Source organism: Chaetodon trifascialis, chromosome 11 (genome assembly GCF_039877785.1).
Source record: "Chaetodon trifascialis isolate fChaTrf1 chromosome 11, fChaTrf1.hap1, whole genome shotgun sequence".
Classification (NCBI taxonomy): Eukaryota; Metazoa; Chordata; class Actinopteri; order Chaetodontiformes; family Chaetodontidae; genus Chaetodon; species Chaetodon trifascialis.
This window is the reverse complement of record NC_092066.1, coordinates 6,933,500-7,056,695: the sequence shown is the minus strand read 5'-3', so window position 1 is coordinate 7,056,695 and position 123,196 is coordinate 6,933,500. Positions and strand designations below refer to the sequence as shown.

The window sequence follows — 123,196 nt, the reverse complement described above, 5'->3', positions numbered from 1 at the left end:
AAAAAAAAAATGGGTCCATGATTTCAGACACGTAGACAAAAACATTTCTAGCTGGCATCTTTTGGCACCTTTAACGACAACTATCGCTGGCTATTTTATCCACTGTAGGTTGCTAGCTAGCTCGCTAGCTATTTAAGCTAGCTTAACATTAGCGCCATTAGGTGTTTGAAAATGCAGCCTCCAGTTCAATTATTCCAGATTCAAAATGAGTTGTTTTAAAATCAGAACCCTGTAAAAGAGTCTTAAACATGAACTTGAAGTGTCTGCATGGCGCAAACAGAAAGTCAGCATCTTCACCAATTCATGATGTACATGGAAGAAAATCAAGAATCAGCATTGCTCTTGTATTGCAGTGTAGCACTAGTTAGCATGATAAGCTGTGTGTTGCTTAGCTAACATCCTTTGACAAGGAAGACAGACAATACGTGCTTCGCTTTTTTCACTTTAAATAAAAGAAAAAGCTTTACGTATGAGGATTTAATATTTTTGCTGAACGTAACATCTCTCTTTTTAAAGTAACCCACAAAATATGAAATGCTTCACAGCCATGACGTATAATGCTAGGTCAGGCTACTCTTGCGGTAAGCTAGTCAGCCAGACATGTTAAAGTTTGCATCATTCCTTAGACTTTTGATGGGTATTTTTGGTTTGGAAAGAATAAAAAACTCTTTATATAATTGCTTTTAATAAAGTTCACTACAACATGTGGATCCGAAGCTTGAAAGGCCTGCTGCACATTTTTGTGAACCTATGCTGTTTGTTTACCTATGACAGGCTAATTGCTGTTTTTGAGAGAAGTTTAGCAAATGGTCAATTCTTTGAGGATTTATTGATGTATTTCTTAATTAAAATCACTATCACATACTTGCTTCTTGTGCTTCCTCAGCAGACCATTCCTCTTTGTTTTTTTTACGCAACAGTATTGACCCATTTTAAATAGGCCTACCATATCATAGTTTTCCAAAAGTTGCTTTTCTAGGCTCTCCGTCAAAAAAGGCATTCGCTACTCTTTTCATCGACAGTGTCATTTAATGAGAGGCACTTACAATTGACTGTAACACAATTAGGTGTTTCATAATCTCGGGAGGAAAATTAATCTCTCAAATGAAATTGGTCTCAGTGCTCAATATGTCACCCAGTGGGATGCGACTTCATTTTTATTCATTGACCCTCCATGAATTAAAGCTCATTTCCTGAACGTGTCGCTTCTCAGAGGCTCCCGCAGCAGGATGCAGGCTTTCAACCATACCAGCTCAGAAAACCTCTCCCTCTTCCCATTTGATTCAAGGATTAGATCTGATTAAAGATTTGAGCTGGACAACCTCTGCAACAGCCGTGCAATCTCATTTTTCCAGAGTCTTCTCGTGATATTTACATATAGCTGATGAGATTTTGGCTTGAGATTCTTCGGATTCTGCCACGTTTCATGAGCACAGCAAGGATGGGTTACAGCACGCTGGAAAACACAACCTCAGTCATAGAACTTGGACGTCATTTGTTGATGATATATCATTACCAGCAACCGTTGCTTCAGTGAATAGGTCAACGATTGGCATTGATAGCTTTCAAAAATCCTGTAAAATCACATTCAGCTACTGTCATTGGCTTGTGCCTATCTATAAACAATACACATCTACATCTTTTCTCAAATGCCATATTACCATTGGATAAAATGACTACTGTTCAACAACAAGACAAAGACATGATTTTCTTTTTCCCTTTGGTGGAAGTGTATTGTGTAAGTGTGTATGTAAACATAGTTTTGACAGCAGCTCTCAAATGAGGAGAACCATGTGCCACACAAGCAAAGAAATAATACAACCAAACTCCTTGCGCACTCATAGTCCACATCTAGGACAGGTCGGCAGCAATAGAAAACAAGTAATACATCTTTTTGTTTTGCGTAGTCATGAAAATATCTGTTTTATACAAAAATTAAATACAGTTACAGTATGTTACAACTTTTTTTTCCCATACAGGTGAGCTCAAGCATGACTACAAAGCCTCTGAAAAAGAAAACAAAAAAGTACTAGATCGGTACTTGTCGAGGGGCTTGATAATAATACATGTGCAGCATTTGGCAAAACAACAGACACCCTTCAGCAAAGTAAAATCACCAGAGTCACCAAAGCACAGGGAGGAGAAAGTGAGGGGGGGAAGGGGAAGAGTGAGGGAAAGGAGGAGAGAAGAGGGTTAACAAGTAAGGAAGGAGGCAGTGAGGCAAGATGTTTTAAGATGTCCCCGTCCACATTATTATTTTTTAATAACCTCAGATGATACTTAGAAATCATGTGTCTAGTTTTGTACAGTTTGCTCTCAGAATGTGGGTAGCTCTATCCGAGTCTCCAGCCTGCCTTTAAAGAAGTATCAGCCAATGACATAATCACACAGCGAGGGCTCCAACCGTTTCCTCTGCGACTAAGACAGCAGTGACTTCACCAAGCCTTTCATAAATCCAACTAGTACTCAGCCTAACAGATCGGTGCACAACCTGTTGCACAAATAATACTGTCACCCAACATGTGGCCTTGGAGATATAAAAGAGTTACTTATATTGTATTCTTAGCACATTGTCCAGACATCCTTTGTCCTTAATGTCCTTAGGGTTGAGAGTTCACTCTCAACATACGTGGTCTAAGGGTTTTGGTAGAGGATGGGAGGTTCTCCAGGTCTCTCAACAAAGGGAAACAATCAATAGCGGGAGCACTACGAGGGTAAGAGCGAGCTGGCGGCCGATGGGGGGAAGATTGAAGGAACCCCGTCCAGACAATTGGTCATCACACTCCCCAGGGCCCTGGCAGCGAGCTCTCTCGCACAGGACGCCCGTGAAGCCGGGGGAACAATGGCACCGCTGATGGTGGTGGCACGTGCCACCGTTCTGACAGCGCAGCATTGCGTTGTCGCACACCCGAGCTGTGGAGACAAAGCAAAAAGGGCAGGGGAGACAGGGAGGGGTGATTAATAGATCACTCAGGGATAGGGAGGCAGAGAACATCAACAGGCAAGTTCACAGGGCACAAGCTGCCTCTTCTTGTCCTGTCTGCATGTCCTTAGAGCACAGCTGACACATTAGGGAGGGTGAAACCAAGGACTTTTGTGTAGGAGTGCGCAGACGGAGAGGAGACAGATAACCAGGGCACATACTGTATGAATACTAGAATGCAGCCCACAGCCTGTGAAAACCCTTTCTATGAATGACTGTTTATAACAAAAGAACACAGACAGACATTTTACGGATATTTTTAGGAGCACCAAAGGGACTTTAGAGCAAATAATCCTGGCAAAACAAAAGAGCAAACAAACCATGGCAGTGATGAGGTGAAATTAATGATTAGTGAACCAAAGGATGCCAGCGTATTGTGAGACAGACCCTCTCTGCTGGACAGAATTGAATTTTGCTTCCCACGGGCACAATGACACTCAAAGAAGAGAAAGAGGAGAGGACATGGGATGGATACCTGGCTCCACCTACACCAGCACTACCTTTGGTATGCAAATAAGCCTTTCCAGGTAATTCACCAATTGCTGTTGTTTTCGTCGCTGCGGTTAACCTTATAACAAACGATAAAACCCTGTAAGGACATTACATCCAGGACTGCACTGCCTTGCTGGCCACCAAACATTTATTTGTTTTGATATAGACTGATTAGGACTACATAAGCTGATTTTCACATTTCCAGACAAAAACTCACGACTCAATTATCCCAGGAAGCCCCTCTGCTGGCAGAGGTGAAATCCTGGAAGAGGTAATATTTGCCAAGAGATTTCAGTGTAATTGGATATCTCTCCCTGCATAAATAGTAATCACATTTTTGGTTTTCAGTAATGTGGCTCATGCATCAGAATAAACCCAACAAATAATCATTGCTCCTGCTAAAACTGATTAAAAAGGCATTGGTATTGCATTTAACTTAGTAATATTCCAATCCTTTTCACACAGACACCACTGTCATGTGCTTTAAATGGAAATTCCACCTGTGGATGTAGGGTTTTATTGTCAGTATGGGATTTTAAGGAATTTTGTGGCCAAGTGTTGTAAATTACACTTTTGGTGAAGCTTGCCTTGTCTGCCTCTACTGTGGAAAACCCTGTGCGATTTGGTGCGACAGTTTCCTTTTAATAGAGAGATTTATAATGATAGCGTTGTAAGAGCAAATGTATCAGTTCGTCCAGTCAGTCAAACTCCTTGCTTAAAATGCAGCAGGTTCTGGGGCTGCGTTGCATGATAGATTTCTCCCTGTATGATTTCTGAACACTGGTGCAAAATAATGAGCCTGGCAAGAAGCCACTGCTTTTTGATTCAGAGACTGACACCGAAATCTGACATTTACAATTGATGTTTTAGATAGATTAAACATTTTCGGCCACAAAACTTCGAATCGATGCTGGGAACGCGACATCATAAAGTTTATATTTAGATTAAACTCACACACGTGCACACACACACACACACACACACACACACACACACACACACACACACACACACACACACACACACACACACACACAAAACACCAGAGACCCTGATCTGCAAATCATATCGTGAATAAGCTGTTTGTTTACATTCATCTTCCTTTAAAGGCCAAATCAATACTGAGCAAGAAAAAGAATTATGGTCTAGATGCGAGTGAGTGTGATGAAAACATTTTTGATAATTTTCATAATTAGAGGCAGCTGTGAAAGGGGTTGAATAGGAATTATATTATTATTAGGTATAATAGGGGCTGGCATCATAATCATTGCTTGTAGCGTCAACTCCTCTCATTCCCTTTAAAGACCTGTTCCAATGAAAATCAAGATTTTCTAACCTTGTTAACATGGCCATATGGTGTTTTTTATATGCTACAAGACATATCATGAGCAAAATAAGCAGTCCACGCCACAGCTGAGCATTTGTCTTGGAACTGCAGTGGACCAATGACTCACAAACACAGATTCACATTCAGACAGTCACGGTTTCATATGTAACATACTTAAAGAGCCAATCCGGGCCAATGAAACGAAGGGTAATTCTAATTTCTAAGCTAAGTTTCACTGTTTTCCAAACGATGTAAGGGACGTGGCTCTGTTTTCAGCTGCAAAGTTGCAAAAGGAGAAATGGTGAGCCTTCATGTATTATTAAAGGATCTGAAAATCTGAGAGCCAAAATCAGCCTGCAGTGGCCTTTTCCCAGAGCACTGTTCTGAAATTTTTAGACAAAAACAGATTTTGCCACAAAACTAACACTGAGGCCAATTGCTGTTCCATCTATTAATCCTGGGGACACAGCGAGTAAGAGCCAACATGTTGGTATGTGTTTTTCTTTTCCTAACCGTAACCAGTCCCCAAAAATTCCATCAAATACAGGCTTAAGCCCAGCCCAAATATGTCTCAGGCCCTGACAGTCTTGGTCTCACAGGATCAAGACCTTACTAGTCCCAAATGTATGTACCTGATCTTTGCATGCATGAAGATGGACCTCTGAATCTTAAAGTGCAGCTGCCCGGCCCTCAGTGGATTCAAATATTAATGGCCTCCTGACTTCACCACAGTCAGTAACATCAACTTTCTAATTTTACAGCTAATGGAAAACACCTGCTCTGTCTGTTTTGGTAAAGATTTCCATGGGATTAGCTAAATCTCCAACGTCTAGCCTACACATTAACTTTGTTGCCTGTGGCCAGAGGATAATCTGTGTGTCCTCCAGCAAACCCTCAGGACCATTGTCTAAAAGCATCTGTAGCCCAATTAGTTTTCTTTTCCACAGGCTGAAGCCTGCGGTGTCTTTGTGGAGCCACAAAATATAGTGTAAAATAAGTCAATTATCTTGTGTTACTTAGACTATGTGTGAAACAATAAAAAGTCCTTTAGCATCTTCAATTCCTATCTATTATAGATGAGATGAACATGTGACAGTGGCACAACACAGTGAGGCAAAATTTGGGACGTGAGTGAAATAAGGTATATTTGCACATGCACAGTAATCAAAATAACCAGTATAACTAATTTAAACCTGAAATATAAAATATGATTATAATCTTAAGAATGTTTTAAGGGGCACTTGACTAATTAGTATTGCACTTCTACAAGATTGGGGGGCTTAGATCAAAATTAAGGCAGCAGAACCTCAGGTATCCTCACATTTATCTAGCATAAGTAAGTGTAGGCCAAGCCCCCAAAACACTGGATCCGACAAATAACCTTTCTTTTCAAACTCCATGCCCCAGTTTGTAACACAGGATCTTTGCTTAAAGACTGTAGTCTCAAGCCAAAGCCTGGTGATATCATTATGGGTTCCTCTTTATACAACTGTTTGGCAGGCTGAGACGAGTGCACTGAACCTGATGTGTACAATCACCCTTTGATCAGAGATACTAAAATACAATATCATGCTTCTTGAATGATTTTCTACATACAGCTTTACCTTGACATCACTCACACTCAGACTGGTGCTAGAAGCAGGTGAGAACACAGCAATTCAAAACTGGGCTAAGCACCGGCGTACTCTCTCTGACACATATGTGCACCTGACACGTCTGTCAGATGTGTGACATTTTAGCAATATAACTGTTATAACAGATCCAACTCTGGGCCTTGGTGTTGCACAAAGCAACAAGGCGAAGATTCAACGAAGTCACACGACAAAAATGATAGATAGAAAAGACAAAGACCTGAATTAAATTTCTTACTGCTGCTTGTGTGACTGGAGGCATGATGCAATCGAACGGTATGTTCATTCAATCACACACTATTGACTGGATTATTGGGTCAGTTAGGACACATTTCATCTAGTATGCTACTGAAACATTGGACATTTTGTTCCTTCTGTTCAGTTTTTGGTGAATCTAGCCGTCAGTTTATGTCCTAGACATACTCAGGCAGTTCTGTAATCCTCTCATCTCAGTGAACTCTTGATGGCCTCAGACACTGTGCAACTGAAGTCTCTGAGATACAGCAAATATCAGCATGATATCAGGTTATAAGTCACAAATGGATGTCCTAGACCGAAGCTCCCGTCACTCCTTTTGTGGAAGATCTAACCCTTATGTCGTAGAAAAAAGTTTGAATAGCCCACCTTTTTACATCAAATCTCTGAGTTTCATTGCAGTCGTGTGCAGCCTGAAAGGGAGTTATGGTATTAAAGATCCCCCCCCGCAGCACCTCCATTTAATTACATACAGTGAAGAGAAAAAATCATATTCACAGTGATTAATTTAATAGTTTTAAAAAGCCTTTATAGCTATAGATTCAGCAGTGCAATTAAGTATAGCTGGAGACAGTTTTCAGATACAGGATCTGCTAATTATATGCTCGGAGACAGAACAGTGTTGCTTCAATTACACTGAATCAATAACTTTTGCCATGATGTCAGGGTAAACTGAAACCTGCGTTCAGCCTTCTGTTATCATATTAACATGAAGGCTTCATCATAAGTCATGACTCGAGGCGCTGAAGTTCAATATAAATTGTCAGCTGTGTGTTGGCACTTGACAGTAGCAGGGATAGAATACTGCATCTAAAGACAGAAAGCGCCGCTGTGTCTTTCCTTTGAATCAAGTCCTGTGCTCGTATAAGTCACGACTAGAAGATTAGAAAGTTAAAGGTACAGTTAAAAAAATTGGGAAATATTCCCATTCCTACTAAGAGATGAGAAGATTGATGCCACACTCATGGAGTTAAATGTGAAGCTACAGCCTGTTAGCTTAGCTTAGCACAAAGAGTGGCGGCGTAGGGAAACAGCTTACCTGGCTTTTTTCAAAAATATGACTACTAGCAGTAATAATGCACGCTCATTAACACGCTGTATCTTGTTTCCTTAGTGTTTTCACAAACACAAATGTAAAATGATAAGTTGTGTTTTTTTGGGGGAGTAGTCCAGCTAACAGTTTCCCTCCGCTTCCAGTGTTTATGCTAAGCTAAGATAGGCAAGATAGCAGATAAATGTATTTCCCAAAGTGTCTTCCTAAGATATTAAAATATTGCTTTAAACATTTGTACAAAATGTTGATTTCTTTTTTAATTATTACAAAATTACTGGTGTTTTCCAGTAACACCATTTGCAATCAAACCTTGTTCAGATTGAGATTTACGTATGTTGTTATTTAGTCATCAAAGCAGTCTCTGCCCACGGCTCAACAAATATGAGGATTTTTTCTCTTTATGTCACTGACGAAACAGAACATTCAATGATGCCACATTTGACTCTTGAGGTGTTTTTTGTTCTATTTGAAGGGTTTTTGTTCTATGATATTTGAAATGGCAAACTACAGATGCATCAGTGTAATTTGTAAATGAATCAAAAGTAATTGCCAGTTGTAGTCCCACATGATAGCTTGTATTGCACCTGCTAAATAGGTTCCTTGTGTTTATTTCAGAGACCCTGCTGCTGCACTATAAAATGTCACCTCTTCACTAAAGAAAATGTCACCTCTCCTTGCGCTGAAGGATTTTCCAATGAAAACACCTACTGACATGGGACGTTTACAACTGCTAATGTACTGTAAGTGCAGCAAATACAATACACCTACATGCAAAAGCTTTTCATGAAATTGCTACAGGTTGCTACTGTGGTCTGACACTTTATATGAGAGCGATGCAGATTACACAGGAAGGCACTGTTTGTGATCCACTCCAGCACAGTAGTTGGTTTTATTTCACCTCTGACTCATTCCCAGCTTTGTGAATCCAGAAGAGAGAGAGACAGATATGCCCTCCCTTGATTGTGAAAATCCTGAAAGTCCTCTTTTAATTTTTTCTCCTCTGGCTTTGAGAGCAGTGGTGCAGATGCAACTTAACACTCACTACACAGGATATATCTGGGCCTGAGGATTAGCTGGAGATAGCTGGAGATCAATCTACATAAACCCCCCTGGAGCTCCTTCTCTCCTTCCCTCTCCTTCTCCTCTTTCCTTTTTTTTCCTTTAGAGCAAGGCAGAAAGGGTGCACCCCCAGAGAGAATTCTGGGTATTTAAAAAGAGGGCATGATCAAAGGGGTTAGGAGGCTGTGGACTCTGTGATCACGAGGCATGTGGTCCATTCCCTGCAGTGTTCTCACAACAAAAGGTCTGCCTTGTAAGGACCAGCATGTGTTTGTGTGTATGCAGGATGAAAGCGTCTGGGCTTTGGGAAAACAACCCATTGCATGCCGCTGTTTGCATATTCTACACTGCACTTTCCTCTTCGAATTCCCAATCAATCAATTCTTTCTATGTATTGTTGGTGTCATGCTGAAGTTGCAAAGCCTATAAGCCTACCTTGGTTACGATTTGCAACACCGAGAGATGAAGCATTTGCTCGATCTGTGTAAAAATGGGAAAAATTATATATTACACTTCGAGTTGCCATATAATTCATGCTTTTATGTAGTTAAAGCACTGATGGGCTGCATGCATCTCCGTTTTGCAATAATAACCGTTTGTTATCTGGGCTAATTTGCCTATGAATTATTGGAAAATTTCTGCCACGTGTCTGGAATAATAAATGCACTATTGTAGAAGGCATGCAGCTTAAATGAGTGAATGTTCCACAAGACAAAGGCAGGGACAGGTACACAAAGTAGCTGCTTTTGTTATCCAGTATCAGTGAGTCACCTTCAGGCATCAACATGTGTAGGGATGCATGGTGGGAACCACGTCTTCATAAAAAATGCTATTCTCTTCTCTGGCTTTGGGCAAATATCTGTCTGTGCGCTTAAAGCAAATATTCTAGCGTAGAGAGAAAATGACTCTCAGGAGTGCCTGCTGATACGCTCGCCCAAACATGCAGGACTCTTACAGTAATTCATGAGCTAGCAAGTCATTTAATCTTAAACTGTATTAGTGTTTTAGCTTGTTAAATACAAATCATATAGTTAATATAACTGCTGATCATTTTGCAAACCATACTGCAGAGCAAGGGATTTTCTGCAATGGAAAGCCTGCAGGCTGGGAAATCTTTCAGGCATCCTTTGATTTCCATTTATTTCTGCACAATATGAAAATCAAAGGGTCTCTTAAATCCTGATTGGGTTTGCAATTCAACACAAAGTTTTACAAAGCTTCATGGCCATTAGGTCAACTGCTTATTGATTTAATGCTACATGGAAATAATTGGAAATCAGCCAGTAAAACCAGATGGAAATTTTGACAGTGGGAAAAGAAAATTCTACTGGTTTTTAATTATTTTCTTTGGATTTTACTAGTAACAACTGAGACTATTAAAGCTGCACTGGAGAAAAGCTTTCTCACACCATGCATTGGATCACTTCCATTAATAAAAGTAGGACATTAAAAAGTAAATTCTACATTAACGGTTTGTTAGAAATGATTTTTTTTCCAGTGTGTAAAACATACTTCTGAACCATTACATTAATGTATGGCACAAATTTACAATCGAGAGTTAGCCAAACCACAAGTCAGCATGCCATTTTAAAGAGCTTGATCAACTTACGCACTGGTCCATGATTACTGGGAACACCTGCAGAGACAGAGAGGAAATAATGTTAATTAAAGCATGACTCATGTCATTTCACTTTTGAAACTTTGGCCATGGAACTGCAGGAGAAAACATTGTTGTGTGTGTTGTTTGCCTTGAATAATTCAAAGCCCACTTGGTCTCCAGTTGGTCTCCTCTGTGCTCACTGATTAACAGCAGCCATGGCTGTGACCACTGCATGGTCCGACACCCACCCTCTTCTGATGATAATAACAGGTCTGCCGGCGGTGAAATGTCAGCAGAATCAAAACTCTTAAGTGCCGAAAAGTCTTTTCATCGGAACTCTCATTTATGTTTGAAATAAACATGCTATCAAGTTTGTTTGCCTTTACTGCTCTTAGCTTGTCTTCAAAGGTGGATCATTCCTGTATCATCTTGGAATCACCATATTTCTCCGAATCAAACCAGTCAAATAGCAGCTGCAAATAATTCAAAGTGCAATTTTCTGTGAATGTCAGGTTAGTGGGAAAATACTTCCAATGATGTTGTGTCAGATGGAAAACATCACCTGTCTGTAAATTAAAAACAGTTGGTAGAAAGAAAAATAAAAAAGCATATTTAAAATCTTTGAGCGGGAGCAGACTGTGGCAACCTTACTGCGGCTTTGTCTGCAACATGTGTGCCATCAGTGTCTGGCTGCAGAGTCACAATCTTTGTGTTACATTAATGCAATCAGAGGACAAATCCTACCCCACAATTAGTCCAATTTCTGATTCTTTTTTCAAGCTTTCCTGCTTTGTCCTTGTGAGATTATGTTCCACTAGGGTTTTCATATTGTTTGCACCCCATTCATCACTTCATTACCAGTTTGGAGCTGTCGCGGCAACTGTTGGCGACAGCAGAACACTGCAGCAGCAGGGGAAAGAACAGATTTTAAGCTCCAATTTGCAAGAAAGCAAGAAAGTCGAGATTCCTAACCAATAGTTGTTCTGTGTAAGAAATGGAGGGCAAACAATATTGCCCTCTGAAGCCAAAACACATTCTACAGTCTGATCAAACTCTCAGCCCCAACCCCTCTTAACCTGTGAACCTGCTTGGGAACACAAGATGAGTTGACGCTCCCTGCAAAGTGGACTGTCAACATAATTCCCGAAGTGATTCCTCTTCTGCTCTGCAGGCAGCAAGATTTTTCTCCTCCTTCTTTTCGTGAAGCTTTGGATTTGAATCACTCTCAGTGACTCGCTGCTGCTGACAGCTACGGCCCATAGCAACACAGGGCTCCATTTTGGGCTCTCTAATTTATTAGATGAAGGGTCACGTATGTCCATATATCTACATGTGCAGGGATTTGAATATGTAATAGACCTCGCCTTGTTCCTACCTGTGAGATAAATGACTTCCGTGATTAAAGAGGAAGACTTGATGACAGATGAAAGCTATTAAACCATAATTACATTTTGCATGTTCAGCATATTTGTCTTGAAAGGAGGGCTGTATGTTTAATATCCTCATAGGAAATATGAGCTTCACATAATGGATACAGGCATGTTAGCGGGTCTGGGCTTTACTTATGAGAGAAATAAGAATAATTTAAGACAAAAGTGTGTTCGTTCAACACCTGGGGGACCAATATTGTTACGTCACTTCCACATGCAACATTATTGCATTTTATGCCACTGCCAAACAAGTGCTAATATTGCTTTTGATATGGCCAGACCTTGGTTTCATCAGTTCAGTGCAGATGCGGCCAAGTGTTGGATTTTTTAATATCGGCCTGTCAATCTGACAGTGAGCACCACATCGCAGGGAGACTCATAACACAGAGGAGGTACAGAGGTAAATCCAGCAATATCTCCTTAGAGTTCACAACAATTCCAACAAACAAACTCCCACACACATTCAAACGTGTTGCATGTGCATGCACACACACACGCACACACGGTTTTGTGCACACGTGTGCATTCACAACTACTCGTAAGACACATACTAATACAAATGACTGTGAACTCCACCAAGTCATCATCAACAAATAGCCCAAAGAAGAGCAAGAAAAAGCACTGCTACTGCATGAATGAGCCAAATCAGTGGATCAATAGCAATATCATATCTGTGTACAAATCTAATCAGAGCAGCATGTCTGAGAATTCAAGTCAGACAATCAAACTGAGCATCTGAAAAACCTGCTGTCAATCCCAGCAGACTGCTGCCACGAGCGTTTCTGACTGTAAAGGCTGAATCAGTGTGAGCGGAGGACCAGAGGGTTAGATCTTCCACCATCTGGCCTCGCCTGGCCGTCCACCGCCACCTCCCTGAGTGGCTGTATTAGATTTATTGAGGCAATGAGCCCCCTGCCTCAGGCATGGGATTTGATAAATGTGACTCAACTCCCGTCCAAGATTATAATGGGGATAATGCAAAAGAGCACCTTCTGCCTCACAGTTACCACGTGAACAGGCAGAAAAATATCCAGCGTTAGTCTGCACTGGTGCACTGGAGGTGGAAATACTAAATTCAGTGTTAAAGTAGTGGAAGAAGTGCTGTTTATGTTTGTATTGAATGAATGAATCATACCCTGACATATCAACTGTATATACGCTCTAAGTGCCCATATCTAAGTAACAACACAGGTCATTTGTTAACACTGCCTTCCAAAATGACCCATACAGACTGTTCTGAAAATGACTGTTATCATGTTTTCCGATTGGCGACCCCAGTGGTTTAAGTGTAAGTGACGTTTGGACTGTTTGACCAAATAATCTTAGCTCGAGGTCTGCTTACAAGTCTTTAAGAGAGCTCTATATGTCCCCCATGTAGAGTGAATTGATGACAAATGAGCAATCTTCATTTGCGGATGAAGACCATGAGTGGGGTTGAAAGCTCCTGAATAAGCTCATAAGCAAACCTTGAGTTAATAATAAAACTACCTCGTTCAGCTTATGAAGCCCAAACAATTTTTGCGTACAACGTTGGCAGGAATCATCATTGATTGTTGGGTGATTTCGGGATGCAATCTGCACACTCTTGTGTCAATGTTACACCTTTTGAAACCTCTGCCATCCACCAGAATGTGAAGCGGGTGCCATTGTTGACAAAGTCAATAGAAAGACTAGATGCAAATTCACTCAGGATGTTGCAAATTGATGCAAAGACACACACAAAGACACACTCCAGCAGACATGATCAGCGCAGCTGTTGCTAGCTAGCTTACAATGAACATCTCTGCAGTTGGTAAATTGGCTGTTTGGGGCAAATAAACACAAACGGCCCAGTGGTCAAATTCATGGAGATGACAACAGAAATTGACTTTCCTTTCTGTCTTTGGGCAAAGAGCAAAACTTGTTCAAGACTAAAAGGTATGATGTTTCTTTAATGCAACTTACATCAGATACCACTGTCTATAGTAGCCAGACTGGAAATGGTGAGTATCTACAACCACCAAGTTAGCTGCATGGCTAGCCTATATCGACCGAACGTTAAAAGTACTGATATACTTACATATATTTGCCGTTCCTTTGGGTATAGGGAGGTAGGAGCCCACACTCCAGGCTCTTCCGTGGTAGTGCTTCTTGCAGCGGCTGCAGTCTGACCCTGTGGTGTTGTGTTCACACTCACAGCCCAGCTTCCCCTTGTCAAACACACAGCTGTTGGCATGCAGGTTGCACTTGCACCTGAGACATTAAGATAACAACAAAAGAGGGACGTGTGAATAGGCATCATTCTGCACCCATTGAATCAATACCCTCTGGAGGGAATACACAAAGTCTGCCCTTGCTGCAGCGTTTATTTGTGCTTTTCAAATTTTTTTTGACAGGGGTAAATTGAAATCCTGGTGGGTTATCTGACTTGGATCAGGCCTCCACAAAGCTTCATTATGCTCCCCTTTAAAAAAACAAGGCCTCATTTGTTGCTGCCCCTGCGGAGAGAACAGCGACGAGAATAAGGTCACTTTTGCCACTCTGAGAGCTAAATGAAAGGCACTCAGTAAGATTCACTAATTGAGCACAAAACGAGGATCTGATAGAGAGATGATAGCATAAAGAGAAGCGGCATAGCTTGAGAATTGTCTTTTTTCTTTTCCTTCAAAGTTACTGTGTTATTTGGCAAGGGAGCCTTCAGGCAGGAAACCCTACCGGTCGACGGAGCTGGTTTATTAGACAGAACTGTGGCAGAGCTGACAGATGCTCCTGACAGGAGAGGAGAGGAGGCCCGACGGCTTTCAACACTCCACCAAATCCACCCCTGTTCTGACCACATGGAACAAGTGTGCTTGTGTTTTCAACTGTGTTTTTTTTTAGCCCAGTAATTTGCTTTTAACTTTGCTACATTCGCCATTAAGACCTTCGTTAAAACTAGTCTGTTATCTAGTATTCATTTCGCTACATTAGCTGAGCACGAGGCTACGCAGGAGCGCTTTAAACAGTCTCCCTTGCTGAGACATGCCTTTATGCCACATGATGAGCTGGTTAAATGCAAAATTGGGAGGTTTGGTTGTTCTACCAAAGTAACTCAAATCCAGTAACTGCACAATATGCCACAGGTGGCCGTGTTGGAAAGCTTTGCCCTTTAACACGCTGGCAGAAATACTGTCACTTTCCATTAATGCCACATTAAAAGCAGATTTCATCCATGCAGAACCAACGATAGCTTCACACTGTATAAACATCTAAGTGAGATGATGACTGATTCTGATATTTTAACAGAATCCTCTCATTTTCTGTAATTCACATTGGTTGCTATTTGTTTCATAGCGGTGCTTGATGGTAAATTTATTAAAGAGAAAGTTGCTGGTGAAACTGATCCTGGCTTTCACTCAGCGGGCTACCGTCTCTTATTTATTCAGGAAACAGTCATTTTTGAGAAGCATGGGGAGAGAGCAAGTATGGGTGGATGAAACAGTCCTGCTGGGCTTTATGTGTGACCTGTGAGGATCTCTGACCCACACACACTAAACAATACTAAACACAAATACTTTGAGTACTTTATTGACCAAGTACTTTTACCTGAGTAGGTTTGCCAAATTGAAATTTTTTAATTGTACTTTTACATGAGCAAAGATTTTCAGTGCTCAACCCACAACTGCTAAGAAATCCAAGAGTACATTCAATGTTCTCAGCATATAAGCTCCTTTATTGTAGGGCGAGTGTTGTTTACTCCAAGTGAAGAGCTCTGTCGTAGGCAAAACAGCTGTGTTTGTTGTCACACTGCGATATTACAGTTTCATATACCACATGTATTCCAAATATAATTTCTCATATTTGATTTTACTTCTAAAAGGTTACAGCTGGTGACCTCGGCTTATTGAGAGGTTGGGGGTTGATACAGAAACAGTTTGGGAGGCGAGACCATCGAGTGGATCTGACACTCTACCCGTCCACAGGGGTTTGGGCGGCTGAGGGTTTCACTTCATGACTATGTTTGTTTTTACAGAGTGCTTCCGAGGGAAGATTTCTCCCATTTGAGACCGAGGAGCCGGGTATCTATTGCCTGCAATCGTCAGGGAATATGAGCCAGAGAAATGACAGCGGCAGTCAGAAATACATCCATTCTAATTGACTTCCTGGCCTTACTGTGACATCTCACATTAATGATAGATAACTGCGGGAAACAAGGGAAACTGTAGCCTCTTCTGTGTAGCTGATAAGCAGCACTTAAAAGCCAGTGAATAAGGACCTAAGTAATGTGGATGTTTGGTAACATCCACACACGGGCCACAGTTTATTTTAACTCCACTATTTAACATCTGTAAGCTCTATATGCATGTATTTCTAACACACTGTGACACACAGTTGTAATGTAAAAACTAAAGGTGATTTGGGTTGAAGCCATTTTTAAAGCATGAAAGAAGCAAACAAAAACCCCTTATATTTGTATTTGGCAGTAATACTGAAATATTTGCGAGGAACTTCATGACAAAAGTGTCCAAAATAGCAAAAGCCATTCATAACACCAGAATCCACATTTTGCGAAAGGTTTTTCAGTATTTTTAATGATTCAAAGTGCACAAACCTCTAAAGTCTTACGTGAGCATGCAAACCTTTACAGTCCAAGCCAGAGAAAAGCAAAAGTCATTTGCAGTTACATGGATTTCCACAGCTGCAGCAACACTGAAGTTGAAAACGACTTCGTAAGTCTATCTGTACAAGAACATCACCATCTTTCCTCAGGATACGTGCTGTCTCACAATATTAGCAGCCATAATGGATGCCACTGAATACCAGCACACATTCACAGCAACTGAATGCTGGTGCCTCTTACCACGCATTCCCCATAGTCCTTAACTTTTTAATCAATTAAAGTCCCTGCTCCATAAAATTAATGACTGGGTGTAGCTCTTCTGCCATGCAGACAGCAGCAGCTCCCTGAAGTAACGAGCGATGAGATTTGACCTTCCACTTAATTAAAAACCAGCAAAATTTGGATCATCAGGCCCATCCGGTGCGGGTAGCACGCTGATAGAGTACAGGATGTGGACTCAGGGGAGCTCTGGGATGTGATGCTTTTGCCGGTGGCATTGTCATATTGAAATCAGAGAGCTTTTCTGTCCCCGCTTTGGGTCACAAGAGGGAAGCGATCCCCTGTATGTCCAGCTTTTTTGAACCTGCACCATTACAAAGACACATTTAATAAAGTTTTAATGACCTTTTATCCCACGAGCAGCCCAATAGCAATTGGTATTATCCATTATCCAAACAAGTGACCCTCCCTCAGGAGACAGTGGAAATCATCCAGCATCTCTGTCCTTCCCATTGACTGCATTTCTTCAGGTGGGCGTCAGAGTGCTCTTTGAAGTTTGCGTCTGTTGTTGTTCAGGTGTATGGCTGTGTTTGTGTGTGCAGAACAGGGGTAAAAGAGGTCATACTAGGGTCACTTAAAGGGTCAGTTCATCAAAATGACAAAAAAGCATATGCTCTCTCCTTAAGTGGTATCTAACTATGATGACATTTCTACTTTTGTGTTCAGGTTTTGAGGTATCTGTTTGAGATTCCTGCCTCCCCCCCCCAGAACACTGGAAGGATCGGATTGAAAACTCCATTAAAAACCAGATGACTGCAGTCAATGGTCATTATTGGGACTATTTCCTGAATCGCTCAGAGTAACCAGGATGTTTCCTCTGTTGTATTTTATAACTGAAGTTTTCGATTGCTGTGAACACCACAAATGATTTCCCCTTTCTTTGATCTGGAGTGGAGAAAGAAATACCAGCCGACATCTCAAACACTGGGCAAATAAAATCAGAACTACCTGCTGAATGAAATTCGTTCTAAGAAAGAAAATACACAGTGTATACCATTTATTTGAACAAACCAATACTTTTCCATTCAACAGGATACGCTTGAGGCTTCATCTAATAATGAATGTTGTCATGAACTTTGTTGTACATTACTTTGTTGAATTGTCACATTGAAAAAAGAAGACATTTATGCTGCCTCTAGCACATAATGTGATGCAGTTTCTGCTCTTTATTCTTACTAAATAAATTATCATGTTAAATGCAACAAAGAACAAATCTCCTCAGTAACGTAAGGTGAGGTGAGGGTCTGGTTTCTGTTGGTATTCTGGAGCAGACGCTGCCCTGTGTCCTCTCCTCAGGCTGCTGCCTAACCTTGGTTTTTCCTGGCTGTTTGGCACTGTGGTGATAGGCCCGCCATGTCTAACACAGCTTTTCTTCCCTGTGACAGCTTCTAGCATCTCTGATTCAAGACAAGAGACGAGCACAGAACTCGTTAAATAAGAGCCTGAGCTGACGGCGAAGCTTTCGTTTTTATCTTATTTTTTTGTCAAGTTGAATTTCCAGGAAAAATTACATTCAAGCCACTGATTTCATAAAGTGTCGGTTCTGCTTAGGATAAACAACTGTAAATGAATGTCCCTGGTCTTGGCCACATTTACAGTAATCAAACCTTCAACTTTTATTGAATAAACTGTATTTCTGCCAAAGTGTGTTGATCTTTGTCACTGTGAAGCATAGAGGTACTTGTGGAAGACTAAAGAGTGTGACATAACTACCATTTGTTGCATTACCTTGCAGACAAATTGCTCGGTGTCGACCTATGCATTGAGAGAAATGTTTGCTTAAGAAAGTCTAGCAGATAAAGAATGAACAGAATTAACACTTAAGGTATGTGATGTCCTGTTAATCAAGGCCATTCAGCAGAGGCATCATTATTTGAATGATGCCTGAAGCATGGAAAATATAGGGAGATATTTGACTTTGAAAACCTTATTTATTCATCATGTGAGAGTACTTCACTTTCCTGTGGTGAGAACAATCACGCCCCCTTTTTGGTTGAAAGCGCATGTGCCTGAACCAAGTTGAAAAAACTAGCCTAAAAGCTCCTGCATCGCATTTTGCTGACAAAAAAAGAGCAAATTGCAGTGAAAGAAGAGATCTGTGGCTTCAGGGCAGCTGCAGAGAGGATGAAATGGTAAACTGGGAGACCTAGTTAGTCGATATGTGAACATCTGTGGCAAACACCTCATCACAGGTTAGTGAATGATGTTCCTGAGTGAATGATTGTGCCTGTAGATCGAAGCCAATCACAGAAGAGCTTAATTATGCCGTAATTATAATCTTTACTTGCTTTTCAAATGGAGTTTGGTTTAACAGTCTATCCACTCAAAAGGCTGCCGGGAGCAGAGGATATTTTAACGTTAATAATTCACATAAATTGAGCTGATAACGAATCTTGCAAACAGCGTAAAGTAAGTAGGAGGTGGGGCTAAAACTGACCTGTTTTCTACTTCTCTCAGTTCATGGAAAAAGGTCGTGTAACAAACACAAATATTAAAAGTAAGGCTGAGGCTCAAAATAAATGTGGATAGCCTTGTCTACAGTATGTCTTTAATATACAAGTGAATACCTCAGTGAGTCCCTCGATCACAGGTGTAAATAAACACTTAATAAAGGCTGAATTTCATTTAGCTGTGCCCCCCAAGTTTCCATTTGCCTGTTTTTATGTGTTTTCACTGGGAAAAAAGTCAAGATATCGCAGAAGTCACACAGCAGTTGATGGAAATCTTTTGCAGATTGTCTGGAAACTTGGTAAAATTTGGGTTGCGTCTGGATGGAAACTTGTCCACGGTCATGGCATACTGGGATAATGTAATTAGTACCACCTGTTCTTTTCCTGTGATGACAAGTCAAAATGGCTGCTGTAGAAAACTCTATTGCTGGATTGAGTCTGGTGAATTCCTTCGGCCTGAGCTGAGCTCTAATCAACTAACTGAAAACACCTGTGTTTGTGTGTATCCTATTTAATACATGTGTGCACACCACTGGCGTTAAAGACAAAAAGCATGAGCACCAGCCTGCAGATCACCACACCAGTGTTTATGACGTAAAGTGTACTGCTACTAATAATGTCACACAATAATATACGTGTCTGTTTCATGTCAGTTCCTGTGGTTCAACTTTCTTTTTCTCTTTACTGAGCCAATGATGTGATTGACCTGATTGCTTGCACCTGTGGTGTGGTATAAATCCTGGGCTCAGGGGGCCAGTTTATACACAGATGAAGGGCTGGTCGGTACAATGTTTGTCTGTGCATTATTTCTCACAGCTAAGAAGATAAGGAGAATTAAATGCATGTTATCTACCTTTGGAAAAACAGTGGCAGCCTACAAAATGTTTTCTAAAAAAAAAAAAAAGTGATGTCTCCTTAGACCATTGCCTCAAACCTGCAAACGTTTATGCAGACATTTCCTGTTGAGAATTTTTAAAAATACATTTTTTTTTTTTTTAGAATGGAGAGTCTCTTTTCTTTCTTTTTCCATTAGAGATTTAACCCATGACTGCCACTCTGGCTGATAAGACTGACTGAGCAAACCACCCTCCCTCAGCTCTGTATCTCACCTGTTCCCTCACATAAGTCGCCCATGGTCAGAACTTGTAATGCGCCTCCATGCTGTATAAATACATACTGAGGTTTCCTGAAACTTTCCTCAACAAGACACTTGGAGAGCTTCACATATACTGACTCGTGATAGATCTGACAGATATGGAGAGATCAAGGCTGTTGAGTGAAACTTTGGCCTTGCTGAAAGTTTTAGATGAATGTCAATGTGTTACCTGGACAAATCAGAATAACCTGCCAGCGCCTCACAGGGAAAGAGAGGCTGCTTGATGTCTTTTATATTAGAGGAAGGAACGCTGTGGGACATGTGAGCCACTAAGGGAGCAAAATGGGAGAATTTCATTTAAAAATCAAGAAGTTGGTCCTGTTTCCATTATGTTTACTCATTGTGGGAGCCTGTTTCTTCAGCTCCGTATACTGTGATATCACAAAATTTGCTACAGGTAAACAAAGATGCTATAGAAGCAACATCTGGTGTAAAAAAAAAAGAAGAAAAGATTAGCTTGAATCTCTTATGCTCAAGACCGCAAACCAAACCAAAAATCTTAATACCAAAAATTTTAATACTGCATCCGACTATCAGCTTCACCTCAGAATTACCAAGAGTTAAATCATGGTTACTTTGGCTGTAATCGTGTCTATACAGGCCTTTCTAAAATATCACTGTAGCTCACAAAGACCACATCACTCCAGTTCTCAGATATCTGACTGACTTCCTGTGAGAAGAATTCATTTTAAAAAGCTGAAACTGGTTTATAAAGCGCAGACTTGTTTGGGGCAAAAATACATTTCTGATCTGCTGCTATATTACAAACCGTCCAGACCTCTCAGACCTTCAGGGAAAGAAGTCCTAAAATCTTTGTTTACCTTTTGTTAAATTAAAAATTGGGACTGTTCACTCTTTATCTCGCATTATACTGCGACTGTGTTCCTAATTGTTATTTTCCTGTTGAGTCTGTTTATTCAAATTCAATTTAGCTTTTATTGTACTTTATTTTTTTCTTGTCTGCATTTGTTATGTCTTATGTAAATCACTTTGAATTGCCTTGTCAGTCTAAAATTTAGACCCACAATAAAGAATACCAGTATTTTCCCACCAGAAAGGACAATTCTTCAAGTGCAATACGACATACAACATTGGCAGTTTTCTCATGAGAATACTGGCAATAATAATTTTATGACATTTAGTATTTTTGTTATCTGTACATAATGTACATAAACATAGCTGACTTTTTATTCTATATCCTGTATATTTTTTATCATGACCCTTCTGTTTTTGCTTTTTTAATACTTGCTGGGCTATATCTATACAGAAAATAACTGAATAAATGAAATATGAATGTTTTGGTATTTAGTATTTCTAAATTCCTGCAATCCTGTTGAATGCCGCCATACAAATAAACTGGATGCTTTTGTGTGGGAAAACATAGTCAAGGTTGTATCATACATATTCAAATAAACCATATAGCTTGCATAATGTGATCTAACAATATATATGGAGTCAGTGCAGTTGAATGTTTATGGAAATGGCCATAAAGATGTTTATGTGCAACCTAGTGTGGTTTGAATTTTAGCTTCATAGCAGTGAAATAAGTACAGTATCCATCCAAGGTAAAAAAAAGATGAGCTCCAGATTTCCTCCATAACACATGCTGTAGTTTCAGGGAAAGAGAAGACAAAAGTCTGCAACGTCAACAAAAGTAATTTGAGCAGGAGCGAGGCGAATCCAGCCAACATAATGAGTTTGACAGCGTTATTTTACATTGACTTCCTCCTTTCACATTTCGAATGGCATTGAACTTTTTCACGAGGAGAGGAGGGGAGTCACAGAGTCACCTCATTACACCAGGCTGTGTCACCGTGAAATTGAAGAGTCCGATTAGGCTTGTTTTCGTCGCTCTGTGCTGTGGCCAATTTTGTCATTCTTCGGGGTGTAATGTAATACATCTCAAGCAAATTGTTTGCGTCCCCCATTGAAATATAAAGTAGCCCCGCCAGGGCTCCCCAAATTGTTGGAGAAATATTAGGAAGGGATCACAAGTTAATTCCCCCTGCTTCAATTTTCTGCCAAGGCGAAATGAAATTTGAATTTGCGTGGCTTGGGCCACTGCCACTGAAAGACTGTGATTTGTTTCAATGACAGGGCCTATTATTGAAGTTGCACATTGATGTAAGCATACAGTATGGTAATGCCTAGCCCCCCTCATCCCACCTCGGCCCTCATGGTGGAGGGCCGTCTCATTCATGTGATGTAAACCGCTGAGACAAGGGGGAAGGCGTGAAAAAAATCAGCGATGGGAAAGACATATTAACATGGAAATCAGAAGCCGGCTGCATGCTCTGTGTGCTCTGTGTGTGAGGGCATGGAAGCATGCAAGTGCCGCTTCCTGCATGCACTCACCTACTGCAGTATAAAGGATGAAAGTACAAATATAGGTAAAATCTGTTTTCGGGAAAGTAGTGTTAATATTTCATTCTGATGAGAAAAAAAAGCTTAGCCGCTGCATTACTCCACACACATACACACCATTCGAACTCATGAAGCCACAAGAACCTTGTCTGTTCCACTACTAGTATAGCTTGATCGTATAATAAGTGTAGCAAAAAGGACATGTTGATGGTTTCACTATTCATGGCGGCTGTCCCTCCAGAGGCAGCTTATGTTGATGCGCTTGCTCTCCATATATTATTTACAAAGAAAGCCTGGGCCGTAATGAGCACTAATTAAACGCTGGAGACTGGGAGATGACTGGCAGAAAACATCGCAGCATGTGACAGGCATCTGGTGGAAGATAAGCGAGCAGGCGTTGGCAGAGCTGGTGAGAACCTTACGGTGGTAGCGCAGTAACGCTGGGGGTCGTGTGAACCTGCACTTGAACCTGACTTTCAAACTCTGTCAATCAAGCTGGCTACAGCTGTCATGGTTCACAGGGCACAGGCTTGGAGGATTGGAAGCATGTGTGTGTGTGTGTGTGTGTATGCGCACGTGTGTGTACTGTATGTGAGAAATTGGATAAGAGCCAGGGAGCTTGTGTGTGCGGTGTGTGTTGGCTCGTGTGGTTGTGTGAAGGGCAAGACCGCAATGTAGCCATTTAAAGGGACGACAAGGAAGATTCCAGTCCGCTGCTAAAAAAATGACCATGTCCTGTGTTCGATAGGCTCGGCTCAGTGTTTACTTTGGCTTTCAGCCATACAAATTTATCTCAACTCGCCATGTTTCAACTGCTAAATAATGGACAATGTACGATACCCTTCAGTAAACAATTCTGTTGGATCTCTGCTCCTATTAGCAGGGCTGCAGTCGTATTTAGAAATGCTTAGTTCATGAAGAATATCTTCAACGCCACATCGCCCCACGACAAACCTTTGGACTAGCCACCAAAAGGATTGCATTATTTTAATTCTTTCACATTTTCTTTATTCATTCAACAGTGCAATTTTTATTTTCTGTTAATCTTATCTTGGTAAATGATGCTCTGAAAGCTATTTCAGAGGTCATCATATTTAATCCTTTTTGAGACTGAGTCTAAAATTTCGATATTTTATTTAAAATCTACCCTGTTAAAACAGCCACATTGCCATTACTGCTGCCTTGCTTGTTAGCTATTTACAGATGTCTGAAATGTGGAACTTCAGTTACAGTCTGGTGTGTCTTTCCATCACCTATAGATGTCAATAAAGGTGGAAGATCACGAAAAGCCCTTATTGTGCTGCACTTCTTAACTTTCTAGTGTGTACTGCTAACTGCCTGGGCATGATATAAGATGCAAATAGTGGATTAACACGGCCACACGGACACGATCCTCAACAAACATGAAAGGAAAAGGCATCCATCTGAGGCAGCAAACAGCAAAGGGGAGAGAAACGGTAATTGCTCAAAGATGAGGGTGAGTTTGGGTTAAAAAAATGTTTGAATGTGAATGCACTGAAGGCGGAAAACATATAAAAACATGGGCAGGATTAAGAACCCAGCTACAAAGCTGTTTACACACTGTGTGACTCTGGATGCTCTGCAGTCTTTGTAGTAGTTGAAACATCAACCAATTACCTCTCTGCCTTTTTAGAGAGCAACAACCTACAGTAATATACAAATTTGCACAAATCACCCTGCTGTGCATTAGCTAAACAAAAGTGGCCAGCATTCGGGACTCACAAAGGATGCTACGGTTTTGGGTAATAAATGAAAATTGAGCACAGCAATCAGACACTGATAGCAGTGAATGAGAGCGATGTGGTAACACTGTACAAAACGAGGTGATGGCACACTGCTGGAATAATGACTTCTCAATCTCTCTAACGCATGCCTGCCTGCACCTTTCTCTGAGAAACAACCACAAAATGTGTCCGTTTTGCACAGTGTACTCTGCAACAGTCAGAAATTATGAAATCTTTTCCACCCACTGAACTAAAAATCAACAACAAATTCCATTGAGCTACACAACAACATCCTTTACTCACGCACTCCAAAGGAGTATTGATTTACTTCCTCCTGACGCATTGTGTCCTGCCTTATGAACCTACAAGCTTTAGATGCAGAGAGACACATGCAGGCAGCTCAGGGTAGAAGGATATTCAAATGTCAGTACTTTAAATGAGGCATATTACACAGTCGATGATATGGTGTAATATCATTACACTGCTTTTTCTTGAATTTCTATATGCGGCCACTGGGGAGCACAGTCTGGAGATATCCTCGGGGTTTAGATCTTCTGTATGTGGTTCAGCGGGGTGTGATGCCCGTCATGTGTATGCACTGTGGAGGAGTTACAAATTTAGACTCTTTTTAAGTGCAAGATACATTTGAAGTGTGTGATGCGGTACTTTCATGAGTTCAGGATTCCCACCGGGAGAGGGAGATTCAGAGTTTGTCTATGGCTCGGGGGTAACATTGGGGAGTATATAATAACAGTAAAATGTTTCATATCTTATCTAAAACTATCATTCTTTTGTATCAAAATTGTCTTTGAATAACTCTCATGTATACCTCAGAGGGAACGTTCAAGATAAAATATGTTTTTCTGTCTTTGAAATTTGCTTTTGTTTCACATTTGTCAGCATAGAAAGTCAGTGGGGACTAAAACACGCCTTTTTTTAATTTCAACAAGCCTGCAGACATGTTAACATTAACTTTCAGTTTTCAAACCTCAAAAAATGGCACATTGTTATAAATAAATAAAAGATCAGACAACCAGGAAATTAAATGAGTCCATGAGAAAAATCAACATGTGTCTTTGCAGGTGGTAGGCTAATCCTGGAGCCAGCTGCACCAGCTAATCTGAAATTTGGCCTCGTCATAACTAACAGTAAGTGCAAACTGGAGATTTATGCATCATTAAGTTTAAACAGCTTGCACATAGAAGCTACTTCTCATCTAGAGATTAGCTGTTAATAAATATTTATGCTCAGTAAGTGCCGGGTGTAGCTGGCATATAGCTAACTGAACCAAGTGACAAAGCTAATGTTATCTTGCTGTATGACCATTTAGACTATGGAATATAGAAAACATATCTGATTGCACACTTCATGGAAATGTTGAATAAAGATACAAAAAGAGACATTAGATTTTAACTCAAAGCCTCAAATTTACAAAATGTTATGCCACTAATTTAAGACTGAACGGCCAAATAGCATCATTCCTCAAACCGCATCATTACTAGTAACACTAACACACATATTTCTCTGTATAATGTATATTAAAACAAATGTTTTGGCACGTTACAGCTTGTGATGCTAACGTCTTAGCTGTTTACACTGTTGACTGCTTTTTGGATGTCATCTCATGCTTTGCTAAAGTCTTTGCAAGCTAAGACATTTCATAAGTTTCAATCATGCAGTGCAATCAAAACTAGCGAGACAGTAGTAGCATAGGAAGGACTTTACACACAAACTGAATGGATTTACGGATAGCTGGTGCAACACATCTGGAAATCCCCATCAGAAGACTGTTATGCCTGATGCTTCATGTCAGTTGGTCATATTGTTTATAGAATGTAATGCAAATTGTCATTATTGCAGAGTACATTTACATGGAATAGGCACCCCTAAGTGATTTTAGACAGCAGGTCTGCTGAGTGGATAGAGAGCCCTTAATGTAACTGGACTGAATGGACACTGAATTACTCTTGCATGGAAAACAAATGCATTCACAGAGCAATTGGGGGGTTAAATTCCTCACATTTTTTGGTCACATGTATTCAAAGTGAATTTATCTTCAGTTAGCATTTGAAATTACATCAACTGTATGCCAATAACCACCATAAAGTGATCAGTCTCCAATGCCCCCTGTGTTTAAGAGTTATAATGTGTGGATCGTTTTTCTAACAACTCATTTTTGTATTGCATTTCTGTAAGATAACACCTGTGGCCTTGCTGTTTTTTTATTGGTTACTTTCTGCACAGTGTACTAGGTAATAAGGAAAACAAGAAGGAAACAGTGAGGTAAGAAAAAGAAAGAGAAAAGGTTAGGGAAAAATAGAGAATGACATGGGGGATGAGAGAAATAGCACATTAGCACTTATGGATTAGCTGCCTCTCATTCCCAGGCCCTGCTGCAGCCCTGTAGATGTGCAGCTCTGACCGTGCAGCCGGCTGGTAGCGGTCATGTCTTAATTAACGAGCAGACATCTGATCAATAAGTGAGGAACGATGGAGAGGGAGACGTGAAAGGTGGGACAGCCTGCACAGTTCAAGGTTTTTGTTTTCCATTGATGTGGAATAACATTAGAAATCAATAGCATGGCTGGCCCCGCCACACACTCTGACTCTCTACTCAAAAGAGGTGGAAAAAATAATCCACCTTCCCATCACTTTCTATTATACAACATAATTGTACTGTACAATCTCAGCATTGTCAGAGCACAGTGAGTCTGAGCCTTGTAAAACCAGTTTTATAAACTTGCTCGTTGTAACAATTCCTAGATTATTGAAGAGAAATCTGCTCTGGTTCTTTTATGCTGCCATGTATCTGAAGCTTCCCAGGATCTTCCTTTTATTGGTATGCATGCTTTGCTTCAGCCTGCCTTGGGTACTTAGGTTTGGGATTTCTTCTGGTAATGACTTCCAAAAGCCTGCAGATAATGAACCTCAATTGTTCGAGATGTGTATGCCCAACTTGTGTAAAACCACAAATGAACCATATTGATGATGTTGGTTTATTTACTCCAACACATGTGTAGTTTTGTGCGTATTCGTCACATTACTTTAAGTGGTCATGACAGCAAGTAAAGTTTTTTTTTTTTTTTTTTTTTAGCCATCTGGTTGCTTGATTTTACAGACGCCTACAGAAAAGTTTTCATAGTCCAGGGTCAGATTTCTCCTGCTAAGACGCAACACTAGACAGGTGTAACACATGTGATCTATCAGTATATTTACGCTGCTTTGCTTCATGCGCGTTACTTAAAAGGAGACGATAAGTTTTCCAAAATGTTCACGTTATTTCCACTCTGATCTCTACTGACAACAGGAACCTGTAGGAGAAAACACAAATGGTCCAAGCTGGCCAATCATGGTTCTCGTGGTGCCCATGTGAAATGTAATTACATTTCGAGGAGGTGCACATCAGCTGCAGCATAGCCGATGATGTACTGTACGCCGTTACACCTTAAAATGGAAGTACAAATGAAACTTCAGGCAGGTAATACACTCGCTTAAAGTTAAGGAAAGACTGTGGTTGCAGTTAATAAAAAGGCAAACATTACTGGCAGGTGTTGACGGTACAAAGAGTCCAGTCCCCTGTATTAAAATCAGAATTACTACATGCTCATCCACCACCCTGATCTCCACACTGAGTTTTCCCCTGACTCCGTAAAGAGCTCACGACTTCCTTCATTGGTACTAAACTTTGGCATTGGACATAAATCATGAGGTGCAGAATCATCCATTATGAGCATAACTCTTTAGACGCTGGTGGTCAAACTGGTATATCGTCTACTGCTGATGTTTTAAACTGCTGAAGGTTTTCTGCCATGCACCTCTTTTGTATCTGGAAGTATTTAAAAGCGACAACTTGCAGCCTATGTTAAAGCGATTCTTCTTCTTTTCATAAAATGTGGTCCCAATAGTTAGATTTTGAGAGTTGTTTCATTATTGATTTTTCCTCTTTCCACATTCACCCCAAATTAAATCACTTATTCATTTGTGACTAATTGTCATCATATCGTTTCATCTTTGCAAATCTTTTCTGAAATGTAAGCGTAAAATGAGGCCCAGCTCATTGTGGAAACATAATTTGACGTTTCTAAAGCGTGCCAGTGTCCATCCATTCAGACCTCTGACATTCATGAACATATCCGCAGGTTACCTGACACTGCAAATATTCAGCTGTGTATGAGTGAAAGTTTATCAGCATTTGTGGAGTATTCTGGGAATTCTTGGACAGGATGGCCATTCTGTGATAAGGCTTTCACATTTGGTTGTAGCCAGAAGGCTGCTGAGGCTGGTGGGAACTCTAATCAGTCTCTCCCCACCCGCCTCCATCACCCTCTTTCAAGTGAGTTACTGATCCACCTCTGGACAGAAATCGTATGTTTATTTTCTTTTCTTTCTCACTGCAAACTTCTGGTGGAAAATTGAATTTGATGCCCAGGGGCAGGATGGAAAATTGGGCAAAATAACTTATTTCCCCCCCTTCCAACCTTTTGCTACTCTTTGTAATGAATGGCAAAATAAGATATCTGTAGGAGATGCTATTCTGTGCTGGGTAGCAGGCGTTGCAATTTAGAACTCATCAATTCATGTTTACAGTATGAGTGTGAATATTGGAAGAGTGTGTCTGACTGCAGCACAACATGTATTTCTCTCTGGTAGGGCTGCACTGGGAATATCACATGCCACCATTATGAAAAACTTTTTGTGGCATGATCAGAGACATCAAACATCATGAAGCGTTGTCACATTTTGCGCACGTTATGACAGCTCATGTTCGCTGACTGATTTGTTCAGATATCGCAAACAGCAGTCAAAGATGAGTGAAAAATACTAGAGAGCTGCGAGAATGTGAGTTATTTAAGGCAAGATCTGCAGCCTGCACGAAAAGGAAACCTTGTAGATTAAACCGTATATCTACTCATTATTAAACAGGGCAAAGCTAAATTTGGAACCACAGCCTGGCAATTCTGAATGTCTCCACGTTTCACTGATGTGTCTCCAGTGATTACCATTTAATCAGCTGCAAATGCTCTTAATTACAAGATTAGTCTCCTACCAATTAGCCAACGTGCTAATGGTTCTAATCTGCCATTGAAGTCGACTGAATTCTAATTAGAGACTAACTGTTTCAATTCACCCAGGGCCCATCTAATGGGTCATTACCAACCTAGTTATCCTCATATAAACCAACTGCAGCAAGCAACACAGGTCCCATTTGGAGAGCAGCTGTAGAGGCTTTACGACCATCATGTGGGCCATTTCCATGCGTCATGAAACGACAATGTTTCCATTCCCTGAAAATCACAGAGGCATTCCGATGACTCACTGATGGAAATATTACACACTGGAGCATTGCAAGCTGTGTTAACGGCACATGCAGCCAAAGTCTTCTTAATTTTACAAAAAATGTACTTTTAAGATTGGAAAAGTAGTGAACCTTGACCTTTTACCTTAAGTGGAGATGGAGGAGCATCTAAATTCAAACAGGTAAAAAAGTGTCTCTCTTTAAAGCTACACTGATCAATATATTTTACCTTAGCAATGAATCAAATGAGTATCTGTAACGTGAAGGGGACTGTTTATAGTGACGAACTCACAGATAATTATCACCCAACTCTGCAGTCCCTCGAGCTCTGCAGACATTTGTAAGGCATTTTTGGAGTGTTGTTTTGGTTTTCCTGCCTGTGAACGCATGCTGTCATCATCCGTGTTTCTAGTGATAATGTAGGATAAAGCCACCGCACACCACTTGCTCAGCACCACATGACAGAAGAAAGAAGAAAGTGAAAATTGGACTTACATTATACAGATGTGCAGAAACACGACTCTAAATGAATGCTAATGCTGCTACAGAATAAAGAACAGAATAGGGACTTAACATATAAGCTGATAATTTGTCCATGCCATGTTTACAGTTTGTTCTGCAGTGGCCAAGAATTGGTTAATGCAGCTTTAATGAAACTAAAGTTATATATCACGTGCTTTCAACTTATCACAGTTATTGTCTTTTATCTATAACATGAGTATAGCTTTCTACACAACATTGAAAATGCCTTTTTTTTTGACTGAGGAGAAAATAAATTTCTACAAGTAAAATCAGCCACACAAAAGGTTCCCTGCCTAAAATAGTTTTCACGTTTTGAAATATTCACGCAGAAGAGCTGATCAGAATAACACATTTTATTAAAAAGAGCTGCCCTTAAATCATTATATACTGAGCAATAAAACATGAAATCACCTTTATCTTCAGTCTCAAGTGCCTCACCAGTGAGCCTGTCTGTTTCTATAGCTAATGCTAACATACCTGTATGCCTATGTGTAGACACAGCCTATTGCCCACGTATCCTTTCTGGCTTTCCTCTGCTGTCTTGGGGCCTCTGTCCTCTTTGTCTCCTCTATTGTGTGAACATTAATCATAAATTTAACTCGTTTCATTTGGACTAAAAAACAGTTATTACACATATTATATGTAATTTGGCTCACAACCTTTTTGGCTGAGCTAGAAGGTGACTTTTTATCTATCACTAAAATGAGGTTGATGCTGGAGGATGACACATTAAGGTAGTTGGACTGATGGACAGAGCAGAGAAGGAGGATTCAGGACACCAGTGTACACGTCAGTGGGAAATGCATGCTTGCCATTTGGATGTGATTATCCGTAGGTGGAAAAGTTAATTAATTACAATATGAAACGGATGTAAAAACATTAATTTTCATGGAAAGGAAAGGTGTTTTACTGTTGAACTGAACTGACAACAACATTCAAAAGCAAAAGCTTTAACCAAAGTAAGTTCAACTCTATGTGCGACCTGACCCAATGATCGTGCTATCATATTATGGGATTATGAGATATCCGTGGAGTCTAGATGTGTGTCTGCAATAAAAAATTAAGAGAGACACGCATTAAAACTCTTCTCCTCGCCACGGCTCGCAGGAGGCAATCTCAGCCCTCTGTCCTTGTCAAGTTAGGGTTATAATAAGTAATTTAGGAGACTAGAGTTCAGTATCTGCTCAGACTGCCACTTTTTTTCCTGATTCAGATTTATTTTAGGAACAGAATTTTGGACTGGGTTGAACTTATTCTAGGCCACCTAAACATTGTGCTTGTAAACACTGAGCAGCCACATTGTGCAAGACTAAATGAAGCATCTTTCCTTTGCATTTTTAAAATTTGACCTGTTGTAATCAGCAACATAATGTCACTTAATTAGGAATCCTCCTTAGCAAAATACAAGCATAGACTTCTGCTCATGTTTGGACTGCAGACGTTAACTTTGCTGGTCAGTGGATGGTGCTTTTTAAGTCATAACCAACCATGTTTTTGATGGCTCTTTGTGGAAATAGGATATCAGATGTGTTTGATTGTGGACCATTAGAGCCAACTTAAACACAAAATATTCGTAGGTATTTTTCACAGAAGACAGAAGGTTGGTTTCCAGGGGTGGGCAAGCATGTACCTTGAAGAAGCCACTATACGTTGTTTTTCATCTCAACTGATCACCTCAGCAGGGATCGCACTGATCAGTGCTTCCTCTCACCTTGAAGCAGTGCTAATTAGTCTTTCCGTTGGCTCTCAAAAGCACATGGCTGGCCACCCCCTGTCACCTGATGGTTTGTGATAATCATAATGCCATAAACTGTATCAAACCATCCAAAACTCCATGCAGTACATATTGATCTGGATTTATCAAGTGCTGAGGATTGCAGGGATTTGAGGAGTATTGAGTTCCTCATTCCTGAGGCTGAATCTATGAAACTCTTTTAGTTGAGACTCTCCACAAAGATAGAAATACTCAGACATGTTCTTTCCGTCTGTTTTATAAGGTCGCACGTATGCACTGTTGTGTTTAAATTTCAATCATTATGGAAATTGGTGCACATGTAGGAGCCTCATTTCTACTCCTACAATTATCAATAAACGGATATTGAAACAGCCTCAAACATATTTTTTCATACTGATACTCTGCCTCCTCCACCACTCATTAGACCTGTCAATGAGAAGAATGACAAAGAAGAAAAAGTGCAGTTTAACCAACTGCTGCGTCCGTGAGGTTCTGCAGCAGCATCAGAGTGCCTGCGGCTGTTTATAGAGCACGTACCACTAATTCACATGTACCTGTTAACCATCATTTCAGCGATACCTCAATCATCATTATCAAACATCAGGATGATTATTCATTAGAGTTCATGTTTAAACAGACTTCACAAAGTAATTCTTAATTTAGCATTAAATGAAAAGATGATTAACAGGGCGATGTCTCAAATGTAAATGAAATGACTCTGAGTGACATTTTACAGAATGTCGTGTTGACCAAAAAATAATAACCCATTGGCAAACAACCTAAACCTTAGCTGTCTCTTGAAAACCATGTGTTTGCCATGTGTGAAGTGTCCCGGATCATTTTCGCTCCCAGGTTGTCAATTACCAATGTTTTATCACTCCCCACAGCACGTCACGCAGACGCGCAAGGTACCCTTTAGCCTCTGGTAATCAGCAGTCTGACATGGCAATAATAGATGCTCAGAGCAAGGTGACGTAGTACAAAGAGTGGAAAAGTCCACATATGGAGGAGGTTTGGGATGGGCAAAACACAGGACTTTCACCCAGGAAACTGGGGTTTGTGTCCTTTGTGAAACCAAAAAAACAATCTTGACTTATGTAAGTTAACTTACGTAACTCCTGTAAGTTTGGTCACTTATGTAATGTACTTATTTTAACCCAAACCATGATCTTTTTCTACACTTAACCGAGTAGTTCTGGTGCAGAATCTTAACCAAACTGTGGCCGTTTCACAATGTTAACCAAGTATTAGCAAGGCTTTCTGCAGACGTCTCATACAGATGCTGGAGGGTACCTTGTGAACATTGATATTTTGATATGGCATTGATAGTCAATGACTGGGTTCAGTGCGCACATCTCACCCCACAATCCTTTTTTTTATAAATTCCAGTATATGTGTGGGAAACACTGACTGGAAACATAACTTTTATTTGCCAGAAAACTCTTTTAAACTTGAAGCCAGCAGCATGCCAGTTTCAGACTCTTCAAAACACAGTCTAAAAAACTGAAGGTGCTTTAAAGGCAGCTTAAAGAAAGTTTGGATTAAACTCAAAGCAAAAACCAGTAAGAAATAGAAATGTGTCTTACCTGCCCTGCACCTTGATGTCAGAGATGGCGTAGAAGTACCTGGACAGGTTATTCTCATCCACCATGGTGGCTCCGGTGGCTGGCTTCAGCAGCCTAATCCTCAGATCAGTGATGGTGAAGAAGTCCCTCAGGTTCTTGGTGGTATCCAGCTGACCGTACAGCGAGGCCATGTTGTGTAGCCGAGGTCCGGCAAAGAGGGCAAAGCGGTCCTTTATCTCAAAACGTACCGTCTTGTCGTTCTTCCACACGTAGCCTCGAGAGTAGTCCTCAGTGCAGATGATATCCAGCAGGGTGCGCTGGGTGAGGTCGCTGACTGTCTTGGGTTCCATGGTGAAGGCGTCCAGGCAGTCGGTGGCATAGAACTGGTACGGGGTCCAGGTCCGGCCGTAGTCAAGTGACTTCTCCAGGACCATCTGCTCCGGTCTGCCTGACTCAAAGGTCAGTATGATGTCGTCAGTCAGCTCGATGGTTTTGTTCCATGACAGCGTGATGTTAACCTGCAGGGGCTTTGGGTATTTCTTCCATGAGGTGGACTGCCAAAAAGTTGTGGGGTTGCGACCCTCAAAGTCAAACATCAGCTCTGGAGGATGAGCCAGCTCCTCAGTGGTGGCGTCACATTCGTTGTTGCACATATAAGGATTCTCCTATATAAAAAAAACAAATACAGTAGATGCACACGTGTAAGTGGGCATTGCAATCAGGGAATAAAAACTGTTTTGTGCAACTCTTGGATGTTAAAGACTAAGACTAAGACGGATGACATTTCCTGAGTTTCCTTAATAATACAAATAGCAATGAGCCCAAAAGCCCTTATCTTACAATCCCTTTTCTTATTATGCAAATAAGTTGTCAATTTTGGATATGTTCATTTATTTTTTTAACATTCAAATATGTTATATACAAACAAAACAAAAGCAGTAATTATACCCGACAGCCTGGCCAGAAAATAAATTTTTCACAATTTGCTGACAAGTTGTTTAGAGCAAGATTTAATTACTTCTTGTGTTAGACTGCAGACTGTGTTACACTGAGTTTCCTGTTGGCTCCTTTTGGATTGTATCATCTCTCTGTACTATGTGAGGAGTAGGTAACTCTACAGCAAGCTAACTGATAAAAATTTGATTAGAATTGATCAGAATGGTGGTGAAAAAAATTGAGTTTTGTACAAGAAAACGGACAAATAAGCTACACTCTGTAGTTAGAGGAAGAAAAGTTGAGCCATTGAAATGTCAAAAAGGCAGTGTTTTAATATTTAGTTCCGAATAAAATATTCAGAGGAAAAGTGAAATCCTAGAACACTTGTTAGTTATGAAGCAGCTCGCTGTAAAAGTCCCACTCTCACGATTACAAACCCTAAAGCGTCTCCCAGGTCGGCTGTTAGTCCACTTTGCCTCGAAAGGTTATTTGTTTTTCCTGTGCCTTGCTGCTTTGCCACCCCATCATGATTCCACCACCGTACTCAATGGCAATTCTATCACATTTACGCCAACATGTATTTTATAATCTGCGCAAGCAATGTTGGCCCTGGAGCTGCAGGAGACAGTGACCCTCTCATTAAGATGACACCGCGGATCCCATATTCTCGTTCATCGCCATTCCTGCCTACACTGCCACCCAAATTGCCAGTGTAATTGATATTCCTGTGTGGTTTTGCAGCTGAGATGGGGATGGAATCCCGATGAGTGTTTCTTACGAAATACGCAAAGGGACATGCATTTTTCATGGGCCTGCGTCTGCTCTGTACCATGGACATCCACTGAGTCTGGATGTTTGTGTGAGCGTGTTCATGGAGGAGAAAGAGGAGCTCTTGATGTGTTTGCGTTTGTTTGTGAGAGGGATAGAGGGGTTGTGTTTGCTTGTGTGTGCACATGCAGTATGTATCCTTGAAAGTGTGTGTGAGTGAGTGGCAAAGAGAGAGAGAGAGAGAGAGAGAGAGCTGAAACGGAGCCAGAGAGCACAAGACACACTCTAATTGACATTCCGCTCACCTCTGCTCCAGGAACAATGAGGTTAAGTGTGGATGAGATTCAGATCAACTGTAAAGCAGTTCGATAATCAGCAATCATCCGACACTCTACACGCAAATTTATCTAAAGGTGAGCGCGGTGCTATCTGCAACATTACTCGCTTATCTCTCCGGTATTGCAGTCCATTCAACACAGACTGGCACTTTGAGGAGTGAAGATCACTGGCAGGAATACTGATAAGCAGATGCCATTATATTTTATTTGAAAAGACCAATGGCTGCTTTTTGTCTTTAAGAGTAAGTGCCCCAAATTCGTCTCGCCCCAAAGAATAACATTATTTGATGCTTTATCTTCTTCACGGGAAGATGTATTTATGACTTGCCTGTTTTTAGATAAAGATCTTCTCAGTCCATTTTATTTCCTGTGGGACTGATACGCTATCAGCGACCTGCTTGTCAGCTAGGGGCGATAACTGCACGATGAGGTAGAACAAGACTGAGGGATTGTGGGTCACCGGGCCTGCTCGGATGACTCAAAAGAGCGTTGCATGATCCAATTAGGAGGGTAATAAGGGTTATGCTGCTAAGACAGAGACTGAGAATAAGGGAGAGTGGGAGGCGGGGAGAGATTGTAAGAAGGGACCTTTCTGCAACGTGTTTTTTGAGGGAAGATCTCAGCTGCTAAAAGTATTCTCCTCTCACGCCCATGCACACCCACACACAACTGCAGAGCCAACATGAAGCTTGAAAGGCCGCGCTGTAGCCTGAAAACAGAAGCACAGAAAGGGAGAGATCTGAAGTGGAGCGTTGAGGGGTAATAGGGAGGACAGTGGCAGCTTGAGTTTGGCCACAGGGACAATAAATTGTTCTAGTGTCAACTGTTTGCCAATGATGTGTGCTGAGGCTTGTTATATTCCCTACTTGTGCTTGAACAACCTTGGAGGTCTGCTCAGAGCTCAGAGCTCAGACCTTGACTGTGGAGAGCGAGGGAGGGAAGGAGACACAGACGGCGTAAGAGAGAGTGATTTCCCCCGCTGAAATTCAACAGCATGAATTTTCACTTATATTTGTTTCATTTGTTGTCACGGTTAGGTTCGAGGGAGCAGCGGGGGTCGGCTGCCTCCTCCGAAATGGGAGCCTTATTCACCGACGATATAAAGAAGTCAGACCGCAGCGTCCATGGCTAATGAGAAAAACAATTTCCCGGCTGAACAGTGAGGAGCAGAGTAAATAGAAGCTTTAAAGAGAGAGAAATTTGCTTCATCATGCCAGCAGAAGAAGTGTTCAGAGACCAGCTGAAAGCAGTCATAAATTCAATCCATAATCATTCTCTTGCCACCTGCCTCAACTCCAGGCCTTCGGGGAAGCGATCATTCTAACCAAGGAGCTGGTTCACATATGGAAACTGGCTGGGGACAAACCTTATACACAGCCCCTTCCATCATTAATAACCCTCAATAATGTGAAGACGCTTTGCCAATCTCACATTAATCGACATGAATAGAATTAAGCGTCTCCCAGTAATCCCCTCCACACAAGAATAGTTTCATACAGCAGCTGATGGTGGAATGATAGAGACTTAGAGAAAGGTCAGGACCTTTCATCGGATTTCCTGTGGTGGTTATTTAACAACAAAAACAGTGCATTATGAAGATCAATACCTTCTGTGGTCATTTAAGACCCAAGGCTTCAGTACTGTGCTGGGGGCAGCTATTGAAAAACAATAAGGCCTCTCAGCTTGATCCTTTACCTGTGATCATGGCTGTGGGAGAGGGAAATAGTCAGCGGAGAGTCAGAAAGCAACAAGAGTTTTGTACCAAAATGAGATATCGACCGAGTGAAAAATATGACCTGTCCTTATAAAAGAATTGCTGTCCTGAAAGTATAATTTAGCATGGATCACTATCCAAGTTAAAGGTTAGCGTAGTGTCACTTTCAACCAAAACGTAGCCCGTTTTCATGTCACAGAATTACTACATTTATCTCGCTGTATGATAATATACATATAATACTGTCATCATCATCCTATGGCACGCTGCTTTATTCTGTTGTATGTATGCAATATATGTATGACACGATACCTCTCTGCCTCAACTGCTCTACTGTATTTTACTTTTGCTATTGCACATAGCTCCTCTAACGTGAGAGACATGTCTAGCCTGAAAAGGAGAAAACAGTGCACATAACAGACACATCAGACGTCAATGAATACATCTCGGTCAGTAATCTAACGTAAACAACACTATCATGGTTATAAAAAGTTTTTGAACGGCATCGCTCGATGCAAGGACAACATTAGCCCAGCATTAGATGCTATAATAAGTCTGCCAAGTACTGACGGTATACAGTCTGTGTTTACGGACATGACAAATCATCTGATATACAGGCAATGCCAGAGGCGGGAGATACGCGCATTGATGGACACTTCTGACACCCAATGGAGATACGTGTTAAATATATGATGTAATAAAACGTCTTTCCATTGGTTACTTGGATCCCCAATGCTACCTGTTGCTGGGGGAGAATGTGAATATTCCTTAGCCAATGGAAAGTCAAAATCGTTAAAAGTGGAGATACGTGTTTTTTATCGGACAGCGACGATATGTACATATGTGTATATATGTATGTGTGTGTGTGTGTGTGTGTGTGTGTGTGTGTGTGTGTGTGTGTGTGTGTGTGTGAACAGTATATGTCTATGCATACTATATGAATTAATATAAATAAAATATGCTAAGTGCTAAAGAGGCTCTCCACCGATTTTATGCATTATCAGTTTCTTGAGTGTTTTTCTAAAGTGTAAGAAAATAACCCTGATGACATCACCATGATGTCATCGTGGAGAAAAACAAATTTCTAACAGAACGTTACAAATTCCTCAAACAGCCTTTTTATTCAGCACCACACAAGCTGCTTCTTATGCTACATACAGCAGTTTTCATTATAATACTTTTCATTTTTTTCTGTGTTTGTATGTTTAAAGGAGCCCCATGAGCTCATGTCATAGCAGTCAGATAGTCTTTCTAACTCCACACCTATTGACATTACATACAGTGCTACAAGGGCTTCTAATGTCATGTCTCTTATTGGTATTGCTGACATCTCCATTGCCACCATGGCTGCTGTGTAAATGAGCCCAGCCGCTTTCTATCAGTGCCATATGATCCGTCCAGGGGCAGTGGCTTAATGCAGGAGGCCTGAACAGCAAGTGTGCCGCTAGTCGCAGCTAATGATGTCCCGATCCCTGCAGCCTATAAGGTCAATCCAATATCAGGGTGTCACACAGTAGGAGAACAAGAGAACAAGGAAGAGCAAGAGACAGAGACTTGAGCTGGGATTGTGAATCCAAATGTCAGTCACTGGAAAAGCAATCGGGTGTCCAGACTGTCATGACTGTCTCAGTGGATATTTAGAGGTAATGTCGTGGTTGTATTCAGGAGTTTACTGAGGTTCTATGAAAGGAATCAATGAACACAGTTCAGAATATATTTATCGCACATCAATTACATCAATAAAATCTTTGAAATATTGACACAAAAATGCTAGAAGAACAACGATTGATGCCGTCTCACAAACGGGAGACATCCAAAATTGTGCAAATACACACTTCTTGCAAAAATCCATGCAAACACACTACCAAGCACACACTCACATGCACAGGATGATGTGATGTCAGACAGGTGTTGAAATGACTGACATATAGCCTATGAGCCGGACAGAGTGCAACCTGTTGATGTGCCTTTTGACACAAGATGTGGCTCAGCAGATAAATTCTCCGGCCACTGACAGCTCCTGTTGAAGGATGGGTTCAGGCAATCCAACCAATCAGTCGAGCTGACAGATTTCTGGACTTGAAGCTCAGATCAGAAATTGAACTCACCAGTTTTCTACTCAAGTCGTCTCCCTTAAGGCGAGCATGTTATTCCACCATTGTGACATTTTAGCTTCAAGTCCGAGATGCGCTCGCTGTTTCCTTTTTTTGGGGGGAAATCACTCCAGAGACAGTGTTTAGTAAATGCTTACTGAACTAATTTGGCTTGACTTCGTTTGACTGATGCACTCTTCTCTGGAAAAAAAGAAGAAATATTGTGTTATCAGTTACCAAGCAGTCGTAGGGGAAATTTATTTTGGACATGAACGGAGGCCTGCAGCATATAAAGGCACCATTCAGTCTATAAATTACACAGCAGTTCTGTCAGATGCCATAACAGTATAATAATGGTAATTATAAAACACAGTTTGTTGGTGAGTTGCAGCAATTCCAGCTCATCAGACTGCAGGTCAATCATATCACGACTCATACAATTTTGATTTCTGTCAGAGCCTCAGCCGACCTTTGCAAAACATATTCAACCTGCACACCTACACTGATACAGTACATGCATACATTCAATAAATACTGTATATATGGATGGAGGGTGTCAGTGTAAGGTTAGAATTAATGGCAGTGCACTTCCACTGCAGAGCTGTTTTTAAGAAAACTGAAGTTGATGATGATGATGATGATGATGATAATGATGTGCATCCATCCTCTCTCACTATTTATCCTCCATTACTGTCTTACCTGACAAGGCATGTACTTCTTCTTAACCTGGCATAATTATCGATTTACTTTAAATACTGTAAAAAGACAGATACTAGTCAGACAGTCAGAAAGGCTGCACACAAGCCAACAGTTTATCCAGTTTATCTGAACCACTGAGGTGCAACTAATTGTGTCATCTCACAGGGGAAAACTGAAAATAAGAAGTTGATCTGCTAACTGTCATCAAAGTTTGCGATGAGCCGATCGGGTAATTATTTTACTATTCACTTCCATTTCCTCCTCCGGTTTAGTTTGGCTAATTTGTGGATTTGTTCAGAACATGCAGTATACGACCATCTGCCTTCTTGGCCCGTCTGATTTTGTTTTACATTATCACTGCATTCCCCAACCTCAGCACTTAGCTAGCAATAGCAATAATGGCTGAAACTGCTGTGACTATAAGAAAAAAATGTAATAAACCTGAGGAATAAACGTGAGGCTTCATCTATCTTTGCATACACCATTTGAATTAAAGCTACAGTGTGAAACATACAGTGATATAGCATTAATGAGTCTGCGACCTGTGTGCACTAGTTTGTGCTGCGCCTTCACCAACCTCCTCGTTACAGAACCTCTGAGGTTGTGAGAGAAGTCTCTCCCACCGGACCGGAGGTGTTGCTGGATTAATCATCCCATCATCCTGCTTGGCCTTACACCTCCTAACCTGCCGCATGACACCTGCAGACCTGTCGCTGGCCCAAACCCCCTCTATCACACCTCCGGATGCCCATCCTCCTTCATGGGGTGCACCAGAGGAGGAGGATTTGACAAATGACAGCTTGCTGATATCAGTCGCCTGTGATTCAGTGTTCAGGGAGTTGATCCAGGACAGCAAAAATGGTAGTGTTTTGAGCTGAAGTACCACTTGACAAAATCATAAGATGCCCATCAGACGCCGCAGTAAATTCTCAACTTTCAATCAGTGCAAAAAGGCAAGCTCTCTTTGCCCTGCACTTGACATGGTGTCTCAATATAACTGAGGACGACTCGTTTGCGGTGATACACAGAGGAGAGGCCGAAAAGGATGATATCAAGGTAGATCTAGGTCAGCGTTTTAGAAGAGGGAATGCTCAAGTGTATAGTGAACACAGAGACTGGGTGTTGATCCTTTCAGGGCTCGGTATAAGCCCTGGAAGAGACAGCTGAGATGAGCCATGGTGAGATATTGGGAGAGTCAGAGCTTTGGCAGAAACTCAATAGAGCTTTAATGACCTGCAGTCAGGGCCAGCAGTGGCTCACAACAGAGCCAGGCTTTTCATTCTTCTGACCTTCAGAGGAATGAAGGACAGGAGGATTGCTCATCTGACCTGTGAGTGCTCCATCATATCATATCAGAGGTTGGAGGGTTGTGAGCGTCTGAGACCTGACAACAGGTAATGGCAATTCAATAACATGCATTGAAGAGAAACACTATCCGGTTTGATAGCCTAAATGTTCAGGACACGTGAAGGATTGCCTAAAAAGAAATCCTGACATTCGAGTGTGTTAAAGTTTACCAGTGGTTTCACAAGTTTTAAACCATTTAATACAAATCACATGCTCTTTACATCACTGCTCCTGCACGGTGTGCTGCTATGTTATAGAACTTTACATGTATTTCTTATAACACTCAAGGCGGCCATTGTCTTACATTCATATCTGCATAGAAAGAAATATAATGAATGTTTCCTCTTTTGTATTTCTTGTGAGATATTACATACTTTCAGCTCTTTAAGCCTCTAAAAAGGGAACAATCAGAGAAGGAAAAACACTGGTTAAAGTGCTCATAAACAGCCGCAACCTTTGACGGGTAAATATTGTTTCATTTTAAGCCAAAGAGGTTGGGAACTCTATCTCTACAGGATCAAAGTTTGACCTCTACCAAAGTGCTTTGTATCTTATTTTGAAGATCGGCTCCTCTTGTTTGTATATAAGCTGTACAATATATTTAAAATGTGCATATTTTTGTGTTTAGATGGCAAATACATAACATTTTGCACACAGAGTTACGCGTTGCATCACATTTGCTGTTAGAGTTCTGTTTTCCAACTGTTGAGATGGTCATTGATGTGGACCTGGGTGCACTGAAGAAGCTTCCCCCATGCTTTTACTTTCGCCCTGTCCTGAAATTAGATTTAATGCAGCAGAATTAAATTAATCAGCATGACATCATTTTCAAGAGTCTGCCAATTAATTTTCATATTGTACAGAAATGAAAGGAAACCACTGGCTGCTTGGAACTGTGCAAAAACGGAGCAATAAGCCCCACGAGGCTGTGGTTTACAGGGATTTTACAACAGCTAAGAGACGTTGTTAAACAGCTTACTGCTTGTATAAAACGGTAACTACATATACCTAGCAAGGTTCCATAAAATAAACACACAGCAACAAAAAAATGCAATATTTCATGATAACAAAAAAACATTTCTTCTGCCCAGCAATGTAGTTCTTCAGTGACACTTAGCAGAACGATTGCCAAGCGACACAGAGACGCAGCGGAAAGCACGCTTACAGACTGAGGTGATTATTAACATACATGTGGACAGTGCCGTTAATTGTGCAGATGTTGAAGTAGTGTTCAAATGTGTAAACACTCCTCTTGTTTGTGTTTAACTCTGAACAGATGCGCTTTAACTGCACGGTGCCAGAAGGAGGAAATACTCCTGCATCTCCTCTGTAGTTCGGACACCAGTAAGGAAACTATAGTGTTCACCTGAGCCGTTTTTCGAAGTGGCATAAATCTGCCAGAGAGCCTGGTTTGGCTCCATTTTAGTGATTGTTTTAAAATCAATAGCCAGATCCACATAGTCTGTTAAATGTTTCCATCTTTGTTTCTTGACTTTTCCAGTTCTTCAGTCTCTCTCTCAATAATTTCAATGTGTCTCTTGTCCTTTTTATCTTCCTCCTCTATTCTGTCCATCTTTTTCCATCACTCATCCACACATAGTCCACCCAGTACATCAACATTCACAGCACAATTTGTTTTGCTCGGTAATACTGATTTAAAGCGGTCACAGATGTGTGTTTATAGAGTATTATACAATGGCTTTGAACACAGCCCAGCCAATCATAATCAAGGACCAGATCTATATATTTTTAACACTGTCCAGAATGCATTCAGCAAATGGTCCGTAAAAATGCAGAGTATGCATGATTTGCAGTCAAACCCGAGTAAAGACCCATCAGCAGGTTGCTTGAAGCACCACGTGTGGTGCTGCACACAGCACACTAAACGCACGCATCAGGTGTAAACAGCACATCAGAGCATGCAGAGGTGACGGCTGCAGCTCGCTATCGGCGCGGACGTCTGATCAAAACCAAAACACAAACTTCTCCCGGCGCTCGTGTTTCGATTTGCCACATGCCAACAACTCCGCCCTTTGGAACGTAGCCCTCACCAAAGCAGTCCCTTTGAGGACTGCAGCACAGCCAGTCTGGCCTTTTGAAGTACGCTGCTTGGCAAATCAACCGCGCTGCCATCCAGGGCCGCAGCCTTGATTGGGATTCACAGGGCGTCGGCAGATGAGGGGAAACGCACTCCACATTAATTAACACCTGGCCTCATTATCTGTCCCATGTGGCAGAGTCCCACTGGGGTAAATTTAACACCGCCTTATTATCGTGGGGGATGGTTGTGGGCTTTCATGTGTGTGTGTGTGAATTTGTTTGTGTGTATGAAAATCTCAGAGTGTTTACATATGGAGAACTGAATCAAAGTCATCTGTACATGTGTATTTGTTGTTCTCTCTGTATATTTATCTCTATGTGAGCTTACCCATATATTTTCCTGGTGTGTGGGACCTTGGTGGTGTGTGGGATTAGAGTCCCTCTGATGTCAGGATTCAATAAAAAGCTTTAACATTGCTATAATGAGACGATGTTAAATTCTCTTTGCTTGATTTCTCCCTCTCTTTGCGCCGCTCTGTATCCCAAAACAGCCAGTGGATAAAACGCTGCCTGCTTGTGTGGTAAAAACTGATATCTCTCTTGTCACAAGACTTTAGACAGAATACTTAACGTGGACAGATATGTGTAAAATAAACACATCAGATGAGTTTTCTGCCATCTGCTTTGATCCTGTTTAGATAGAGCATGACACTAACAATGCCAGGGATGTACGTTTGTGTCTCACTGGCTTTAGCGGTGCTAAAAATATTTATACTCATCATTCAGAATGGAAATATGGCGAAAGATGGCCTCACTCACATGACAAGATTCATATGCTGTAAAGCGTATAAGTTGTCAATTTTCTTTTGTCCAGCATAATTACATATTCCAAACAACATAATTATACAGCACATATGTTAAGTGTTTGCCAGTTTAGCCCCCATTTATGTAAATGGATTCTCAATTTTAGACTCTCTCCGGTTTTCCACTCCCTCAACATTTCTTTTTGGAGAAATGAGGAGCAGCATTAATTTTTCATGTTATACGCTAATTTGGTTTTGTTCCAAGTGTTAGATGAGAGGATCAATATCAGTCTCGTGTCTGTGCATTAAGTATGGAGCTAGAGTCGGGAGGCAATTAGCTTGGTTTAAAGACTGGAAGCAGGGGGAAACTGTCAGCCCGACTCTCGACCAAAAAGCTCTAAAACTCACCATGTAACACCCTGTATCTTGTCAATTTATTCTACACACACACACACACACACACACACACACACACACACACACACACACACACACAGTAATTAAAAAAACAACAGCACTGTTTGCATTATTGCTTGTGCATGATTGATCAAATGAAAAAGAACGTGTTAATTAGTGAGCTTTTTAGAGCTACTGGGTGGCATATTTTTCAAAGTTGAGAAAGGCAGACTAGCTGTTTCCCTCTGCTTTCAGTCTTATGCTAAGCTATAACCGCATCTCAGCTCTTGCTCCGTACTCACTGCACAGACATGACAGTTGGGTCAGTCTTCTTATCTTACATTGTAATGACAAAAACGTAAAATGCAAAAGAATGACGGAAACGACACATTTTTAAGCAGAAGAACTGGTGCCACCTACTGCTTATCTCGTTGAACCAACTCCTATTAATTGCATAATGGATGGAAACTAGCATTCCTTTGCTCCACTCCACTGCTAATGGCAATTCCAATTGAAAAGAACTGAATTCAGCCCAACTTTTTTCTGATATAAATGGCTTAATAAGAATAACTGACCTTTGCAAGGCCACCGGACTTCTGCCATCTAAATCTTGATTGTTATTTGTCATAACAATTTACTATGCAACCCAGATTCATTTAAACAAACTCAGAGATCGCTCCTATTATGCCACCTGCCTTGAAACAATTTAAAAAAACGAAAGCGTAATCCATTCATTATCCCAGAATGCCACCACCCTATCAATACACTGATAAGCTATTCTAAAGTCATTGTATTATTGATTTTGACTCTTGGTAGCTTCATATAAGCAGCTTTAAAACACATGAAAGTCTGCCACTGAGTGATTCTAAATACTCTCTCATTGAGAGGAAAATCAGAGGACACAGACTCAGCTCTCAGCCTTTTACAATGAGAGGCAGGGGTCACCGCAGAGAAATTGATAGAAACTGGGATGAAATTGAGAAAGCGAGAGAAAGAACAGCGAGAGTGAAATTGCTGCATTGTTCCGTGTGTTAGCTCATTGTGTGTCAACTCATCCTCCATCTTTTCAATCTGCATAGTTATTAGAGGCTTTTATTAATTTGAAATGCCAAAGTGAGGAATAAAGCATCACTGAAATGTCACCCTTTCACGGAGCATGATAAAATCACACCAGCCACTTTTGGAAACGAACATTATTCCACTCTGTACTTTCTTTCCTTCCTCTCTCGCTCTCTCGCTCTCTCTACAGCACAGCCTTTTTCACTCTTTCTCAGAGATCGATATGTCCTGACAACATGATGGCTGGGTTTCCTAAGGGGAGGTGGGTCGCAACAGTTGCCTGTCATCTCGCCATTATTTCTCTCTTTCAAGTCTTTCCCCTTTCACTCAGTTCATGATTTCTCAAAATAAAAAATAAAATTGAATACAAAAACATAAAATTCTGCCCTGTAATGCTTGACCTTTTCAAAAGACACGGCCAGCATTTTGACTTCTGGGGGATTTTAGAGGCAACACGACGCTGATGTGCTGCACATATTAACACGTTTAAGGCGGAGTTCAGCGTTTTGGTGAAAGAAGCTGATTTGGTTTCTTTACAAGAGTAAGATGAGAACATCAGATCTCATCTCTGTGTTAAGTATAAAGCTGTAGCTGGGATGGTTTTAGCCTAGCTTAGCTTAAATACTGGAAACAGGGCGAAACAGCTAGCTATCTTTTCCCAAAAAAAAAAGAAAAGAAAAAAGGTATACCTACACACAATTTCAAAGCTCATTCATAAAAATTGGGTATTCGTTCAACTTGCAAAAAACAGAAATGCAAAAATGTGGGATTTTTGGGAGTGTTAACACGCCTTTGCCACAGAGAGCCAAAGAAATGATTTCTTGCATCGGCTTTTCTAAAAAAATAAAAATGTAGTTTACTGTCCAGATCAATTAGCATCTACCGAAGCCCTCGCTATCAGAAGATGAAACCTTTGCCATTTTGAGAACAGCCCAGCGGCTATGGATACGTTAAATTTCGCACTTATCATATCAACGCTTCTACAATAGGTATCACAGTGACGTCGCTCAGGTTACTGTTAGATGTACGTCAGCTGAGTTTTTCTAAGGAGGAGCAGACGGTGGTGGCGTGACAGCTTGGCAACAAAACTGAGTAACTAATACTTTTTACAGCCACGTTCGCGGAAACTAAAATGGGTATTTTAAGCCACAACATGATCTTTTCCGAAGCCTAACCAAGTGCCTATTGTGCCTAAACCTAACCAAACTTTAACCACAGCAAGTTCTTATGTTATACAATGATGCATTTTCTTTTATGCACAAGAAACTACAGCTTGCAGGAAAATTCGCCGGCTTATCGCATGTGCTTATGTCACTTGTGTACTTATGTCGCTATAGTCGTGGCATTTAGTCCGTGATGGTGATTCTAGTGCTTAGGGGAAATGGTTTTAATTAAATGGTGTTCAGAAAGAAAATTTAATAAACAACATTTGATTTACATTTGAATGTCCTCCACAAGATGTACTGTTGAGTAGAATAATGCCCCATGGGTGGATTTGTGTATTGACGAATCAGTATTATTGTGAATGAGGTTTTCTTATTTTCTTCTGCTTTTGGAACAGAACCAGGAAGTTCCCCTTTCACTTTGGCTCTCTGTGGCTGGAGACACTGCTAGAAAGCACCAAACTATTCACATACATGTCTTGACTTCACCTCGCGAGTGCAAGAATGTTACCCAAAATGTTAAACTTTTCCTTTCAGCATGAGAAAAAAAATATATCACATTTTAGTTTGATTTCATGTGTCAGTTCATGAAAACATGTTTTGCAAAGAAATCTGTTGATGATGAAGATCATCGACGTAATTCCAATTTAATTTCATACTTGCTGATCACTGCATCTCAGATCTGTTTCCAGCCTGAAATTTCACCGTTCAACCCTGCAAGAGACACTACAGATCTGTGCTCCCGTAATAGATTCTTGCTAGTTTTCCAATCAAGATGAGGTTATCTGTTGTATTTCCATGTTAAATAGCTAAATTCACAAAAAGCAGCTGTGGCTGTAACACAGCTGTTTTGCCACCAATACAGACATTTGAGGTTAAAGCTTTCACAGTGTTTCTCTCCCATGAGAGCGCTGCTTGATTGCTTGACACTCCTCAGTCTGGCCAAAATTATAGACGGCGTCTTGAGGGAAGGGAAGTCCTTCACATGCGCATGCACTTCCCTGCAAAGAAAAAAAAAAAAAAACCTTTGGCAGAGGGGTGAGCCAAGTTGAGTTTTTTTGGGCAGCAACAGAGAGCCAGCCTGCCAAATAGGTTTTGAGTAATTCAATTACTGTATCTTTTACAAGAATCCCATTCAGCTTGTCAAGCACAAAAGGGTGCTGGATACGTGTACAAGCACTGAAGGCTGGGAGAATGAAAATAATTCAATTTAATGGTGTAAGGAATTCCTTTTATTTCTGAAATTACAGTGTGGACAGTCGCGGCCTTACCCTTTCATTTCTTTACTGGAAAGGTAGAAGAGCTGAGGCGGACACGGCAGAACAGGACAGACAGGAAACCGTCTTGAACTAGCTGAGGACCACGAGTCACCGTAACGACGTCATCAAAAATGCTTCCTTTACAGCTCTGAAATATGCTGACGCTCTGCTGAAACTACTGTCTTGTTGGTATTGACAGACACCGCATGCTGAAATAACTAATTGTTTCCTGTGTAGTGAGGTGTAAGACAAACACGATGATTCACCGATGAAACATTCATGCTTGTATTGCTGCATGCCTTTGCCAGGCAAGCGGCAAAAATGCCTTGGCATGTAAATCTGCAGCAAATTAGTGAAATGCAGCTGGACTACGGTAAGAAAGGGAGCTGAGTCACGTCGTGAGGTAAGAGGATTTCCTTTGAATCACTCCAAAATACCATCTTATCTTCTGCAATTTGGGTCCTCAAGCAGTAAATGCTAATGAGATTAGTCTTTGTCACCCTGTTTCAAAATTCAAGCCTGAAGGGAACAAGAAAGATTTAATATCTTATGTAAAGTTTGTTGATGGAGAATTTGAAAAGAGATGAGAAGTGAGGACGCAGTCAATTCACTTTCAGTTTGCTCATTTTCAAATGTAAACTTAAAAGTAAAGTGGGCAAACTTTGTGTGTAAAAGAAATACGACTGTCCAAATCACATGAAGCGCGTCCCAGTTGTTGTATCGTAAGATTTCATCTATATGTTAATTCGAAATTATGTCAGGTACGCTTTTTCCCCACAGGAGGTAACAAACTCAAACTACTGAAACACTGAGTCCTAATGAGCGAGTGCTCTAAAGAGAAGGCCTCCCATGTAGTGACTGAAAGTAGCTAAGTACATTTACTCAAGCACTCTCTTGAAGTACAATTTTTAGGTACTTGTGCTTGAGTATTTTCATTTTCTGCTACTTTATACTTAGACTGCACTACAGTTCAGAGACAAATATTGTACTTTTCATCTCACTACATGTATTTAATCATTTTGGTTACGATTACTTCACAGATACACACTAATAATACTCAATATAATCAACAAATAAACTACAGTAGAACTTTTTAACTAGTTTTAGATTAAACTGTATTGATCCACAAGGAATATTCACAAGCTACTCAGTAGTATATAAAGTAGTAAAAAAATACGCATCAATTATTATAGTCCAAAAATATAATTTGTAGAATGGCCTGTATTCTGAAATATGTACTTTAGGTACTTTAAGTATATTTTGATGCTAATACTTTTGTACAACTTCAGTAAAAATTTCAATGCGTGACTTAAACTTGTAGCAGTATTACTACATTATGGTATTACTACTTTTACTGAAGCAAAAGATTAATGAATCCGCCAAAAAAACAAAAAAACAACAAAAAAAAACAAATCTGCAATTTATAATATTCACAAGATGGCATGAAGTATTCGTCTGATTACAGCCATTGATGATACAAGTCCAGCTGCTACGCTGAACCCGATGCTTTGGGTGAACATGTGACCTGCAGAGCAGCTGTGAGTTTTCTCTCACACACACCAATTAATTGTGACTGATTGAGTTGTTTGTCTATACTTTTCCCAACTTGTAAAAACTTGTTTCCTTTTTTTTCTCCCACCACTGCGACATGCTGCTCTAATTAACCACAGCGAAGTGAATGTACAACGCGAACCATCAGTCAGTCACCTGCAGAGCTGAATCCTGGTGCATCATCTCGTTATCAATGCAGATGCTCACTCATATGTAAAATATAAATAGGTGGCCTTTGCTATGTGATGAAGATGTACTGTTCCTGTATATTTCATAAGCACGTAATAATGTCTTCTGATGCTAGGCGAGGCGCTCTTTATTTCAAGTAGTGTTGGACGCCACTGCTTGATGGGGAAACCCGGAGTAATACACATTACCTCATAGCTCAGCCTGACTTAGGAAGCTTAAAGACTGCCATAAGGCTTACAATAAAATTCTGCACATTCTAGCATTGCTTGGCCGTGTCGTAATAATAAAACGTGCTGTCCTATTTCTGCTGAGTCTTCTTTCTGCCTCGCGTGAATTAATTGTGCCGCTGCCCCAGCTGTGTAAGTGGAAACATATGTCACATTTTCCCTTCATAATATCAAACACAGTGGGCAAACATAATATCAAACTACATCAAGGTCTGACAGTCTGCCAGTGGCAGGCAGCGTGGCTCCATCGCATGGCGGTGAAAGTAGCAGAGTGTGAAATACAGTGTAAGTACTGCAGAAAGTGCGTCACACAATGATAACTGCTTTTAAAACTTAGTAAAATAATGTATGGATATCAGACATTTGTATTAGTGAAAGAGTTGAGTTTACAGTGACTAAAAGAAACCTGCTATTATTATCGTTTGTGCTGGGGAAGCAATAATCCTGCACACACCTACGAAAAAATATTCCAAGGTGGCCTTTTAAGTATTATGTCTGCTTTGGAAAAAAAAATTAAAAAGAATGAGGCACTTAGGCAAATGGTTATTGGCGCTCCATTTCAGACAGAAAACACGCATTCAAATGTTAAGCTGTCCAGAAAGACTCTGTCTCGTGGAAGCACAAAGCCCATCACTTTCTTTTATATCTCCATGCATAATTCATCTGACTTTGTATTTACAACCCTCTAAGAATTAACCTGTCACAGATCCCAGGGAATAATGCCGACATATCTCTATCTGTCAAGTGCTTCACCTCATATGGCGCATCCAGCCTCCACATGTTCAAACAAGGCATGGATATTATGCATCATCAGCTGACAGAAAACAAGGGACAGGGAAATTAAAAAGCCAGGAGACAAAAGATGTGGCAGGCGAGTGAAAGAATAAATGATGACTCCCCCCTCTCCTGGAGTCAGGGGACATGTTGCATGTCATCTCGGTGTCCTGGTACGCAGTGGTGCGGTGATGATGTGCTGGGCAGGGCCAGTTCAGAACAGAGTCAAGGGCAGAGGGTTGACAGGAAGCTAAACGCTCCAACTGTTCCCTGTCCCCAAACAAATATATGGATGAGTGAACCCCCCCCCCAAAAAAAGGAAGGGTGCAGGGATCAAAGAGGGGCAATGGCAGTTTCTGCTATGACCTCTGAACTGCTCAGTTATTTTCGCAACCGGAGACACTCTATTTATGATACTGATGCTCAACCTGGTTTGTCACAGACAGGCTGTGTCTGAAATCACTATTTGCTGTACAGTGAAGCCTGAGTGTGAAAGGAATGCACCGTAAAGCGCCCTTAAAAATCCACAATAGATTGAAAAAATACATGTCAGTGGCTTGAATACTACTTTTTGCTCACGATCCTAAAATACAATCCCATTTTCTGAGCTGTAGATTGCGTGACACTATCAGTAATGACGCAAAAAGATGATGATTTATGAATTTAGCGAGCTGTAAATTGAGATTACGACCGAGTGTCTATTATACAGGGAGTACTGAATGATGAATGAGCGGGAGATGGATTGTGATCATAGCTATAAGCTCAGAAAAAGGAGTCTGGCAGCTGGATGAAGAGGTGATCAATCCTCATGTTTAGTCTGATCAGGCTACTCAACTCTTGATCCAAAAAATTACATTCTTATGCAGCTGGTTTGCAATGGTACAATAATAATAATGGTGCAATGCATAATGTAGGATATCCCAGAATGCAATGTTATCAATGTGACAAGGAGAGTTTCACCTCATAGTCTTATCACACTGTCACCTCACACCCCCCGGCTGTGGCCTTTCTGTGGCGTTTGCATGTTCTCCCCGTGCCTGCCTGGGTTTCCTACGGGCACTGCGGCTGCCTCCCACAGCCCAAACACACACTGTTATGGTTTAATGGTGACTCTGAATCGCCTGTGGGGGTGAATGTGAGCGTGAATGGTTGTCTGTCTCCATGTGTCAGCTGTGATCGGCTCCAGCCCCGCTGCAACCCTCTAAAGGATAAGTGGTTATAGCTCGTGGATGGATGGACATCTGCCAGCTATTCGTTGTCACCCTTTCTTGCCTGAAATGAATAAACATGTTTGTATGTTTGTGTTTAGGCAGCGTGATGCTGGTTAAACCGGCATTCATTGATTTTTTTGGCCAGCTGGGGAGAAAAAGCTGAGCACATCATTGACAAATTATTACCGTGTGAAGCTGATATGACATATATGAGTATAAAACAGTTGCCTCTATACACATCCAGCTGACAGGGAGCAGCATGAACATATATTTTGATGTGTCTCTGGCTGTCCAGTGAATGCAAGTCCAATATTCTCCTTCCTTTTTTCGCTCCACCAAACTCCTGAGGGAAATATTTGGCTCTTTAGCTACTAAATGTTCCAGTATTTCCACCATCCAGCTGCTGCTAAAACGAGGCTGACAAGAAGACCGAGAGTGAACATTACAACTAGTGGGAATTCTTTCCATTGTTAATATATTAAAAAAAAAAAGATTGGAACAGCTTAAAGTTAGAGAAACATTCTGGTGTTGGTTGTATTTTAATGTTAATGATGACTTGACGCACAAAGTTATGTGTTTTACTAGTTTAAATTTAACACAAGCTCTCATCCAGTCTGACTTTCCTGGATTGTAAAGAAAAATATTGCCAGTAAACTTAATCCAGGCATCATTTACTGCACATTTCCTCCAAAATATGACTGGCAAAGAAAGTTATTGGTATACAAACATTAATAGGCATTACAGATGAGACACTGCAGCCTCACTATTTCTGTCAATGACCTCACAGCCTCCAGTAAGCAGCAAAGGTTACTTCCCTTTCTCGAGCCTGTAATCTATTTCTAAAGTCTATTACGTCAGTTCTTGTGGGCATGTAAGACACAGATTGAAAGTTCACAACGAGTCCCGTCATTGTCAGCAAAGATAAGTCTTCTGCATTGACTGTCAATAACGCTCCGGTCTCCGAGCAGCTTAGTGGGAGCTCTCGTCTCGTCTCTCCTTCCTAAGCCTCCGAGGGGGCCGTGTGGTGAACTGGCAGCCACAACTCCTTTCATCCATTCTGAGAGAACTGAATAAAGTTCAGAGGAATTACAAGAATCTACCCAGTTAGACTCCGAGTCGCTGGAATAAGCACCATCGCTGATTCAGTCTCACAAATGTTTATACATTGCCAACATGACGTGGATGAATCAGCATGGCTGCAGATACTGTGGAGCATGTGGGCCGATGACAGCTAACTCAAAGCTCACATTCATTCATTTAGATCAACTGCCAGATCGCTGTAGATGTTGTGGGGGAACAGAGCGTCTCTCGACTTCTGCCTCCAACACTTTCCCAGCCACGTTTCAAACCACCAAACCACTGGGTGAAAATGGCAGTCACAGTTAGAAACGCCTGACAGGGTGGTCTGTTTAAACACAGCAGAATTTATTTACCCAGCAGATTCAGACTCTGAACATTTTAAGACGCTGTGGCCGCCATCTGCCAAACGCCTTTTTATGTTTTGTGGAATAAACATGTCCATGCCTGTTACTTGCCAACTACACATGATTTGCTTTAGCTCTGAATTGCACGAAAATTAAACCTCATCTCTCCATGAAGTCGAAGTTAATAGCCTGCCACTTTTGTGAATTGCCATTAAATCCACCAAAGCTAACCTGATTTGGACTTAAGAGAGGGAGAAAAGTGCTGTAATTAAAAACACTCTCATGTCTGCTAACCATATCAAAAATGATTATGAGAGGTTTTAGGTGCAGATGCCTTTCAGCAGGCATTGTTCTGCAGGGCTCATGTGGTGCAATAGTGTAATAATAATTGTCTCACCTACGACCATTCCAAATTAGTATAATTTGTATTAATCTATGAAAATGCTGAACATCAAAAACGTGTTTTTTCAATTAGTCACAACAGAGAGCATGACTAAGAAATATTATGCAAATTTAGAAAAGTAATGGCACAATACATCAATTCATTCAACTCTTAAATTACAGTGTATGTATTTCAGTCTTTTCGCTTACACACTCCTGTGGATAGTTTAAAAAAAGGCCCTGCGCTGGTGTTGGATGATATTGAGTGACGGTGCCACAGTGCACCGCAGGAGAGCAGCCTTAATACCAACACATTTTGAAGAGCCCCTGAAGGTCTGCAGCTAAAAATAAAAACAGGGCTAACTCCCTGATGGAGAACACCTGTCCTAGACACTGTTTATCCTGGGCTGTCTTTAATACTTGTCCTAAACATTCAAGAGAAAGTACACCTGGAATCAGAACTAAAAACCAAAAGGGTATCTTTACTATTTCATGCAAAAAGTAACTCAAACCTTAAATTGTAAAAAAAAGAAAAGAAATCCACACTTGAATGATTAATGCGCTTTTCACAACTGCAGACATAACTAAAAAAAACATCCTTGAATCACACAGTAAGCATAAGACAGAGGGGTGGGGTAGGGTGGGGGCATCCAGGATTCTTTGACCATCCGCTATGAGGCAAACCAGCTCCTGCTGAAAGTGATTAGACAGGGCTCACAACTGCAGGCAACTTGGTGATTGGCTAAAAGAGCTCATTTGCATGCTCCTCTCATCTCCAGCGAACTCTCAGGAAGCACCGGTGGATAAGGTCACCGGTCTCAGTCTGCCTGTGCACCAGCAGAGAATGTAAACAGATCAAACACACAACAGGCGTTTAGGCTTTAGGAGTGCAGGAGGGGCCCGTGTCCTTAATCATCTGGACAATGATGACCCCCAAAGAGTCATGTCGGAGGTGACAGACACGCTGGCAGTCGGACGTTGGGACATCTGACAAGTCACATCACAAAACCGCAGAAAGATCGCTGAATAAAGAGGAAACTTTTCAACTCCGCCACCTCCAGTTTTTCCAAGTGGTATTATTGTTGGCGAAGCTGGATCCTTTTCTGATTTCCTCACAGCTGCAACTACAGTGTAGAAATGATCAACAACACTAAAGAAAGAAAAGAAAGACCCGTGTTCGCTGAAGAGGTCAAGTGAATTTGTTTTATCTTATATGAAGTAGTAACATAGAACTCCAGCAGGAGTTGGAGAAAAAGTTCAATTCATTTAATCTATAATGGAGACATGAAAGCAAGTCTTCAGCCTGTGTTGAGAAAAGCAAACTGGGCTGATATCATGTTAGTTCATGTTTTTACTAAATCAAAGAAACTGTGCAACCGAGATGGTGCTAATATATTTTTTACTAAAAATAAAATGTTATTTATAACCTTTCAGGGAGCGAACTGAAAGTTTTTGTTTTCTGGATTTATAAAATTCCATCTTATTATTGGATAAAGCTTGATGAGTCCAGGAGATCAGGAACTTTTAGCCATATAGCGAGTCTTTGAGTGTGAACCACACGGATCGGCTGGAGAAAAAGTAAAAGGAGCACCAAAGACTTGAGGGTTCATCATCTGGGAACCATGAATGTCTGTACAAAAGTGGACTGATCGACTGAGAGCCGCACTGCTGGGCTGGCTAAAAATCTAATTAGCTCTCCTTGTTTGGATGGAAACAAACCCTCAGATGCTCAGTAGTCCCACAGCACCTAACTGGCTGTGAAGCATCAGCTGTTCACTCAAGAAACATTATTCCAGTGCTGGAATAATCAGGATAACCACATCATCCACCAGTGCAAAGACGATCAGATGCAGTATTTGGATGCATTAGCTCCCTCTGAACATCATGCAGCTTCCATGTATCGTTAACCCTCGTATCATAATTTAAAATTCAGCAAATGTCCAAATGTATAACAACAACTACCCGACATATTCTAACAAAGAAAAATGACGCTATAATAGAAATATAGTCAGTATAAAATATGTGAAACAATTAGAGTATTATATGTGCAGTATGTGAAATTATGCCTCCAAATAAAGAAGACAGGGAAACGTGGACAAAATTGCGATAAGGCAGTGATGATGAAATGAAGCATCCGTCCCACCACGCTCACTCTCTTTCTCTCTATTTTGCTCTTTATACTCTCTGTGTTATGTTGATGTTGTGTATTCAGGACAATCTACCAGGCTGATAAAGGTGTCAGTGTTCGTTTTGATATAAAGCTTCACAGAACGACACACACGACTGGAGACCGGCTCCTTTTTCATCCTACAGTGGCATTAAATGTCTCAATGCCATCTGGAGCTGCTAGAATAAAAACTCTCCTTTTAAAGATGCCCATTTTAATTGGTAAATATTTACTTGCAGGAGCTCTCGGCGGGCACGCACACGACTTCTAATGAAGCACTTTAAAGCCTATGGGCTCTTGCTGCTTACTTTGAGTGCGATTCTAAACAAATTCAACCTGGGGTTGAACTGTTGATAATGTTTGATAAGGGCCAATGAAACACAATGCTAAACACTGTGGTGAGCATGCAGTGCATAATAACTGCCGCAGTACAATTACCCTGTCACTGCTCACACTGGGGTGTGTGTGTGTGTGTGTGTTTCTGACATAGGCTACTTTTAGGGACAAATTTCAGACTAAAGACAAGTTAACTGGGGACGGCTTGTCCAGCTGGGGACAAAAGCCGTGTCCTCAATAGGAAAGCAGCAGATTTTTGGGTCATTGGTTCCGGTTAGGGTGAGGTTAGTTTTAGACAAATAGTGGTTATATTTAGGGTTAGGCTAAGTCTCCAGGGAATGAATGTAAGTCTTTTTAATGTCCCCAAAAGTGACCGAAGTCAACGTGTGTGTGTGTGTGTGTGTGTGTGTGTGTGTGCGTTTCAGTGTGGTTTGACTGTGTATATGCAGTCATATGTTCAAGTAAACTACCTTGATATTGATATACTGTAGTGTATATATCTAAAAATTGTTGCTGCTTTCAACAGAACCCCAGAAAAGACAAAAATATTTTATATATTAGGAAAATGAAAAATATTGTGTTGTTTTGCAAGAGAACACAAAACCTTTCAAGGGAACATGAAGATTTTTTCCAGAGAAAAAATAAGAATTGTTGTGACAGAGATAAACATCAGCGCTGATGGAAAATTGTGCTTTTCTGACCTGAAATATATCTGAAATATTCAGAATTTTTTAAATCATTTCACTGTGAATACAGGTCATAGAGGATGAATTACTGTTCATGACTACAAAGGCTGTGCACGCACATACGATCAGGTTCGTGTGTTTAAGCCAACAGCTGTCTGTATGTCCTCATGCAGTTTTTGCTTAAGCGTGGATGTGTGTGTGTGTGTGTGTGTGTGTGTGTGTGTGTCTGCGCTAATGTACATTCACTCTATGTACGTACACTCTATGTTTTCACACCTGTGCTGTATGCTCCTAGACTGGTGCTTATATTGATGTGTTTCTGTGTCCATTTGTGTGTGTGTCGGCTGTGTGTGTGTCAGCTGGATGTTAGCACTTGTATCCTAACGCACATCGGGTCTATGTGTACATCAATCTCTGTAGCGGCAGCACCTTGCCTTGTATGCACTGCTCCTCTATCCCTGACCTAGTATGCTGTGTGATCCTGCCTACAGCCTCATTTGTCTCCATCAGGGGACAGGCGAGGTTACGACTCACCAAAGCGCAGTACGTTTCTGGCGGATCTCCACACGTGATATTTGGGGGGTCGAGGGCCACTCGCAGGTACTTTGTCATGTCGGTGGCTTCTGGCTGACAGGCCATGTAGTCCCATGCCAGGCCCTCCTCCGTATAGATCTGGGACTTGCACACGTCATAGTGTCCCCAGGCCGCCGGGTAATGCTGCATGGCATGTGCCATGCTGGTGCACACAGTTTGCAGAGTGAACAATACGGGCCAAAGCATCGCTGATCTCGTTCTGTATGTTTGCTGTGGAACTTCTTTTTGTCTTTACAGCTGCTGCTTTGTCACGGAAATGACAATATCGCTGGGAATTTTCTAAATTACCTGCAGCTCTGAATGGCGCAATGGAGCATTTGGGAACTGTGGCAGCATGTTGCTACTTTCGTGTGAGCAGCTTCAGGCAGCGATTAGCCCCCATTCAGTTATTTTGCCTTCGACTGCTGCCACTTCTGCCTGCTTGATGAGGTGTGTCAACAAGTGAGCTTCTTCGCAAGTGATGAGCGTTGATGAAAGGGTCAACTAACGGTCAGACGTGATGTGCAGAGAGGAGTGACACTCCTCATAAGTCAGGGGCTGACAGATGTCTTAGCTTGATCTCCTGTCTATTGTGGTATTTGCCACAGGCAGCATCCTAAAGGACAGAAGAAAAAGACGCATTAAGACACACCAAAACATTTGAAACACTATTAAAATATTAACACAGGTTCAACATGGCTTCAGGGCACTGAGGTGGATAAGTATTGCGTCTTGCTGCTGACTAACAAACACACACACATAATGTATACACATGCAGAATTCAAGGTTCCACTGTTTATATGGATCCCTCAATAATAGCCTTTCCAAGATCACTGTATAAACTTCAAATTGAGCTTGTTCTGCAAGGCCTAATCTCCATTTGATTTTCATACAAAAAGGCTTATTTCCATGTGTCAAGTCACCGCATTTAAGGTACTGCTTTCTTTGACTCCTGCTCCTTAATAGCTGAATTTGGAGTTGCGTTTGTCCCAATGCCGTCACAGGCGTTTGGGAAATATTAGAGCAAAATTGGGAGACAGAAATGGTCTATTTGAGGGATTGTACATTTCTCTGAGCTATCACAAGCCATCAGTCAGATGGCGTAACTCGTCAAGTAATGGTGCCTGGCAGCAGTCAGTGGAGACCCACACGATCTCAGCGTCTCAGGTAAAGAGCGTGAGCGGGAGAGGGGAAACTGAAATGGAGCAGCTGTATACGGCTGCCTCCAACAGGGTAATGACACTGTAAATAGGAGTTAAGTTACTGTTGACTGTCGATGTGCTCAGATGGCCTGAGGTTTCGCCTTCGTGAAAAGAAATCTGTGTTCCCGAAAGTGGCTGTTCAGAAAATGGAGTTACATTTCAATTTAACCTCTGTCGACCTGGGGCACGGTTCTAACAAGCATGTACAGTTATGCTCATTTTGGCAAGTTTGCAAAGAGACATCAGATCATTTATTCTGATGCAGATTCCGACGTACAAAACGCCTGGCACAACCTCCGGAACATGCAGTTGAACCAGTAACTTTCCGGTCAGTAGCTTTATTCTCTACCCTTCAGGCTACAGCCGCCCCCGTGTGACTGACAGTCACTGCTGACTTTTTTTTTTTTCTAAGGTAAGCTGGGGTTTGAGGCTTGTGGAGAGTCTTTCATGTTCAGAGGAAAGAGTCACTTTTCAATTTGTGTCAAAAGATTAGAGTTTTTATCAGGAGACTATCAAGTCAAATCAAATTAATTAGGGAAAGGGTTTTAATAAAAGCTTTATCGTATGAAAGGACAAAGATTCAGATCAGATTTGGGAATCAGAAACTCATCTTAATGAGTCGCTGTGGCTCACGCATGCAGGCTGCTGCCTGTGCTCCCTGCCGACATATGGAGGCATCAGAATTCAGTATTTTAACTTGGCCATTTTGTCTTGGGCTGAAAATTGTGCCAATTTGAATAGGTTTTGACCACATCTAAGGCAATTACTGCTTTCCTTCTCCCAACCTAATGCCCCTTTTACAAAATGACTACGGGCTTGAATACATTCCAGCTGTACTGAAAGATGTTCATCTGAGCCAGAGAAATTATCTGCATTGCTATTCAGACTCAGCCCTTCAAAGTGAGCCATGTCAGGAGGTATGGACGGCCGGCTGCGTTCGACAGGCCTCCGGTGGGAGAAGGGAAGAAAGCGGTGGGTAAAAACGCACGGGGAAAAGAATTTTGGCTCTTTAAACGTGCTCGTGTCAATCAAGGAGGCTCCCTAAGAAGAGGCCAATTACAAATTTGATAACACGGCTGGAACTCTGAGTGATGAATAAGCCATTTCTTCCATGGGGATGCGAGTATCAAATTTCATAAATATAAATGTCAGTCCCTGATCAGAGGTGCATCATGGGAGGGGCCACTCTCATCTCACACTCACACCCAGACACACACACACACACACACACACACACACACACACACACACACACACACACACACACACACACACACCTTGACAAGCCCCCCTTTCATAATACTGAGGTTGACGTTCATTATAAAACAGTCAAATTAGGTACCAGTGGCAGGGCGGCGGAGGTCGCTTATCTTATTTTTATTTAATAGGGAATATTCAAAGAGACAGCAAAAGGAGCTAACCGTGGGAATATTGGATTTAATTCATAGACACCTGGAGTAATGAAATCTATACAGATGAAAGGAAGGTGTCAGGATGCTCAATGAACCTCCGTGGACAGACTCCATTCAACATCGGAGCACTACTACGGTGACAGTAAAGGGGGGAAAAAGGCACACAATATAAAATGTTTCAAATCTGTATTCTGCTCGAGAGATTACCTCTGCATACAATAAATGTTCTGACACCACTTAGACAGCTGATTCATAGACTATAGAGGTCTACGGCGGATGAATTAGTGGATGAAAATAACTGATTCATAGTGGCTCTTTGTGCGGTCCTGGTGACACTCCACATACAGCACGCAAATCGAAACATTTCCTTGAAATGACACCGAATAACTCTTGTAAATGCACCGTTTCCTCTGCCCCTGCGTCTACTGTATACCTCGCAGTCGTGTTCAAAATGCAGAGAGAAACTCAGGAATGTTGTAATTTCACTGAGAAAAATATGAGGTCAGATTCTATATTAAAAGTCATCAATATTTGAGCAGCTCTCCGTATGCAGGGAGAGAGAGAGCGAGAGAGCTTAGAGCCCAGGGTGACCACCTCACCCCTCTCTCTGTCTGTCTCTCTCTCTCTCTCTCTCTTTTCCTTGACTTGTTTTTTAAGCCTCTGAAACACCCCCTTGTGTCCGCTTGCATTCCATCCCCTGGGCAGCTCAAGCATGGCAGAGTGTTTTAAAAGTCAGCAGGCGGCCGTGCCCCGTGGCTTATATTGGTTACAAACTCCCAGCCAGGCTCTTAAAAACCGTGGCGGATGTATTCCATTCATTTTATAGTAATCCCGCTTAAGTGTGGCATTGCTCTCAGTCTCTGAATGTGGCTTTTCTGACCCCCTCTTGGCTCTCATGCAGGGCAGCGTGTGGGGGGGGGGGGGGGGGGGCTGTCCACGGTGCTGAAATGCAGGACATCAGATCTGCCCTGCTTCACACTGGAGGGCCAGTACCTTAAAGACTAACATCAGTGATTGCAAGATGACACTTTTATTGATTCTGAATAAAAACAGCAGAAGACTCTAACCGCCTCGACTGACGCTCCCTCTGCGGTTTATCCAGCAACAATCTCTATTTTGTTGTCTCTCTGTTTCGAGCACCTGGTTAGGATTTTGGACGCTCGCACACACAATGCCGCCTTGTTGTGTTCATTGATTTTGCTGACTTCCAACCAATCACTTCTGATCCGGAGCCAGTTTGAGCAGACTGATGCTTTATAGCTGGCTGATGAGTGCAACAATAAACGGGTTAATGCTTCCAACATTCTCCGAGCCAAGAACCAACCCTTCCATATGAGTCACAGTGGGATTGACTGGCAAGCAGAAGCATGTTTGTACTGGCACACATTTGTCTTCTTATTGTCTTTGTCTCCTATGTTCCCCCTCTCTGGGTCCCTCATTTAAACTCTCAGTTCTGGTCTTTCTTTCACCAAATCCTCTCCATGTCTTTGTCTGTCAACAGCATCTCTGCTGCTCTAGATCCGCAGGCACATAAAACAAACAATTAATGTCCGATTGCTGCACTTTTAACCTCTGCAATCGGAGTCACTTCTTTATTTACAACAAGGACTGTCTATGCTTTCCTGAAAGAGCTTTTTCCCTGAGAGGATGTGGTTGGTGTGGTGACAATGTGAGGGTCCCTCAGTGTGGAGCCGAGTCAGACAGCCAGCCAGCCTGCACCACCACGGCCACACATGAAATCTGCTGCCATACATTATTCAGAGTTCCCCTCCTGAACCTCTAACATGCAAAAATGCAGAGCATGTTGCAAACATTTTAAAATCCAGCGCATGTAAGATTCATGCAAGCAGGAGGAGCACATGACCGAAGCAAAAGTACAACCAATTTTACAATTAGTGTGGCAATAAACGCAATTTCAGTATAGATGCAAAGAAAGCAACCGTTCCTCAGAATCTGCGGTAATCTGGAGATTTACACAAACAAGATCAGTGTTCATTTTGGTCTGGGTCAGATTTTGCGCAGAGGCGAGGCACACCTAGATCTGACTTTACTGACCTGCTGCGCAACAGGTTCAAGTCACAATACTCCGCTTATTAGACGACTGTTATTTCAAATAACAACGTCTCAAAGTGTGCACAGTGCAAATCCAGATTTATAATCTCCCACATTTTAAAACGCAATGAAAATCTAATCAATACAATAAAACTTCTTAAAAAGGGGGAAATGTTAAATGCAGTGTATATGAACTGCGGCGTTTTTATTTAATTCCATACCAGCCGCTCAGTCCTTATCCAATTAACCCACTTCAGACGTGATCGCTGTTTACGTTCCGCCCATCAAACAGCCCACTGTAATTATCCTATTATTGCCCATTTAGTCACGATTGTCATCATCATACAAGTGACGGTATGCACAAAGGAAAAAAAGCACCATCTGAAAGCTCAAAGCACAATACTTACATTTAAATGCGCTCCGGGGACGAGCTGCTCATTCAACAAGTTATTTACAGCCACGAGTAGTTGCAGAAAGATTCTCACACGCCTTTGACCGATTCTTCCTTTTCTGATTTATTCTAATTTCGCGGCAGACGGATCAATAAAAGCGATGAATGCGCAGAAAGCGCGCATTCGCGTGAACAGCGCGACGTTTTCTCCTCTCCAACTTTCCTTTAAACTTTTGCTTCTCACTAAAGCAGGCGTTCCTTCCAAATATCGTTCCGGGACTCGCTCACATTCAGACCTTTGCTTTCGCGCTCACAAACGCCGCCGAGCATCGACTGGTGGCCACACAGGCTGTTCGGCTTTACGCAGCGCTGCTGCTGGCGCAGCATTCATTGGAATGGCGCACGGCAAACACTTCAAGTAGCCGTTTAGGGGATTCACACTGGTGGCAAATTCATTAAAGTCCATCAACGCGTATTAAAAGACCTCCCGGCGGAGAGCAACTCTTGGGGTCGTTTGGATTGGATAGATTTCTCAGCTCAGCCGAGTTGTGGACGGGAGAGGAGGAGAGAGATAAGCAATCTTCCTCAAATGGAGCCACTATGTCCAGTTACATGCGAGCGCTCCGCCGGGTCCTAAAGATGACTGGCTGGTAAATCTTAACTTCAGCCGTTGGTTTTAAGCGGTTGTTGAATTGGAGCAACTGCGCAAAATATTCAGAGTAATTTATTCTAATTATCGACTAATCCTCCAGATGTTAGATCTTATTATTGCTGTGTTTAAAATGCAACTCGTCGCTGGGATTTAACAAAGCAAGTGACTTTATTTGGTAGCTACGCCTTTGAAAAATGCCCGAAAATGTCTTCCGTTTATTTGATATAAACGCTTAACCTGATACGCATTGATATACCAACGGGGACATACTTGCAGTGGCACTAAAGTGGAATTTTCTGTTTAAAGTTGCTCGATGATCACTCGCCTTTGGGCTGCGTCGCTTTCTACAGCAGCGTCCAACTCTCACAGCCCAAACAGCTGCAAGCTTAAACGCACTGATGTCATACAGAAAACACAGCACTTAAAACACAGCAAATACGGCACACAGTTATGGTAATTACAATGCAATAAGACACATCGCACATATTACCTGATGTAACACCGTGCAGTCAACTCGTTGACATTTTATTATTAGGCATGCGTGTGCAGAGGAAACCCACCGAAACTTAACAGAGGCGAGAAATTCACAGTGCAACACCGCCAGGATGCAGCCTAAGTTGTAGCAATATGATGTTTTAAAGGGAAACAAACTCTGTCTGAAAATATAATCAGAATAATTTTGGCTTATTTGCCTCCACGCCGATTATCGCCCGGAGGTCACACGCAGATTATTTCCTCAACAACGCAGCTTCAGGACCCGACGCTCTCGGAAAACAAACAACAACAACAAAAAAAGATCTTACCTTCCATCTAAGAATGTGGGGATAGGCTTGGCGCTTGCAAAAAAAAGGGGGGAAAGAAAAAACTCCCCTGGCCGGAGTTGTTGGTGTAATTATTCGGTGAATTTTGAAGGCAGAGCTGAAGGAATAACTACAGTTAGGTGCGTCTACCGAGCTCCCTTGGCGAGGAGTCATAGATGTCACCCTCTCCACTACAGGGTGCCAAGCAGCACGGCAAACAACCGCGGTGACAGGTCGCTTTGAACACGCATTTTAATTGTGGTGTAATGCCAACCGGTGGAGATTGCACGATAAGAACAACCGCGCCCATCTGAAGGTCACCACAGTAATTGAGCAGACTGTATCTCATGTCGGTGCAATAATGCTTTAAAACTACAAGTGAGCCGCAGAAGCAGTAACTGTGACGCCTTTATTCTGCATTCTTATGTTTAGGGCTGTGCAAACAGATTGTCCTTCAGAGGCAGAGCAGATGTTTTTATCCTGTTTTTAAGAAATGCAAAGCTGCAAGCTGCTTTGGAAAATGATCACCTTTCTTACATTATGCTGATTTTACTGTAATCCAACTTGCGTGCATCTTCAGCACCCTGGACAGCTCCTGCACTCCGAGTACAATGTGAAGAGGATTTATTATTGATTAAAGTGATGCTTTATAGCACTTTGCAACACTTTAGTAAAGTAGTCTGTGATGAATACAGTTTATCATAGTAAAAACTAATTCGGGGCTTCCAGTCGGCTCCTTCCCTCCCTCCTTCCTCCCTTTTTCTTAAATTTAGTCATCCAGGCGTCCTCGTTCCTCCCCTGCTTACATCCATCATGCCTTTATCCATTTTATTTCAAAATGTACAAAAAAACCCACCGGAATGAACCATCTCCTTTTCAAGGGGTCTGTTTTGACCTTCTTTCATTCCATCTCTTCCATCTCAAATCACAATATACTGGTCTAATTTCCACACCGCTCCTTTCCTTGCTCTTCATCACTCTTTTTGCAGATTATACGCTAAGCAGCTAAGTGTTTAAAATGCCCAGAAAATAGAACCACGGCCTGTATTGATTTCTCGTGAATTAATATGCAATGAAAGACCCGTAATCCCATTAAAAAGTGACAATGCCATTTCTGTTCTGATAAAGGCAGATTTTGGTGGAGACCGGAGCTGAATGACAACAAGTCTCTCATCCCCGCTGAGGTAAAGTGGCTCACATTGTATCAGAGGGTTCAGCCTTTGCTTGGAGCGACTGCTGCTCTTGACATTTCCATTAAATCATTCCTCCTGGAAATACTACCATACCACCCTGACAGTCACATACATGACTGTGCTCACCCATTTTGATTCTTGGCCATGGACATAGATAGATAGATAGATAGATAGATAGATAGATAGATAGATAGATAGATAGATAGATAGATAGATAGATAGATAGATAGATAGATAGATAGATAGATAGATAGATAATACTACAAATAGCTGACAGCTGGTGGTGGCGCTTTAAGCTAAATGCTAACCAACATGCTCACATGCTCACAATGGCAATGCTAACATGCTGATGTTAAGCACGTATAATCTTCATCATGTTCACTACTTTAGTTATTATCAAACACAAAGTACGGCTGAGACCGATGAGATTGCCATAACTCCTAAATAGTTGAAGTATTGAACAACAGTCTGGTGTGTTAAAATAAGATTCATCTATGGTAAATTTCATGGCCATCCATCCAGCAGCTGTTTATCATAGCACTGAAAATCACAGATGTTAACCTCATGGTGGCACTATAGAGAAAAAGCCAAAAGATCAACAGAGTCAACAGGATTCATCCTCTGGGGACCATGAATGTCTGTACAAAATTTACTAGCAACACATGTAGTATTTGTTGAGTTATTTCAAACTGGATCAAAGTGGTGGGCCGACTGTCACTGCTGTCTTTAGAGCCACGCTGGCTAAAAATAAAATCCAAAATCCCATCGTTAAAAACAATCCATATGAGAGGTTCAAACAGTGAAAAGTGACCTTGTGGGTGTCTGTCTTTGCTTTCTCTTCTTTTATTCCATCAACAGTAGAACAGCAGCAGCTATTAGACCTAAGTTCATTGAATATCGGCGCTTACAAGCTACACCGCTGTAGCTCAAAATGGTGGGATTAAAACAGTATTGCAGGGAGGATAGCTCTCTCTGCCACCCCACCTTCAGCTCCCCTGGTCAAAGGCTGCAGGGTCAGCTGAATGAATCCACAAAGCCCGCTTGAAATCACATCAGAGAGTCAGGAATTCCTCCATAGCCGTTCCACAGTTTCTCAGCAGCGCGCTGCTTTGTACGATGAGGATGCAAAGGTGGAGTCTGCCCTCTCACCCTCCGCGTGTCCTCTCCCTCGGTACCACCGAGAGCTCGGGCTGACAGAGATGGAGGGTTTGCTGTTTGATTCAGCTCCCGGGGGTCTATTGATAGTTTCAAAGTGGAGTCCACCTGCCACTGCTTTAATCATCCGTGACCCCAGCTGCATGTTGGAAGACCGCAGAGGGGGACGGGATCAGCAGCCCTGTTTGTGTCTGTGTGTTTGTGTGCGAGCAGTCAAGAGAAAGAGGAAAAAGACGAAGGAGAGGCAAAGATACAGAGGGAGGATAAAGAAACACTCACACCTAAAGAGATAAGATGGGGAGAAAGAATGAGTCTGTCGAGCCACTTTTCAACGCCGCTGTCATCAAACCGTATGTGGGTGAAGATTTTCTGCACACTTGCGCTGAGATTTGTAATAACACTGTTTTTCAGTCCAGCCAGCACCAGGCTGCTTTGTTTCGTGAAGCGTTTCTATCTGGTTTAAAAGTATTATTGGTGTGTTTAATCAGAATTTTCTCCAGAGGTGGAGTAGAGTAAATCAGCATGCAGGCACAACTTATGGCTGCCAAATTAATTCAATTTATTCCAAAGCCTTTCTTAAGGCCAAGGTTGTAATTATGGCATGCAATTAGAGGGGCTATAAATATTAGATAACTTCCCAAATCCCTGTGAAAGTTAACCCAAAACTTGTTTTTTTTTTCAGGTATTGGTAATTTACATAAAGATCTGAGAGTGCTTGTGGCTATAATTAAAGCAAAATTCACATACCGCTGACAAACATCACTCATCTGCGGTAGAGTTTGGGTGGGACAGTTGCTCCCAGTGTTTACCTTTGCTGATTGCGTCACTAGAAGCCTACTGATAATTGGAACGAAGCTTCACCTTTAAAGTGACAAGTTGAGCAACCATGTGGTGGCATATGACAGTGTAGCTTTTCACCAAGTGAGACATAGTTGTGAGTTTGAGTGGGTTGTTGCCGCACATAAAAGTCTCTGTGTACAAGGAATATGTGACACTTTTCTGGAGAGTATGCCAAAGCCACTGCAGTGCAGCTTAGAACAGGAAGTGATCAGGGTAAGGAAGGAGATGGGAGAGTCAGGAAACACGCTTTGGAATTAGTTCAAGCACTGCAGTGTGTCCGTATGTGCATGTGTGCGAGGGTGTGTGTATGTGTGTGTGAGTGTGTGTGTGTGTGCCGGGGAAATTCATGCTCATTTGAAATACACTAATCATAAGATCTATCTATTAAGTTTGTAAACATCCTTATTTACATCTATGCTGAAACGGAAAAGATAAAACTTACTGAAATTTCTTCTGTGTCTTAAAGTCCTTCCTCTGTTAGTTAAGAATACGATGAGTCAACTGTGTGATCATAACCTAATTACAAACAAATCAAACCATGGTGAGGGTGATTGGTAGTTTTGTCCCAATATATATGTCTATAGCAATGGTCGTGCTCTACACATGGCAGTTTCACCAGGTTGGAGAAACACAGCGTTAAAAATGGTGACATTGTCTTCACACAAAGCTAGCAGGTTAATCACGAAACTTCACTTACTGCTGATTGTTTAGGGCAAAACAAAGCAAGAAGCTTTTCTTCAAGTGTTCTGTGCAGTAAAACTGTTGTATAAGGCCTTTTTGTCCAAGGTGGAATTTATTTCGTTTGGTTGTGATTGCAGTGGACAATCATCGTAGCGCAAGAGAGAGCAATCATACTGTCCATTGAACATTGAACATCTTGCTTTGTACGACGCTGTGCTTGTTCTTTTGGTGTGAACGCCCAGACAATATGAACAAGCAGCAAACTAAAAAATCAAAATACAGATAAAACTCAAGACGATTTTTCTCATTTTAAGTAGCTCTTATCATGCCGATGTATGTTCAAGTGTTCATTTTTCTGATAACTTCGGTTTGAACGAGTTATTTGAAAAGGAGGTGTAACGATTGACAGCTAACCCAAACCCATGATTAAGTCAATTAGCTGATGAGTCATGCAACAGCTTTGCCAAACAGTGACACAAATGTCATGATATCAATGTACTTTTAAGCCAAAGGGACCACACATGGTTTATTCTGTACTCGAATCAAACAGCTCAGTGCTCGAACACTGACAGTGTTTTCGGTCTATACACAACGGCCGCCATGACGGTACCTGGACGTGACTTCATTAGCAAGAAGAAAAAAAAAACATTTCTAGGACTAATCCCAAAAGGATCCCGAGGACAATGTCTGAGTAAAATGGAATATTTAGGAGGGTATTCATCACTGAAGCCATTTAAATATCACACAGGGATTCATTTTGTAACTGATATACATCATCATCCTTTTCTATGACTCTCTACATAGATGGATAGATGGCCAGGACTGTACTCTCTGCACTTTGCATGCTGGAATCTGGAATCAAAAGTCTTGTTGAGTGGGTGGCACACTTCCATTCTATGCCAGGTATGCGAGGCAAGCGGGTGGCACCTCAGCTGCACCAAAACCAGGGCATATAAGCAGCTGGAGCCCGGCAACTCTTGCCTTGAGAGAAGCGGGCACCGCGCCAACCTCTCTGGGAGCTGTGCTACATTTCAAAACATGATGGATGGCACGAGTCATTTTTAACCGTAACAACAAATCAGCTCATCAACAGCCCTCTTTAATGTTTAAGAGGAGATAAAAGCGTTTTAGGATCAGGGCTAAAATTTAAACTCTAATGAGGTGATAACTGCGGTCTATTCCCATCTGAGCGAAAGGCCAATTGACACGTTCAGATTATTTCCTGCCCTCTTACCTCAATAGCCAGACAAGACGATGAGTGTTTAATTGTGGCTATATGTACTGTAGACGGCTCATACGTGCCATGGGCTTATTGAAATTTTCATGGCAAGATGACCTTGAATAAAAAAAACATTCATAACGATACAATCAATGTGCTCACAAAAGCTTGGAAGTGAGGGGATAGAATTACTGCTGGATTTGGAGGTGAAAAGAACATCCCACTAGGTAACAGACTGGAGGGGCGTTTGCATGTTTTTTTTTTCTTTTGTGGTAAAGCATCGATTAGGATAGCTCTAAGTTTGATGCACGCATCTACAAACCCATGTGAGCCTCTTGACATTTATTAGGTAAGGCATGCCAAGAAGTCCACATATTCCCCGAGGTTCTTTTGCTGCGTCTTGACAAGGTTTAGACCTTTTATGTGATGCAGAGGAGAGCCGAGATTTCAAGATTTCTGTTGGACTGACGTGCTGATAAACACTCTGCAGTCCACAGCGCGTACGGCGGGTTTATGTGTCAGACGACAGCTGACCATAACACGTTAACCGCTCCGTGGCTTGATCTTTGCCAGGGTGACATTTGGTGAGGTTTAAAGCCTGATTGCTGAGAATCTGTGGCATCAGTTTTTGGAGCATATTGTAAAGTTTATTAAATCACATCTCTTAGAGAATCATTAGAATGAATCAGGCCAAGATAGTATTTCTTGGCTTGACAGTCGTGTCTTGAAGCTTTTCAGCAGTGGTGTGACCACTACCCTGCTTCCCAGAAGGCAGACTCAGATGGAATATATCCCAGAATCAATTATCCATAAATTGGATTGTGTTACAGAGAACAGTAGCGAGGAATATGTCTAGTAGAGGCACTCAGGAGACAGTCAACAGAGTGTAACCAACCAACGCCGGGCGCATGTTAACACAGTTTACCACAGACAAATGTTGCCACTGTCATTAATTAAAATTTCATGCAGCCATTAATTATTTTTTGTTCGCTGCTACATGCATCTGTCTACTTTACAGGCAGAGCAGCGTGGGCGTGGCCCTGCAAACATACAACTATTAATTGATTGGAGGTTTCTTGTGTTCTGCGTTATTAATCACCTGACTATCAATTACGGCCGCACAGATCGTTCTGAGCATGTTAGTCTCATACATCATGCTATTTGTGTCTGACATGTTCTGAGCGGTTCATTATTTCCAACATGGACCACCGGCAGCCTACAAGGTAGTCATTGACCTCTACCTAATCTGCTTTTGATTGAGGGTAACAGATTTTGATGTGGAGACTGCTCGCTAATGTTTAGGAGTACTTAGAGAATATTGATTCAGCAGGTTCGCCATACACTAAAAAGTGCACTATCTTGATTTGTGTGTGTAACTGCTTGACTGGGCATTCACTCACCCATGCCTAATCCACTTTTCATTGAGGTTAACATATTGGGATGTTATAAACCACAGGGGCTCGTGCTGCTCACAAACTGAACTCAGTTGCTAAAGCTGCTGTAGTATCAGGAGGAAAGAGATCACATCTTCAAAAACTCCAGCCAGCTCAATGAATAACAAACCTCTCGCTCCCACTAGCTCCCCTAAATGCAGGCATTTCCCTTTGAAATTAGAAGAGTAGAGAAAAGTGGCTGACTGCTGTTTCTGAGATTATTATGCGGCTTGTTTTTAGCAACTAAACATAGCGAGATATTAGCTTATCTAAATAAATGTGAACCTAGAAATGTGTTATATAATAGTCAAGAATTACCCAGCATGGCTTCTGTAGCCTCAGGGATCGAGTCCAGACAACCTTAGTTGTCAGGTCAATTCTCAGAGACCAGAGTCCAGAGACCGCCACAATAAGACAGGAGATTAAAACCTAGTCCATGAAAGTACAATCAAGTCTTTTTAAATGTAAAAGCACCACATAAAGGATAGGTTCACATTTTTTTTGTCCAAATCTTGAAACAATGCTCACATGCCCAAATGCAGACTGACAGAGTAGCTGGTTTCTGCTGTTCTTCCTCTTGTCTGTACAGGCCATTAAGTGATGAATCCACGGTAAGAAATGAGGTCACATTTCATCATTCATCCCAAGTTGAAGATAGCGCTTTCAAAGTCACAGTCTGTTTTGTAAAAGACAGTCCTGATAATAAACATCTACCTACTCTCCATCTGTCTGCTATTCTTCCACCTCCAGCTAATCAAAGGAACTGACCGATCAATTCAATGATTTCAAAATGTCACTTATATTTAAATGTTTTTGGGAGTGAAATGTTTCTTTCTTGGAGGAGAAAATTATAATAACAGGACTTTTTTATGTGTTTTAGTCAAGTCAAGTCATAAGTCAAGACCAGAGTTTAAGTGTAGGGTCAGGCAATATAAAAATATTTAGCATCCCGTGAGGGCAATATATCAAAAGAGGTTTATATTTAGACCATTTATATCCTCCTAGTCATCCCTTTAATATCTCTGGCTGAATGAGGCCATTGTGCGGCATTGCTAATGAATGAGCAGATCTCTTCTTTGGCAGCCTTTTGTATGATTCTGGCACCAGTGTGGTGAAATATCCTGCTTTTCAAAGTATTCAATTCACTAGACTCGACAAAAATAAGATATTTCTGTCTGCTTATTTCATGTGTTTACAGGTTCTTAATCAATTTTCAAGAAAAGCATTTTAGGATATACATCAATATTTCACTATAAAATAAAAAACACATAACCTGATGAAATCTATCTATAATTCAATTTATTGATACTGTACCACTTTTTAATAAGGCACTCCTCAAGGTGTTTTTAAGTTGTAACTAATGGCTTTAATAATGCTTAACAAATTATTTACTGATCCTTAAAGATCATTTATAAGCCATTAAGAAGACTAACTTTTGGGTTGCCAGGCTGTGAATAATCCAGGCTGATGTTTATCCTCCTCCAGCATTTTAATAGCTCTTCAGTTCATCAGGAAGGCTAAGAAACCAGTTATAGCACCTCCTCAGAAAAGGGCTGCGGAGCATCTGGGGTGCATTTATGAACAAAGACTAAATTGACTGTTGCAGGAAGCTTTTATTAATGACTTATTAACATGCAACAATGCAGGTGACTGCCTAACTTTTGCTCATGACTTATTAGGAAGCAGAGAAGCCTATGACCACTCAATAACGACTTGCTAACATTAATAACTGCAGCTCATGCATATTTAGAATCGCTTACCACAATTTACATTGCTCCTGTTTACACATGCAGCCATTCGTTGGTGTGCTGCAGTCAGAGAACAGTTGGTTTGTCTTTACTCCCAGCATTAACAGGCATTGACGTGCCTCCAGCTAAGGTGTTTCATCAGAAACTCAGGTGATTAAAAGTAGAGGGGAAGCAGATTTTCGATTGTTGGAATGTCTCAGCCACAAGTTTTCTGGAGCATTGCTTGAGCTGACTTTTATGTGGAAGATAACTGTCATCACACATTTTTTTCTGCCAATCTTATCTCCCCCCAAAACATGATATTTTTGGAGATAGAGCTACTGTATTTTACAGGCTTACGTATTCACCCATAGAGTTCTCTGTTCCTCCTCTATACTAGCCCTGATATGTATGGTACTTTTATTTATTCCACCCACACTAGCAGGTACATGTGCACACAAGCACGCTGACACCAACACACACACATCATTCCAACAAGAATACACATATTTGTAAACACCACCCTCAAACGGAGGCATCCTCGCCAAGCGTTTCCTGTTGTTTTCTCATTCGGCTTCGCCGTGCTCCTTGAAGTAACCTTACTCATTCTGAGAATCTGCAATGCAGGCTGTCTTCATTTAGGTGTTTGTTGGGTGGGCAGGATGCAGGCTGCATTATTTATGATGAGGCAAACCGGCAGCAAGTGATAGGCACCAAACAGACACGAGAACAGCCCCTCATACCAGAGTGAAGCAATCAAACACAGTCCCCGTGCATTTAGTGACGCCTCATGACACCTCTTTTCATTTTAAACATAAAACACTGCATCCTCCCCTGCTGAGAGCCTCGGAGAGGACAAAACCGAGAAGCCTCAGAATCAGGGTCCTAAGTGAGCGCGCCTGCATATCTCCTCCAAATGTTGGTGCAAAAGTGTTGCAGCTGATTTGTTAGAAAAGAAAAGAGCGTGTAGGTATCATGATAAACATTTCTCCAGATGAACAAGGACACCTCTATCTCCACTCCTCATCTGGAGGAAACGTTTCCGCCGGGACAAAACGTCACATCAGCGCTGAAATGGGCAGCCGTCTCCTGCTTATAGACGGATGTAATGAATTCATATTACAATGCAAATAGCACCTATCCATTATCATCCACTACTGAATCCCTTTTGTTTGTCGGGATTCACATTAATCCCAGAATCCAGAGTGGCTGACAGACAGAGACTTGATGTGATGTTCATGTTATGGAAAATGAATAAAGCATGAAGGCGAAGTGTTTGGGTGCAGACCGGGCTTTGTGGAGAAGGCAGGGTTGGGTTGAGAGATGCGGTGGGTGGGTGGGCGAGTGGGAAGGGGGTGTTGTGGGATGGAGGGCGGTGCGGAGGCCACAGGGTCCGCAGGCCAGGTCCGCTGAGAAATCCTCGGTTTTCCTTCAGTATGCAAGGCAGGTGCTGGAATCCAGCGAAAGCTCTTAAATATTAAACGCCAACCACCTGCAGTTTTTCTCTCTCTTTCTATTCAATAATAGAGGACAGCCGTCGAAGCTGTGATATTTCTGCGTGTGAGAGAGTGATGGTTGCATAACAGTGAATGTCACAATACGTGTTTACAGCAACACCAAAACATAAACAGCCAAACGTGTCCATATCGTTAGCAGGACGTACAGTGGATTCTGATGGGTGAATAATGAATATAATTTGCTCTCTACTGAATCACCAGGTTTCCCAAATGTCACGAACGCCTCTTGAGGAACTGGCTGGCAGATCCCTCTTTTTATCCTTTGATGGCTAAAATGTGGAAAAAAGGGCGAATTTCGACAAATTCCTCCTAGAGTCGCGGCTACCGAGCAGCAATAGCCTCATTTGTGTATATTTTACTTAATTAGATAACCACAGGCTTTGCATTTGACAAATAGATAGTTTGTTGATCTTTTCATTCCCAGAATTGACTTCAATCCCCAAAATGGATTTGTGCATTTCTCTGGAGGCCCAGTGTTGGCCTCATTTCCTGATCAAAAGAGTTCTCTCTTCCTGTCTGGGACAAATCTGGGATTAAATGGCTATCTTTGATGACTCACTTAGCAAAATTACAACCCTGTCTCCAAAGATTACCCTCCCCGCTGTTTTCTTTTTTCCCTCTATTTCTGAGGTTTGGCCAGTTAAAAGACTTAATTTTTAGATGTCAACTTGAAATCAGAGCTTTTTTTTTGGTGTACTGATGAGATAATCTGACTTTTTTCTTAAATCTTAATCATTATGTATTTCAATTAGATAGAGACATCTAAGAAAAAATGGTAAAAATGCGCATCACGCTGTTCGTCAGTGAGATTAAAGAAAATCTGTTCGGATGGAAGACGATGGAATCACAGATGTACCTACGCTGCTTATGTCCAGCTATAAACAGATAAACCACTAAAAAACATGCACAACAAAATGCTCCCATGACGGCGATCTCAAAAAAAAGCATGAATTAACAGTTTAAGTATTTAAGAAGTACCCAAAGGTCCAACGGAAGTTCTCCTGATTCCAGATTCAAGCTTTCTCTGGAGAGAAAGCTCAGTTACTGCTGCTGCTTAAAAAACACTTCCAGATTTTTCTTTGAGTTTTGATCCGTCACTAAAACTAAAACCCTCTCATGTTTGTGTCCAATACGAAGCAGGTGCCAGGAGGCGATTAGCTTAGCTTAGCATAAAGACTGCAGGCAGGTGGACACAGCTAGCCTGGCTGTATCCAAAGATTGAAATATGGCCACCAAAACTCACCCATTAATGTTTAATTTGTACAAATGTGAGAGTGACATTCAAACAACAGCTGCGGTCAGTTTCCAGGATTAAACCACTGTTCATCAAGAAATAGTGAGCAATGAAAGATAGTGAAAGCATATTTCCCAAAATGCTAACTCTTCCTGTAAATCTTATAGCATTTAATGTAAAATGCAGTGCCAGAAGACGCGTCCAGCCTGATACCTATGACAAAGTGGTATGAATGTCCGTCCATATTTGCAGCACAGTGCTTGAACGCTCCAAATGGTCTTGACGTTCTCGCCTCAAATTATTTTCCCAAAATGTTAAACTGTTCCTTTAATTTTCCCAAACACTGTGCTCTCTTTTCTCCTGTGGGGTTAAAGGATGCGGGTTTGCTTTTGCTGTCTCTTTAAGCTGTAGTATTTACTGCAGACATGCAAATTACGTTCTGTGCATTGAGTCATTTCTTTTTCTTCAAATGACTTATTTAAACAGTTCCTCGTGGATGCTTCTCTTTGTCTTACTTTGAAGCTAATGGGAGAGCAGGAAATAATGGGAGGCTTGACGCAACTGAAACGGAGAATGTCATTTCTATGAATGTCAAAGATGTAAGGAAGTATATCTATACCCCCGGTGCAGCTGAAGACAATGAATATATAGAGTTCAGTCTCTACTCTCAGCCAGTGCAGGGACGAGGCAGCCAACATATGGAAATGAGCTTCCTTCCCGGCTTTATTTCTTTCTAATGTTGTGGGTAGTCTAGAATTGGTGTCTGCCAACCAATGGGAATATTGTATTGTACAAAAAGCGAATGTTTACAAGAACATCAGCTGCAGACTTCCCTTAAAGATTTTTTTCAATCAGGCATTGAATCGTCTCCTAACCCCCCGGGGTCAAGGCTACTGTAGGTGCTCATGGTGTCAAGTGTATCCTCTAATTCAAGTTAAATCATGGGTTTTTTCACCTTTAGATGGACACATTTGAACACTAGAAAAAGGAGGGCAGGACAGGAGAGCAGCACAGTGGCATTGTGGGAGGCGGCGGCAGCTTAGAGGTTGAAGCAGTTGTGTTACGTTTGTCACCAGTTTGAATCTAATCGCTCTGCAGTGCCTCAGCGTCTGCTGCTGCGATGCTCTTCAGGCTCTTTGTTTGTACTTGCAGCAACACACTGGATCAATCAGGATCAATCTACTTAGATATTTTAAAAACCTTTAGCTATGTGTGTTTTTTAAGGGTTTCATTGATTACATATTTTCAAAAATGATGGCCCAAAACTTGAGTGATCAATTGCTGTTTAAGACGTTTCAATGCATTTTGTCAGAGCTTTGGTCAAATTAGGAAGCGTTGAACATCGAAAACATTTCATCCAGATTTCAAGCTTTGCGGGTAAACTGTGTGCTATAAGCACAAAAGTGGAAATGCAAGAATAACTAAGAAATATGGTGATCTACATTAGAAAGACAGAATCATAAGTAGGAGAATGTTTCCACCTGAAATCAGGCAATGATGTAATAAAAATAATCGTTTAATTGAATATTCTCACCACAGGGCCAGCTGAGATCCTGCCACTCCTTTCTGCCCTGCCGTAACCCCCCTTTTCCCACCATTCCCCATCACCTGACCTCCCCCGCCCTCCTGCGCACCTGTTCCCACTTTTTCCGTCAGCCTTGCAGTATATATACGGCCCATTTTCCAGTCATTCCCTGTCAGATCGTCTACAGTGCTTCTGCTTTGCAAACAGTGACTGTTCTTGCCTGCCTGCCTTCTGGACCTCAACTCCTCTCTGGAAATGTTTGCCTGTTTTTCTCCGCCTGCCTGCTTTTGTTCCACTGCAGATTTGAACTTTCACTTTACCTTGTTGGTCTCTGAGTTGTGTTTCTGGGTTCAGATCTGTTTCCTCTGAGCTTTACTCCTCTGTCACTCATAAATGTCACATAAATATCAACAATGAAGGTAAAACACAGGAGCCCTCAGTGGGAACTATTGCACATAACATGTTCTGTTAATGTCGCCCCTCTGAACAACAGTACAAATTTAATGACCCACAGACTTCTTGGACTTTTATTGCAGACGCATGAGACTGAAACAGCTTAAAACAGAGGTGTTGTTGTGCTTCGGTCCTGGTTTTGAACAGCTGTAAGGTTTTCACGCGGCCAGATGTGAATGTGGCTTTGAAGCTTTTCTGTAGCAGATCAAAGTTTCCACCCATCCAGTGAAGTCTCTGAATACCTTCAAGATGGACTGACACTAACGTCTTATTCCTGTGTCAAATTTCCTTGTTTTTATCATGTTCAGTCGACCTCAACCTGTTTTCTTTAGTGTCGTTTCAGTCGATGAAAGCTGTTTTAAAACATTTCAGTCTTTTTCAGTCATCGGATTATACTGAACGTTTCAGTCTCGTCTCGGCAAAGCCAATCAATTTTGTAATTTTCATCAAAATTATTTCACGTTAGATTTTATCTTAATCATTATCTGATGAAAACCACAGGTTCAGTGATTAAGAATACAAATTTGCAGAAAGTGTTTGCTCCAGTGGTCTGATGGTAACGATTTGAGGAATACATCCATCCGAACTAATCTGCCGATGTTAGCATTTAGCTCAAAGTGCCACTGTGCTTGAGTAAAGCCTCACAGAGCCGCTAGTATGGATGTATGCACTTGTTTACCTAAAACTGCAACATTTGGGAAAAGAACTGCAATTAATTTAAATAGTTTCGATATTTAACAGCTGTTCTGACTGAACTTTGTGACCTAATTCACAGCAATCACTATAGTTATTAAAATTATTGTTGCAAACATCAGGAAATAACTGCTGGATAACTCCAGATGTTGCACATATATTATGCTAAATATGTTACGTAATGCTTTTGCTCCATGTGACTTTTACTATGTGCACATTCTCTCCTTTTGTGGAAGGCAAGGAGATCAGATTTCAGTGTCGTTGAACATGTTTTATGTCTTTGCTGTACATACAAGCGTATAATTTCCCATTCTTCTGAATCACTGCCCGAAAATGTTTTTTTTGTTTTGCGTATTATTAATATTTAACATACACAGGTTTGTTTTATGAGAAGATAAAACCAAACCAAATGTAATCAATATTCAAGCAAAATGTTTTATGTTCTTAGATAAGTCAATGAACAAACCCCCCGACATGCTGACAGCAGTCTGGATTCAAACCCACTGACGCGTGAACCACCCTTTCCCTCCAGTACATTATATCTCAATAAAAGAAAAGTCAACAACAGCCCATATAATAGAGCACTCTGTCAATTTCCCCTCAAACTGTGTCATCCCAGATGTGTGCTTAAAAGTTAATCCCATTTTTAGGGGCAATTGTGAACGTGGCACACCATAAAGCCTTTTCGTGGTTAGCGGTGATAGTGGTAACAAGGCCCAACAGGCCACTATGTGGGTGCATTTCAAATGTCACCGTCCTGTCATTGTGTTGCGTGACAGCTGTGAATGGCAGAGACAGAGAGGTCATAACGGGGAATTTCATCCCCTCTGTGGCGAGGGGAGAGCTGAGACATGTGCACCTCTGTCAAGGCAATCCAGAGCTCGGCTGACAGATAACTGATACCTGGGCTTTAAAAGAAATGAGAAAGAGAGCAAGTCTAGGGCATCATAATCCCTTTGGAAAGGTTTTCCATCTGTCACAAACGGTGGTGACCGGGCTTGGGTAATTTCCCCACAGGATTTACAGAGAACATTAAAAAAAAGAGCCATGTAATATTTCCCCCTACCTCAGAGAGGCTGGCAGGTAGACAGTAGCGGCAGTGCCAGGTATGCAGGGATGTGAGGATCCAGCATTTTCATTTTGCATGGAAAGCCTGGATGTATGTTTGAATGGCTTGATAGGCTCGCATCTGTGGATAACAGTTGTTTGCAGGAATCAGAATCTATATTCACGTACTGTATGTTGTGCTATAGCAAAGTAGTGATTCACAGTATTGTGTTGATCCGGCTGATGACAACATTTTCCGCAAATTTAGCTGCAGATTCAAAAGCACTGCGTGGCTGCGGTTTGATCAGATTTGAAGGGCAGTGGTCTGGCAACAAAAGCAAACAAACAAACAAAGCAAACAAACAAACAAAAACCAAGTGTCAATCAGATTTGATTCAGGTATTGTTCAATTCTGTTTGGTGCGCGGAAGCTCACGACGCCGCCTTTTTCCAGCACAGCTCGGCTCACTTCACAAGGTGTGAAGAGCAAAGAGATAAAAAGAAATACAGAAATCTCTCATGTGAAATAAGCACAACCTGTTGTAGCTCTGGAGGAAAATGTTCAGGCTGGACCGTATTACTGCTCACAGTGAGACGCCAGTTGAAAAAATGCCTTTGCAAGCTGGTGTTGAATAAAGGGTGTCTTATTTTTATTCCTCTTTCAATCCTGTCGCCTAGAAATTTCTATACTATTCTAATTTGCATCCCCCCATATGTTTTGAAGCAAACGTACTGCTGAGCAGATTACATTTTCTATTAACATAATGAGGCAACGTGTTAATAAATGTATCTGGGAAGCTACAGATAATGAATATGTCAGTAAAATGGACACTGACGGCTTAATTCATTTGTTTTCTGCCAAAGTATCTGCTTGTAGTGACTGCAGCCTTATTAAACTCTTAAAGCTCCAGTGTGTAAGGTTTTGTGTGTGAGCTTGCAAACTGCAACCAGCTGAACGCTCATCATCCTCCGCCAAGGTGGCTGTGAGAAATGTGAAAAGTGCTATGGCACTCTCTGGAGCCAGTGTTTGGTTTGTCTGTTCTGGGCTACTGTAGAAACATGGTGGTGCAACATGGCGGACTCTGTGGAGGAGGATCCTCTCCCTCCGTAGATGTAAAGAGTTCATTCTAAGCTGGCAAAAACACAGTGATTCTTATTTTCAGGTGTGTATATGTTGCTATAAGTATTGTGTTACATTTCTGTTCGTAAATCCCTCTAAAGCCTACACACTGGACCTTTAAGATGAAGGTTTGGGAAAACCTTGGTCTGCTTTAAGAAAGAAAAGGCTGCAGTGACCTGAAACACAACCTGGTTATTAATATTTAACTAAAATCAGGGGTGAACCTGCACCTCACCTGTAGAGCACGTTTCATGCTTCAAGGCTGAGTCCTTACTGCAGCAGCCCGGGTTCGATCCAAGCCCCTGGCCCTTTGCTGCATATCATCCCTCCTCTCTCTTCTCCACCTTTCCCATCTCTCTCTTGCAATCACTATCAATAAATCAGAAATGCTGAAAAAATGATCGTTAAAAAAAAGAACTACTCAACAAAAGCGCTTTAGTTGTTAAAGCCTAACCACACATGGGAGGCTGGATGCAAACCCAGGACTCTGGAGTCGCAGCCCTGATTTTTCTACACCCACCCCCGACTGCGACCTCCTCTGTGCAAGTCCTGCACTAAGCCCATCACCACCAGCCTAGAGGACCCACCAGTATTATGGTGATTTGGCAGCAGTCTGGGTTTTTTGGCAGCCGTGCCCTCAGTGAGCTGCACGATGATGACAGCAGTGACCAGAAGAACAGCAGTAACTCCCTGACAACTCACCGCTGAGCTCTGTTCCATGACATGAGGCGCATGGGGATGAGAATCTGTAGCGTCATCATGTCTCTGTGCCGGCAAGCATTCCCGGCTTCTGAGGTCCAAATCTTGGTGTGGGCATAATAGTAAGGTCACTAGTAGGAAAAGCAACAAGTGAGCAGAAAGTTGGCCAAGGTCAGATGGACTGCATTGTTTTATGGTGCTGGCATGAAGTAAGAGTCAGACCAAGTGCTGTCTATTGCACATATGTTTAAAGGGTATTAGATGAGCAAGTAAGAGGGGCAGAATGGGCAACAACCAGTTCAAATCTCATATGCAAACTTGGAAAATCTTCATTTATTTCCACAAATAATCAATCACCATTAAGGAAAATAGTAATAATATTACACAAAACATCAAGTCAAACATTTCAAGTGAAAACCTTTGAGTCTAAAGATGTTGTTGTTTCGTACTGTGAATTTGATGTCTGACAAAAGTCCATGACCGAAACATCATTTCTCCAATAAAGTCCTGACTGTGTGCAGAAAATCAGCTTTTTCTTTTGCATGACCAGTGAGAGAAAATGAGTTGGATGTCAGAATGTCACAGCAGCAGTGATCTGCAGCAGCATTCTGGATATTAAGACGTAGGCACAGATAAATGGGCTGTGGGGTCAGGGGTCACCGGAGCTCATTGCCCTTGACAAGCTTCTGCCTTCTGTAATTGGATACTGCATCATAAATGGTGTTGTTCCACAGATGGAAGGAGACACGGATCTGGAGAAAGGTTTGCCTGCTGTGATATTAATGGGCCGTTGCTTTGTTGTGTGCAAAGAGAGCAGTTTTCATTTTTTATAAAAACAAACAACACACAAACAAAAACAGCATTTAGGCGTGTGTGTTCTCTGTGATATGTATGTATTTCTCAGAAAGCTTCGCTCTACTTTGCAATCAGCAATGTCACTTTTCTGAGCTTAGAAAAACTTTGCATCGCTCAAAACATCCATGGAGGTGTCACCAAGCTTGTCATTTTACCTGGAGCAAGTAATGTTTGCAAATGACACTCAAGGTCTCTCTGTGTCCCTACTTAACACCAGGAGGAGACCTGTGTGTCTGTGAGACTGTGGTTTGTGTTTTGAGGTGTTGTTGTACTTCATACACCTGCCTATTTTGCTTCCCACCACCTACTGTTTGGCAGCTGGGATAGCTGGTGGGTGGCATTCGCTGCCTGAGCACAGTTGATGTGGAAGAGACCTGTGGACCAAGAAGAGACCTGTGGGTGTGAGAGACAGATGCCAGGGCCTACAGTTGCTGCACACTGAGTCAAAACTTGTGTGATATACTTTATGTGTCCACCACCTTTGCCAAGAGGCAGAACTACGTGGGAAGTGGCAGATCTGGTTGGTGTGTGTCGGGTACAGCGTGCTCTGCTCCAGGGAGGGACCTGTGGGTACGAAAGAGATGTGCTCTGGTCTTTTACAATGTCGAGCACTGACACCAGACCTGTGTCAGCTGGGTTGTCCACCACAGCTCTCATACATCTAAATGTTCACAGTTCATCTTTGGGCTATAGATCTAAGGGGCTGTCAGATGATTAACACCATGGAAAAGCAGAATATTCAGCTTTACCAATAGAAATATGCAGACATCGGGTGACAAGGGCTCTACTGAAGGGTCACAAGCCTGGAAGGTTGGAAGCCAGTAGTTTAGGATGGCAGCCTTATGTGACCACTTACATTATGAGGTAGGTCGCTTTGTCAGTAGTACAGCATTGTGTGCAGTTGCAGTATATGTCTAAAATCAGAATGAATGTTGTGCACTGAATGCAAACTCTAGAGGCAGAGCCCTTTAGAAGCCCTCAGCTCTCCTGCCAGCCCACCACTCCACTAGCTCAAGACAAATGAGGAGTGGAGTGGGCAGAGTGCAGCATGTACACACAGCTGGTTCCATATGTTAGAGCTCATCGGCATTGGCTGAACAGGCACATGCAAAGCACTGAGTCATGGGGACAAGAAGTTTAATGGGCAGAGATTTTGAAAGTCTTTTTTGTATTCTGTCCTTCTAGTTGCATGTGTTTTCAGTCTTTGAGTCGTTTCCCTTGGTGTGATAAAGATAAAATAACCAGTCCAGTGGAAACTCACAGGTGCCAACGTGCATGTGCTTAAGGCCTTATGATGAACTGTCCAGGGTCTAACACTGTTTTCTACCCAATGTTTGTTGGCATATGCTCAGGCCACTGCGCTCTAAAAAGATAAATTATTTTGTTGCCATCAAAATTTGCGGATCATGATTTCAAGTTTCCAGTACGAAATATAAACCAAGTCCCTACTGTTTAAATTGATCAAGCACTTATCTGAGTCTTACCTGTTCACTCTTTCTTCCCTCAGCTTAACAGGTAAATATGGCACAGAATAGTAATGAGAGCAACGGTGCATGGCCTTGAAATTATGCCTGTCTGATGCTCACCCTTGAGACACAGTTGAACAGTTCAGTGCTGAACCAGAGCGGAGCAGCGTGAATGAATATGCACTTTGACTGGGTGAGTGGAAACCATAACCTCCTCAGCCACGCTGTCTGACAGCCTCCTGCTGTTCAGCACTTGACTTGTGGCAGCTTACAAAGTTTTTGTTTTTATTATGGATGGTATGTTTTGGTGGATCACAAGCTAAGCCACTCCGAAATGAGATGAGCAAAAGCTGTTTTTTTTTTTTGTTTTTTTTTTTCTTTAGATGAAGTCGTTAAGGCGACTCAGCCGTTTGCTGCTTTAGTGTTTCGACAACTGACAGGGAAGCTACCGTGCATGCACGACAAGCACTGGTCAAACAGTTCCTGGATATCTTGAAGACAACTTGTTTCAGGCATTTATCCTAAATTGTGGTCCTTCCACTTTAGTGCATCCAGGATGATGGTGATTTACACCTAAAGTGACAGCTGAATGCAGTAATCGAACTGCCAAGAGAAATCCAGCAGCATATCGAGTCCCTGTGGATGAGCAATATGGCTGCAGCTGGCATATATAAAAACTATGACTACCAGATAAGTTCATACAGAAAAGTGCTTCAAAATCAAGCTCAATAATGTCAGTGTCAAATCTGTCAAAGAAGGTAATAAAAGTTGCTGTATGTACAGTACATCTAGCATATAGTGGAGTTGTAAATCAGGGTTGTTCCCAGTCTTGCACATATCAGCACTACCAGAGTCTTAACGACCAATTAGCTGCAGTCAAGATGAATTAAATTCTTTGTCAATGGGAATAAATTAAACAAACGTGCAAAATCATGAATAGAACAAATGGTCTGAAGCCTTAAAAGGCTCCAAGGCTCAGATAGTTTGTTTCAAATCGGTCACAATTGAGCACTGGAAGATCTATCTCTCCTCGTCAGACTTGCTGAAGCGATCCCTTCAGAGAGCGACTACGCTGTAACAAATGGGGGACAACGTCAGCCGTCTGAGCTACCAAAAGCATGTAGGTATTGCGCAAAAGTTAGAGTCTGTGGTTCCCCAAACAGTGTTTATTTGCTGAACTGCGGGGGATGAGTTCCAGGTCATCACATGAATACTTATTTTCTGGTGTTTTGTTATAGAAACAGGCCTACATGTGACAGCCAGGACAAAGATAACCACCTGATTTGGACCGCATCCTATTCCTGTAACACTAGCCTAAAGTCCTATCCGAGGTATCCCCAAAGTAAACTCAAAGCTGTTCTTGAACTATTCGGAGTACATGCATGGTTTTTGGTCTCATTTGAATTGCAACAGTCTGAAGTTTCATCCCCAGCAGTCAGAATCACTGGAAGTGTTACTGGAATTGAAGTAGAAGGTTTTTATTTCTGTCTGAATTTTTTTTTTTTTTAGATGCATGCAGATGACTATATCTGAGCTTTATTAGCTGGAAAACACAACGTGATCACAGCATGAAACTTATCCTAGTCCGAGTTCAGCATTGGGTCGATTGTACTTTTGCCAATACCTAAACACAGTTTTTGGGGTGTTATCAATCGATGGATTACTATGAGGCTTCATAGGTGATATGCTGTGCTAGTTTCTTGTTTGTTGTCGGCACAAGAATCTCAGCTTTCCAATGATGTATGGCATGAGCACAAATTTAAAAGAAGCGTTCAAACAGGCCAACCAACATCCAATGACCTGTAGGAGTCTTAAGAGAAGGACAATGCTGAAGCCTCATGTTGGCTTTTGGCTGGACTTTGGCTTGCATTAATGCACAGAATGAGGAATTCTGTCCTGATTATGAAATGATTGCAGCAATCCAAGACATGTGAGTCCTGTATCAAGCTAGATTACAAAAAGAATCACGTAAAGCCAAAGTTAAACGTTTGAGGACGTTTAGCTTCTGTAATTAGACGCTTTTTCCACGTGAAGTTGAAGGTGTAGGTGGCGTATAATGTTGAGATTCAGGGATTTCATTCAGGCAGCCTATCTGCGGTAATCTGTTCATCCATTACAGTCACCTGACACAAATCAGATGAATATATTTGATCATAACGACAAATTTTTTGGTAAGCTTTCACACACACACACACACACACACACACACACACACACACACACACACACACACACACACACACCTCCCGCTCATTTCACTTTGCTGGTTAGTAAGTCAAGCGATGAAAGGGTTAGCTTGTCATGTCAAATCACATTTGACTGGATAAATGTACATGTGCAAGATAAAAGTGTCGTCAGACTTATTAAACAGTTTGCTGTCATCTACATCTATCATTGTCCGTGCTCCCTCTGCAGCCAATCGCCGTCCCTTTTCTGTGGTTTCTATTGTTTTTCCATGCACATCTATAAACAAGGACTGAAACAATCATTATTTCCCAAATGAGAGGTTAAAAACTTGGACACTTTGAGCGTCAAAGTACAGTTAAACTCTGTGTTAAGTGAAACAAACACTTCATGATTGGAAGCAAGCGTGTCTTGCCCTCTTCTTTGTAGACATGAGTGGGGAGTGAAATACGGAGCAGTTGCACCTTGAGATGTCAAAAATATTAAGTAAATGTTCCAAAATGCTTGACATGTAGACATCAGAATAACAAAATGCAGGAACACAGAATATAAACTTGAAAAAATGTATTTCTTATTTCACTGTATCTACAGTATACAGTAGCACTTCCTCAAAACGGTGCTCACATTTGTTCACAGTTTACATTAGCAATAAAAAATACATATATTGTGAAGTGGTGCTTTGGCTGCCTTCAATGAGCCACAGCAGCACTTTTAACACTTTTTTTTTTTTATATAAATAAAGCCCTTACAGTAAAGTGGAAGTTGACTCACTGTAATGCACTGCACTGTACAGCCTGTCACAATGAGAGGAGAGGCTCAGTGGAGCGAGAGGAGGGACGACCAGAAGGGAAGTGGAGGGGAGGGCTGGGGCTAAGTGTTATGGGGAGACAGGCGGTGACCTCGTGGGAAAGGTACACACCATCCCAGTTCATGAGTTGGCTCCAGATGGGAACTGGCAAGTGGCAAAACGGGGGAGAATTGTATCGACAAGCTATGCCTGGACAGGCCCTGAGCAAGGCCATTAGCCATGTTGTCGAGTCACCAGGGAAAGCTCCGTCAGTCTGAGATTTCACTTCACCTGAGTGTTGATGGGAGCTCTCTCCGGCCATCCTGCCCAGCAGCCAAACACTGAGGCAGGATCCCAATCGAGGTGCTGATGAGAGAAGCACCGCAAAACTAAAGTAATAAATACCTCTAATACAGGGAATGGATTGGGATAATGGTCTCGTCCCTGTGCTCATCTCCCTCTTTTTAATGAGATTATTACAAGGTCCTATTACCCAAATGACTTGTTCTGTCCTTCCTTAACTTTTGCTAATTCACACCATCTATTGTTAGTACCTGAACATTGGGAGGCTATTATCACCAGAGGGCTCAGCAGGAATGCAGCATGTACTTTGTGTTACCTTCTGGCTGTCTTTAGAGAAAGGAGATTTAAAGGCTACAGGAAAGGTTGTTGTGACGAGGCGAATTTTAGACTTTAGTTTGACTAAAGCAAACAAGGAAAAAAATAAGCGAGCAAAGAAAAGACCAAAATAAAGATGATGCATGCCAATGATGAATAATATTGACACACACACAAGCTTACTCATCTAACATAGTTTAATATACTCTTTGTATTGTTAATGACATATGTTGATCAGTTCGTCGTTACCCTGCTGTCCCAGCTGACAATTCCAATAAAGTTTGTTCAAGTAAAGTAAATTTGTCTGATATATCCCAGAATCACAAATCACAATTTATCACGCTTTATAATCAATCACAGTTCTCTTTCCAGTCTGAACAGCATACAACACCGTCCGTCCTTAGACCCTCAAATCAGCACTCAGCACTCCGTTAAACAACATGCTTCCTTGCAACATTTCCCAAAAACCTGCAGAAAGGTGCATGTTCCCTCTTTACATGGCATTATCAGAATCTATCGTAAGGCCTGGGAGGTTGGGAGCCTGAGCGTGAGCAGCCATGAAAGTAAACTGATGAAAAGAATCTTAAAATCAACCCAAAAACAAACAGGCAACCAGTGCAGAGACGCTACGAGGCAATATGAGCTGAATTTGAATTAGCTGCAACATGAAGTTAGTTGCAGTGGTCTAGTCACAATTTCAGGATCTTTGACTGAATAAAAAGTGATTTAATCTCAGAGATATTTTTTGATATTTCTTGCTGTGTGATGAATTTGGCCCACAATAAAAAAAAGCACACCTGTGGTTTCTCCCAACATTTTGCTTGTTTCTGCTTTCAAATCCTGGGGCATGCATACAGAAGCGTGCTTCAGGGTGTGGTTAGCGCACTACGGCATCAGTGTTGGCTGTGGTTACAGATGTGACAGAGGACATTTCCACCAGCGAGGTGATGAAATTTCTCCTGGTAAATAATTTTAGATGACTTTTTTCACAGTGGATATTTAACTTTCTGGAGCAAAATGTGAGATATGCAGTAACCTTGAACAAGCCGTTCCATGGCTGAATGGCCTCAAATGAATGGATGGATGGAGCAAACGTCAAAAATCATCTGACAAACTGCAGCATGTTATGTACCGAAGTCGTAAGACAGAACCCAAAACTTTCTATTGAACAAACACTTGACTGGGAGCCTTTAAATGAGTGCTATTCTGTTTACAGGGGAATTCTTAAATAACTATACCTTCACACCTGTAGGCGTAGTCAACTTTTCACCTCACAATAATGAGAGAAAAGTAATTTTTGACATTTTCTCTGGATGAATTAGTTAGTAATAAGCAACACACAGAGATATTTATGTTCCAGTTTACTTCTGATGGAAAGATATGTGTAATATTTCTCTATGCTGGACCATCAGCCTCATTTCAGATGGATCTGGATCTTCGTCCTTCAGCAGACTCCTCATGTCTGTCCCTGGTGTCCTTCTTTTCTCCTCGGTGTGTGAATGGTGTTCCTGAGCTTTGTCTCTTGTGTGTTTGTGTAGTCTCTTCTCTTTCCAGGTCTCCATGGCAGAGAGGGGTCATGCGGCTCAGGTCTGTTTGGTGACACCTGAAGTTGCTCTGCATCTGCCTACAGTGTAGGGCTATAATTCTGCCATCCTGATTATCCATACTGTCATTTTACCACGTTTTTCTGATCTGTGCACATGGCATCTTTTGCACGTCAGACCGTCCTGTTAGAGGGATCCCTCCACAGTTGCTCTTCCTGATATTTCTTCTTTTTTTTAGCCATTTAAAGGTTTCTGGGGGATTTTTTCCTTATCTAAGGATAGAGGGTGTCCTGCACTGTACAGATTGTAAAGCCCCTTGAGGCAAATATTGTGATATTGGATATATAAATAAAACTGACTTGACTTAACTGTTTTGTACCTGAAATGTGGTTGAAGGCTTCTTAGACATCAATTTATACATAATTCACTGAATCTGTTGATATATTTTTGCCCATTTCCACTCCACTTAGTATGTATGTAACAAGTTCAGACTTGTACTTAAAGCATGGTGTGAGGAAAGAAAAACTGACGTATTTGAGAGTTTAACAAGACGTTACAGGCCATCGCCATGCTGTAAAGTGAGCATCCAACTGCAGTCCCCACTTTTTGACAGTGGTGACAGACTGTGATGTGGAGCTCGCCTAGCAGTGCTGAGAGAGGCGTCTATTCTGATCAGCTCCACTTGGAGCAGGATATTTGGAGTGAACACTGTCAAAACCCTCTGCAGTCCTCATGTCAGCCGAAGACAACTCGTGCCACAGCACATCAGTCAAAGACAGGCCTCAATATCTCTGTCGCCATGAGAGAAAATTTGGTGCGAGAGTGAATATATAAAAAAGTTTGCAGATGACATTTTTCTTTAACTCTGAGCAAATGCATGTGGGTAGACAAGAATCAATCAATTTTTAATAAACTGCACCGTGCTAGAAGTTGTGGACTGAATAACAGCGAGTTGGGCATAAAAAAAAGAATTTAAAGATTTTAGGAGAGTAATGAAAATACGTGGGCAACACTATTCCTCACTTGCTAAGGAACAAGTGAGGAATGACTTGATAAATAATGATGTTACTGAGTAATTCCTGAATGACTGTCATTCAAGGACTATATGGTAGATAATAATCAGTTACTAGAGAACAGACTGGGAGAAACTATATTGATAAATAGGGAATAATTAGTTCATAACTGTCTGTGAATCAACATACTGACCACTCTCTTCATGAGTCATTCCTGATTAACTATGAGCTGCTGAGGTACATACTGGTGATTATGCATTAATTACTGATCACTTAATCATCAGTTAGTCTTTTTGTGCCCTTTCAGTAAAGTCATCAAGCATTGTATTGAGTAGTCCCTCATTATTTCATGCTTATGATAAGTAACTACTGAGTTTTTACCGTGAGTTGACAATTAACTCCTTAATAACAAAACGGAGACAGCAGGGTCCTCTATACATTTCAATCATCATGTTCACATCACATATTTATTAATATTCACATCCAAGTCATATTCTACTGATGCTCATGCCTTAAAAATAAATGTCTGCTGCCACAAACCCCCCTTTGAACTTGCTGCCCTCCATTTCCCGTAAAGCTAAAGGCCGGCTTGGCTCCCACAGCTGGATCGCTGCCCGTCAGGACCGCCCTGCTGCCTCTGATTTAGGCCATCTGCCGCCCCTCCTCCGAAGGATCTGCGCTCTCCCGGCTCATCTGCTGTCCCTTAGGACTCCTCTGTTGCCGCGGACCCTGGCTCCCTGCCCTCTGCCCTCACCTCAGCATAGCACAACTTAAAAATCAATCAAAAATTCTCAGAAAGGCAATTCTCATATAAATGACAGTTACAATTGATTATTAAATGAATGTATGTAGGGACCTCACAAGGCTGACCACAGACAGGCCTGCATGGAAAATCAAAACCCTGAACAAAGGCCCACATTTAAAAACTAAAGCCTGATAAAGAACTCGGGAAAGGCAACAAAGGAATGGAGCCAAAATCCCACCAGGCCTTCCAAATCACACCTTTGTAAGATTTGATTTGAAACCAAATCCTGGTTTCCTACAGGAAGACCCACAAGGGAATCCCCATGAACCTGCCATGATGTCATCAAGGATTTAAGCATCAACGCGCCCCACCTCACCTTTGCACTGCGATGTCAAGTTGCCACAGGAGGTGTATTATTCCCAATCGCACATTCGTATGTTAATTAGCTATTTCCTTCAAGAAAGAGAAGAATAACTTCTATGCCCCATTCTCAATTAAGCCAGCCCTTCACTGCCTACGAGGACCAGCCCGCCGTTAAACCACAGAAGAAGCGACTAAAAGTTCCTGTCACTGTCTGATCTCGAAGAAACGCTGGACGAGCTGGACGGACTGCAACACGCATTCCCGAAGCAGTCTTCACCACAAAGCTTTTGTATGGGCAGCTACAAAAGTAACAGGTGTTCCTGTAAGCGTCATCGTTGTATAGGCTTAACTGTATTGTGAAATTAAGGGACCACAGCTGTCACCGATTATTTGGGCATGTGTGTTATGGTAACAGCTGGTTGTTTGGGTCAAATTAATTGAAATAAAACGGTGGCGCAGCGTGTGCGCGTGCCTCACAACAAGAAGGTCGCTGGTTCGATTCCCGGGTCGGGCAGGGCCATGTTCTTCCCATGCATGTGTGGTTCTCTCCGGGCACTCCGGCTTCCTCCCACAGACCAAAAACATGCTCATTAGGTTAACTGGTGACTTAGGTGTGAGTGTGAGCGTGAATGGATGTCTGTCTTGTGTGTTGCCCTGAGATCGACTGGCGACCGGCTCAGGGTGTACCCCGCCTCCCGCCCGTTGACAGCTGAGATAGCTGAGATTGCCCCCGCAACCCCGAAAGGGATAGTTGGGTATAGACAATGGATGGATGGATGTATTGATTAATCCGTAATATCTGCTCATAACCAAACCTGCTCCTACCAAATCCCAACATGTGGCAGCTGTAGGATGGTTGCTCATAGGCTGAAGAACACCAGGGATCAGAATCTGCACATTTATCACACACACACACACACACACACACACACACACACACACACACACACACACACACACACACACACACAGTGGGAGGCTCTCTCCCAGTCTCCACGCTGTCCAAATTTTTACTTTTTGTACCAAAATATGTGTATAACAAAATGCTGCTATGAATAAAAAATGTGTACATCAAAGGAATGTATGCCCTCACAGTGGTTACACATGTTTTCATTGCATGCATAGTAATATATACGTAACGATTAAAATATTTTTGGAGAATCTTGCTGTCTGTAGTTTGTTATTAATGAACTAATTATGAACTCCCACTGAAAATTCAGTAGCTATTTGTTGTAATCATGAAATAATGAGGGACTGCTCAGTATGATGTATCATTTTACTTGAGGGGGCACAAAAAGAGTAACTACAGTAATTGTCACTAATTCAGGGATTACTTATTAACGATAAGATAATCATTAGGTCATTCCTCACTCGTTCCTTTGTAACCACTCACATTTTCTGCACCGTATTGTGTAAGTGATACCAATGTTTGCAGCATTTTGAACGGTACAGAGATCTTTGTCACACTGAGAAAGAGGCTTTTTTTTTTAAGGTAATAGGATTGTGTGATTAATAATAAACAGTAGAGTATGAATTGCTTTTACAGCACATTTGTCGGTGTCTTGCTGACTGCCTACCCATCCGTCTGCCAGCACCTCTATGCATGTGCCTGTCTTACCTTATACAGTGTTTGTGTGAATATGTTCCTCCTCTTAGTTGTCTATCACCACCTACAGTACGTGTTGGCGTGTGCCTGTGTGTATGCATGTGTTCGCTGTCTGACTCTATAAGCCAGGGGAGTCGAGGGAGTTGTCAGAAGGTGGTTGCCCTGGTTTCCTTAGCAAGAAAGATGAGGCTTGTGCAGGAGATGCAGCCTGCTTGACTGTAGCAGAGAAAAAATAACCATCAGAAAAGGCAAACCAAGCCGGTGAATTTCACCACCCAAAGCCAAACAAAAATAAACCAGATAGGACTGATACTAATCAACACTTCTGCCTATTCTTTTTTGCGTACTTACACAATAAATCAGACTATGCCACCTTTCAGTCCTCATCTGATAGGAAGCAGCCATTGTGAGAGAGGATTAAAACTCTTCCGTGCACTCATCTCAGCTTCTTGGAGGCAGTTTGTTTGCTGTGCTGCCGCCTGAACTCTTTCCGCCAGCTGATGGATTTTGCATATCCCGCGCACAGTCTCCTTGGGCTTCGCTAAATGAATTAGGGAGGCCTGAGTAGCTACATTTTTAGCTTCATGCACTAGATGCACATTATCCTGAGCCGTTGAAAGCCTAAATACCTGCTGGGCCTCGCTATGACCGTTCAGCTGCCATCAAGAGCCCGCAGAGAGGTCGGAGAGGAAGAGAGACTGCACAGGATAGAGAGAGAGCGCCGGAGAGAGTGGCTGATGACAGCAAAATCGATTAATTGAATGAGTGGACAACTCTTGCACGGATTGAGTTGCGCTGCTGTGATAAAACAAAGTGCACATTATGTTTTAAAACAAGTAAAAAATGAGTTAAGCACCTGGAGGCCCAGCAGTGAAAGCAACTGAATTCACTGCTTCACATCTTTTATAGCTGGAGAATCTCCCTGTGCATCGCTGCAGCTCAGACAGACGCAGAGGCACCAGAAGACGGCTTTGCTTTCCCCTCCCAGGAGATTCACTTCCTCCATCAATATTTAAGTTTGTTTATGTTAAGCTGTTTCACTTTATTGACCATGCTCAGGGTACTTTAATATTTTCTTTATGTATCTTTGTTTTCACGCCGCAGCAGCCCTCACCAGCCAGATTTTGCATGTTTTGTGCAGGTTAATTCACAGGTTGTCCTACAAATAAGGCATGAAACATTATTCCGTGTTTTCACTCGAGAGTTTAGATAGATGATAAAATACAATCCATACTGTGTTGCCAACGGTTTTCTCTTCCCAAACAGAGCAACATTCTTCTCTATTATCAGGAGCATCACTAAATCACTCCCATGCAATGTTATCCTTAATAAGATTCAGTTTAATGCTCACTTAGCTAAACACTAGTCAGTGATCTATGACGACCCTGTAACTCTTGCGAGAACCTCTCCAGTTTGCTGCCAGCTTTATCTGCAATCGAGATAGAGCAAGATAACCAGATCACAGGTGCACTGCATCAGTCTCTGCTAGTGTCAATGGGATTACCTGTCCTCTGTAGCTCATGCTGTACGGAGGGAGGAATGGAGCAAAGAAGCTGGGGAAATAGGTCAGCACACTGATAAGGGCAGGTGTTCTATTGAAGATGTCTCCACGGGACCAAGTACAGCAAACATTACTACTTCGATAGAGGAGAGAGAGCCTCTGTTAAAACCAGTGCAGCGGTTCAAGGGGTTCTGTTCAATAAATATTTCGGTTAAAATCTAAAGTGATAGCATTAATGTTACTGCACATCTGAGTCTTGTGATTAATGATTAAGAAGACGCGCCCAGAAACAGCACCTCTCCTTCTCAAACACACAGATAATCCAAGATAAATATGAATGTGACTGTAAATTTTTTGCAGTCCCTCAGAGATCGATTTTTTCCCGAAGTACTTTAAGACCATTACAGATACACGGGTCGTGAAGGTTTTATCAGAATCCAGATAAGAAGACTGCAGAGTTGGGACAACCATCGGGTAAAAAGCCTGCTTGGTACTGAAACTGATACTGTGAGGGAACAGCAGAGAACGACAGTGACAGACAGACTAAAATAGAAAATGCTATATGTTCTCGTGCTTGGGGGTTTGAGTGTTGCATTGCCTCGGTATACCCAGGTCTGGACCTCTAAATATATTGAGTATTCAAGGCTTTCGAGTATTGCATTTTGCACATCTTTCAGGGAATAGTGCAGACAAAGGCGTATGGGGAAAACACAGGACTTTCACCCAGGAGACCGAGCGTCATGTCCTGTCTAAAACCAAAAATTAACACTGACTTTTACTTGCGTATGAAGTTTATGAAGTGGTGTCACGTATGTAAACTTGCAACACATACGTAAGCCACAGTTTGGCGTGTACGTTGAGGGAATTGAGTATGTACGAGCATTGGCAACAGTCGAGTCGTGTCGTGTCAGGTCAGGTTTAGCAGTCTGACGTACTGAATGGTTTGAGGACTTTGTAAGACAATTACAGATTATAATGCTTCCATTAACATGACCAGTAGTTAGTTTAGTAACAAATACAGTAAAAGCAGCTGAGGAGGAGATGATGAAAGCTTTTGTCAGTGTCTGACTATAGAGGGAGGCAGTACGTACCAGTGCAGACCTGGTATGCATTGAACTTGCAAAAGTACCAGGACTAATTTATTCCCTGTCAGATAGTGATCTATTATTTATTATTAGAATGTGTATTCAAGGTAATAATGTTAAATCAATATACTTTATCTATACACGTGTTTGCCCTGTGGGCTCCAAGTCATAGTCAATTTAAACTGATAGTCCATGCATCTTTACAACTGAAGAAAATTGCATTTGGATTGTAAATGCTGATTTTTTACACAGTGACTAATGTGAAAAGTAGAGGGAATGTCTGAAAACAAAGTAAATAACAACATTTTACTCACGCAGCACAAGAAACACAAGCTGTGAGTGAGCCATGCTGCAAAATTCGACCAAATATCAAGGAACACAGAGCTGAAAATTACAACACTCTTTATTATTAAAAGCTGTTTTTTTAACTTTTAACATAGCAGAGAGCAGTGTGTCATGATTTATGAGGTGAATGCAACTATATATAGTAATCCTATACCTGTCGCAGTGACACAGAAAGGTTATTATATTCAGCCATTTTCACATTTCAGGTTATATTTTCTTTTTTCAGTAACATTAAAATAGATAGATAATAGATAGATTAAACTTTGGACACTGTGTAACTACAGTTTGCTCTGCTTTATCAGTCTGCTAATGTACAGTAACAGCTAGTGGTTTTACCTGGATATTCCTCGTCTGAGGGTCCGGATACTGAAGCTCCTCCTCCTCCTCCTCCTCCTCCTCCTCTCCCCTTCTTTTCTGTTACCGCTCCAAGTTCTTTCGCAGAATTTTTTCTTATGTGTTGTAACAAATTTGTGGCAAATTAAATAAATAAAGTTGAATAAACTTAAATGAAAATCAAATTGAACTCTATCTGTGAAGACAGGAGCAAACATCCTGTCTGCAGTTCATTTTGAGTGCAGAAGCTTCAGACCCCCTGATGACATCCCAAACCTTTCCGTCTAAGCAGGGCCTTTGATTAAACTCTCCTCAACAACAGGAGTGTTATATAGGGTTTTTTCTTAATATGCAGCATTTCATTTTAATGAGACAAGTTCTCAGGTGTAGCCAGAGGAATGATGTCATTGTGATGAAAGGCAAAGTGGTCGTGTCTTTCATGTCGGCAATCCCTCCATTAAATAACAGATGAAAGAGCAGCTAAAGAGAAAAGAGAGCTGGTCATGGCGGATTGAAAAGACAAAGCTAATGCTTAGAACAGGATTTCAAGGACAGGTGGCATTGTATCTCTGCACTGACAATGATTGCGTCGACCCCTCTGTCATCTTGGGGAGAAGCTTTGACCTCGGTGACGGATTTTGCATTTGGCATCCTTTTGACTTTCCTCCAATGCCAACATGAAATAGAATCTAGATACTTTGAAGTTAGGTGTCAAAACACGAGTCCTCACTTGCTAGTGAATAAGTTATGACAGTACCTCTTGTGGCCAAAGTTTTATTTCTCTGGGTTTGTTTAGGAGAAGCTCAAAACACATACTGTGTACTGTTCAACAGGCTTTCACTTAAGAAATGATATGACAGTGTACAACTTAAATGTTAGCGTTATGGTAATGACATCACAGTGGCTAGAAACTGTATTAATTTCACTTTATTTAACATAAACACAGATGTTTTCATTGGCTTCTGACCTCTTGATCCATTTCAGATGTCTATGAGTTGTGAGCAGCTCCACCAAAGAGACATTCACCCTCCAAACTTCACAGATGGTTTTACTGAAATGAAGCTCTAGAGAAAGTTCAGTCAAAGTTATTTTGCATGCTTAGGGCTGTAGTTTATTTCTCAAAGCATCCTGCTTTAACTTTGCACAATCCTGCACACTCGCTCATAATTTCCTTGCAGTCTTCGTCTGCGCTGTCATTGAGATATCAGCTGTTCTCATCAGCTGGTCGCATTTATCCAATAGCACAGCGACACGTCGTCATTGTTAGCCTATCATCTCCCTGCTGTCTTTGTAAATATGAGTCTCTCTCTCTGCCTTGCTATATTCATGCTGTTGTTTTATGCATCCCTCCGTCTTCCCATCACCGCCTACCCTTCGAAGATTCATCAGCTTCATCATTTATTCAGCTTCATCAGCCTCCTCAGTCTCAGCAGAGTCATCAGCCACCAGCATCACCAGCGGTGTCTGGACTCCATGGGGGGATTTCTCCTGCTGCTGCTCAGGGCGGACGCCCCTCGATTACAAAACCTCCCTGTAGAGTCTAACCACCAAAGACTTTCTGATAACACTTTTCACATACAAATCTGTCATAATAAAGAATTTTCTTTACTTCAGTAACTTGTCTCTCCAGACTGAAATAACTGTTCAAGGTAAAAGTAATGAATATGTCATAACACTTCCCAAGATTGAAGGAAAAAAAACACAATTGCAGTACAACCACTCAGATTTACTCCTTAGAGGTGCCTGACCCCACCATTGGTAACCACTGCAACACCTGATTCTGTATTAACTAATGGAGTAGCTCCACCTCAACTAGCTACAGCATTACATTATTATATAACATCATACATACTGTAATAATAGCATAAGTCACAGAGGCCATTTTTCAGCAGAACAAGTTTTACTTGTCAAACTGCTTTTACTTTTACTCTTAATACTTCCCGTTACTTTCCTGTTTGTATATACTGTTTATTTCTTCTCAGTATATACACACACACACACACACACACACACACACACACACACACACACACACACACACACACACACATACATATACATATACATATACATACATATATACATACACACTTTGCTTATAATACACGGCTTTGCTTATAATACTTATGTACATTTACTAATAAGTGTCGTAAGTTTGTGGTTTGATTGTGCGCTACTGTCACATGAGAATTTCTCAGGAATGAATAAAGTAATCTATTACTAAATTTCCCCCGGTGTGGGATCAGCAAAGTCCTATCTTATCTTATCTTAAGTAGGAGTTTGATGCAGTTCTTCTGCTTATCCGTGTATTATGTCTTACTCCAGCGAAAGATCGGAGTACCACCGGCTGGGTTATTCCATAGGTATTTCTCTGTCTAAATATATATTCTGTGTTGCACATCTCCAACTTCAGGGTAGTGAGTGGGTAAATCAATCATCATAAATGAGGGACAGCTGCTACACAGATTCATTATTCAACTCACACACCTACTGTTTAGCCTTCTGGAGGCGTCGTGAACCAACTTCAACAAGACGGCGGTGACAGGAAGATGCCCACCGGATAACGCCGGTGGGGTACACCAGTCTGCTCACCCCTCAGTACTGGCTTTAAAATCCAACTCAGCTTTCTATATGAGCGCTCATTCATAAACAGCACAAGGGAGGGCTTATTTCCATCTGTTTCCGTACAAAAAAAGTGTTACAACACTCTACATGTAGCTCATTATATTGATTTCAAACAAGCCATCATGATAGTGTATAGCACTTTAGCATGCCAAGATCTAATTGTGTATTTCCCCAGTGTCACTGGATGCTGCTTATTCACTACAACCCCCCGTCTCCTCATCTCAACATCCCCGTCCCGCCCCCTCATTAAGTGACTCATTTCTTGAGATGCTCTAATGGCTCCTAGAAATTGTTTATGGGCAATTTAATTTGTGTGTAAGGAATCCTAATAAACACTCTGGGCACACAGACGAGTAATTACGTGTTTCGCTAAATAGATAATTGGATGGGCTTGAAGATAGATTAGTGCATCTGTGGAATATTGTTCTTGTTTGGAAATACAGTAACTTTTAAAAGGAGTCAAAGACATTGGATTTACAGTAATTGCATCCCATAATCATAGCATTGAGAATAATTGAAATGCTGCTTGACTTGCAAGTTAATGAAACCAGAGAAAATAGCTTTTTTATTTTTTTATTTTTTTTGACAAATTAAACATTGTGTATGTTCAGACTGAGCAAAATATTGTTATTTTCCTCATATTATCTCAACAAAGAGTAAATATTGAACCACTGAGTGATGTGTTTACAATATTATCTAACCTGCAGTGCTATATCTTCATTCAATAAGGTGATCTCTCCCTGGAAATCTCACTTATTGTTTCAGCTCACAGAGGAATACTAACCTCTGACATAGAAAGGAGACTTTCACTACTGAGGTCAAGCACAATATTGTTGCCATTTAGTCACAATGAGGCTGTAATGTGTTTGAAATTGAATTCCATACATTAGTCTACTGATTCACTGCATTTATTTTAAGATTATTTATATAATAGCCTCCTAAAGTACAATGCACAGATGATTAAATGTGTAAAATTGCAGCGACATACGCGCACACGGGCATCTTTCATCATCATGGCTCTTATGATGACAACGGTTTCAGGCTTGAACAACATCGTCCGTTTTAGCACATCAACGGTGGCATGAGCCTTCCGCCGGCCTCCATGGAAGTTTTCATCAGTGGGGCCACCAAACAGCCTGAGACTGTGTCAAACTGAAATCTCTACGCGGCAGAGCCTGAATGATTTATGCATTTGTCATTTCTCATTTGTTGAAACAAGGTGTCTGCGTTTTTTGTTCCATTGTACCAGTCAAGCCTGCAGAGATAAAGAGGTAAGGTTGGAGCAAATGCCCTTGAAGAGAATAGCAAAGTCAACTAGGCAATTTATTCGAGCGCACCTTTTGTCGGGAAGGTGCAAAAATGGTTGACAATCACCTTGTGACTCATTGGTAAATCCTCTGTACTGATCTCACAGTGTCACTGTCTGTCTGCACTGATCTCACAGTGAATACTTGTACATTGTCGAAGCGAGAGGATCGTAAGTGCACCTGCTGATTTAAGAGAAATTATCTCATAGGCTTTTGAAAATACCCATCCAGCAGCTTGGTTTACAGTAACCGTCACGCCATCACATATCTCCATCATGCCATCAATCACACTCCTTTAGGACTCACAGATGGCACCGAAACATTTCATTCAGCCATCTTACCAATTTATAAGAACATGAAATGAGCTGGAAAACATCAATGTCAGGCTGATGTAAAGTGACAGAAAAACACGATGGACTGCTTCAGTTAAAGTCAATACAAACCTTGTGAAATCAAAAATGGCGCAGGATTCCCCCTCAAGTGCTCAGCATCATTGTGCTCAGTGCTGCCTCTAGTGGCCAGAAACTGTACTTTAATCAATAGTATTGCTTTAGTATACTGTATATTGTGGCATCCGCAGCTTAGATTGCCTATTTCTGGTGAGTATTGTCACTTGAACCCTCCAGGACGGTGATATGTAGTGTGATGGATCAACACACTATCCTGAATTAGGGATAGTTTTACCCAAATACATTGATTGTAAAAAAAATATGATAACTGAGCGCTTGAAAAAATGCAATTAATTCAAATAGTCGTGTCATATTTGAGACTTATTAACCATTTTCCAAACATGCGACTAGTTCATATGCACATGACATTTCACTGCATGTGTTTTGGACTCCGTCTAAACTTGTAGAAATTATTTGACAGAGTAATATATGCTCACATTTACTTATGTGGCATCATATGCATGCAAAAAGAAGTACTGTATTCACACAGCTCAATCTTGCATATACTCACGTACACCCACATAACTTTTGGGGAAGCTTGGCCTCATCCTGTCAGTGCAGGAGCTGACAGACAGGCTTTTGCTGTGTGTGTCAAAGGAAGTGGTCCGGTATAGACTTGAGGGATTCACTAACTGAACACTGAACAGGGGAAGAAAGAAGGTGAGAGAGAGAGAGAAGGAGACACAGAGAGATAGAGAGAGAGAGAGAGAGAGAGAGAGAGAGAGAGAGAGAGAGTGACAGACACAGAGAAAGAGAGACAAAGAGGGAGAGCAGCAAAGAAGTGAGTGTGTGCATATATCTGTGAGTGTGTGTGTGTCGTGAAGAGGGTTTAAAGTGCCCCAGGCTAAACCACGTGTGAAGATGGCAAGGCCTGAGAACTCCCTGCTGCTGGGGAAACAAGACAAAACAACAAGCCCAAATGTATAAACTTTAACACCCTGTCCTTCCTTGTAAATGCATGAGCAATACCCTGAGCCCACTTTGACATTTCACTAACTCAGTTTGGGATCAGGCACTTTGAAAATGTGGTTCACATGCAGGTACTGCTGAACTGAGTTACACTGGGCTAACCTGAAATATCTGGCTAAACTGAAGTCAGTGTAAAGTCCAAAAGTGGATTCATAAAAGGATTGAACGAGTTTGTTACTAACAACCTACATTTATGTGTAGTGGGGTCATTTTTATGGCTGAATACGCAGTTTACTCCACAGTTTAGGATTATTTTTGTAGTTGAGCCACATTAATGGGACATTTAGCATGACATTTTTAAGGAATTGACTGTTCGCTAAACCTCTTCCCCAAAAAGTGATTGTTCAGTCATAGTTTAACAACCATAACTCGACATGGCAGATCTGTCAAGCTTTGGATTTCTCCACAAGCTGAAGTGATGGTTGTTGCAACCATTTAAAGGGTTTAACGTTTCCAAAAAAAAGTGTAAGAAACTGATTAAACTGCATGTTTGCTCTAAAGTAAGCTGCATCTGTTAGCATGAAGTGTAACTGTCTGTTACCACCTAAGACAAGGAGCACATCATAAACTAACTACATTAGTTTCTGGGATTAAAGGTTAAATAGAAAAAGCCAATTTATGAGTAGCACATCACCGTGTGGCAGCCAGTCCCAGTGATTTCAGTTTAGGCTGACATTAGCAGCTCTTTCCTGCTCTTTTATTAAAGAAAGTCACATTTCACCAGCCTCAGCCAAACACATGTAAGTCTTCATCCTGGAAACATTTTATAAAGTTAAGAGCAAAACCATACGGTTTGAAAATAAGATCCACCTAAGCTGCCAAACAGGGTGAATTAGTTCGCTTTAAAGGTGTTAGTGGATTTTATAAGAGCAAGGTTTACTGTTTCCCCCTGCTTTCAGTCTTGATGCTAAGCTAGGCTAACCATATCCTGAGTTACATACTTAAAGGAAAAGTTCAACATCTGTGGCTCAAGACAACAAATGTAACAACACCGATAACGAGAACTGTTGACTACGTAAAGGATGAAAGTTTTTTTTTTTTTTTTTTTTTATAGTCTAAGTTGAAATTCCTGATTTAGATGTGGATAGAAAATCTTATCTTCTCCTGCAGCACTGTAAAGAAATCACTCAACATACAGCATCGGAGCAATGACAGAACATTTTCCAAATCTGAGACAGGACAGAGAAACAAGATAGTTTGAAAGTCAAAAGGCTAAGGGCATAGGAAATGACTCCAGCAGAATAGTAGTCTGCTCAATGTTCAATTATTGCTGATGAAAGGGACATTTTGTGGGGCGGACATCAGAGAGTGGGATTAGTGAAAGTGATTTCCTTGTCCTGGGTTGTTTGACAAAGTCTGCCTGTAATCCTCTTGAAAACTTTGCCGTCTTGGCTTTTCCTGACTGTTGGCTTTCCACTGAGCTGAAGATGGCACACAGAGCAGTCAAAAAAAAAAAAAAAAAAAAAAAAAGATGTCCGCTTGTGATCAAAGCCACACACACAAAAATTGTAGAGTATAAATTTTCAATATTAATGAATTTTCAGTACCAGTTAAAAAATGAAGCATGACCTAAATTCTAAAGCTCCAATCGGATTTGCCGGCCGCTTCTATAGTGATTTGTTATATTAAAGACTGGTTAAATTGATTCATTAAGTATATAGGAAGCATATAATAAAATACTGAAGCATGGATGAAATGTATCATCGTCATTGTCCCGTAGCTGCTGATAACGAGTCATTAACTTGAACAGAAAAGTTGGCTCATTTTATGCACAGCGATTCGTAACTCTTAAAAGTAATGATAAGGACAACAAGCTATACAGAGTCTAAAATATATGCACAACTGCACTCGGTTATTTTGTATAAGGAGGCTATGAAACAATGTAAATTATTCCACTGTGCTGATGATGATTATTAATGTTTAATGCAGTCATGAATAGTTAGGATACTGCTAAAAGCACGCTGTCTTTCCAGAATCATTTATGCATGAATATTTTAGTAAGGACGCATTTTTGTAATTCTTCCCAAAAACTTTAATTCTTTGACTGTAAAAGACACTTTCAGAGGCATTAAAGCTTCAATTCTGAAAATCCAAAAATGAGATTATCTCAGATTGGTTCAAGTCTAATTCAAGTCTAATTTCAATACGTGCCTAAAAATGTGATTGTTTTGTTGTGGTGGTGTCTCATCCAGCTCCATGATCCAGCCAAGTGGATCCAAAGACATGAGGATTAAATAAAACATACCAACATTTGGCAAACAGTCACCATTTGAATAGGGAAGGATTATAACGATGGAGCACGCTGATAGCAGCGAGATCCTGACTGCCTGAGGCTATCGCAGAGAGAAGATTTACCCCATAGTGTCCTTTCTGACAGGGACTGAAGAAAATAATATCCTCTCTCCAGTTCAAATTTGCATGTGCATAGCAAAGCCCAAAATTGATGGCTAGTGGATGGACAGATGGACGGAATCATGTTGCTGCCCCTGTCAAGCTCCTGCTGAAGTGGGTCTGAGGGAGATCAAGACTCCTTCAAAGCTCCAAGCACAGTGTTGTCTGGCTGACCTTGAGCTCTAACCTCCCTGTGAGAGGGACGAGTGAAGAGAGAATTTCCCTACAATGATCAATACAGTATCCAGAGATGGGCAAACATATAGCAGAATGTGTCTGTCACAACATACACCTGAAATGAATATATCAAAATAAAATATAAAATACTGGTATCAGCGTGCCAATGACTTCAGTGACAAACACTCAGCTCAGGAAGTCTCTTGTCGCCTTCCACCTTTAATCCCTCCTTTGATGAGTGCAGTGTGATCAAATGTTTCAAAGGTTATAGACCCAGGAAAAGCCCAAGTCCGGACAACATAGGTGCTCATCTGTTTGTAGTATGTACGGAGCAACCGGGCCCTATTTGTAATTATATCGTCCGACTGCCACTTACTCAGCAGAAGGCGCTTTCTCTCTGGAAGTGGTCCATTGAGGTGCCCATTTATGAAGGTAACCACCCCAAGTAAGTGACTAAAAGCATTGTTACTTGTATGAGTGTATTTATGTTTCCACTGTCATGCATAAGTTTGAGAAAAAAGTGCTGTTGCAATTGTGCTGATGTTAAAATTGCAGGACCCCGAGTACTAAATAATGGCTGCTTTCTGTATAAAGCTAGAGCATCTGCATGTGTACACTACCTCAGATGATACTGGTACCCAGGACTATGATATGGAGTCATGGTATCTACACAACTGGCTCTGTTTGGTCACTTTTGAACTTTACTGGATCTTTAGATGCATGGCATGTATTCCACCAAGGCCAAATACCCGATCTTGTTGACATAAATGAGTTCTTGCGTGGTCCGCGCTACATAAGAGAAGAGTTCAAGATGCTACCATCACCTTCTTTGACCTCCAATATGACCATGCTAGGCTGGGTTTCTTTCCATCTACCTATGATTAGGGTTGCCTGAGTAATTTGTTAATTTCAATTAATTGATTATAGAAAAAGCAATGCGCCAAAAATTTATTAATGATATAATGCCTCATGATCCCATATGTCCCTTTACATACAACCATCCACAGCAGCTTTGTAAACATGATGACAGCAGATGATGAAATGTTGCTTGGCTCAGTGAACAGAAGATTTATTGATTGACCCTTCTGTGCAATTTCTACTGTAAAGAACTTTCATGTCATTGTTTCAGTACTTCAATGCAAAGCACTTGGCAGCAAGTTCAGGGGTCAGACTTATTAACTGACAATTATTTTAGTTTACTTAATCATAAAGCATGTAGTTAATTAGAATTTCTTCAAATAGCTTGACAGCCCTGCTTTTAAAACGATTCAGCCGCATGTACTAGGTGAGAAACTACACTAGATAAACAGCATGTGGTAATTTGGGCTCAAGAGCACTTTGTAAAACTCATAAACACATTCTTGCAAATGAATGAATTCTGTTTTTATTTGCGTTTAACAAATCATCCCAACTTTTTTGGGATCAGCGTTGTAGTTCGAAGGCTGGGTTCTTGCGTTCTCTCACCTGCATTTTATACACAAATGTCTGTTGTAGCTTTACAACAACAGACACATTGTTACGTTTGCTGATGGTCCTGTAACTGTTAGCCCTCTTTGCGATGATGAACTTGGTCATGGCCCAGTTGTTCCTGAACTTGTTTATTGGTGTGAAAATGCTTTTCGACACCTTAATGTCTCTAAAACAAATGATATATCTCAGACGACTTGCTAGAGCTCCTCAGAGCGGTGCTATCAAGGGTCAGGCAGTGAACATGATGACCAGTTATAAATACCTGAGCACCGTGATTGATTTCCGCCTGAAATTTGATTAAATCACTGACATGTTGCCACCTTTCCTGCACCTTTTTTGTTCAAGGAAACTTGATGAATTCCAGATTGACAAGACTCTAATGACAATGTTCTAAAGAGCTTTTATTGTGTCTGTCATCTCATTACAATTATCTGCCGACATGGCAGCCTTGGTAACTACAGACAAGAATGGCCTTGCTAAGAATGTAAAGGTGCCCAGTAACATCATGGGAGCACAGTTCAGATGTTTGAATCACATTTTCATCCCATCACCATTCAAGCCTTGAACGCTAATGGCAGAAGTAGGTAAGTGCTGCTGTTGTTGACAAGCTGCATAGGTATAAGCCACCCCGTGCATGTGTTTGTGTTTCAGTGTTTTACTGAATTTTGTTTCCTGTTTTATTTGCTGTGTGTTTTTACACTTGCTGCAGCATCAATTGCCCTCAAAGAATACATTTAATTGAACTGCTATTTTCACAATGGACAGAAGGACGCCCAGACGAAGACCAGTTCCCTCTCATTTCTGTCAAGGACTTCACCATATGCATAATAACGCCTCAGGTCGCGTGGCCGAAGGGGAGCTTCGAGGACATGAAGGTAGGACTGGACAATTAATTGAAATATTATGAGTGTGGTCAATTGCAATATCCGAATCGCAGCAGCTGCAATTTTTTGATAAAGGCACATCATTGACTTTGTGTACCTTAATTGACAGGTCCCCAGAAGTGAAGCCAAAACCTGCCAGTTGCCCTGAGGTGGCTGGCTGCAATACAGGTCATGAACCCTGACCTCTCCATGTTAGTAGATGGATCATGGGCTAAACATAAAAATCAAAATACCTGTCAAAAGAAATTTCCCATGACACTGATGCATGTTCAAGTTTTCATTTTTCTGATAAGTTTGGCTCTGATTAAAAAAAAAAAAAAAGTATGTGACATCATGATTGACAGCTGAGCCCTGCAGGGTCAGGCAGGTGTGAAGGTGGCTCCTCGATACCATGGCTCCAACACCCAATCGTTACTGCGCAGACCCCAGCTCCAAATCCAAAGCTTTGTTTTTGTAGTGGGAGGAAGCAGAGACACGTCATCCATCTTTATATACAGTATATGGTAATTCCAGTCATGGTAACGTGGTGACATCCTTGGTTTTGTTACATGTAGTCTGAAGAAATCTGCACTGTGCAGTATCTACAGCATATGGTGCAAAGTATGCATAAATTGGGATGGTTAAGATGCATTTCATGTGTAATTTTCATTGACTAATTTTGCTTTATGTTATTGCAGTCTAAAAGTGACTAATCATTGTACAAGTAGTATACATAATAAGATCTTATTTTAAAACTGAGGTTTATAATATACAGTCTTAAATCTGCAGTTGAATATTAGACTTATTCAGCTGTAGTTAGAAATTTCGTCATGATATGAAAGGATGTAGGAAGGAAGTAATATTTTGTTTTGTGTTTTTCTTCTTAGCTTTTAAAGCCTGTTCACTCTGAGTTCAAAGCATGTTTTTGGAGCTATTAAAAATGAAGCTTTATTAACCATCCACCACCAGATTAAAGCCAGATATTTAAGCATTTCTGTAGTCCAAGATAAAGAGGAGCAACAGCAAAAGCCACGAAGACAATACCAGCTACACAGCACACAAGGCAATGTTACAGCATCAAGTTCAGTCGTGATCTGCGTCGCAGTTATATACATTCGAAGCAACGGCTGAAAGACAGGTCTGTGTTTTGCCCTCGGGGCCTAAAGATTGGAGCTCAAAGATCCAAAACGCTTCACTCTGAAACATTTGGTGTCATCCTCTTCTGTGCAGCTGAGAAGTTTGGGTAAATTCTGAACTTGGCCAAAGCAATAACACTGGTAAAACTAACAGCTTTGACTGAAATACACATGCTTAGCCTTTACAGATCATTCACACAAGAGAGAAACACAAGAGATTTTGGTATGAAAGGAATCATGTCAGGACAACCTCTTCATCATAAACATAATGTGCAAACCCACTTCCCCCATGCTAAAATTAAACTGGGAATCTTGCTTCCTGGAGATAAAAGGTGTGCTGTACATTGCATTTGTCCTTCCATAGAAATGTACTTTGGCAATATTTATTAAAGATTCTTCAAATTATAATAGAACCTAACCTGCAATGGTGAGGACCTTGTGTACAGTATGTGTCAAATTATTTGAAATGAATGTGGATTACTGCTTTAATCTCCACACTGGATTAAAATGCCAGAGACAAAGTCTGGGCAAATCCATAGCTCTCTATTCACCGAGGAGGCTGGCCCCTACGCATATGTATAATCTGTTTAGTATTCCCAGGGTGGTCCAGAGCATTTCCTTCAGATGCTCATCCCTTTTCTCTCCATCTATTGAATTATAATAGGATATTTAAATTTAAAGAATGATGTTACACATTAGGAGGTGAAGAAAGAGTTCCCTGTGGTGGCCATTACTCCACAGGCTAATGGGGGAACACCCTGGCAGAGATATACAGCACAGTGTTATCTGGTGACAAATGTTTGTTTCATGCATTGTGATTTTCACAATGTGAAGCACAAATTGATGTTTTCTTAAAGGTGCAATGTGTAAGAATTGACCACCTGTTGAAGATCACTCCAGACAAATAGAGGAGATTCCACTGGGCACGGCTGCGTCACGTTCGGGCTGCGGTATGGTTTTGTTCTGTCCTCCATGTGGCTTCAAGCCCCACCGGGAGCGTTTTGCCTCACTGACTTTCTTGACTTGCTCAGATTTTGTTGACGTTGTCATTTTTCATTTGTCATTTTCCTTCATATGTGTGCTTCTACCATGGTATTGGACTATGTAGTTAAATGTTTTGTAAATTACTTTTGTCTGTTTTAATTGTGTTTGTTTGTGTGCACAGGATGTTTTAATTTGGAAATTGACCGTCGTGCTGTTCCTTTGTCTGACTTCATGTATGGCTCCATCAGCTCTATGCAACTTAACATGGCGTCCATCAAAAATAGATAAGGCATGTATTCACTGCAGAGCAGAGCGCTTCTGGGATGCTTCTGACATATGCTGCGCTACACCTGGTGGAACTGCATGTATTGTCTAGAAAGGCAGCGATCAGCTTCACCGGCCATGCTGCAGACAGAACACGGCATGGTAACTGCATGCTGCTGCTCACGATACTCTTTGCTGCAACAACCTTTGGCTGCAGCTACTAGCCATTTTTAGCTAGTTAGCTCACTTAGCCGTGCAGCTAGTGGCCCTATTAGCTGGCTGATCGAGAGCTGGGGGCTCCAGGGGATTGTTGGTGTTTACTCAGCACGTAACTGAGCATGGCAGCCTCCCAATGAACACAGCCTGACCGAGACAGACAGAGGCCAGTACAAAGGTGATTTACATGGTCCCCGACCACGGGAGTATGAGGGTACTGGGGACAGGTGAGGCTCAACATAGGAGGAGTGAGAGGAAGGTCGAACATCAGCAGCAGGAATTTCTCACCTGCTCGCCAGCCATCACCACTGAGTTTCCCGCTCCTGCTCAAAGCCAGACTCATTCACATGCTCACCCAGCTGCTCCTTATTAGTAATTACTCTCAGTATTCATAGAAGAGAACTGAGTTGGTGCCACTTCCTTGCTGCTGATGTCTATATTTTCTGAACTTCTCAGCCTTAATTCCTTTTGTGTTCCCACACACCTGTTCTTATGAACATCTGCCGGCAAACCATTTCTCCTTGGAGTCCTTTACCTTTCTTTTCCCAGCTGTATCCCTCCCTAACAGCCAAGTAAAGCTGGTTTAACCACACCTGTTTTGCCTCCTGATTCTGCCGCTGGGTTCAATTCTTTGAGCCACTCTTAAACATCTAGCCAGTATGATGACGATGGAGCTGCCAGGTGTTGACAGGCACAGAGCGTGTAGTATTTATGCCTTAGCTGCCTGCTGTTCTAGCTGAAATCAAGTCAATAGATCTTTTTTCACAGCAGACATATTGGTTTGTCATAGCATGAAAAGTGCAGGCATAATTGATAACATCAAAAGTGACTGCATCCCAGCCTGTTCCTGGGTGGCTCACTGACATACTGGGACGCTTAATGAAACCGGGCTATCATTTACACAAGTTGTTTCACCTGTGCTTTTTCTGCCATGACAACTCAAAATATCTGCTGTGAAATTGCTCTATATGCTGCATTTTACACTGCTGGTGTAATCTCATGCAGTTACAGAGGGAGCCATTCCTCAAAAAATGTATTCAAAGAATAAAAACAGGAACAAAGGAAAGAGCTGCCACATGTTTCAGTACACAGAACACCTTCCTTATTATCGCATGCAATGTATTTTTTGATGCATTAGTTTGGTCGTCAGCACAGGTAGTGGTCTAGAGGAGCAATTCTAGATGGTGTATGTACAAAAGCGTTGATTATAAAAGATATACAGATGGGTGTTTTTTCTATGTAGAGGAAGATGGGGGGACTTTGCTGCCTTAGTTGTTCACTTAACATTTAAAAATAACTCCAAGTGACAGCATAAAGGCACATCTTTGCAGGAAGCATACAGATTGTTCAAGTAATACTGATTTAGTACAGACCATCAGGTAGGTAGTCTGGGATAGATTGGATTTAAAGTGCATGTGACAGGAACTTGCACTTACTTTGGATTCTAGGTTTGTTTATTTATTCTTTTTTATTTAGTGTAGAGAGCTGTCAGCTGGAACCTACACCTGCTGGAGACAAAACGTGTTTCCAGCAGGCGTGGGTTTTGTTTGATGCATTATGCTGAAAAACAAATGTAAACAATGCAATGACAAAAACAAACTCAAAAATGGACTCTTCAGTGGTTTTATAGGAGAAGAGAAAAGTAGTCGAGAATTCAGCACAAATACATTTTTTTCTGCTTTTGTGAAGATTGTAAAGTAAACAAGCCTCCATCATAGTTCAAGTAAACTCCTCTCAAATCCGTTTGCAGAACTTATTTCCCAACAGGTGTAACTCCATTACAGCAGACAAATATATGATCAAACATATGATGTGGTGAAGAAATTTACTTTCAGAATTTACTGGACCTCTTGGATAATTACCTGAGAGCCTGAGCAACAATCAATATTTTTATATTAACAATTTCTCAAATGACGACATGTTGTATAAGAGGTTCACTTGTACTAATAAACCAACAGAAAATGATCAACCAACTCTGCAGTTATCTGTCAGGTCTTCGAAGCATTTTAGCATCTTTTAGCTCCTTGTTTTGGTTTTACACCCCAAAACTTACTTAAAATCTGAAAAACACATCATACACTACCGAACCTGTAGCAAATGACAGATGTACAAAGCTAGCAAGGAGTTGGTCGAGAGCACACCAGAGCTAAAGTGAATATTGGATTTGCATTCATCAGATGGACACAAACAGGAATCCATATGAATGATGTTGCTCCATGTTTGTGAGAGTGAATAGCTGATAAACATAATGGAGCATTGAGCTCAAGAGACAGATACTGCCCTGGCTGCAGAGATAGCTACTAAATGTGGAAACCAGACTAGAGCAAAAACTACAGTGAATGTTGGACTTCGGTTTGTTGGCAGGCCACAAATGCGACTTTAAATAAATGCTAATCATCTGGATGCGTAAATCGGCTAATGTTTGCTAACGCTTTGCCATAACAAATTTATTAAGGCATAACTTGTCAATGTTGTATTGATACAGCAGGTTGAGCTGCAGCTCCCGAGAGGTCACAAAAATCAATTGTTACTTCTCTAAGTACAAGGTGGTTTTAGTTGTGCGACCTCAGTCGTACCTTGACCAGACTTAAGTGGCCACAAGCAGATATTGAACATATCTGAGGTAAGATTTTTACAAATAGAGTACACATCCGCTGTTTCTGTCTAAATCATATACAGCAAATGCAGAGTAGTCAGATATAAATAGCATTCGCAGTTACACAATAGGAGGATATGATGCTGCAATTTGAGATTAAGAGTGAGAAGAGGCAATGATACACAGAGTATATCAACTCTTCATGAGGAGCGTGGACATGTGGAGCAGTAGGAAACAGAAAAGTCTGTTATCTTATGTTGAAGAGAAAGCATTGTAGAGACAAATGGCAGACACACATACGTGCATTAAATACTGTACTTATGAGCACACACACTTCAGCATACTGGGTATCTTATGCTTACAAGTGTGTTCTTCAACAATGCAAAAACCACAAAATAACTAACCGTAACCTCACGATCTCCATCAAAAATGAATATTCATTTTTTAATCAAGCTTAAAATTACACATATACATTCGACCTGAACAGTATAGTCATTGTCAGCCTGCCAAAATTTATAAATTCAGAGTTCACCAATCTTCACATCTCCTGCGCTCCAAATATGTCACGACCAAAACATCAGGGAGCCTTCGTCACATCCATCTCCCACACAGGAGTCAACCAAACTACAGGGAAGCTTTGCAAATTCGTCAGTGTGTGAGACAAAAACAGAATTTCTCACTGGAAGAATGTATGATGATAAATGATCGTATGAAAGATAACCATCTTTAGCGAAACGATCACAAAGATTTGTGTGGAAAAAGAGCCTTGAAAACTGTCGATCTGTGCTTTGCAGGAAACATTTGTGCCCATGTGTTTACTCTGGCAAGGTTCTCAATTGAAGAGACCCAATACACCCGTGCAGCATTGCAATTACACTTGAGTCTTTTGTTTGTAATACAAAGATGCAAAATAGATTTGCACCAAAAGATGCTAATAATTGTGGCTGTTTACCAAAGAAAAGAAAAAAACATTTACACAATGCCACAGAACACAAAAGGTAACATTAGGGCTGGGAGATAGACTGAATAATACCTCAATATTTTCAAGATATGCCATGATATAAGATATATAATCAGATAATATTTCTATAAAATAACATACTGTAAATTCTTAGATACTGTGGGCCTGAGGGCCAGGCCTTTTTTTTTTAAACAGGCTTATATTAGAGACACATCTTTATTTCTAATTCCCTCTTTTTTTTAAGTTCATTGCATTATACTGATAATGAGATGATCTCAGCTTCAAGTTAGAAATCTTACGCATCAGACATTAGCTGAGCCACAGGAGGGTTTTCACCTCTCTCTCTCTCTGTGTGTGTGTGTGTGTGTGTGTGTGTGTGTGTGTGTGTGTGTGTGTGTGTGTGTGTGTGTGTGTGTGTGTGCGTGCGCCTAGGTAGTACTCACGTTGTGGGGACACATTCACATGTGAGGACATACAGTTACATGTGGAGACAAAATACAGGTCCGCACAATTTAAATCATTACATTTTTGGTTAAAAACTGAGGATAGGGTTACGGGTTAGGTAAGGTTAGGTTAGGTTTAGGGTTAGAAATAGGCAAATAGTGGTTATGGTCAGGGATAGGGTTAGGGTAGGGCTCCAGGAAATGAATGGAAGTCTATGCAATGTCCCCACAAGTGATGAAAAGCCCCTTGTGTTAGCATGTGTGTGTGTGTGTGTGTGTGTGTGTGTGTGTGTGTGCGTGCGCGTCTGTTTGTGTGTAAGATGTCATTTTTCACTCCCGTTCATACCCCCAGTGAAAGCCGTTCATCTCCACATGCAGTGATTTAGATTTCTTTTGATAAACTGAACTATTAAATGTTCCTTTATGTGTTGGTAAAATTCTCTTACTCCTTAATCTAAATAAACTACTTAAAAACCCTCTTGGATTAGCTGGAAATCATCGTCACAAAGCTGAAAACAAGCTGTTTTTCTGAGCTCATGAAAAGTTGACATTTTAGAGGTATGTGATTCTCACGGGACAGTGAAGCCACAATCATGATGCTGTCGATTAAACAACCCAAATACCAATGTTTTGTGTCTCATCTCACACAGGGTGACTTTTAACATCTGTATGAGACGCAGCAGGCTTTCAGCTAACTCCAGTGTAATCCCATCTGTGTCAACTTCAGACACTCAGAGCAGTAGTATGAGGAGCGAAAAAGTCCACATATGGGGGAGGTTGGGTGGATGGACGGGGGTTTGGGTTTGTGTAATGTTTAAATCCAGATTTCTTGTTTTGGTTCACTGTCACTGCTCTAAGCTCTAAAAACCCACCGACACTACCTGCTCCGCACCAAACAGCAGGCAGATGATGATTAGCTGGTGAACATAGTGGAGCATTAAGCGGGTGAGAGCCAAACATTTCCCTCAAGAGTTGGTGGAGACCAAAAACAGAGCTAAAATTGAGTTTCATTAATCAGATAGAGAGGGACACAACTCCAAATAAATGATAATGTTGTTCTGCAACTGCTGGATGTGTAAGCAACAACTATATCAACTTAAAGGAGATGATAAGACAATATTGTGTTCACAACTTGTTTACGCTGCCCCCTCATGGCCAAAATAATCAAGTATTATGGATTTCAGAACACTGTTGTTTTGATTAACACCCTCAGTCAGGATAAATGGGCTTGGGGCTGGGTGCCACAGATGAAACAGGAAAACAAAACACACACACAAAACACTGTTTTCAGCCTGAAATACCACTAATGCAATGCTTTGAGGGCTTTTTTTTTTTTTTTTTTTTGTGAGTTTGTTGTTAATAAGAAAAATCTGAAATAACTCCAGCCTCATTACAGCATTTATCTCGCTGTCTACTTTTTGCCACACAGTCGCTGCAGCCAGCATTGTAATACTCAAATAAAGTGCTTTTGTAGGATATACCTGAAGTTCTTTCTGCACTGTATATATTTCCACCAGACATTAAATAAAATATTCAGCAGCCTATTGTATTTTTAGATCTTTGTCACTGCAATATAATTCCACATTAACCTCAACATGTACTAAGTAAACACAGCTCCTTTTTTCCGCCACACAGTCTATCCAGTGTAACTCCCATGCCGCTACTCTTTGTTGTTACAAATTGAGATGTAAGGTGCACTGTAGTTCAAATATTAACACCACATCACATCAACATGCAGACCACATGTGGTTGGAATAATGATCAAGAGAACAACAATGCCACTGTTCTTGGGGTGAGGTTGAGGTTCTCTTTTTCCTCCCCCTCACCATCACAAAGGCTCTTTGACATGCTATGAATCACTGGCGTTTCTCATTCCATCTGTCAACCTGTCTCTGTTTCTATCTTTCCCTGCCTGGTTTTCTCTCTTCAAACATATACCAGCTCTTTTTGACAGCTGCATCTGTCTTTGAGGGCTAGTCATGGGGAAATCGTGAAGGTAAACTTATTCTAAAAGCTGGACAGAACTTTAATCCTTTACTGTAATGTGCAAGTCGTAGATGCTCAATATGGGTAAGTCGTGACATAGCCAGACATTTTGGAGTGCTGCCTCTTTCAGAAGCTGCTCCGTAATTTCACAAACTCATAGCAATCCCACAGAATTATCATCTTTTTAAACTTTCTCTTGGACACACAAGTTGTCTCCGAGCTGCACACCTTCTCACTTCATACCTTTGAAAATGTCCTTGTTAGGGTGGAGTATGAGCAATGAAAAGAACCTGCAGAAACAAGTTTGATTGCACCAAATCTGTCAGGGAGGATCATTATCTCTAGAAAGTTTCCCACAGTGAGCAGCTGGGAAATTGTCAGAAACCATCTTGTTGTGGATGCAAATGAACCCCTTTGAACTCCACTTTATGTATGTAGGTGTTTATGGCTGTCAATCACCATTACGATTTTGAGTCTTGCAAATAGTGCACCAATTTTCATTTCTAGTCACCTTCTGTTGTTTGCTGCAGAAAGATTTTGCCATTTCCTTTAAACTAAATATTATGAGAGGAAGATTTGTGCATATGAGTCCAAATGTTGAAGCACCCAGAGAAGTCTGTCATTATGTGACTTCTGTCTCAATGAAGGATTTAGACTAGAGCTGGACAAATGTCAAAAGACAACAGATAAACAAATTATAGGAAACTGTACATTTAGTAATGTATCATTCAGGCTTTAAGCAAACATTTAAAATCTTTCATGCAATCACAACAAAATATGTACAGTTTAGGTTTTTTTTTAAATCATGCCTCTGTTATAGTTTTAAGTTTGAGTTTTTTCTTGTTTTATGTTGAAAGAGTTTCTCTCATGCGCCTCGTGTTTTATTTTACTTCCTGCCTTTGTTTCATTCCTGCCTTTGTGATTGTGGATCAGTTTCACCTGTCCACCAGTCTTGTGTCTTTACTCTCTGTGATTTCCCTCATTCAGGTGTTTCCTGATTGTCTTTCCTGCCTGTTTTACTTGTGTCACCACCGGTTTGTGATTAGTTTAGTGATCTGTACATCTCCTGTGCTTTTGGATGGATGACCCCTCAATCTGCTCTTGATGTTTTTGTTCCTACCTGTTTTGTGTTTCTTGTATCAGTTCAACCTTCCTGCTTTTGGCTCCTGTTGAACCACCAAAACTTAACAGCCACAGATTTCATGTTAACACACTGTTGCATTAGCAAGAATTGTTTACAGATTAATTATTTTACTTATAATTGATTATATCACACTTCCAGTGGGTCAGAAGATTACATACATTGAGGTGTCTGTGTCTTTAAACAGCTTGGATAATTCCACAAAATGATTTCATGGCCTTAGAAGCTTCTGATAGGCTATTTGAGTCAGCTGGAGGTGCACCTGTGGAGGTATTTTAAGGCCTACCTTCACACTCGCTGCCTCTTTGCTTGACATCACGGGGAAATCAGCCAAGACCTCAGAAAGTAATTAACTTGTGATCTTCAGACAACACTGAATGTCTGTGGCACGGAGGAGTAAGCTAGACTGTGGTTCCATAGGCGTTGCTTTCTGGAAGGATCATTTCATTATTAGTTTTGGTGTTTTTTTGTTTTTGTTTTTTTTTATGGGGTTTCTTCACAAGAAAAACAGATTACTGCCTGACTCACCCTTAGAAATGTTAAAACCATACACTACAAAAAGTCAATAAATGCTGTTTCACAGATAATGACCAATTATTATATGTTGAAGCGCTGTGATATAAGCAGAAAGATACTTGCCAACAAAGCACTTTAGCGCCTGAACTGATAACATTTCAAATTCTTTACAGATTATAATATAATTGTGCAATTGCAGAATAAGTAGCTTCTCACCCCAATCCAACCGAGGCTTCAGATTGCAATCCTTTTCCAAACACAGCCAGGCCAATCGACAGCACAATTGATTTCCTGATTAATGTCCTGGCCCACCTACTAACACTGAAGCCTAGAGACATAATTTCCTTGTGAGCATGATCAATAGCTGCATCAACATAAATAAATGCTGGAAGAAAAGAAATTTTCTTTAGCTAGGGCACTGAGGACAAAAACCTAAGTAATAGCTTTTTTTTACCTGTTTGCAGCAATCTAGAGATAAATTTAAGATCACAAATTGGTTTTCTGCCTGAATATTTTCATAGATTTAAGTTACAGAGTGCATACTGGGGAAACAAAGCAAAAAAAGAGAAACAGGACAGAATACAAAATAGAATTAATACAAACAATGAGGACAATTCAACATCATGCTAAATGCTCTGAGTCAATGCTGATAATTTATTGCTCGAACTCAAAGACACAGCAGTGACAACAGAAACACAAACAAAAGCTGATTCAATACAGGCGGTCAAGTGCAAAGTAAACAGGAGTGCAAGCTCGACCTGCTTGTAGCTTTTGCTGTTGACTACAGTGGTACACCGAGATGGGGAAGTTGTCTCAGCACTGGACTGCTGACCTCCCCTTCAGCTTGCCTTTACATGATGAGCAGAGATAAAATATGTAGTAGGTGGTCGTCTAATTTTAGCTTCCAGCTCTTCCATCATCACTTTCTAAGTTTTGTGCTTAAAAAAGGTCTCTTGGACTCATCATCATCTCCTGAGTATATCGCAGGGTTATGTCTACAGTGTGAGACAGACATGCTGAAGAACTGTAAGAAAAGAAAATGCAAATGACTAAAATAAGAACTGATGCATCTTCAAAGTCCAGCTGGAATCACAAAAGCCACACCTTTTTGGAGTCAAAAACAATTATCAAAGCAATTTTTTAAATTACCGTTGATATTTTTAGCGAGTGCTCTGGCTATGGACAGCTACCTCTTTTTGTAAGAGCCAGGCAAGCTGTTGCCCCATTTCCAGTCTTAATGCAAAGTTAAGCTGAAAGGAAGTATTTAACAGACAAATATAACTGAGGTATCGATCATCTCTTCTAACTTTTCACAAGAAGTCAGAGCTGTCCAACTATTCCTTCAAGCATGCCAAGGTGCATTTCCTTAAAAGCTAATGTGTTTTTCTGTTCAATGGCTCTTTCTGTGTTGTGTTGCAGGATGTTGCCTGGCTCTTAGTGTCATCAACAGCCAGGTATGGTGATAATTACTGCAAATTAGTGAAAAATTAAATAATTGGCTTTTTGAAAAGAAGGTCTGTCTTTGTAGACAAAGAAGCAAAAAGTCACTTCTGTATGCATGAAACCAAAAATGTATATCTTCCTTCGGTGTATGCTCTTTCATCTAGAATGCATATATATAATGCAACACATAGAGCAAATATCTATGCTATTTAATTCATTTGGATGTGTTTATCAGAGTTGAAGCACCTTTTAAAGGCTGTTTTCTTCCTAATGCACAATCATTTTCTAATTTTCACTAAATGCTTCCAACATAAAAACTTCCACAGTGGCTATCATTTATCGTCATGGTCCCTGGTGTCGTAAACCGACCCAAAACAAAAACTGTGATTCATTTGTAGTGTGCTCAAGACCAGTATTGGTTCCAGCCACTGATGACTTTGAGAGAATAATTAAAGTGTGGGCTAAGTGTTGCTCGGGGATATTTTACATGCAGTAGAAGGGATGGGACGGGGAAGCGGCCAGAGATATTGATTACTGCTGGGATTACAGCACCATGAGCATCGCTCTCAGTCCAACAATGTAATCATCAGCCTTCTACTTGTAATGCGCAGGTTGCCACAGCCTCACCAGGGGAGGAAAGGGGAGAGGCAGAGGGAGAAGTGCAAGTGGACGCAGAACAGATGGATAATGTTTCATCTGCCATTGTCCTTCAACTCGTGATGAATTTAAGGTTGAATTTTGCGGACTGGGAATTTGTTTTGAAAGAAGGCTTAAAGGAGCTGCGTCACACAGTAATTACTTGGATATCAGTGTCTAGTGTGTATTTGTTGTCAAAAATGTCTTTAAGAAATAATTGTTTTGTCTAACACCTGTTCTGTTAAATGAATTACATCCATTCCAGTGGAATAAGGCTGTATTCTTCCTGGAGTTTAAGCCGATTGTTTCTCTCTTGCTCAGTGACTGTCACCGTGGCTGCTAGCTCTAGATTGGATTCAGGGACTGCACTGATGTAAGTTGGCAGATACTTTTTTCAAAAAGGCTCCTCTTTGAGAGTTTAATCTTCAAAATGCATGACAGTGCTGATCCAGCAGTTTTCCCTTACTTTTAGACAAATATTTTTCACTGTTGTCTATTGCTCAAAACTATCAACCTCTTCAAAAACGACTGCATTACATCCATCCTATATATTTTAATACCCAAATATCTTTCAAACGTTGATTTTTAAAATGCCCTAAACTACAATGTGTAACCTCCCTCCCTCCTCCCTCCTCCCTCTCCACCTTAAGCATTGCATCAGTGGCTTTATTTTTCATTACTGTGGTGCATTTTTGTGAAAGTCGGTGAGATGCTTCATCTTATTTTTCTTCGAGGTAATGGAGATGCTGGACCACAAATAACGCAGAAGCAGTATGGGAGATGTTATCATGCCGCACTTTAAAAATTTAATCCGAGTGACTTTACCCAGTTTGTGTGGAAAATGAATGCATTTTATATAACAAAAACATACAACTTTAGTAGAGTTTTATGCACTTCTAGAGGGGCTACTGCCTGCTCGCTTAAGCAGGCTTGAGAGTATTAGCAGTCAAAGTCTTCCTTTGCAAAAAGTGATTAAAAAAAAGAATGACATCCATCTGTGCATCATTTCATGTGTGACACCATGTTTGTTGGCAATCACAATGTGAGCAGATTTGAGAGAACATGTATTAATACCAGGCCTGAATGCAAAGGCCTGTGGATCAGATGTCATTATCCACATGATGTGCTCAAATACTGATCACATGTTAATAACAGTTTCAACTCTAAGAACATTTCAGTGACTTGCATTCATTGATTTTTGGTCCACTTGGAGACATAAGGCATGATCACCCAATTCTGCTGATAAGGACAACATATTAGCTAATAGAACAACATTAGCATTAGCATTAATTTGCAGTCCTGTGTCTGGAGAAGTCAGTATCAATATAAATATATTGCTAACAGCAGCCTTAAGTCGAACATTTAGACGTGTTATTACAGAAAGACATTTAAGTTTCTGTCTTTTTTAACTTTCACACTATATCTGTGATGGATTTTTAAGCCTTTGTGTCCTGAGATTTAAAGTCACCTTTGTCAGTGCATGGCCAGAAAATTCCTATCTAAACGTTTGACATTATTGTGGATGCTGCACAGTCATCTAAGTAATTGTTCTTTGTTTAAATGCACCTGCACTTTGTAGAAGAAGTGCTCCCGAGACGGTCAAGGGTATTTCTTGGAGTTCTTTGAGGCGCCGTAGCCCCGGGGCGTCCCTTGAAACAAGTCCCCATCTGAGACAGAAAAGCCGGGACATCTGAAGTAAGCGGGCCAGGTGACATCACGGTGTTCCTGTCTTCTCCTTGCAAAGTGTCACACTTGTCGACTGTCTGGCAAACTTTCCTGCAACTTCCTGGACGTGGATTCTTATATAAATGCTACTGCTAAGGTAAAAGTGCACCAGAGTTGAAGACTTAGCTGTAATACTCCTTGGTATGAATTCTTGCTTCTTTTTTTTTTTTTTTTAATATCTGCACATATTCATCATTATGGGAAACCCCCTCTTTGTGCATTTGCTCTGTACTTAAACAACAGTTTTTGCAGGGTAAATGGATAAAAACAAAGTGCATATCTTGTATTAAGGTTTGCATGTGTTGCATGCTGGGACATATTTAGTTACTGAATGGATGTGATCACCAGATGGCACCTACCAGTTGATTTATCATCTGCGAGGGGAGACAGCAGTCCATGCTGTCAATACTCAATCGAGTCATGCCTGGTGGTGGTGGTGGTGGTAGGGGTCTGGACTTGATCCTGGATAATGACACCATCCAGCCTCGTATGGGAAAAAGTGGAGCTGCTTTCCTCGGGGGCAGTGGCGGGGAGGGGGGATGGGGGGGGGGAATAAGCATCCTCTGTGCAGCTCCCATCTGACTGTATAGGATGACCAAGGAAACTGTGGGTGTTGTTGCTAAGGGTGGTTATACACACAAATAGAGAAACTAAAGCCCCTAAATCAAATCGGATTGGTGCAAAGACAGATATGCAAAATGCTCAAACTTATGTGCCTGTAAAATCCATATGGATGTATAAATCTGGCTTGCAAAAAGTGTCTCTCAACTCAAACAAAACAAAAAAACAGAGAGAACAAACAAAGGTTCCTCAAAACATAACACTAATTCTAGCTGAAGTATAGCCCAAATGTAAGCACCAGTAATTGTGTTGGGTCACCCCTTACAGATGCCAGTCAGTGAGATTACACCATTTGTTTAAATACAGCCTGGTCAAAAGGATAAACTCAAATCAAATGGAACTGAATTGCCACCTCAGTTTCCACCCTTTGTGTGTTTGTGCTGGCAGCGGGAAACAAGGACAACTGGCACAATATTGACAATCATCAAACACAGATGTTCAAACCCATGCAAAGGTATTGCTGCTTATTTGGTTGCAGTCCAATGTGCAGAATTAGATAAGAAAACTAAAAATGAAAACAATGATCACTCATACGGTCAGAACAAAGGGGTGGAAATTTCATCAGGCTCTCACGCAATGCAGCGAGTTTCCTGCCTGTAAAACATGACTGGTTAGAAGGTCTAATCAACATTGTGTTAACAACCAGGCTACATTGCAATTTGGGATCAATTATTGCTCTCCTTAATCCCACACAATGAATCTGTTGTTTGTGAGAAAAACATCCCTTTCATGCTTGATCTGCATCACAGAAGGAGTGTGGATTCCTTTGTTTAGGGAAAAAGTGTCTGCAGGCCTTCTCTGAGGTGGCACTTGTCATTGAAGGAGTAGAGAGAGATAACCTGGGGGCCTGCAGATAAGTGAATCTAAAGACCTCAATAAAGCCAGAGCCAGGAGAGGAGGAAGACGCAGGCAGGTATTAGTCCATCCATCATTTCCTTCACCCGATCAGAGACCACAGAAATACCACTCTCATCTAATCTGCCTACTTCTCTCTATCTTTGTCATCAGTGGCGTCAGATAACCAGCAGAGGCTAATCCCTGGATCACTGATAACTAGAGGTGGTGAGCGACGTGGGTTTACTACCAGAGGGTCTTATATTTAAGAGAAAAATAGAACCTGAATCTCCTTTTTTATACCCATGGTCATATTACATAGTTATTATATGTTAGATTTGGGCAACATACAAAATTTGGTTTAAATCTCAGGCTTAATGACACATTTATGCTTCTACCATGAGTAAGTAGGCTACATAGTTAAATGGTTTCTTTGAATGTTTTAATTGTGTTTATTGTTGATATACAATCAAGGGGCTGCACAGGAGGTTTTATTTTGAAAATCGATTGGATTGCTGTTCCTGTGTCTGACTTCCTGCATCTGCTCTGTGAAGCTTGACGTGGCTTCCATCAAAAGTGGGTATTTTCAGCGGAGTAGAGCGCTAACATTAAACATTGAGTACTCATGTACCGCAGCCGTCGCTCACTTTAACAAGCTGCTTGAGAAACTTCTTCAGTTTAGTTCAGTTCAGCTCTCAGGGCCTTTACTGGAGATTACGAACAACATTGAAATAATGTTTGCTATCAATAAATAAATGAAAAAAATGTGAAAAGATCAACCCTCACTCATGAAACAAAAACATTCCTTTGATAATGTTAAAGCAAAAAACAAGTGAAACAAGTGAACATGCAGCAGTGTAATGTCAGTACTTAGAATTCAACTGTCAAAGTGGTGCTTGACTTATTGTAATTCAAACGAATTAGTGAATGTCTGAAAATGTTATGATGGTATTTAATATACAAATATAGTTACACTTTGATAGGCAGCCAATACTGTAACTGTTGCCTGTTGTTTTTATTTTTACTTTTAAAGGTTCTATATTCACTGCCACTAGATGTCACACTAGAGTGCCAACACGGTAGAGCAAAACAAACGTACCAAACCTTCCTTGTAAACTGGAAACAGCTGTTCCACAGCTCTCCTCAAAGCAGACTGCATTCACAAAAACAGTGATTTTACCTCACTGATCATTGTAAAACACACTTCATTCAAACTTAACAGAAACAAACTGAAACTCATCAAAATGTTATTTAGTCTTTCCACAGTTCTAACAATCAATCATAAAAATAAACGCGTAATTCACAGATTTACATGTGAAAATATTTTGGCTCTACATGCTGTTTTTCCCAGCCGTACATTCATAATTACATAATTACATTATAATTTCAGCTTGGTAAGGAGCTACTTCCTCGCTCTGCTGAGTAACCTAAATCCATGTGATGTAAATATTAGCTTGCTATTCTGCTAATGCTATTTGCCTAAAACATGAAGTTAGATTTGCTTCAGATGGTTAAAGTTTGATGGTTTCAATTGAATGCGAAGGCCTTCAGCTGGAGGACCAGGCTGAGCCGGACCTTCAGGATGACAAAAAGCCAGAAGTCTCTCCAGATTCTGCTTTGATCCGGAACAGTTTACCGGCTGGGCGAGAGAGCTCAGCGTTTAGATTTTAAAGTTTGGGACTAAAAAGTGGATTTATCTTCACTCTTGCTTCTCAGCCTGTCTGCAGCAGCGAGCCACGGAGGTGCAGTCCATGCTGACTGCTGACTGGAGGGGAAATGTACTTTACTTCATGAGAGAGGAAGAAAAACAGAGACTGGAGAGAAATCACAGAAAGGAGCCGAGTATTCAGTGAGCGCTGAGTTCAGTTAGAGGCTGAACTGAACCCAAACCCACACGCACACGCACACACACACACACACACACACACACACACACACACACACACACACACACACACACACACACACACACACACACACCCTCAGATGCAGTCAGTTGTTTGCTAGTTTTTGGCTAATGTACAGGCATTCTGGCTTTTTGGGGCCAACAAACACAAACGATGGTCAAACTCGCAGGTAACATGAGGGGAAAATTCTCCTGTTTATCTGAACACAACACTCTCTTCATAAAGGCGTGGAAGGCCCCTGCACTAACATGCAAGCGTGGCCGGACTGGCTACCAAAACAAAGAACAGATAAGCTCGGATTTCAGCACACACAGAGGGAGTGTGACTTTATTCTCTTTATTCGCTCTCTGTTCAGAGCAGCATTACCACACTGCAGCTCCACATAGCAAAT

The 123,196-nt window shown here is 41.3% G+C and overlaps 1 protein-coding gene across 3 annotated transcripts; it reads right to left on the bottom strand.

The window, feature by feature from the left end:
• Positions 1-1,891: 1,891 nt before the first annotated feature.
• Positions 1,892-64,433, bottom strand: LOC139338634 (netrin-G1-like). 3 transcript variants are annotated; one of them, XM_070973832.1, is made up of 7 exons: positions 64,169-64,433; positions 57,618-58,272; positions 33,544-34,187; positions 13,891-14,063; positions 10,411-10,437; positions 9,237-9,281; positions 1,892-2,913 (listed from the first exon to the last, which is right to left on the bottom strand). In XM_070973832.1, exons 2-7 carry the CDS (start codon positions 57,861-57,863, stop codon positions 2,675-2,677), a joined length of 1,374 nt encoding a protein of 457 aa, XP_070829933.1. In that variant the 5' UTR covers positions 57,864-58,272; positions 64,169-64,433; the 3' UTR covers positions 1,892-2,674. The 3 variants fall into 3 exon arrangements, with proteins under 3 accessions (XP_070829933.1, XP_070829932.1, XP_070829934.1); XM_070973831.1 differs by lacking the exon at positions 64,169-64,433 and adding an exon at positions 62,730-63,263; XM_070973833.1 differs by lacking the exons at positions 9,237-9,281; positions 64,169-64,433 and adding an exon at positions 62,730-63,239.
• Positions 64,434-123,196: the final 58,763 nt, after the last annotated feature.

What these genes read in the sequence shown, in the direction of transcription:
- LOC139338634 (XM_070973832.1), bottom strand. Translation starts at nt 57,863, where the DNA reads ATGCTTTGGCCCGTATTGTTCACTCTGCAAACTGTGTGCACCAGCATG. An exon ending in GACATCAAGGTGCAGGGCAG is followed by an intron (nt 14,064 to 33,543) that starts GTAAGACACATT and finishes TTAATGTCTCAG; the next exon opens with GTGCAAGTGCAACCTGCATG. An exon ending in CAGTAATCATGGACCAGTGC is followed by an intron (nt 9,282 to 10,410) that starts GTAAGTTGATCA and finishes ATTTTTACACAG; the next exon opens with ATCGAGCAAATGCTTCATCT.